Raw genomic sequence first — 101,394 nt, forward strand, 5'->3', positions numbered from 1 at the left:
TTCACAGTGGATGGAGTTACTAAAATAGTAAACAAGTGATCAATAGAATGTACCATCGCTCGTCATGGCAGGTTAGGACAAAAACTCTGATTAACATAGAAAATATACCTTTTATCACATGTCGTTTGCATCAGGTTAGGACATGGTGTGACTCTGTGTTTCTGTTTGATTTCCATAAGGCTGGGCATAGAAATGCATCTATTCTTTGACTACAAACTCTTCAGACATGTTAGGTAAGTTCTGTTCTCTGGTTTTTGTGCAGCTGTGTTGTGTTCTGTTGTCACTATGGTCACTGTGGTGGACCTGTTTTTCGATAAACAAAATGAGTTTTCGTTTGAACACCCCAATGTCGCAAGGGGGCTGTGTGAACTGTTGCTCTTGTGCCCTATCATGAACGCGCACAGGAGATTAACGGTCGGTCAACAGTTCCACTAAATAATACAGTACATCCAATTTCGGTTTGTTTCTCACCAACCCTTATCGTATGCTTTCATAATAATCAGGAGTCTCATGGAATAATTTATTAGACTTCTGAATTATACTTTTGTGTCCTTTTGAAGCTTGAAGAGGTAGTCACCATAAACTGCCATTGTATTTTTTCACAATTTCTCCCTTTGTGTTAAGGAAAATAAAGAAATTCATATGGGGTTATAACAACACAGGGGTGAGTAAACAATGACTGAGTTTTCATTTTTGGGTGAACTATCCCTTTAAGCAATTAAAATGTAATAGCTGGGGGGGGCCTGGGTAGCTCAGTGGTAAAAGACGCTGGCTACCACCTCTGGAGTTCGCTAGTTCGAATCCCAGGGTATGCTGAGTGACTCCAGCCATGTCTCCTAAGCAACCAAATTGGCCCGGTTGCTAGGGAGGGTAGAGTCTCATGGGGCAACCTCCTCGTGGTCGCAGTAATGTGGTTCGTTCTCGGTGGGGCGCATGGTGAGTTGAGCGCAGATGCCTCGGTGGATGGCGTGAAGCCTCCACACGCGCTATGTCTCCGTGGCAACGCGCTCAACAAGCCATGTGATAAGATGCGTGGGTTGGCGGTCTCAGGCGCGGAGGCAGCTGGGATTCATCCTCTGCCACCCGGATTGAGGCAAATCACTACGCCACCACGAGGACTTAAAAAAGCGCATTGGGAATTGGGCATTCCAAATTGGGTGAAAAAGAGGAAAAATCCACACACACACAAAAAAAAAAAAAAATGTAATAGATAGAGATGACTCTTTTTTTTTTAATAGCAGTTGAGTTCACATGTTCTTCACTCTCTCCCTGACTCATGCAATACTAATCCTCTGGTATTTGTGTATATTAAGAGTTTTTGAAAATGTAGCACATTCTAAAACTCACCTCTCCACAAGAATTAAAGTTTGATTTTAATACGCATGATAAAATTACTGATGGAGTGTTAAGTTAAGCAAACTCTGAGTTTGTGGTTGGAAATTTTGCAACTGATGCTGAATTTGTCACATGAGGAGGTGTAGGGTTTCATATTTGAACCACCTTTGCTTCACCTACACATTTTTATCCAGTCATCTGGTACATCACATGCAGTGAAACTTTTCGAAAATAAAACTAGTTTAAGCCACAAACTCTCTATTAACACTTTCCCATCTTAAGACTCGCTGTGCAACATGGCTCCTGTTTTTAATTAATTTTTGAAGAGTAGTTACAAGAGCACTTCACAGTACCGCCCTGACAAGACTAGAAAACATGTCTGTCTTTACTGATCCAATACAGTTGTTACCAGTTATTTTGTATGCCATTTTTAACACTTACAGCTCTGTTATGCGTGGTGGGACTCTGGGAGGAGGGAGTACTGGTGGAGTATCCACAACGGGGCGGTGGGGCCGCGGTGGAAGCGGAATATCTGGAGGCTCCTTATATCATTCAAGTAAACACATTTAAATAGAAAAACAAATGTAAAAGTTTACCAAATATTTAAGAGTGTACTGTAATTTCTTATATGGTTGTTTTAAAGAGCCCATATTATGCTCATTTACATGTTCATAATTTTATTTCAGGGGTCTACTAGAACAGGTTTTCATGCTTTAATGTTCAAAAAACACATTATTTTTCTCACACTGTACATTGCTGCAGCACCTCTTTTCACCCTCTGTGTAATTTCTCTACATCACGGTAACAATGGTTATGTAACTTAGGACCAAGTACACTGTTGATTATTGTGAACCTAACAAAGCTTCAAGTAAAAGACACAAAGTGCATCTAAGTTAGTCATCTTTTGCTGGAATGGGAGTAGCCGAACTTATTGTTGCCTAAGCTATGAACAGAGAACATAGGCTTACTCCCGGTTGGACATTCCCAGGGGTATTAGAGAGTTAGTGAGCAAGTTAGCCGTGGACTACCGTGGATAGTGGCCGTAACATTACAGCTTGTAATTATAAGTAAACCTCCTCACTTTACCACTGATAAAGACTCTAGAGAGCGACAATTTTGTTATTTGTTATTTTGTGGTTGTGGTTTTACTGCTGAGGAATAGAGGTAAAAATGAATTTTAACCACTGATTCTTCAATGAATCTGCCTTTGGAAGTCCAAACAAAGAGATTTTGCTTTCGCAGTGAAGAAAACAGCGTCTTCTCGACATGGCGACAACACTAACCCAACTCATCCAGGCCTCGGCTATAACTACCTTTGTTTGAGGGCAGGCCAGAGTAGCCCTTAGGTGGGCATTATGCAAATGTGTTACATAGTGACATAGCTATGTCACTGAAGTAATGGTTGAACTGCAAACCAGGCATTTCAGGCAGTTCAGGAGCAGTGTTTTTTGTGGGAGAGAGTAACTCCTTTTGGCATGGACTTTGTGCTTTGTAACTTTGCCGACATTTTGAATGCAAAAACAGCTATATTACACACTAAAGGAAAGGTAAAATCCCAAAAAGCATAATAGGGCCTCTTTAAATTTTTCTTTATTGCAAATATCTTGATGCAAATTCATAGAATTCATTCTCTACTATAACATGATCTATACACTTTCACCAGATGAAATACATTTATTTTTGTGTATTATAACAGTATAGTTTAGGACCTTGATTCAGAACAACAAGGTAGTTAATAAAGTTTATTTATATTTATCGTAATCATCCAAATGCTTGAGAAAAACTTTGAAAGAAAATACGTTTACCTCACATTCGCCATCTGCCCCACTGCTGCTGCTGACATTACTCTGAATGCTCAATCTGTGACTGCCACTACCTACTCAGGTCAAATATTTGGAATTACATTATTGAAATGCCCTACAATTGTGAACATCCAGAACAAAGTTCTGTGACTAAGAAAATAGTACACCCAAAAATAAATATTCTGTTTTTTTTTCCCTCACTCTCATGTCTTTCTAAAATCATTCCGTATGACTTTCTTTCTTAAACAAAACACAAAAGGAGTTGTTTTCTTTTCTTTTCAACACTTTTCAAGACTTTCTTTCTTCAGTGGAACACAATAAGTTAGGCAGAATGTTAGTCTCAGTCACCATTCACTTTCATTGCATCTTTTTTCCATACAATGAAAGTTAATGGTGACTGAGACTAACATTCTGTGTAATATCCTGTTTTGTGTTCCATGGAAGAAAGAAAGTCACATAAGTGTGGAAGAATATGAGGGTGAGTAAATGATGAGAGAATTTTCATTTTTTGGTGAACTATACCTTTGAAATTTAAGACAGTTTACAGATTACCTTACCAGATGAAAAAAAAAAAAAAAAACATCAAAGCCATGCTATTTATCTCCAGTCTCCACTAAAACCCATATCTGGACATTCTACCAAAATAAATATTAAGAATGGGCTGTGGAATCTACGCCATTTTTGCAGTAACATTATTGCATGAGATTAAAGAAGTTATTTATTACATACTAGAAGTGCTGGAGGTGCTTCCTGTCTGCCAGGTTCCTCTCTGCAGCGGTCTACTAACAGGAGGGGGTTGGGTAATCAAACGATGTGCTGGTTCATACACCGAACAATTCATGTTCACTTGAGAACCCCACTGAGTGTTTGTTTGCATTGGTGCTGTAATCATAAGCTCTAATGGTACAAACAGATGTAAAACTGATGAAAAACAGAGAGCTTGTTTTCTGGCATATGTACTGTAAAAAAAAATAGTTTTGTTGTCAGATTTGCTATAATAATTGTTGGTAACACTTTACATTAAGGTTCCATTCATTAACATTAGTTAATGCATTAAGTATCATGAACTAACAATGAACAATATATTTTTACAGCATTTATTCATCTTAGTTCATGTTAGTTAATAAAAATACAATTGTTTATTGTTAGTTCATGTTAGTTCAGTGTATTAACTAATGTTTACATATACAACTTTTGATTTTAAAAATGTATTAGTATCTGTTATAACTAACATTAACTAAGATGAATAAATGCTGTAAAATATTGTTCATTGTTAGTTCATGTTAACTAATGTTGTTAACTAGTGAAACAAATGGAACTTTATTGTAAAGTGTAACCAAACTGTGTCAAATTCTGTTACTGAAAAATTATTGTACATCAAAATGCACTCCATGTAAACTGCATATAAGTATATTGTATATGGTCGTGTCCATAGTCCGATTCTGATTTAATACATTTTTATACAAGTATAATTCATATTATCAGCATAACAATTTGAGTGAAAACTTTTTGGTACAGTATGTCCCTCATTTGCTTTAATGAGAGCATGCATTCAAGCTGGCATGGATTCCACAACTTTGAGTAAGACCTGATGATACATGTTATCTCAGCATGATTTCAGGATATTCTAAAGAGCATCTTGTGTGCTGCAATCTGATTTATGAGTTAACATGGTCAATTTCACAAATTTTCGCAGTTGAGTACTGACCTAGAAATAGTGCAGAACTGCAAAAATGTCTTATTCATTTTACATCACAACATCAGTTTAAATGTTTTCAATACCTTAAAATGTATTGTTTATTTCCAGGTTTTTTAAATTAGATTTTGAATGGAGGGAAAAGTGTCCTGTGTTTCCTTACCACTTGTCCCTTTGTCTCTACAGCGCCGAGTGATGCTGTTTCTTAATTTCTGTAAATTTTCCTTGAGGTATAAAAACATACATTGTAAGGTTAAAAGTTGCTGTTGTCACAGAAACTGAAGAAACCACGCAAAAAGAGTAAAAAAACAAACAAACAAAAAAAACAGCTTTTTAACGACTTTCTATTTCAACAATTATTATGGCTTTATTTACCTGTTGAAAACGGAGGGAGTGTGATCTTTTATCTTGATCAATCTGCCAAGCCTTGAATTCCTGCACTGCTTCTTCAACAGTAAGCTCACCCACCTTGACCTTCTCCTGCAGAGAGATGAGCTGCCTCTGTCCAGGGGTCTTCATGCCTGCAAAGGGGTCATGGTGACTGCTCATGTCCCTGTCTTGCACAGGTGCTGGAAGAATGGGGATGGACATTAATGTTCAAGTGTGAAAATTCAGTCTCATATTCTACTATTTACTTTAAATTTAATGAAGCCATATCTTGTTCATGTATATCAAAAACCTCCCATTTATATGGATGTCATTTAGGCTCAAAACACTTTCATACCTAAAGAATCTCTTTCTGGCTGTTTGCTTAGTGTGTATACAGGCTCCTTGGGGCAAAACACTGTAAAACATGTAAAATTACATTCTCTCTTAGCAAAAACACTGCAGTTGTGAATCTTAAAGGGGACTGTTTTATACTGTCAACAACTTGAAATATTAGTGAGGAAAATTAGATCAGCTATGCCTGAACTGTGGTTCACTGTGGTTGACTTTTCGTTTCTACCTTTGGAAATGTAGGTTGTATTCTCTTCAGGCTCTGGCAGATTGGGTGGCCGCGGAATTGGTGCAGGTGGGCGGTTGAGAACTTCAGGAGCAATGCAGAAAGGAGGCTCCACGGTGTCATAAATTTGATCAATGCAGCACGTGTTATATGGGTCCTCCTCTTCCATTTCCCTATAGGTTTCCGGATCAAGGCCCATGTCATGGTATTCATCGCCATCCATTTCAGGATATCCACCATTGTTTGAATTGTGATTCAAGGATTTTATACAAGTTTTTTCAGGTTTTGCTAAAAGAGACTTCAAGACTTAGTAGGGTAAGAGTATATCACTTTGGTTTTAAATTTAGAAGTAATGGTGTCATATTATTTGACAATCTATAAAAGGTCTAAAAAATGGTTCAGAACATACAGTAGTCTTTATGAGTACCATTCACCAGCAAACTGCTGCTTCAAAGTTCCAAAAAACATCAGCAAACTGAGGTTCAAAGTCCCACTAAAGCAGAATAAGATTCAGTATAGCTAGGCCAGTTGTCTAATCTAATCTAGTTTTGATTGATTCCCCATTTCCTTTGTTACAATACAAATAAATGGATAATATTGTGGGCCTTCATAATAAATATTACTTCCTGGGTGATGTTTCTAAATCATTAAAATATAGAAGTAATTCCATGACAATATGAGGCCTGGCAGACATAAACAACTGTGTCAAGACCATTGTTTCGTATTGTTTTACCTTTAAAAAAATTTATCAGCATTGTATCCTCAGGGTTGGAGTCCTCCAAAGTACTTTCTGAGTCATCATCTGTACAAATATGGATTGTATATACATATTTTATTACACTTTGTCTCAACAATTTAAATGTATTTTTAGCTGCCATTTGGCATGAGCATTTTCATTGATACATTTTGTTGGGTTAGCAGTTTAGTTTAGCAGTTCAGTGATAACATTAGGTGGTACTTCAACAATTATACATCCAAATAATAACATGTTTTAATATCCTTCAGCAATGTTTTGGGCAAAAAACTATACACTAGAGATTTGAATGAGAGTGCCATACACAAACCCATCTCAGGATCCAGTTTCATCATACACTCGTAAATATCTTCACTATCCCCATAATCTGTGATGAAATTGTGGGAAGCTGTCAACATATCCTCATAAACATCTTCATTTCCAGGGGTGTTCTGGGACTCCTCCACGTGGGCCTTCACTAAGTCCACTGTCTCCTGGTTGGTTTAATGAAACAAAATATATATAGCATAAATAATTACCATTATCACCATTTCACCATTGTTTCACCTTGAAACATAGGGCATCAAAGAAAATTACTATAAGCAATAAGTAATCCACAAATATTGCCACATAAATTGAATGTAAATTATTAACAGAGCCTATATAACACAGTTGCATTATTGCATTTCTATTACCAATATTCCATGCAATGAACTTAAAACTTCTTTCTAATTCAGACATGTTGTGTCAGGATGTCTTATACATGGCAAGGATATTTAGTTTTGCATGCATTGATGTTATTAGTTGCTTAAGTTATTATGTACTCAAAACATATAGCCAAATCTTCATAAAACATGTAGTCAGTGAACTCACAACATATTCATCCATAAACTGCCTTAAATCAGAGAAGTTACTCTTTTCTGCCAGCTTGTTAGGGTAATCTCCATCTTTGTTCATCACGCTGTAGGCCTGCAAGGCTCCAGGGCACCGCATTAACAAAGATGTCAATTTTTTAAACCCATACTTGGCCGAGAAATGAAGCAGTGTTGGGAGTTCCACGTCACGGTGATCTAAATGGCAAAAAATAGAGATCTCTTCTTGAGGTTAACTGATTTGGTCGCTTACCTCCATTATTTAAAAAAAAAAAATAATTATATTTCCTGCTTTTGAGATAATTAACCGTCCACCATTCTGGTAAGCCACTAGACTCTTAATAGACTCTTACTGTGACTCGTAAATACACAAAATAATTACATCTCCTGATTTTCCTGACATCTTCCATTATTCCAAATTTCAAGCCAAATCCCAAATAATTTTGAAAGGTGAAGTCTTAGATCATTTTGACAGACATTTTTTCACATTCCAAAAAAACGATGTTTTTTCAAAACATGGTTATTGACATGGTTTAAAAGCTTTGAAAAAGGTATTTGATTAAAAACAAATAAGAAATCCAGCTAGAACCTATCAACATAGCCTTAACTTTGTGTTATAATCAATCTACTTTCATAATAAGTAAATACAACGTGCATTAAAATCGCTTACTTGCTGGTGTTGTCTCCTGTGCAATTTGTCTAATTCCAAACACTTGTAATCCATTCAGAGGCATTCGTTCTTTGAGAGAGTCTGTAAGTAAATTATCCAGGGACTCGTGTGCATTTGATGTGATATCAAATGCCTGAAAATTGAATATCATAGATTTAAAATCTTTTATTAAATAAAAAAAACAAAAACAAATAAAGATCCATATAAATTAAAGTTATAAAAAGAAGTTTGAAGGATAAGTCCCATAATGACAGGACTAAAAGGTGCACAGGAAATATTATGGTGTAAATGTGTACACTTTTTTTTTTTGATTAGCTGTTTTTTTGTTTGATTGTTTTTTTTTTTTAACTGCTGTAGCATTGTACCTTTTTCAGATGACTTTTATTGTTATTGACTAATCAATTAATTACTATGTAAAGCATCTTGCAATACTGAGTAGCTGAGCCAACCAGACATCTGTTGTTCAATAGCAGGCCACCTTTAAACCTTAGAGCTCTGTCACAGAAACTTTTTAAATTATTTAAATATGACAGGGACTTTGTAGTTTACAGTATATTACCTATTTTATTGCAAGAAAGACTTTTCTGTATGGTTGTTTTTGTTTTTGTTTTTGTTTTGCAGTTTCATCATTACCTGACACATGAACTGCATTGGATCAGTTGCTTTCTCTAGATATCTGCAAATTTCCTCCATTTCTGTGTAATATTTTACTGTCGTTGAGCAGATCACCGACTCGTTGTTATAAAGAGTTAATGATACATTTCCAGCTGGCATATCTAAATGAAGTCAAGCAAAAAATACCAGACAAACTTTAAAAAACAAACAAACATTGATTAGAAAGCAAAACTATAGACAAACTTTAAAAAAACAAACAAATGTTGTTTAGAAAACAAAACAACACCAGATAAACTTTAGAAAAGAAACAAATGTTGTTTAGAAAACAACATTTTGTCAAAACTTCAAACACAATGCTTCTTTTATGGTCAATGACTACATTAACAGGAAACAATATGTAAATTCAGTTGAATGTGAAAAACTAAATGAAGGAACTGACTTGAAAAGTTCCTCTTTCTGGAAATGTTTTGTCTTACCAGGTGACTGTACAGTAATAATACACTCATTTACAAGAGTTCCAGGCATTCTTTTTGGTGTTGAGTCCTGAGAGTGAAACTCCACCTCCACGCTGCCCTCACCGGCAAATTTCTTTACCAAAATTATATAAATATTCACGCGAGTCTATATAGGGACAGACAAATGATGGGAAAGTCATGAGATAATGTTGTGATAGAGTAACACAAGCTAATCTAAAGTTAGTCATAGACCTATGTTGTTCAGCAAATGTCAGCAAATGCTTTTAAGTGAAATGCTGAATGAGCAATGAGCCAAGAGCTATAGTTTATAGTTTAGAGCTATTAGTCTGTGTAAACTACTTTAATAATTAAAAAATATTTTTTATATTTTTTACCGCATAACATTACAGAAGATGTGAAGTGAGTATTAAATAAAATGTAAAAAAACGCTGACACATTTTTACCAAACCATCATATATCACATTGAACACTGAAATTCAACTGCACTGTTTGACCTATAAAAGCAGCTCATCTTTCATTAAATTAAGCATTTAATTTAAGTATATATTCCCACAAAACCAAAACGATCAAAGAGGACAGCATGGGCAGTTGTCTAGCACATTCTTCTTTCCTCGTGTCATAGAAATATGAGTGGTGTAAATCATCTAAATCAAGCTTCTTCCAGCCAGGGGGCCCATATAAACTATTTGAAATGCACAAAAAAGTGTGATCTTAAACTATGTGAGCTTCATGCTAGCACTAACACTGACAAATTCTTAGAAAAGATAAATTTAGTATCAGCCTGTGCCACATCCGTATGCGTTAATACATTTTATACTCCCATCTTTATTAAAGTAAGAGGCTCTTGAGCTAACTATAAACTTACATGCAAAATATAGCTGTCACTCATCATTAAACAGCTACTAAAGATAATTCTTCAAAAATACCTCTGCACTCACCCCACATAGTATTCTGTCTGGTTGGACAGTAAGGCAGGTCTCGTCATTTTGTGTCTCAGGGGCACAAGTCTGCTCATCAGTGGAACAAACATCATCCTCATTCACCTCATGCTGCTCTTTTTCATCAGGTAAAGTTAGGCTCCCAGGAATGTCAGATAATGTGAACTCATCCTTGTGTTCTTCTAGTTGAATTGCATCTTTTGTCTCCTGGTCATGTTGTTTACTAATATATCCTTGAATGAAAAATTATATATTAAACATTACAGTAAATCTTTATAATAACTACACAGTATAAAGTATTTGTTTATAGTTAATTCATTGTTTTTAAATCATTAATGCATTAATAGGCTTTATACGAATAGTTTACGATTAATTTATATTCTGTGTAGCAAACAATAAATTGTTCAATAAAAAGCTACCAAACTTATACTTTATAAATACTTTATACAGTGTAGTTTCTCTATTATAAAGTGCTATCAGCATTAATTCAGGACAACCACTTAAAAGGATATGGTTTAATTGATAATTATTCTCCATACAAAAATACAATTGATGGTACATTTAATTAAAAAAAAATTTTTTTTAAACGTATTATTACAGTAAATAGTTTTTAAATAAAACAAAATATAGATATACAAATACAAATATTTTATAGGCTGTAAAAAAACTTTGAAAACACTTGTATTCCTTTTAAATAAAATTGATGCACTCTTTAGCAGAGAGTCTGGACTTTAGAGAAGGGGTGTGATGTAAATGCTGAGATGAAGTAATAATAATAATAAACAGGTATTAGATAATTATCTGAGGTGATCGTGGATTATATTGCAAATGTTAATATATTCTTATACTGAAAGAGACTTTCAACTATAGACAGAGAATATTAAGAATACATACCATCATTAATGCACTCAAGGACTATTGACACATATACTGAAGGATCATCTTCTGAACTGAGCTTTTTCCAAAGATCCCAGTGTTCAAAATAGTCTGCTGATATTTCGCTTTCTAATACTCCACACAAAAATGCAATGACTTTGTGAGGGGGTTGAAGAAGTTCCCGGAAAGTATCAAGCACTTCTGGATCGCTCTGCATGTCCAAGAACACAGTAGACAGCAAAGGCATGATGCACATGCTGACACTTGCCAAATCAAACAGTTCCTGATTTTCCAGCAAATTTTTTTCAAAAACATCAATCAAAACAATGGAGCCTTCCATAAAGTTACACGATTCCACCAAAATTTGCTGAAGATACTCAGCCCATTCATTGGCCTCACTGGTATGAACAATTAATACCTCGCACATTGTGGAGTATCCAGGTTTTCCTGCAAAACAATGCAATATGCTTCCATTTAACAGATACTGCTTATCCATTAATCTGAAGCACATCTGGAAAAGAGTCTAAATAATGCATAAGATATAGCACAGTAATTCAGAATAATTTCTTGGTTAGACAATTACCAGATCTAAAAGCTATGTAATCCCTTTCAGATGTCAGAGGAACTAAAATTCATTCTTTTCATTCTTCAAAACTGGGTAGCTCAGTTTGTAACTCTGGTAAATGTAACTCTGTCTAAACCAGTGTTATGTCACCATAAATAATTTCTCATTGTTTCAAAATTTCAATATATACTAGCTTGGAAAAAAATGCACTCCAAACAGATTATTTACAGGTATTTTGTGATAAATTAGTTTTTGAACTTCTGCCTTGCTGAGGGAGTTTTATGTTAAAAAGTGTTTGAATTGAGGGGCAGCTGGGCGACCACCCATAAAGCCAAAAAAAACGTAACCCCCTGGTCCCCTGGTGTTTCATCAAAACTAAAATATTAGAAACATAAAACTGCAATTCTTTTCATATTATAGCACTGACAAAATGCAACATTGACCATTTTCTGTCCCAGTTTTCATATATAATTTTTCCTTCTGAAAAATGTAAAACACCCACAAGTACGCCTCGTGCTGTTTTCTGAAAGAATTTTAAGACAGCGACTTTGTGACACTGATAGCGTGGGTCCTCATTTTCACCTCACAATAATGGTAAGATATATTTCTTCTTTGATTTATGATTGTTGGTCATAGGTTATGGGTGGAATGTGTGGGACATGTTCCTACCACTTATTGGCTTGGCCAAATTTGTCCCTACCACTTTTCTTTTTGAAATAACTTTCATCAGGTAAGTGTCTAATGCAGAAGAAACATTGCTAGTTCTTGAGCAGAAGTTTCCATTTCACCCATGTGTTATAAGTGATGACGATTTGCTAACAGCCCTACCCTACCAAGCCATTGTATTGTTACATGAACTTTATCCAAAATTAATCTCAAAGGATGGATCACGGAATGTGCAAGGATCTTACATGCTTATTATTATTATTATTATTATTATTATTATTATTGTTTCCACAACAACGAACAATAAAACTAAAACTAACAATTAGGAAATCATTTGCTATAATAGGAGCGCGCGCAACACGCATTGAAGATGGGATCATTTGACTTGCACGTACGTGCAATCTCACTTGAAACAGTCGACGGAGACAAGACTGGAAGAGACTCTGAAGAGATGTGGCAAACAAAATAAACAATATTTAAGTATCAACTCATTTCACACAATTTATTTGTAAATGTGTGTAAAATATCATTTATTTTCGGTCAACAGATTGTCTGTTTGAACTGTAACGTCTTTATAACGTCAATAATCATGTTTGTATTTCGTATTTAGGAATTGCACATATACTGTTTAAAGGTTCAACTTTGTTGGATACTTACAACACAAACAGAAAAGGGTTAATTGTCATATTATAAACGTTATTGTGTCGACTGGTGAAATAACCGTCATATCAACATAACTCTGACTAGATGTTTATAGATGAAATTTCTCTGACGTCACACCGCAGGAAACTGCGTTTCTGGGTTCTTTCCAGCAGCAGATTTCAATGGTGGAAATAGGCAGCGCTGTAGTTTTAATAATCTTTTTTTTAAAAAAAAGGGCCTTTACAGCCGTTATTTTCTTGTCCCAAAAAAAGACGGTGGGTTGCTTCCAGTTATGGACTTAAGGCTTCTGAATGCGCACTGTCAAAGCACCCATTCAAAATGTTGACACAAAAGCAGATCATAGCACACATCTGTCAGAATGACTGGTTTGTCTCAACAAATCTGAAAGATTACTATTTTCATATCCCGATCGTTCCTCATCACAGATGCCTCTTGAAGTTCGCATATCAATTCAAAGTCCTGTCGTTCAACCTTTCCCTCGCTCCATGCACATTCACGAAATGTATGGATGCAGCTTTAGCCCCTCTGAAAGCGGAGGGACTGCACACACTCAATTACCTCGACGACTGGCTCATTTTAGCACAGTAAGAGACTGTGGCGCACTTGTACAGGGACAGGTTGCTCGCGCATCTACGGGTCAATGTGGGGAAGAGCTCATTAATTCCCAGTCAGGATATATCCTTCCTGGGGGTTGCATTTGAACTCTGTAACAATGCGCTCTTCGCTCTCGGCCGAGAGAATACACTCGATATGCAGCATGGCAGGAAGAAATGCTTTCAGAAACTCCTCGGGCTTATGGCAGTCGCAGCGGCAGTCAATCCCCTTGGTCTATTACACATGAGACCTCTGAAATGCTGGCTCAACCGCCAAGTTCCTCAATGGGCATGGTGCTACAGGCACCATCGTGTTGTAGTCACCAACCATTGTCTATCTGCGATAGCACCATGGACAGCTCTGGGGTTTAACGGCTTGGGGACACCTTAGGTCAGATTTCCAGACGCAAAGTAGTCACTACAGATGTGTCCAACATGGGCTGGGGCACGTTATGCAACTGCCGCACGGCAATCGGGGAATGGACGAATGTGAAACAGACCTGGCACACCAACCGCTTGGAGATGTTGGTGGTTATTTTAGCCCTAAAATCATTCAAGTCAGAAGTGACAGGGCATCATATTCTGATTCGCACCGACTGATTCATCACCAGGGCGGTGTGCGATCTCCAGCAATGATGACACTCGCTCGCTAGCTCTTCAAATGGAGTGGCGAGCGTCTCCTGTCATTACGGGCAACCCATGTTCCAGGAGCCCTGAATTTTGTAGCAGACATGCTCTCTCGACAGGGAGTGATCCCAGGGGAGTGGAAACGCCACCCCCTGATGGTCACGAAGATCTGCAACAGGTTTGGGAGGGTGACGATAGATCTAATCACCTCCCAGGAGACCTCTCATTGTCCCCCGTGGTATTCCATGACAGGACAAGCCCCGTTTTGGGTGGATGCGCTAGCTCACAAATGGTCAGTGGGTCGAAAGTATGTATTCCCCCCACTGCGCCTCATTCCTCCACTCCTCTCCAAAATCAGGGAGGAAATGGAAACAGGCTGATGTCACTGGCTGAGCGGGTGAGAACACCATTGGCTCAGTTCAGTTGCATCTGAATTGGCGTAATCCAATAGGAGTTCAGAAATTGAAGAAAGGATTTTTTTCCGTAAGTGTCAGCGAGGCGATGTCTCATTCCCTACATCTCATTATTATTACATTCATTACGTATTATTACATACGTAACCGGAGACGTTTTTTTTTTTTTTTTTAAGTAATGAAAGCCAGTTTTACACGGTTCCTCTGTAGCAGCAGATTTTGTATCCTTTGAGAAAGGCGGCGGGCAGCTGAACGGATCAAGACGACCCGCGCTGTTTACGTTCTCTGTCTAGGGGAAAACTGTAATGTGTCAAACAGTGATAGCAATTGCGATAACTGGTGTGATGAAGAGACAGTATTCCGTGTTTTCTTGTCATGTTTCAGAAGATAAAAGACAAACAGATAATGGTTTGCTTGGTGACATTTCCAGGTATTCATCCAACCACTGTTATTGTAAACCAGTGTTTCCCAACCACTGTGCCGCAGCACACTAGTGTGTCAAAGATTGTCAGGTGTGCCGTGGAAAATTAGGTTTACAAACTCCTCACCTTTCGGAAAAACCCACAGGTAACCTCAGGAGAAATACAGGCTGCTCTGGAAAAAGATGGTGTGGTTGTTTCAAGGAGCACAATACGACGATACTTGAACAAAAATGAGCTGCATGGTCGAGTTGCCAGGAAGAAGCCTTTACTGCGCCAATGCCACAATATGCTCAACTACATAGCCGAAAAACAATAGCCAAATTTCAAACATTACAAGTAAACATGCTACTAAGACGGACAGAAAACATGGACAAGTTCTTGAAAAGGAAAAATACTGACGATGGTTAGCCGATGTGGGATAATGGTGTGCTGTAGAATTTTTTAGTCATAAAAAGTGTGCCGTGGCAGAAAATTTTATATATTTTATGTCATTTTATTTCTATATTTAGGTTTTTTAAATTGTAGGTTTAAATATTCTGTAGTTGAAATTAGAGGTCAAACTAAAGAATTTTAGCCCTTGGAATTCATTTATGAAATGGAGGTAGGCTAAATTTGCGCCTCTTTAAATAACATTACATTATTTCATGTTTTGTACTTAGTTAATACATCCGAATGCATATATCACGATAATTTTATGAGCAGCTATGCGTAATGTTACTACCCACATGCTGTTTTAGGCATTCTAGTTTTTATTTGTTCTATTGCTTTTACTTCATTTATATTCAAATTTATGAATTTTACCGGTTATGTAATGAAGACACAAACAAAAAGAGGTATTGATAAAACATGCATCTAAGGGTGAAAAACACCAAACAAAGCAACACAACAGTATTTTACAATCTGACTTATCCATTCAGATTTTGAGGACTTTGACTGTTTTGTGCAAACAAAGGTTATAGTTATTAAGATAATTAATTTTTTGAATGTCTGTTATCCTATTGAAGGGCTGTGCTTAGAGTCTAAGAAACGCGTCTGACTGGTGTCTTGTGGAAATTACTCCAACCTAATTATACAGAGCTTTGACTAATAATCGACATAGTCGATTTTGAAATGTCGCTTTACATATGCCTAGCCGTTGTGTTGTTTAAATGTAATGAATTATTATATTCATTATAAATCCTAATAACTCATGATGCACTGTTGTATGTGACAATTATAGTTTATTAAAACCACAAAGGCGAAACATGAATTAGAACTGTTGTGCCAGATGATGACCCAACAATGCCCTCTTAAAATGTAAAAGAATGCCCATGAAAAACATCTCCAGGGGTCAAATGTTGCCCCTTAATGGAAAGGTTAATATATATCACTCTGGTATGATCGGCCTCTTTTAGAAATTCTTTAGACAATAGATACATACTCAAGAAAATTAAAAACTTCAACCTAGGGAACATGCCCGGACCCCCTTTGACAATAAGGGTACACTTCTTTTCTTGGTCAGGTTGTTGTGCGTACCCTGAGATTAAATCCTGCAGGAATGCGATTATGATTTTTTTTTATTATTATTTCATTTTTATAAAATAGAATGTAATGGTTAAAAAGAACTAATATTACTTTAGATTGCTTTTACGTGTCAACCAAGCCCCCTAGCCATGATACCTATTTCAAATCTAATGAGTTTGCATGGATGATTTAAAGAGAAATACAAAACACAAAATACAAACACAAAATTGTTCATTTTCATTTAGTGAGTCCATTTAGTTAGTTTTATTATCTATAACTTACACTGAACATTAAAAACTACATTTACAGTAATCACCTCATTCAGGGGAAGGCTACATGTTCACCTTCTTTAGAGACAGGCTTCAGCTCACTCTTTATTAAGCTGAGACACATTTTGCACTGCCTCTTATGTCGTGTATGGAAAATATGTGCACAAAAGAAGTGGCAAGAGCACAAGAAAGCGATGTAAAACTGTCTGAAGATGGAAAAATGCAATCGAATGCAACCATTACTGATACAGTTACTGAATAAAACAGGTGTTTTTTACTGTTTCCTGTGATTTATACTGCTTGTTGCAGCAATATGAATTTTGCATAAATGGTGGTGGTGGGTTGGGTTTGGCTGACCCTGGTGCCCCCTCAAAAAATTAGATGCATGAGGCCTATGTCTGACAGTTCGTCTGTGCACAAGTTAATTTGAATACACAAAATTTTGAATGCAGGCATTCTCAATGAAATAAGATTTTCAGGACCTGCTGACCCTGAAATAATAGCAAAATCAGGGAGATTGACACATCTTCATCCACTACTAACCACATCAACACTACAGAGCTGAGCAAAACCTTAAAGCATCTAAAAGCAGAGCTGGTTTATTATGCCTACTCGACTGAAACTAGAACAAACCTAAACACATGTGTGCCTGCACTATAGTCTATGTAATGTTATCTCTGAGAAATCGTTGAGGTACTTGAGGGAACTAAAATGAGTCCTATAAGAATCAATTTCCGTGGTCCACTACAAACTTCATTGGGGTTCACACAGTAGATACAGGATCGCCTGCAGCTGTAAGTACTCCTATCCGCAATTTACTTTGCATTGAGTTAGACTGCATACTTTAAATAGATATCTACCAAAAAAAAACAAAAATAAAACAGTAAAAGGAAAATAGATTTCAAGTACAACCCCAATTCCAAAAAAGTTGGGACAGTGTGAAAAATGTTAATAAAAACAAAAAGGAGTGATTTATAAATTATATTCACCTTTTGCTATATTGAAAGCACTACAACTAAACATTATATGATGTTTTAACTTGTGAATTTCATTGTTTTTTGGGGTTTTTTTTATGTATAGTAATTTTAAATCAGATGATAGCAACACACTCCATCTAAGCTAAAAGTATATGTAGCTGCTATTTCTGCAAAAGTGTTTACCACTGTGAAAGATCACCATTTCTTCTAATAACACTTATTAAGCATTTAGGCACTGAAGACACAAGTTTGTTAAGTTTAAAAAGTGTAATTTTCCCCCATTCATCCATTATGCAGGTCTTCAGCTGCACAATTGTATGGGGTCTTTGTTGCCGTATTGTGTGCTTCATAAGGTGCCACACATTCTCAATTGGAGATGGTCAAGACTGCAGGCAGGCCAATCTAGCACCCGCACTCTCTGCTTATTCGGCCAGTATGTGGTTTGAAGTTGTCCTGCTGAAAATTCCAGAATGTACCTGAAAAAGATGGTGCTTTTTTTTTTTTTACATATCTGTCTGCATTAATGGTGTTCTCACAGATGTGCGAGTTACCCATGCCATGAGCACTGACACACCACAGGCCCATACAGACACTGGCTTTCGGACCTGACGCTGATAACAGCTTGGATGGTCCTTTACCTCTTTGGCCCAGAGAACACAACGGCTGTGTTTTTCAAAAACTATTTGAAATGTGGACTCATCGGACCAAAAAACACAGTTCCACTGTTTTACTTTCCATCTAAGATAAGACCGAGCCCAGAGAAGTCGTCAGTGCTTCTGGACAGTGTTGATGTAGGGCTTCTGCTTTGCATAGTTAAGTCTTAACTTGCATCTGTGGATGCAGCGGGGAGTGGTGTTGACTAACAAAGGTTTACTAAAGTAATCCCAAGCCCATGTTCATGATATTCATTACAGATGAATGATGTTTTTTAAGACAGTGATGTCTGAGGGATCAGAGATCACGTGCATTCAGAAGTGGTTTTCGTCTTGCCCTTTACGCACTGACATTTGACTATATTTCTTGAATATTTTAACTATATTGTGCACTGTAGAGGGTAAAATGCCCAAAATCCTTCCAATTTGTCTTTGAGGAACATTGTTCTCAAAGTGCTGGATTATTTGCTGAAGCATCTGTTGGCAAGTTGACAAGTCTTGAACGATCCTTGCTCTTGAAGGACTAGGCTGTTTTTGGAGGCTCCTTATACAGTATACAGTATGACACAATTGCCTCACCTGTTTAACATCTCCTGTTTCACATTGCCTTTTTATTTCAACTCGTCAAATTTTTATTAGTCTTTAATTTCCCCTGTCTCAACTTTTTGGAGCTTGGTGCAATCATCTGATTTAAAATTACTGTACATAAAATTAAGTTAAATATTTTGAATATAAAAGGTAAAACATAATATAATGTTTAGTTGTAGTGTTTTCAATTTAGCAAAGGGTGAATATAATTTACAAATCACTACTTTTTGTTTTTATTAGCATTTTTCATATTGTCCCAACTTTTTTGGAATTGGGGTTGTAGTTTTGTTTAATATGCAAAATAAGCATTTGGATTATTTCGCACAAAACATTAAAAGTAAAAACATGGCTACAAGAAGATTTCTAATCCAATTTCCTTATTACCTATTTTATAAACAATATTTTATAAACACAAGTGGTGGTGGTGTAGTGGACTAAAGCACAGAACTGGTAAGCAAAAGGTTGTTGGTTCAATCCCCACAACCACTGTGTCCTTGAGCAAGGCACTTAACTCCAGGTTGCTCCAGGGGGATTGTCCCTGTAATAAGGGCACTGTAAGTTGCTTTGGATAAAAGTGTCTGATAAATGTAAATAAACACTGGCTACAAGTCATTCTAATCTTTATAAAATTTAAACCAAAAACAAACTACATATTCAATTTTTTTTTTCAGATTAATTCAAAGCTACAATACTTAAATCTCATTGGATATAATGAAAAGCTGTGGTATCTGCCTAATTTATTCAAATATAACTTTTTAATGGCAATAAATTAGATCTACACATAAAAAATGACTTACCTTGTGTATTGTGATAAGACAAAAGTAATTACTTTTGCCTTGCTTCAGGGGGTGTTCAGTGTTTGCACCTTCTTCCAGTGGCTTTATGTTTATCTCCTTTCTCTGTCTACCTTACGATCAAAATACTTTTCCTATTTGACTGTGGTACATGACCGATCTGCCTTCAGACCATGACATACATTTACTAAAAGAAGCAGTCCATTTCCTGATGGTGGGCAGTAGCGTAACTTCCTGAAACACTTTGCAATGCGCTGCCTAATCTGACACAGCCAAAGCTGCTGTAAACTTTTGTGACTGTGAAAACATAGAGTAATTTCCCAGAGAATTTAAATATAGAAGTTATACACCAGTTTAACAAAATTTTCCTGTAGCCTCTTTAAAACAACCAGTAAACTCATTTACTCAATAAACTCAACAAATTTTATAAGTGCACTGCATAACCAGTCTACAATATACAGTTTCATAAATCATTATTTTGCATTCTGTTGTGGACTGTTTTGTCCAATCATCATTCAATCATGTCTTGAATCATCATGAGGACTCTTGTTTTTCATTCTCCGTTTCGTTTCCAAAGCTAGCTGTCCTCCTCTCGAAACATCAAAAGTAGAATGTGAAATGCCTGTCAATTATTTTTTTCTCTATATTTCTCTATATTTTATTGTTTTCTAATATTTAATGTTAATAAATATTACAGTAACCTATTTGTGTGTAATATTTCCAACAAATATTTAAATTATAACTTATTTGTTTTAGAGTAGAGGCTTCAACTGACCCAGGACCCTAACATTTCTTAAATGTTTTTAAGATTTTTTTAAAGCAATTTGAAGACTGGGACTACTAGAAAAGCATTATACACAGATGTGCATGCACACATTTGCTGTAACAATGAGAGAGCAGCAGCTATTTAGTAGCTTATTTGACTTTGAAGTACAACTATGCTCACTAAGTACATGTTGACAAGGTTACATACAGTATATCACATTACAACATTTCACAGAGCCTGGTTGTAAAAGGATATGATTGACTCATATGATTGTATCATTTGAATCATAGTATGATCTACCATATCTGTGCCTTTTACTGTAAAATATACCAGTAAGACAAAATTTATGGTTCAGATTTTAAATGTAAAATTGATTTATCTTGTGTAACAGTAGACATTGTACAATAGACAACTGTTAATGACATAGGCCATAATTTGTATTAAACCATTATTATTTTACTAATTTACATGGTAACTTAGGACCCTAAAAACATTGTTTGCTTGCCAGTAGTGATAAAAGTATGTATTGCTGGTAAGTGTTTGCACCGCTTATATCTAACGTATCTGCCCTTAAATTCTTTAACTCTGTGGGTAAATAAAGATGAAGCACCATGCTGAAAAGTCCCTGGTTTGACTTATGCAATTATTCAACCTACAATTGATTTGAAGAAGGAACTAAAAAAAGCAGTCTCTGCAGTGTTCCAGGTACATTTGAGTCAGGTTAAAGCAAAATGAGGAAATGAAACATAAATTAATAGTAATAAATAGAGTTGAGATACAGTAGGTCAAGTCAAAAACAGTAGACACACTTTCAACATCACTGTTCTGCTAGCATGTAGCCCTGCCACTATGTGCACAGCAATATGGACAACATATGACAAGATATTCTTGCAATTGGCAGCTGAGTATGTCATTGCACCCATAAGAGACTTTATGAGAGCAGCTCAAGTGAACAGTCTTGAACCTGTGTGTGTGTGTGTGTGTGTGTGTGTGTGTGTGGTTTGTTTTCTTTTAGTGATGTGAAACATCAGTGCTAGTTGTTTTGGGAGAGAGACACCTCAGAGGGACTGACCTTACATGGCTAGGCATATTTGACTCAAAAACACCTCAACATAAGCAACACAAGATATTTGACACACACAAATGCTGACCAGCTACATATTAAAAACGTGCTTGGCACGTCTGCCGCTACAGCTCTGGCAGTAAGAATTGCTGAATTTAATGATCATTTTATAACACTGTGTCTTTGCAAGAAATTTCTTCAAATTAATTCCACTATGTAACACAATTTTTGTTCCTGGGTAGTAAGTGTTATTTCCTAATTGCTTATGCCTCAAAAGTATAGAAAATGGCTATTATTCCCCACAGACTTTGCTTTTGTGACCAGGACAGTGATATTTTGAAATGTACCTATTTCCAATGAGAAAACGGGCGAATTTGTGTCTTTTCGTTCACATAAAGTCCAAACTAACATGTATTTATACTAAAGTAATACAAAAATGACTACAAAAGTTAGTAGTTTTTCGAGATTTACGATTATACTGTAAATCACTTTCACGAATCAGCCCCCAAATGTAGTTTCCCATCACGTTCTTGTTATACTGTCATTAGTAGCGGCGTTCAAAGTCCAGTGTATCCTGATGGAAGCACTCGCCTTGCTCTTCCGAGTAAGCTCCCATGTTCTCCTTGAATTTATCAAGATGAGTATCAAGGATATGGACTTTGAGGGATTTCAGAGGTGGAGCTGAGGAGAGACCACCATTTTGTAATCCCATTACGCATAAGCAATTAGGAAATAACACTTACTACCCAGTATGTTACACAGTGTTCTCAAATACATATATTTCTCTGGCTTTCACGTGTTCCAGAGAGTCGCCATTATACAAAACTTCCTCACTTTCACACTGTAACAGGGCTGGTAATTGTAGGAATGAGGAAGCAGGGTTCAGGTAATGTCACACTCTTTTATTAACTCAAAATAAACACTCTATGAGGCTTGTAAACACTCTAATGCGTGGTATAGCTGTGTAGCTCGGGCTCCTCTTATCGCTCTTCCTGAATTACTGCAACAAGAAACCACTGTTAGACATAATTGTCACCCAGGGATGAATCCTTACCACTTCCCCTTCCCCTGGACGGACACTCAACCACGCCCTCACCACACACACCAATGACCTTACTTTCAGTTAATCATGAAAAAAACATTTAGAAAGTTCATGTCTTACCACTGAACCATACAATTTTACAGGGACATCCAACTGTCCAACAGCACTAGCAGCAATGAATGTAGAGATAAAAATGCTTTAACCACAGCATGGCAGGCTTCTGTGAAAAAATGTAGGCTAAAGCAGTTTAGCTTTACAACTGCAGTTCAGTGCAATATATATTACCATGTCAAGAACAGTACACTGTGCAATAGCGCAGTAACTGCACCCTCATTCTGTGCAGCTGTTACACAAACCTGTTGTTCCACTGGATTGAACAACAGTTCTACATTAACTTGTATTGCACTGAAATTAATTTGTAAAGCTAAACTGCAATCAGTGCCGGTTCTCCCTATATGCAAACTTCACAAGTTGCGTAGGGCCCCCGATCTGCCAGGGGCCCCCCATGCATTCAAAGATGTCTAAAGTAGCCCAAATAATGATACATAACGTAGAAGCAGACATGGCTATGGTTTTGAAGCGTAGCTACCTGTCCGCCAGGAGCAGAAAAAAGGAGAAAAACGCACCAGGAATGTGAAATGAAAGAGCATAACGGTACCTACTATTTATAAGGACATTTTGATCATTTTTAAGGCATGATTTTTAATAGCATTTTTTCAACAAAATCACTCAACGAGTACTTTAAGATATTACAGACATTATAGCATAATTTTCTGCACAGCTGCTTTGAAAAGTGTATTGTGAAAAGAGCTATACAAATAAAAAAAATGATGACTACTATTTATCATATTTAAAATTCGTATTTAATTTTTACTTTGTCATTGCAAAGTTCATACTCCCGGTGTGTAGCTTTGATATTACAATGCCTCATCGAAAATAATTTCTTTATTTATATCAGGAGTAAACATCATGTTTTATTTATTCAAACAATTATGCACATTTTGTTTGTATACAGATACACAAAACTACACAACTTTGCCTGCTGAAAAAAAAAAAAAAATTTGAATGAACAATCTGGATCTCCATAACCTCCATGGTGTCAACTGTTCCTGCTCATCTCCAAACGAGATGTACCCCCTGCACTTTCCCCAATTGCTGATTCAGTTACTAAACCGATTAGCATTAATATTATTATTGTTCTTAAGGATAATATAAAGATTAATTTTAGGCTATGCATCATATTTATTTATTATTTATTTTTTTTTTTTCTGTACAGTGTTACTCTTAATGTGCACTGTTCAACGTTAATTTATATCACAGTGCCTTGTGACATATTCTCCAGGCATTAATCCAAACATAATAAAAAAGAGTAGTTGGCTTCATGAGTCTGTTTGGAAAATACATGTGCAGATATAAATCGGACATATATTTATGCAACAGCGCTCTTTACTCATCTCACTCAAATAAAAACACAGATTATATACTCCTCAGAATGCATCAACACCGTGGAGAGAACATAATGAAACATTTATACCAAATTAAGTAAATAAATGCTTTAACAGCGTTCAATATTTGAATCTCTAGCATCGACAGCTGGGCAGGGCAGGGGACTGGTATAAATGTTTATAGAACAGCAACTGCGCCGCCTTCTGTATAGGGGTGAAATTCTTGTTTGTCTTTCAAAATCGTCACGGTGCGTTATAATTTTTCAGAAGGCTAGGTGGTGCTAGAGCGTTATTTTCGGTGAGCTGCCAATCAAAATGTTATTTAATTATTGTCTTATTGCCATTTTAATAAGTTTCTATCTGACTTTCAACCTATATTCATATACTCTTGTTCACTGTTTTTTTTTTTTAATGTTTGATCTGTTTTATGTTTTAATTATTATAATATTAGATTATAAAAATATAAAAAGTTTATAGTTTATAAAAAGTCGAAATAAAATAGAAAAACTTTGTCATCAACTTAAACTTAGCTGATAATTAGCACTGTGTTAGGCTATTTCAAATGAAGAATCAAATCTGTCCTCGGGGACAATTCTCAAGTTCATCAGTAAGAACAGCAGCACCAGCACAGTCCCCAGTAATATACAGCCAGCAATGCCCTGCCAACTGACCCTGCATATTGGCCTTATGTTCCTTTTCCTTTTATTTACTGAAATTTGGTACCTTATATACAGTTGGCTTATTGTCAGTATAAAAGGTGAATATTAACTCACTGTGTGTGTTTTTTTTTTTTTTTACTTCGGTCCCCTAAAAGGCAAGGATCGGCACTGACTGCAATTGTACTACACTGAACTATATTTGTACTTAAGTGAACTGCAATTATATTATGGGGACAATGCACTGAATTGCAGCTGACTACAAGTATTCTTAACGTAAGAGTACTACTTAAAGGGGCAGTCCCCTCAAAAATGAAAATTCTCATCATTTATGCACCCTCTTGCCATCCCAGATGAGTATGACTTTTCTTCTGAACACAAACAAAGATTTTTAGAAGAATATCTGAGCTCTGTTGGCCCATACAATCCAAGTGAATAGGTACTAAAATTTTGAAGCTCTAAAATTCACATGAAGGCAGCATAAAAGCCACTTAAAAATGGGACAATAGGCCCAATAAGCCAAAGAAGAGACATCTAGGTTCTTGTAATACTTAGACTGGACTACTGCAATGCTCCTCTCTGTGGCTTTCCTGCTTTCCGGAGCATCTTCAATAAGCCCAAGAGACTGCATGTTACACCTCTCTTTATCTTGCTTCACTGGCTGCCAATTGCTGCTCACATTAAATTCAAGATACTGATACTTGCTTATCCACCCTTTTTCAGAATGCAGAAGTGTTTCATGATTCATAATGGAAGCTTGTTTTCATTTTTACACTTGTATCGGTTCCATAGTGCCAGTACTTAGAGAGTCACGATGGCTGTTTTTAGACAGTGACTCACCCGTCAAAGTTTAACAAGTGGATGGATGACAATAAGCTATGAACCAAGATGAGTTACATTGATATCATTTACTACTTTGTGTTATTATGACAGCCAAAAACTGCACAAGCTGAGCCTGAATTAATTTTACTCACACTAACACAAAATCGTTGTTGTTCTCCATCTGGAAAGCTAGTATTGGTAGTTTTTACATTGCTTTTTATGGAGGCCACAACCAATAAACAGTCCAGCAGCAATTAGAATCATCATGCTGGCGCCCAGAGGTTAGTGAGGAAACAGAACCACCACTGGCTCCGCGCCCTCCTTTCTCCACTCTCCCCCCATTAGTTTGCGATCTGTGAACTCGGGTATTATCTAGAATTCCGACTTTTCTGCTTGTAAATACGACTTTGCTTGATCATTCATGTGGTCGGAACTCATAATTACAATATTTCTGACTCTACTTGAAGGGCACATTAGCCAGTAGTATATGGTTGGTCATGTGATCTCAACATGGCAGTCCCCATGAGAAGGCCCTCTCCTTGTACAATAAAACAGGTTTTATCCACCATATTTGTTTTTTTGTTTTTTTTTTAGCAAAACTAAGGTGCTGCCATTATCAACCTTGAAAGTGGACCACTTCCAGTATAAGCCACTTCCAGCTATTTTAACTATACAAAAATACAACATTATGCTGCTTTATTACAGGTTGGCAATGAATGTCGACATATTATTATCATTCATTACGGATTTCATAAACTCATTTGAGGCTGGTTTTGAGCGCATATAGTTTTGTCGTTTACCGCATTTTACCATCGTTTAATCACACTGTTGCACAGGCAGAATGAATGAAATCAGGCGCTGACAGTACAGTCCTCCGTACCTTCTGACATGCCTCCATAAAATTTACACAACCAGCAGAGAGAAGAAAGATGCCGGGGAAATGCTGCTTCAACTTTCTTTGCACCAAAACTGCATTTTGTTTTATCTTGGCAAAATAATAAACGCTTTTTACTCTCCATTCTTGTCAGAGAGCATTCTCTCTTTCTTAGCGGTGTATAGTAAACAGACACGCAGATCTCATTCAGCATGTCTTATGAAACATCGCCTTTGAAAATAACTAAATAAAGGCATTTTCGGAGGTTATGCAGGTACATATAAATGGAGGTTTACATGGAGACAAGAAAGACTGCATCTTCACAATCTTGGTAAAGAAAGAAGCAGATTTTATTACCATCTCTTCAATACAACAACACACAGCAACAAGTGAATGATTTACTCTTTTACTATAAAAGAACTCTTTTACTTATACTGTTTTCTGCATATCGCTGCCCCCTTCAACATATCGCGGCGCCATTTTGTGGCCCATTCTGCATAACACAGCGCTCATTTCAGCTTATCGCGTGACCCATTCGGCCCATTTCGCGTCCGGCCCACCGGCCCGCCCGGTTCTCCCGATGGCCAGTCCGCCCCTGATCAGCCCCAAAATGCATCGGCCCACCGGAAAAATGCCCGGTATGCCAGATTACCAATCCAGCCCTGCTTAGAGCATTTGAGTCTGAGTAAGCATATTAACACTAATTATAGATATATGATTGGAGATATATTTATGTGTATATATGTATATTTTCTAGCTTTTATGGTTTCATATGCAAGTTACTGTTCCCTACTTGAGTTTGTAAATTGAAATTGTTCAGTAAAGTTTATAAAAAATAAAAATAAGGTGGATAATGTTACTGATATGACTGAAGTCTTCACCTCATGTGAATGGTCATGATTTAATACATACGTTTCAAAATAACTATTCTTTTCTTAAGGAGTAAAACTTCCTTAAAAAAAATAATAATAATAATAATAAATAAATAAATAAAATAACAAGTTGTTTTTTTCCCCTAGAAAAAAAAAAACCTGTGTGCACATTTACGTTTATTTCTAACAAGGTCCCAGATCATTTCAGTCTGGTCTTAGCAGTTTGAGCGCCATATTTCAGCGTGGACAGTTTTTTGGACCTGTCACAATGTGGAACATGCTTTGAAAGAGGTTGTTCCTGAAGGGGCAGTAAAAACTATATTTGTCAACAAATTTACAAGCCAAAGTGTAAGCAGAGCTGGAGAAAGCGCTCACCGCATAACCAAAGTTTTTATTTTGGACCCCACTACATGTAAAATAGATATACAGTAGTATATATATATATATAGTACATAAATAAAAATCACCATGGCGCACAGCCTGCAGATGGCGACAGAGTATCTGTACTGAGTAAAGGAGCGAGTAATGAGCTGCTATATTCCTGTTGTTTAAGGTGGAGGATTTTGACATATGCGATAACATTAACATGTTATAAATAAGACTGTAAAACACTTACATATTTACAATCTACAAAACCTGACCGCTGTCTTAAATATATCAGGCATACTATGGTGTCCTGGACAATCTGCTCAGGGATATGTATGGGTCTCATGTTGTAAAGCACTACTCATCACTAACCCCTGCTGGCGAACACTTGTACTGGCTAAAGGAAAATATGGCTGCCTACCAGACTGACGAGTGGAGGGCCCTGTGCGAGAAATTTCGCCATGCCGAAGATCTCTCAGAAGTAGTGTCGAGAAAAGACCCTGAGAATAACCCTTTCCGATCGAAATACAAAGCCAGAGATCTACTGAATGAAATCCACTGTTCTCTAAAAAAAACTGAGACCGAGGAGGAGGGAGGAGAGGCTGACAATGAAGCTGACAGCGAGTCCGCTCTGACGGTGGATGGAGAACCGGAGAATGATGCTGAAAAAGCGTGCGCCGGAGATTCTCCAACCGGGCTGCGAGCGGCGAGGCTCGCGGTGCTCCAGTACTATCTCGGCGTAAACCACATAGAGACCGAGGAGCTCTCCGCCGGCGAGCAGCACCTCATGAGCTGCATGAAACTGATTGACAAGTGCACGATAACAAGGGAGAACGTCTCGTTATTTATACAGGCCCGGGTAAATACCTGTCCACGGTCTATCCGAATATTTCTTCCTAAAAGCTTCGCATGGTTAAATTAATATTAGTATAGCTTGCTGGTTAACTACTGCGCCTTGTGTTTCTTTGCAGAACCAGCTTGGGATTTTGTGGGCTGGAAGAGATGAGATCGAGAAAGCGCAAGGGTTTTTGGAGAAAGCCGAATCAATGTATTTGCGCTACATGAAAGAGGTGTGTATGTTGCATGATCTCCTCGAAATGTATAGCCTTAAATATATAGTACTTTCCCACTCATGTTCTTCTTACGGAACTAGGAAACGGTATACAACCTGAATCCATGTATCATTCGTTCATTTCATGTTCAATTAGGAATTCAAAATCGGAAAAACAAAAAACAACTTATTTCATTAATCGTTTATAAAACCCATATTAAAAAACAAATAATAACTTGTTTTTCTTAATTTCGATTTAATGCTCAAGTAAAAAAAAAAAAAAAAAAAAATTTGATTTCACTAATATATGGCTTGAATATTTCCCTTTCCTCTGATTGGTCAACTTGCACCGTCGTTTTCTCAATGCTGTGAGACAGAATAAAAGTTCTCTGCTGTTTATTTGTTCAGATGAATATTAAATTCTTTACCATTTATTCTCCCAAACTCGCCACGTTTAGTGCAGCTGAGCAATCTCTCTCATCAAATAGTCAGATTTATCAGACAGTCCTAAACATAAACCTGCTGTCTTTGACGTTGCTCCGGTTTGAAAAGGCATGGTTTTAAATGAGATGACGAAAATAACCATACATTCTTAAGACTATTGAAGCATATGCCTACATTGTAAATACACATAGGTTTAACTGCGGGGTAAAATTAGTTTCAGGTTCGATATTTGTTAGATATTCAAAAATGGTGCGTAAGGGACCGTCTGAAAAACCACCCACAACTAAAACGTCACTGGCGTCAGAGCAGTCATTTATTTGACCATTGACTTGCATGTTCTATCTAAAAAAAAAACAAAAAAAAACATAGTTATTTAAAAATGAAAGGGAAAAAAAAATAAACATTTCACAGGTTTAGTAGATCTTCAGAGTGATGGCTGTGCATATTAATGTACAGTATTCACTTGTACTGTGGGGGAAAATATCTCTAAAATTAACGAAAACATTATTTTCACATTCCAAAGATTGTAGTAACTTCCCAGTGGGCAGACTGACTTACTACAGGTGAGATTTTTACAGTTAGTCAGTCTGTCTGTTGGGAAGTTACTACAACCTTTGGAATGTGAAAAAAAAATTTCAGGAATTTTTATGATGTTTATCCTAAAATAACCTAATACTGTACTCATTATTGGACTTACTGTAAACATCTCATCAGTAGTATGTCAGTCTGTACACTGGGAACTTACTACAACTTTTGAAATGTGAAAATATAATTTTGATGAATTATTTATTTATTTATTTTAATATAATACTGTATTCATATTATTGGATTTACTGTAGAAATCTCACTTGTAGTAGCTCAGTCTTTTAACTGGCAACCTACTACAACATTTGGAATGTAAAAGTATACTTTTAATGTTTTATGTTTAACTTGCACGTCAGCTGAATGAGTGATTGGACACCGCTTGTGTTTAATAGTGATTGGAAGTTTCAGACAGTCCCTTAAATACACTAAGCAATGAAAGCACATTGGAGCATTTTCAGTCATAATTCTGCAGCCGCCACACCAACTGACAGTTCTGAGTGCAGTATTTTATGTCTGTATTTTATATACCATTTAAATTTACAGGTGCATCTCAATAAATTAGAATGTCGTGGAAAAGTTCATTTATTTCAGTAATTCAACTCAAATTGTGAAACTCGTGTATTAAATAAATTCAATGCACACAGACTGAAGTAGTTTAAGTCTTTGGTTCTTTTAATTGTGATGATTTTGGCTCACATTTAACAAAAACCCACCAATTCACTATCTCAAAAAATTAGAATATGGTGACATGCTAATCAGCTAATCAACTCAAAACACCTGCAAAGGTTTCCTGAGCCTTCAAAATGGTCTCTCAGTTTGGTTCACTAGGCTACACAATCATGGGGAAGACTGCTGATCTGACAGTTGTCCAGAAGACAATCACTGACACCCTTCACAAGGAGGGTAAGCCACAAACATTCATTGCCAAAGAAGCTGGCTGTTCACAGAGTGCTGTATCCAAGCATGTTAACAGAAAGTTGAGTGGAAGGAAAAAGTGTGGAAGAAAAAGATGCACAACCAACTGAGAGAACCGCAGCCTTATGAGGATTGTCAAGCAAAATCGATTCAAGAATTTGGGTGAACTTCACAAGGAATGGACTGAGGCTGGGGTCAAGGCATCAAGAGCCACCACACACAGACATGTCAAGGAATTTGGCTACAGTTGTCATATTCCTCTTGTTAAGCCACTCCTGAACCACAGATAACGTCAGAGGCGTCTTACCTGGGCTAAGGAGAAGAAGAACTGGACTGTTGCCCAGTGGTCCAAAGTCCTCTTTTCAGATGAGAGCAAGTTTTGTATTTCATTTGGAAACCAAGGTCCTAGAGTCTGGAGGAAGGGTGGAGAAGCTCATAGCCCAAGTTGCTTGAAGTCCAGTGTTAAGTTTCCACAGTCTGTGATGATTTGGGGTGCAATGTCATCTGCTGGTGTTGGTCCATTGTGTTTTTTGAAAACCAAAGTCACTGCACCCGTTTACCAAGAAATTTTGGAGCACTTCATGCTTCCTTCTGCTGACCAGCTTTTTAAAGATGCTGATTTCATTTTCCAGCAGGATTTGGCACCTGCCCACACTGCCAAAAGCACCAAAAGTTGGTTAAATGACCATGGTGTTGGTGTGCTTGACTGGCCAGCAAACTCACCAGACCTGAACCCCATAGAGAATCTATGGGGTATTGTCAAGAGGAAAATGAGAGACAAGAGACCAAAAAATGCAGATGAGCTGAAGGCCACTGTCAAAGAAACCTGGGCTTCCATACCACCTCAGCAGTGCCACAAACTGATCATCTCCATGCCACGCCAAATTGAGGCAGTAATTAAAGCAAAAGGAGCCCCTACCAAGTATTGAGTACATATACAGTAAATGAACATACTTTCCAGAAGGCCAACAATTCACTAAAAATGTTTTTTTTATTGGTCTTATGATGTATTCTAATTTTTTGAGATAGTGAATTGGTGGGTTTTTGTTAAATGTGAGCCAAAATCATCACAATTAAAAGAACCAAAGACTTAAACTACTTCAGTCTGTGTGCATTGAATTTATTTAATACACGAGTTTCACAATTTGAGTTGAATTACTGAAATAAATGAACTTTTCCACGACATTCTAATTTATTGAGATGCACCTGTATATACCATGTGTGTGCAATCTTTGCAAAGTTGCCGCCGTCAGATAGCACGGATACGAGAAACCGAATATCAAAAAATATCGAACCTAAAACTAACTTTACCCCACTCTGGGAGCTTAGGTGTGTGGGACTTGCTCATCATGGAAATCATGCTAAAATAAGGCAGGTTTATTTTATTTAGAAGAAGTTCATGAATGCTCATCTCTCAAAAGCTCGACCAGTGAATTTAATATCAGCATTTACACATAGCCTTCACATTTGTATGTGTGTGTGTGTGTCTGTCTGCATTCAGTGAACATTTTACGGTTATGTGTAGGTACTGTGTCTGGCTACTTGATGAGAGAGATTGCTCAGCTGCAATAAACGTGGCGAGTTTTAGAGAATAAATGGTAAAGAATTTAATATTCATCTGAACAATTAAACAGCAGAGAACTTTTATTCTGTCTCACAGGATTGAGGAAGACGACGGTGCAGGTTGAACAATCAGAGGAAAGGGGCGTTTCAGGTCCACCCAGATGTACGAATCAAATATTCAAGCCATATATTAGTGAAATTAAATAATCAAAATGCACATTGTCCCAGGTCCGTGTACTTTTGCGGCCATTCCTTTTTCTAACCCAAAAATGAAAAATGCGGTTTCTTCTTTATTGTTTTTAACACTGATGAATAGAATAAGCTAATACAAACTCATTTTCTGTTGACTATTTCATTTTCTATTTAAAAAGGAATAAAGAGAAAGGGGGAAATGGCTACATTTTCATTTTCTTCCATTGTTTAAAAAAATGATTTACGACTTGAATATTTGATATGCACATGTGAGCGGCACTGAAACGCTCCTTTTATCTGATTGGTCAACTTGCCCCGTCATCTGTAGCCTACTGCCTTAATCCCATCAGCTAGAATTAGAGTTGGGATCGCTCTGCAAATTTGTCTCAGTTTTCATTAAATATTTTCCCAAACCACCACTAACTGTAAGCTATGCATGTCATATGTATTAGAATCTTGCTGCTGGGCACATCATGGTGTTGTTGCGAGGTGTTGCCTCTAATGGACGATGCGTGAGAGATCGCAAGCCACATCACTTGGCCATCTGCTGACTGGGAGTTGGTCTATTATATATTATTTTTATTTTTAATAACATTGTATGATTTTGTAGTGACCGTAGTGCCACGTCCCATTGATTAAAAAAGTTGCATCACTTTGTATAAAAGCCCCATGAGTTAATATGAGTTAACACAACTTTATTTTTGACATTTAATAATATATTTACTAAATGTTCATCCTGGCTGAGGCAGTACACTCTATCAGCAATCTACGGCATGCAGAAATTAACATTGCACTTATGGAGACAGGGTGACTAGACGTCCCAATAACAGGGACAGTCCTGATTTTACATGCCATGTCCCACATCCCGACAGACCAGTCAGGACGCCTTGTGTCTGAATCTTAGCTATTAGAATTTTATGTCCACTCCAATCCATGTTCATGATGCCTAAACATTAATTTATCATTCACTTTTATCCAAAGCAACAGAACTATTTTTTAATTACATTTATCAATGGGACATGAATACACAGGTACTACAAAATATACAGTGTTATTAAAAAGAAAAATATTTTTGCATAGTTTACAGTTTGTGGTGGTTCGGGACAATATTTAATGAAAATTGAGACAAATTTGCAGAGCGATCCCAACTCTTATTCTAGCTGATAGGATTTAGGCAGTAGGTTACAGACGACGGGGCAAGTTGACCAATCAGATAAAAGGGGCGTTTCAGTGCCGCTCACATGTGCATATCAAATATTCAAGGCGTAAATAAATCTTTTAAACAATGGAAGAAAATGAAAATGAAGAATGGACGCAAAAGTACACGGACCATCCCATGGCTATTTTTCCAATTTCCTATTTTTAACTTGAGTATTAAATTGAAATTACGAAAAACAAGTCATTATTTGTTTTTTAATATTGATTTTGTAAACTAATAATGAAACTTAGTGTGCTGCCGACCAAGACAGCATTTTTGGGCTTCACTAGCACCTCAAGATTCACAATATCATATAACAGTCATCATGATAGTTTGCCTTAATAATAATCAAAACACCGCACAAATTTTAAAGACCTAAAGGTCCTGAGAACTTCATACAAACTACTGCACATTAATTGCACACAAATAGCAGTGGCATAACTCTTTCAGTGGCATCCACTCTTTTAACCTAACTGCATTATATGTAATACAATTGTATATTTATTGAATTAAAACCAGTTAAGACAGGGATGTGACACCAAAAAGCAATTGAATGCAACTGGATGTTTTGGGCCAACATTTGTTCCCTTTTATGCATATTAGGATGGTCAACCACCAATGGATCTTCAAGATTTTTTTGTGGTGGAGGGAGATGAATTATCCCAACAAGAGAAGATAAGAAGGTAACATCCCTCCCCTTAAAGGAATATTCCGGGTTCAATACAAGTTAAGCTCAATCGACAGCATTTGTGGCATAATGTTGATTACCACAAAAATTACTTTCGACTCGTCCCTCCTTTTCTTTAAAAAAAAAAAAAATGTGGTTTACAGTGAGGCACTTACAATGGAAGTGAATGGTGCCAATCCGTAAACATTAAAATACTCACTGTTTCAAAAGTTAAGCCACAATACATAAACAATATGTGTGTTAACATGATTTTAGTGTGATAAAATCACACCTTTTCTGTGTAAATTTATAGCCAATTTTACAACTTCATTGCCATTATAACATAATGCCGTAAGCCCTAAAACCAAAGTAAAAACAATGATTTAAACAACTTTACAGCTCAAATAATATATTAGTTTTAACAGAAGAATTAATGTTCTTTTATAAAATTATAAGTTTCACATTTCTGCCTTTAAACCCTCCAAAAATGGGCCCCATTCACTTCCATTGTGTGTGCCCCACTGTAACTTTGATTTTTGCTTCTTTTTTTTTTAAGAAAAGGATGGGCGAGTTGACATTTTTTTTTGTGGCAATCAACATTGTGCCACAAATGCTGTCAATTGAACTTGACTTTTATTGAACCCAGAATATTTTTTTAATCCACTATAAAATATCATTGTGTTACCGGGAACTTTCTCAAGCCCCTTTTTTCCCCTTATCTGCCAACAGGTTTGAAATGGCATATACTCACACGCTTTATTACCTGGCTCAAGTGTACAAGAATCTGGAGCAGTTTGAGAGAGCTGGACAGTACTGTCACAGTACACTACAAAGACAGCTGGAGTACAAGCAGTTTGTACCACTCGAGTGGGCCATTAATGCAGCCACACTGTCACAGTACTACATCACCAAGGTATGAGTAATACACAGACCAATTAAAGTAAATATTGTGTCTATTTACTATTGCAACAATGTGCATAGATCATACATTTGGTCCATGTCTTGTGTGTTGGGGTGGGTAAAAATATTGATTTTCCGATGCGTCGCAATCTTTATTTGAACAATCTCGATATTGAGTCTTAAATCCCATGATTGATCTTTTACTCTGCACGCAACCTTCCACTACAATGAGAGGAAATCACTCGCATTTGCAATCAAATTTTGCACTATGCGACTAAAACGTATTTACAGGTGCATTTCAATAAATTAGAATGTCGTGGAAAAGTTCATTTATTTCAGTAATTCAACTCAAATTGTGAAACTCGTGTATTAAATAAATTCAATGCACACAGACTGAAGTAGTTTTAAGTCTTTGGTTCTTTTAATTGTGATGATTTTGGCTCACGTTTAACAAAAACCCACCAATTCACTATCTCAAAAAATTAGAATATGGTGACATGCCAATCAGCTAATCAACTCAAAACACCTGCAAAGGTTTCCTGAGCCTTCAAAATGGTCTTTCAGTTTGGTTCACTAGGCTACACAATCATGGGGAAGACTGCTGATCTGACAGTTGTCCAGAAGACAATCACTGACACCCTTCACAAGGAGGGTAAGCCACAAACATTCATTGCCAAAGAAGCTGGCTGTTCACAGAGTGCTGTATCCAAGCATGTTAACAGAAAGTTGAGTGGAAGGAAAAAGTGTGGAAGAAAAAGATGCACAACCAACTGAGAGAACCGCAGCCTTATGAGGATTGTCAAGCAAAATCGATTCAAGAATTTGGGTGAACTTCACAAGGAATGGACTGAGGCTGGGGTCAAGGCATCAAGAGCCACCACACACAGACGTGTCAAGGAATTTGGCTACAGTTGTCGTATTCCTCTTGTTAAGCCACTCCTGAACCACAGACAACGTCAGAGGCGTCTTACCTGGGCTAAGGAGAAGAAGAACTGGACTGTTGCCCAGTGGTCCAAAGTCCTCTTTTCAGATGAGAGCAAGTTTTGTATTTCATTTGGAAACCAAGGTCCTAGAGTCTGGAGGAAGGGTGGAGAAGCTCATAGCCCAAGTTGCTTGAAGTCCAGTGTTAAGTTTCCACAGTCTGTGATGATTTGGGGTGCAATGTCATCTGCTGGTGTTGGTCCATTGTGTTTTTTGAAAACCAAAGTCACTGCACCCATTAGGTCTCACCAGACCTGAACCCCATAGAGAATCTATGGGGTATTGTCAAGAGGAAAATGAGAAACAAGAGACCAAAAAATGCAGATGAGCTGAAGGCCACTGTCAAAGAAACCTGTCCATACCACCTCAGCAGTGCCACAAACTGATCACCTCCATGCCACACCGAATTGAGGCAATAATTAAAGCAAAAGGAGCCCCTACCAAGTATTGAGTACATATACAGTAAATGAACATACTTTCCAGAAGGCCAACAATTCACTAAAAATGAGACTTATGATGTATTCTAATTTTTTGAGATAGTGAATTGGTGGGTTTTTGTTAAATGTGAGCCAAAATCATCACAATTAAAAGAACCAAAGACTTAAACTACTTCAGTCTGTGTGCATTGAATTTATTTAATACACGAGTTTCACAATTTGAGTTGAATTACTGAAATAAATGAACTTTTCCACGACATTCTAATTTATTGAGATGCACCTGTATTTGACTCACCAGTGATTGTGTAGTATAGTGGTGAAGTATACAGCAGAAAGATACTTTTACTGCATGTAGAGAGTAGAAGTTGTTCCGTGTAATGTGTGTCCAAAGATGAAATCCACGCAACCTGTTTTTCATTTAATGTCTCTTTTAATATTCTATCTGTTCTCAACAGTCAGTTGTTGATAAAAAATAAAATAAAATAAACATTCCATTTTAATCATGCATAGCAGGGATGAAATAAAGCCATTCAAGTCTCTGTTGTTAACATGCGCTCATTTACAGATGCTTTTTACAGAAATGCCGGTTTTGTTAGAGGCAGTACTGTTTTTTAGCACGTGTTCAACAAATCAATGTTAATAGTACAAATTATTCAATGAAAAAAACATGTAACAAAAAATTATATATGCAATATAATATCATATTTATTGATTGAATTCATGGATTTGTAAATTTTTAAAAAGCTCAAATGTGACCAAAATGATGAAAAAACGAATAAAATAAAATTAGTGAAATTAATATTTTCAGATTTACCTAGATAAAATATTAGGGACATTATAACTGAAATATAGCCATATGAATCGATTTTGAATGAATCAAGAGCTTGTAAATCGGAATAGAATTGTGAAATCTGTATCAGTACCCAGCCCTACTTGTGTGTTAATCTTTAAGCATCATTTTATTTATTTTTTTCACCCAATTTGGAATGCCCAGTTCCCAATGCGCTTTTAAGTCCTCGTGGTCGCGTAGTGATTCGCCTCAATCCGGGTGGCGGAGGACGAATCCCAGTTGCCTCTGCGTCTGAGACTGCAAACCCACACATCTTATCACGTGGCTTGTTAATCGCATTGCCACGGAGACATAGTGTGTGTGGAGGCTTCACGCCATCCACCGCGGCATCCACGCTCAACTCACCACGTGCCCCACTGAGAACGAACCACATTATAGCGACCACGAGGAGGTTACCCCATGAGACTCTACCCTCCCTAGCAACCGGGCCAATTTGGTTGCTTAGGAGACCTGGCTGGAGTCACTCAGCACGCCCTGGGATTCCAACTAGCGAACTCCAGGGGTGGTAGCCAGCGTCTTTTACCACTGAGCTACCCAGGCCCCCAATCTTTAAGCACCAATAATGTTTAGTTGTCTCATTTTGTGTGTGTGTGTGTGGGGGTGTGTGTGTGTGTGTGTGTGTGTATATATATGTTTGTGTGTGTGTTAATTGAACTCCCCATGACTCTGCAATCAAGATCAAAGTAATTTATTGTATGTCTTTGTTGTCATTGTATCACAGACACGATACATGGAGGCTCGTCACTGTTTGGCAGCGGCAAGTGTCATTGCTACTTTTGCTGGAGAAATCCCCTCAGAAGCAGCTGCCAACGAAAGTTGGTTTTTGTGTAGTGTTTGACTTTTTAACCTTGTATATTATTGAATGTGGTTAAAAATGGTTCTGTATTTTCCTCCCTTACTTTACTAAATGCTTTGTGGGTGGCTAATAAAGGAAAACAAAACGTATTGGCAGTTCACAGGTGGCCTTAGTTTCACTCATATTGAAACTTTCCCTGTAATGATACTGTCCTTCACTTTAATAATACTAAAATAGTGGTGATTAATATCTGCTGTCTGTTGTTGTGACATTCTGATGTGATTCCGTAATCATCCTTGTCAGTTGTCTTCCATTGCATCAGATCCTGAATTTGTAAGAGTTCTAACTGTGTCTCTGTTAGAATACAAGAATGCTAAATATTTAGTAAGAGACTGTTTTTGGCCTACTACACAGAACTTTTTTAATATTTTGTGAATATTTAGAGATAAGAGCATAGGTTAATGAAGGGGCTGAGACTTTATGAAGGATCAAATATATTATACCTTTTAAATATCTTTAAAATTTGAATATATGGAGAAGGGTTAAATACTTAAAAGCATGAAGCTATATATTTTTACAAAAAAAGAATAAATGCATTACAGTTGCATATGATGCAAGAACATATCTGAAGTGCTTATTTTGACTTTTGTCTTTTCCCAATTTCTTTCTGAAATCTTTTTCTGCTTGCCTTTTACCTTAAGTGCTTTAAAATGTCTATAATTTAAATCATTATTAAATCCACTAATCTTATTATTTATCTTCCCAAAGGTGAGGCTGAATGTGAAAAGCGTGAAGAACTGCTGCAGAAGCGAGCTGAAATTGCCAGATGCTGGATCAAATATTGCCTTAATCTGCTGCAAGATGCTAAAAAGCTTCTTGAGGTAGCCCTTGTTATTTGTTATTGATTTGCTCTCTTTGTGCATTTATTCTGACACTTTGCAAGTATTTATGGACTCAGATTGACACGTATTGTTTTGACGTACTATCCATTGCACAGGATAATATTGGAGAACTAGACTTGGATCGGCAGGAGGAACTTAAGAGAGCACATCGGAATGAAGAGGAAGAAAAAGAGAAGGGAAGAAAGAGCGCCATCCTTTTTGGTTCAAGTGAAACATTTGACTCCATTTGCAGCCTGGAGGAGAAAGTAATCAGTGTGCTTCCATTGGATTTTGAAGAAGCCCGTGCCATCTTCCTGGTGGGTCAAGGCTACGTGGCCCAGGCCAAGGAGTATTTTGCTATGGATGGTCACGTGACAGATCATATTGAGATCTTGCAGGACCATAGTGCTCTCTTCAAGGTCCTAGCCTTCTTTGAACAGGATCAAGAACGGCGCTGTAAGATGCACAAGCGTCGTGTTGACATACTGGAACCAATCTGCAAGGATTTGAATGCTCAGTACTATTTGTTAATCTGCCGGCAACTGCAGTTTGAACTTGCAGAAACCTATTATGAGATGATGGACTTGAAGTTGTCTGTGGCCGACAAGCAGGATCAGCAAGATGTGCACACCATTAAAATGTTCAACCACTTGTGTTCCTCCTCTATGAAGTTTTATCAGATGTTCCTTGATTCCATCCGCTCACCAGAGGGCAGATTTCCAGAGAAGCTTGAGGATGACCTGCTGCGGCCAGCGCTAGTGGCCAAATTTCATATCGCCAGATTACAGTCCAAGCTTATCTCCAGTAACCTGGCCGCTCAGTTGGAGAATCTTACCCTCTCACTAGAGTCTTACAACTTTGTAGTGCAATACTGCGAGGAACACCCAGAAGCCAAGAAGGCAGTTGAAACAGAGCTAGAGCTGAGTGAGGAGATGGTCTCCCTGCTACCTCTGAAGATCAATAGAATTAGATCCAGAATGGCCTCCACCAACTAAATGATAGGCGGTTGATCATTCTGATGTATATTGAGTGTAATGCCCCTCACATAAATATAAACCACTGACAAATTTACACTACCCCATTGTTCCATGCCTGTCATTATCCCAGGATTAGATGTATCTAATTAGCATTCACAGGACCACATTGTAAGAAACTCCTCCAGTTCTTCAGGCTTTGCCTTTGTAATCCTGGGACCATTTACCTGAAGTCTTTATGCACTCTTGTAATTACAGTCACTAATTTATTTGAAATGTGCAATGTAAAATTTTTGTAAAAAAAAAAAAAAAAAATGTTCTTTAAAATATGATGTATCTTTACTGAAACTAAGATGAATTAAAATAAAAATACAAAATGTACTTTCTTCAGTTTGTTTTATTCAGTCAAAACAAAATGTAGATTATTTGCATTATTTTAACATTCATTTTACATCTTACATTAGTGTGTGTGTGTATATGTGTGTATATATATATATATATATATATATATGTCCTGTAGTCAACATGTTGAATGCAGCAGTAATGGGCAGGAGTAAAGATCTGAACGACTTTGACAAGGGCCAAATTGTTATGGCCAGACGACTAGGTTTAGAGCATCTCTGAAACAGCAAGGCTTGTGAGGTGCTCCCGGTCAGCAGTGGCAAGTACCTACTGACAGGGACTGGGAAGGGACAAACCACAAACCGGCGAAAGGGTGTTGGGCGCCCAAGGCCCCCATCTGGTCCGAACCTACAGAATGTCTACTGTAGTACAAGTCAATGAAAATTTTAATAATGGTTATGGGAGGAATGTGTCACAACACATAGTACATTGCACCCTGCTGTGTACGGGGCTGCGTAGCTGCAGACCCCTATCCACCGTCGAAAGCGCCAACAATGGGCACGCGAGCGTTGGAACTGGACCTTGGACCAGTGGAAAATGGTCGCCTGGTCCAATGAGTCCGGTTTTCTTTTACATCACGTGGATGGCCGTGTACTTGTGCGCCGTTTACCTGGGGAAGTGATAGCACCATGATGCACTGTGGGAAGACGACAAGCCAGTGGAGGGAGTGTGATGCTCTGGGCAATGTTCTGCTGGGAAACCCTGGGTCCGGCCATTCATGTGAATGTCAATTTGACATGTGCCACCTACCTAAACAGTGTTGCAGTCAGGTACACCCCTTCATTGCAATAGTATTCCATGATGGCAGTGGCCTCTTTTAGCAGGATAACTGCACATATTGTTCGGGAATGGTTTGAGGAACATGATGAAGAGTTCAAGGTGTTGCCCTGGCCTCCAAATTCCCCAGATATCAATCCGAGTGAGCATCTGTGGAATGTGCTGGACCAACATGTCTGATCCATGGCGGCTCCACCTTGCAACTTACAGGACTTGAAGGATCTGCAGCTAATGTCTGGGTGCCAGATATCACTGGACACCTTTAAGGGTCTTGTAGAGTCCATGGCTTGGCGGGTCAACTGTTTTGGTGGCATGCAGAGGACCAACAGCATATTAGGCAGGTGGTCACAATGTTTTGGCTCATCGGTATATATACACACCCACACAAAAACTGGCATAGTAGCAGCAAACATTGTGCAGCCACAATCATTATAACTAGTTTGGCTGCATGCATAGAGGAAAGTACCTACATTGCCTGTTGTATTGATAACATTTAATTGAGTTCATGCAGCTAAAACTGGGAGAGCGAGAACATTTAAGCAGTTAAGGTTGATGGACATCTAGGTTCCTTATGTAATAAGGAGGTGATAATTATGCTGTGGAACATGGGTCCCAGATTAGAGGAAAATTTACATTATGTGCTTGGATTTCAAAGAGGAAACTGCAACTAACGGTTATTTTCAACAGACGATTGAACTAGAATATGTAATGAGGGGTTGACCAACAGAGTATAAACCAAACATATTGCAATTCCTTCTCTACATATTTAAGTAATCTCATGCTGCTGTTTCCCTCTTTCCTATATCTCCCTGTTCTCTCTTTCACAAAGACACGCATTTAGAGAATTTAGAATATGATGCAAAATAACCACTGATACAAAAATAAATGCACAGATAATTAAATGACTAACAGTTTTACACTGATGTAAAACTTGGTCTCAACAAGAGTCTGGAATTTTTGCCTTCCCTGAATGGTTAGCTGCAGTTTAAACTAGTGTATTGAATTAATTTGTCCTTCACTTTCCCAAACTGAAATTCAGAAGACCTGTGTTTGCTGTAATTCTGTCAAATAAGAATACTTTTTGTTTGTATTATCAATTAAAGGAAGGATTAGGATAAGGTTAAACCAAAGAAACTTTTAGCCTGCTTGGGTATGACAAGAAATGACATCATAGTTTCATCTCTGAGAAATAGAATACCGAAAGTGCAGCTTTCTGAAGGCAATAGGACCTAGTAAATGTTTTAGGTCTTTTTAAAGAAGAACATTTATATGAGCGAACTAGCTCAGTGGAAGCTCTACCAAGCCAAAATTACAAACTCCTTTGTCTTGTGAAATTGCATCTCATCATTATATTTGAAATATGAGTGAAAAAAATCCTGTGGCTGTGTGCTTGCGATATTCTCTTAGTCATCTTCAGTCTGAGAGACAAACAAAGATCCTGTACTTCACCAAGAGTTAAGTATATAGTTTGACTGACAACAAACTCCTACATTATTCCATGTCAATGCCGTTGAAAATGTGAAGGTTGTTTTGAAACATACCTTCTGCATTCATAAATGTATATTTGAGTTTTTTGAACTGGGGATCTCCTTTATAATATGAATCTGATTTCAGGTCATTGTCATACATTAGATTTCCATTAACTTATTGAAATTAGATGTGATAGATCAATGTGCCATGAAGCCCTAAATAGATATAATAATTTGTGTTCTTAATTAAAAAAAAATTATTGATCTGTCTGATTGCTATATGGACAAAATAGATATTTAAACAGAAATTTTTGAAACTCCACAGAAGACACCACTGTATTAAAACAATCTTTTTATAAAAGAATTTCCCAGGCGTTCCTTTTGCTTATGCATACAATGGAACATTCCTCTCTGTCTTGCCATACTGTGTACTAACAAAAAGAGAAAACCTTGTCATTTCCTCTGTGAGTAAAACCACTTCCGGTAAAACATGACAGCTTTGTATCAGCTTAAACTGTGTTGACCTTTTCATATTAAAGAGTATAGGCCATGCACAACACTGCTCCTCTACATTCCCCTTCACAAATACAAAGTACAAGTAAATATTTCCCATCCATGTCACAAAAGACAAAAATAATATTTTTTAGATATGTAATTTCTTACAAATGGCTCATATACTTTCAAACACCTTTTGAGTTTATAATATAAAATAAGTCCAGTCTTTTGAGGCAATGCACAGCTCTCCAAATGACTGTTTTCTGTAGACTACTGACTAAGCCAAGATCTTGTGTGAGGTCTCACAACAAAAACAAAGAATAAAATGGGTAACTTGTTCATTTAGAAATATCTTAAATGTTGAACTACTGAAACAAAATAGCCATAACTTTAAATTCCCTGTAAATCTGTTATATAACAGATTACCATTCACTCAATATGTCACTCAAAAGCTCATACTTCTGCAATCACTCTTGATATTTGTGGAAAATGCGCAGTCATTGTGATGCTTGATACAGTCTTCTTATTTTGTGTATACTGTATATTGTATATTATTAGGTGTATATTGTATATTGTGTTATGTAACAAGATGTGTAAACTGTGTTATGTGTAAATCAGATGTTTATTGTAATTGTCATACTGCTATGTTGCTTGGAACTGCACCCAAGACTTTCACCCACTGTTGCACTTGTGTATATGGTTGTGTGACAATAAAGGTATTTGATTACCACAGAAGGGTTTAAAGTGGTAAAAGCAGCCGCTTAAGGCCCCTCAGCCACAAGGGGGCAAGGTCATTTTTTATTTATTTATTTTATTTATTTATTGTTATTTATAGTCATTTTTTGTTAATTTATAAAGTTCTTTTTTGGTCATTTATTGTTAGAGTTGCACTCAGTAACTTTTGTCTTTGTGTCATCTTGTACTTACACTGAAACCTAGTAGCTTGGATGTAGCATCATTTAAAATCTATAGTTTACAGTTTCAGATGCCATTGTAGAAATTCAGTATTCACAGTCGTCCATGATTACTTTAATCAATGAGTGAAAGTGTCAAATAACAGGACGGTTACTAAGATTAAGCGAGTAGTATTCGGCTGGTCATGTGATTTTAACATGGCAGCCCCCATGTGCGGACCCTCTCCATGTAGAATTAAACAGCTTTGATAAGGTCACTGATGTGACTGAAGTCTTTATTTTAATGTGAATGGTAATGATTTCCTACATATATTGCAAAATTACAATTCATGTCTTTAGGAGTTAAACTTTTTTAATGAGGAAAGTTACTGAGTGCACCTTTAACTTATTGTTCATTTATTATTAATTTGTTCTTCATTTATTGTTAATTTTTGTGTTTTGTGTAATTAATATATACCAATTTTAAGCTAATATTTTCAAATTTGTTGAAGACTGTATTGTGGTGTCATTATTGGGTGGGATCCGGGAAGGGCCTCTAAGTAGGAGTCCACTTAGGGATCCCATATGCTTGGAAACGGCCTTGCCTTTTACAGTCATTTCATGAGAAATACATGAGAATTTAACTCTAACCCCTTTAATCATATTTCTTAACATCCCAGGACGTTACAACAGAGTCTGCAAAAATAATAATGTGTGATTTGATATGAAACTGTCAAATGTCAGTGTCCACATTATGGGGCAGTGGCCTCCAGGATGTTACAGCAGATGATTTGCAGCATGTGTTGCTAAAGTCTGGGCCTGACATTTTTGTGGTAGAATAACCAAACTAAGGCCACCAAGTATTTGGCAAGGAGGCTAACTGTCAAAGGGACATGAACAATAAAGTGGTCCCAGAAAGTATTTGGACACTTTCAGGTTGTCAAACTTTGTAGAATTAACTTGATGTGATGAACTTCACCTGTGTGAACTTCAGGACAAGTAATGCACATCTACTAAAAGTAACTTTGGCACTTGTTGTTTAAAACTTACAGCAAAAATGACTAAGAGAAATATATCTAAATAAAGGTCTGGTATCATTTGTTTGCAGATGCCACTTGGCTTGATATTTTGTCTATTGCAATGGAATTAATTTTTTTAAGTGTGAATTAAGCATCCTAATAGGGTACAATGTGGCTAAAGGCACCCCTTAAGGGAAATTTGCTTTTTTCTGGTCACAAAATACATCATCAAGAATATTGATAGAGCAGCATAATTTGTGTAAAAAGAAATAATAACAGAAGGTTGTTTTGATCCTTAATTATTAAAAAAAATAAACATGGCGAGGGGGCCTTTTACCCCACGCGAGGGGGCCTTTTACCCCACACTTGGGGTAAAACGCCCCCAGGGGGGTAGATATAAGTGCAATAGTTATAGGGCAAAATTTGTCAACTTATGCAAATACTTTTGAGACAGCAAGATGCTTTTTTGAGTAACAAATTAAGATAATGCTTCTTCAAAATAACCACTTTTGCAAAGGTTGCATCATTTCCTGTTAATTGCAATCTCATCTGGCATTTCATAACATATATGTAACATTCTATAAACAAATTAATCTCCATTATGATTAGATCAGTCAGTGTAAGCCCACTTTGAACATTCTTCAGAACAAATCTATTCCCCACTCTACGGGGAAAAAAAACTGTGTTTTATGCAGGCCTCCTTGCAACAAGGGTGCATTTTACCCCAAATACTATCCTAATAGCATTTGGGGTTAAAATAAATAAATAAATAAATAAAATAAAATAAAATAAAATAAATTAAAACTTTTGATGTAATCAAAATAAATGTGATCATTTCAGAGATGTCCATTAGCTAAATACATGTTAGATTTTTAAATATTAGATTAACCTCAAAATCAAACTTTACATGCATTCAGACATTGCATGCATTGATCTCATGGATCATGGAAAGTGCTGTGGTAGTTTTTGTTGCTATTCAGTGTTTTGGGAGAAAATCAAATCAAATGTGCCTTTTACACCAGGGGCCTTTGACCTTACCCTTTGGGGCCACTGTATAAGGTGATGCCATGACATCATTCAATTATAAAACTTTAAAAAAAAAAATGTCAGTAAATGCCTTATAGTGACAAGTAGAGCAAAACACTAGCCCATTTTGACACTCATTTTGAGTTAATCAAACACAGTATTCCAGTACTTGTATGATTAAATTAATACGTTATTAAAAGTTCTAAAATCAGGTTTGTTTTGTTTTAATCTGATTGGTTTTGTCATTCTAGTTGTATATTTTGAAAACTACTGTTAAATTTGACTGGGTTTTGTTGTTGTTGTGCTGTATTACCAGTCCAGAAAGGTTTGTTCAAATCGTCTTTATGTGTAGCCCCATCTTATTGTGTGTTTCGAAAATATTGCTAAACCGAGACGATGTAGGTTGATTTCAGGAAACAATGACGCACACAGGGGCAGGGTCTTTAACGTATTGTACTGTGGAAAAGTTCTTGTCTGAAGTTCGCTGAGACATTTTCTTTCGCATCTTCTACTTGACAGGGAAAATAGAATGAGATTTTACCACATAATAACTTTGACACTGGCGATAATATGCCTTTTTGGGGACAGTGGGCTTGGTAAGTTCATTTTTATGATCATTTTTGCCTTTAAAATGTGTTGTTTTATTAATTACATAATGCAATATTGAGACGTTTTATAGTGTCGTATATTATAAAACGTTACTTGACTGAATGAAGTAGATTATTGTAAATATAAACATCGCAATGATCTGTAGAGAAACTGAAAGTGTTGCTGAGCTTTAGAAAGTGTGTATCTTAATGACGTGAAGCTCGACAGTTATATTTTATAAACGAAATTAAAATAAAATAAGAAAAGTAATTTGACATTCGTGGTAGTTAACTATGAAATTGTGTCACTGTTATGTTTTGAGAATATCAGTACACCCGGTTCTGTAACAATAAACAATGAATCTGCTAGAGGAATTTACAGTGACACAATTAGGGGCCGTTCACACCGAACACCAAACTGTTTTTCAGTTGATTTACTGTCTTGTTTTTGACTGGAGCGCGGCGTTTTTTAAGACTCCGCTGTTAAAACGCGTCTCGAGACACCTGCGTTCTGCTCTGTTCGTGGCGCTGCGTCTAGCTTTCTTTAGAGCAAGAACGCGTTCGGTGTGAACGGCCCCTAATTTCTGCGTAGAAAGGATGAAGAGGTCCACTTATAGACCATCAAATGTGTTAATGACGATTCATTATTAAAAAAATTAATTAAAAAAAGTATGAGTATTATACTCATAGCCTACTGATTTGCTCATACTGTCAATAGTAATAATAACTTAAAAGATGCTTTTAGTCAGATGTTTTGGGAATTTGTCAGTGCATAATGTCTGACAATCCCCTCATCTGTCACACTGTATTTTCCCTGAGCACAGGAGCCCCCTCCAAAGGCAGGTATAAGTGGGTGAAATGCAGGCCTGGCAGTAAGAACGCAAACTGTGAAACACAGATGGGCCCCTTGGTGCCACTGGCAGGGCTCAAAACTCGACTTCCACCTTCTGCAATAAAATACATGTAAGTTGCTTGTTTATTCATTGTCATTTTTTATATATCAGTCTGATCAGCTTCTTCTTCTTTCTTTTTATTTTTTTTTTATAATGAATCGTTTTATATATCAGTCTGATCAGTTACTTCTTTTATTGCTTGTTTGTTCATGTCCAGGTTTAGTAAAACTAAAGGGTCATGTAATTGTTAAGTGTACTGTGTTGTAACAGGATGCATGTCACAAGGGTAACTGCTGAGTTTAGCTGTGAATCATTTCATTTGATTAGATTTTGATATGGTTCAAGTTCATTTACAAAATAATAGTTATAAAATAATTATGGCAGGATATTTATTTGAAAAAAATTAAATTAAATTCACAACCAGTACAAATGTAATTTGATTTCACAATCAATAATCATGATTCAGAATGGGATGACTGGAGTTACATTACAGCTTAATATAGATACCTCTTAATGATTTCCAATCATGTCAGAGGAAGCTGGAATTTTTTTACTTTAGGGATTTTACAGAAACCCCATAGAGATTCGGTAAGGGTGTCAAACAACCAGCAAGGTTTTAATATAAAGTTTTTAACAAGGTTACTGGGAATTGTTGTTAAATACATTTTACCTACAGAAAGTCAGGTGTGGTCTTACAGACTGCTTTCTCTGACATGACATATCAATGGTGATCAGATATTAAAATATGTTTAGTTAATCTGTTCTATATCAGAGGCATTTCCTGCATCATTGATATTCTGTGACTTTATTGGAATTTGAAGCTTTACCACATGATTCATATCTCTGTTATCTTTTTCCTGACAGTGCATTTCCTATGAAAGTGGTTCAAGACTGTGTCTTTTATCAAAATTAATCATTTCAAAAGCTTTAGACATTTGATGTAAGGTTTTCCTCAGATCGGTAACATCCCTGACTTGACAAATAGTTATTTTAGTGCTTATAGCTAGGACAAACTTTTTATGTATTAGATAACTGTAAGCTAGTTTATTTTTATACTTCAAGGCACTTTAATGTCTCAGAGATGTGATCCCCATTTGATTGTTTTCGCCCATTAGACATTATGAGAAAATGCTGCCATGGACATTTACATCATATCAAAGATTAATTTTCTTATGTTTTTGTGTTATCGTTTTTATCTTCCTGTTGTATGGCAATGTTTTTGCTCAGCATAAAATCTTCCTTTTTATCATTTCACATGCTGGGTCACTTCCTTCCAGTTGTACTGACATCATAGCACAAGTAACTGTAGTACAGGTATCTCCTAAAAAATGTTTTCTCACAGATCAACAAGATCTCATACATCAACAAATTAACTAGGATGTGGAAAGCTTTTTTTTAATTATATAAATATATAATTTTTCATTAAATTAATGTAAGAACTTTTTGCACACTCTCAGCAAAAAAGTATACCATTTAAGGTACAAGGGCTGTCACTAGGGTGGTAGCCTTAAGGGGACTTTTTTTGTACCGCTAGTACTTTATAACTTATTTCAGGTAAATAATTGTACCCTATGGACCTATTGTGTGCCTTTAAAGGTACATTTATATGTTTTGTTCCTCTGAGAAAAGAAAACATACCTTTTTGTCTCCTTAAGGGCACAAATGAGTACCTAAAATAAGGGTACCACCCCAGCAGTGTTGGGAAAGTTACTCAAAATAAGTAATCCACTACAAAGTACTTATTGGAAAATGTAATCAGATTACTTTGCTATAAGTAAAAACATTACTAATTACTTTACTTTTAAGTTACTTTCTAAATCACTTTTCCTAGAAAAGTTTTTCGTTTTCTGCTCAGATACAAAATGTAGATATTTCCTCATTCATTGTTGCACACCCTTCAGCTGTAACAGAAATGCTAACAGACGTACATATGAATTCATATTTTATATGTATTATACAGTACATATTACTTTAGTGCAAGTAATGTACTCAAAAGTAATTACTGTAATTAAAAGACAGTAACTGTAATCTAATTACAAGAATTTAATATGTAATGTGTTACATTACCTTTTTTTTTTTTTTTTTTTTTTTACTAAAAAAGTAACTTGATTACAGTAACTAAAAACGTTTTAATAGGATACACCCAACACTGTACCCCAGTGACGGCTTTGTACTCTTAACGATACATTTTTTCTGAGAGTGCTTATTGGTGCAGTTCTGAATACCTGCTCTACACTTACTTACTAGGAAATGTAGACCAAAAGTAGACACTTTCAGAGACTATACTGGGATTATATTAAGAACTACTGTTAGTTCTCGTTATTATTATTTAAGGAATATAAAAAATGTTATATTGCCTTTATACAGTAGTTAGATAGCTTAGATTCATGGACAATTTGTTTTGCTTGTAACAAAGTATTTAGTGGAGAGGTCAGTGGAATGATTAAGAAACTGGCCCTTTTTGTTCTCAAAAAAATACAGGAAGGGCTGAGAGGATGTCAGACCACTTTTGAATGACTCTGTGCTTTTGTTTTCCAACAGAGACCCAGTTTACACAGAGGAAGCCACTCCTGAGATAGAGGAGCAGTCAGGAGAGGGTTCGGGTAACTCAGACACCTTTGGAAGTTTTCTCAATGATGATCAGCAATTGATGAGAGATGGTCCAGAACAGGAGGTTAACAAGAATGAAGAGGAGGGCTCGACTGTTGGGGAAGAGGCCAGTGGAGACATTGATTACTCTAACTATGTCTTCCCTGAGAAAACAGGTTTGCTTTCTCCAAAGGATCTGAAAGATGAAAGTATGATTCCATAAAGAGCTGCTTTCCATCCCATGTTATTTTCATTTTTGTTTGACAGCACAATGTGAAACATGCAGGATACTGCTTTTTTGGTTACAAATATAATTTGAAAATGTATATTCGTAATTGTTGTATTTTCTGCAAAAGTTGATTGTATTCCACTGTGTATTGAAGGATCTATGGGATTTTCCTGAAATGATTAATGTATACATAATATATATAATTTGAACTCCAAACTTTTATATTATTATTTTATTTACTCTGAATGTCTGGAGTGGGACCCATGATGGCATCTGGCTTAACTATTAAAACAATCATTTGAGTTTTTGGTAATGGAAATATTGCTATTAGAAGCAATACAAATGCGTTTTGATATTAAGAAGAGAATTTTGTAAAACTCAAATATATTTCAAATTTTTGCCAACATTGTATTGTTTTTATAATGTTTTGGCCATTGTAAAAAATAACTTTTTAACTGTATGCAGCATTTATCTCTCATTGTCAAGCAAAAGGAGGAATTAACTGTACAGTATAAAGCAAACGCCTTATGTTCTGCAGATAAGATGAGGTCAGCCATTCAAGCTTCCTGTGTTACCAGAAGAGGGTTCTCACACTCAGGATGATTATATTTTGTGCGTTTCCTGACTCCTACATCATGACCTGTTTTTCAGCATGTGTGGCATAAAACTCTGTAATTTTGAATTTCTTTCCTAGGCTAGTCCGAAGGCATACAGCTTACTGAATTGGCAAAATAGGTTAGCAATTCACACAGCTGCAAATGTCTGCATGTTTACACATGCAGTGTAATTTGTCATGTTATCATTAAACTTCATTATTTGTGACTTTGTGTCATCAATGACATCTTTCTTCATGGAAAAGCATCTACTGTCTTAGAGAACAGTATTATTATTGGTAATATTTTTACACTAATAGAGATAACCTTGGCACCCAATGCAGTTTGCTTTTAATGCAAGATTGCAACATTTGAAAAAATATGTCAATAGTTTAAAAATAAAGGTGCAAAGGTGTATTAAGTGTGTCACACGGTTATAAGGTGACACACACAGTGCCTTCAGAAAGTATTTACACCCACATTTTGTTCCAGTTACACATCCAAATTTCAAAACAGTTAAATACTTTTCTCCAGTAGCATAGATTTAATACTTGTAACTTACAATTACTTTTTCAAGAACAGGGTTATGGTTAGCCTAACCAAAATGAATGACTGAATCAATTGTCATTTACAGAAGTATTTCCACTCACAAAGAGTCTATATAATTTTTAGCAACAGCTATGAGTCTTTTTGAGTGTGTGCGAGATTGTGAGATTTTCAATTGGATTTAAATCTGGACTTTACTGCAGTACAATGTTTATGCTATAGTGACTCCAGATGCAACTTAATGTGAAACTTTCTTAGAAGTGGCTACTATCTATCCACTTTCCCAATGAGTGTAAATCTGCAAAGAACCAAAGAGATCAATGTCTGGATATTTCTCACAATTTTTAGCCAAGTTCTGCAACTCTGTTAGTGTTGTAGCCTTTAATCACCTCTGACAATCACTCTTTTTGTCCAGTTGCTCAATTTGAACAGATGACCTGATATCAAAAGTATCTGTTGTGCGATGTTTCTAATTTATATGAAACTTCTAGACATTTCCCTCCTAACAACTCTATTGTGTGTTTTCCATATGTTCTAATACTGTATAAATATTCTAATTAATTCATTATTATTCTAAATAATATTCAAATTATTTGTTAGGTTACATGAGTTTGGTCTCAACATGACAGTTTTGTAGATGAATGGCAAGTGCACCTGCCAATTCTTGTTTATTCTTCCTCCATGGTTTAGAAGTTCTTCTAAACATCAGTCTAGCAGTATACAGCAATACTCAGGTGCAATAATAATAGCAACTAGCTCTGAAAAATTATAGTGAAGGTAGAAATTGGATCAACAGTCTTGACCCTGGCCATAGGTGTTAAGGTGCAATTTTTAATAGAAGAATATCATAATAAGAGTTCTCTTTTAATCGAATAATCTTCTTTATCTTCTTTAAACCACGTGTTAAATATACTGAGTGCTACTGTCAAAAACTTGTATGTGATTCTCTTTGTTCAAAAATTAATGCATTTTACATGTTGCACTTAATACATACATCATGTTTAACGTTTGTTAATTATAAACAGTGCAGACTGTCTTGTTTTCATGTGAACATTTTTACATGGGTGGTGCAAAAAGTCACAAAACCAGAGCCATTTACTTCCATTGACCGTGTCACAACTCCATAAATGGAAGCAAGTAAAACATGTCATAATACAATTACAATTACCATATTTTGTACATATAATGTTGAAAGAGTCTATTATTGATTTATTAATAAGATTTCTCTTATATAACTTATGCTCACAGAACAACTAAACATGATGGCAAAATACAGACCCATTTTTCACCACAGCAGCGCCATCTTTGGTTTTTGACGGGAATGACAACTGTGAGGGATAGGGGTACAGTCTATTCAATGGGTTGAACAGTTGTTTACAATGTTTTTGGGTCGTTCTGCTGACGAAACATTGAAAAAATATATTTTCAAGAAATTCCAGTAGACAAAAAAGTTCAGGCAACATGAGTTGTGAAAAATTAGATATGATCTAGGAGCTGTTTGTTAGCTTTATACAGTGCATCTCATTAAAGAGATGAGGTAAGTCTATCCCTCACAGCCTCGTTTTCATTCCCTTCAAAGATTTAAAATGGCGCTATTGTTAATAAGATTGACACCCATTATAAAATTGCAGATTTCGAAGTATTAATGAAATGAAGTAAAATTAAAAAGAAATATGCAGTTATTCTTGTCTTATCATTCCTCTTTTCCCGAAAATTGCATGTTAGTAAAAATATTCAATTATATTTTCATATATTTATTTATTTTTTGCAATTTTCTATTAGGTCCTATTAAACAACTGGGCAAAATTTGACTGTAGTTTCTCACCGGTTACAATTGTGACCAAGAATAATCTCATACTTTCACTAAAAATAGAAAATGCATACAGTTTGTTTCATTGGGCTACTCAAGGTGCCCACTTAGCTGGGAAACATTTTAGATTACATGGGTTAAAAGAATATTCCGGGTTCAATATAAATTAAGCTCAGTCGACAGCATTTGTGGCATAATGTTGTTAATACCAAAAAATAATTTCGACTCATCCATCCTTAAAAGCATAAAACGATGTGACGACAGTGAGGCACTTACAATGTAAGTGAATGGGGCCAATGTTTAGAGGATTTAAAGGTAGAAATGTGAAGATTATTATTTAATAAAAGCACCTAAATTATTTTTTCTGTTAAAAATTAGGTAGTATTTGAGCTATAAAGAAGTTTAAACCATCATTTTTACAGTTATTTTAGGATTTGTTGACATTACATCGTTATAGCAAAGGAGTTGTAAAATTGGCTATAACTTTACAAAGAAAAGGTTAGTAAGCGATTTTATCGCACTAAAATCATGTTACCACGCATATTGTTTATGTCTTGTGGCTGTACTTTTAGTGATACTATACTAATAGTGAGTACTGATTGGCCCCCATTCACTTCCATTGTAAGTGCCTTACTAGAACTCACATTTTTTGTTATTTTTATTTTTTTATTAAAAAAAAAAAGAAAATGCTGTCGATTGAGCTTAACTTGTATTGAACTATATGTATTGTGCTATATGTAAGATTGAAAACAAGCGTTTTAAATGGGTACTGCAGTCCAAATTCAAAATATTGGAGAGTTGTCTGCCCGCCCCAGACTCGAAGCTCATGCAGGTTGCCAGAATGTTGACACGCAAATTAACCAACTCAGCATCCGTTTTAAAGGATTTCTGGACTTTAAGCTGTCTCCATCTTCCAAAGGCATCTCCGATATTTATCCTTGTTTTACTACGCCTCTGGTCATGGTGGTTTTTGGACAGATGATGAGGCTTTTTGGTTGGGTGGAGTCTGTTATCTCCGATCCAGGATCAGAGATACTGAATTATGAGCGTTTACTCCAAGGAGAATAAGGCAATTGGTGTATAGCGAACACAAATGTCACTCGTTAAATGCAGTCTGATTTAATGCTCACCATTTCAGCTGGCTGCAGCACGCAGAGTTGTTTGCCTGCAAACTTGTTGAAATACTGTTGGTGAGTGGGCAGTGGGCGGGATCACACAGGCCATAACATAAACAGAAATTCCGGCCCGGAATAGAAACGTTAAAGTAGAATATACTGGCTGTAGCATTGTTATCGGAGAAGCCAGTATTTCAATTTTGCATGTTTCCTAATTCTCTAATGACATATTATGGTCATTTGATGATTTAGTACAGTAAAAATATTACATATAGCACCTTTAATTAATTGTGGATATGATACAACATATTTAGAATGAATTATTTAATTTCATTCCGTGATTAGTTATAAATATAAATGAATATAGCCACACAACCAAGAAACTATAAACGAAAACACACCATCATATCAACATTTACAATAATAATAATAATAATAATAATAATAATAATAATAAACTAACAATGACTTTTATTTTGAAATTCTTCGTAATGTTTCAGCGCTCACTCACTGTGTTTTCCTGTCTATCCCTGTTCAGCAGGAACAGGAATTCCAGCGAGAAACATATTCAGGAAAGCTGTGCTTAAGCTAAAGCCACAGCGCTGAAATGGTGAGCGTTAAATCAGGATTTACCGAGTGACATTTGTGTTCGCTATACACCAATTGCCTTATTCCCCATGGAGTAAACGCTCCAACGCAAAATTTGTGGCGAAACATGTTTTTACCCAGGCAAAAGTAGGCCATAGAAGTCCTGAAGTTAAGGGTGTGGAGAGGCTGGGTTATTATCAGTCAGCGATAGCACACTGTTAGGAAACTGTTTTGCCCTTACAAAGGGGTCTGCGTTGAGAATTTATGCAATTTGTGCTTTCATAAAGAACTTGAATCCATGTAATACCAGAGACTGTTAGCGACAGCTGTAAAGATGAAGGTTCATCCAAACAAGCTGTTGATGAAAGTCCTTTAAACGAGTTAATGTTGTTTCTCGCATACGCTGCTATGTGCAGTGCTTCTTCGCGCCGTTTGGACTTTGAGCAATAATATGCAGTATTTGCTCAAATATTTTGCACAGCGTCAGCATTTTCTCGCTTTTCTATATGGTCTGTATGTAATTATCTATGTATTGAGACAAGTTTGAACAAGGTTTGACAGACAAGCAAAATTACTCTGGAAAAACAGATTGATGTGCAATGGAACACTTTAGCAAGTGTGTTGCGTTTTAAGGTTGAAGTATGATGTATTTACTAATTGTGAAGTAGGACCAACAATTTGCAGAGCTGAAAAAAAAAACTGTTTAATGGTTAATCTTGGACTTAGAGGATGATACTTTATAGGACACAATTAACTTGGACTGCTTCTTATGATTTTATTGGTGATTTCAGAAGATTTCTTCCCAACACATCAGCAGACTTATAAATAAATTCTTCCTCAGTAGATGTTACCACGAGTATTTGACTGTTTCAGAGTTTCCTCGGTGGTCTGTTTGGTCCTGTGTGTGAAATCAATGTTATTCTGAATGATGCCGAAAGCAGGAAAACAGCCGAGCTGAAGACCGAGGATGGGAAACTGGAAAAACATTATCTGTTTTACGATGGAGAATCGGTTTCAGGACAGGTGAGTAGACATAAACTGACTACTTTTCCAAAGTCTCTTATTTTAAGAAACAATTTACACGTGTTGCCTTTTTTTATGTCTCTCCCCCCAAGGTAAATATCAATGTGAAGCAAACAGGCAAGAAACTTGAACATCAGGGAATTCGCATTGAGTTTGTAGGACAGATTGGTAAGTTGACTAAAATATTTTATTATTCTCTTGCTCAAGGCGTTCACGCAGTAATCAGGGCCCAGTGTCTCCGTTCTAATATGCCAAAGGCTTAGGAGAGCATGTGGTTGTCACATGGAAAGGGAGCTAGTCTGCTTTGCATTTTCTGTGAGGATGGCAATCTCTTATGGTGCTTTACAACACAGTCAGTACAGTATCTCATCACATTCAATTCAGTCTGCAACTTGGGTATCATCCTTTTGCAGTGGCGCTGGAGATTCAGTAGCGGCTGAATTCAGTATTCTTCTTTATTTGTAATTAGAATTGGGGCAAGTCTAAAAAATATTTTCTTTCCTAATTGCTGGTTATATCATTAGTGATTCTGATGGGATATATTTATATTCAACTTAATGTAGTCTCTTATGACTGGTGTCAAATTGCTTAGTTTTAGCATTCAACAGGATTGCTGCATGTAGTTTATAAAAAGCACAAAACTTTATCTGTCCAGCCACTACATAAGAGGTTGTCTTTATTTCGCATGCAGAGCTCTTCAGCGATAAAAACAATACTCACGAGTTTGTAAACCTTGTGAAGGAGCTTGCTCTGCCTGGGGAACTGACACAGAATCGCAGCTATGACTTTGAGTTCATGCAGGTGGAAAAGCCATACGAGTGTTATGTTGGAGCGAATGTGCGACTGAGGTTAGTGAACACTTCTTTTTGTGGAAGAAACATATTGTAGTATGCATAGTAGTTCTGCTGTATCATGACTATGTTGAACAATCACTATTGAGATGTTTAAAATGAAAACATTGTCATTTGTCTGTTTTAAGAAACGCTAGTTCTCATTTTTATCTTCCAGCATTAGTCCAGGTATTCATTTACACTGTTTATATTTTTCAAAAAGGTCATGTGCTTCTGAAATCTCTGCAGGTATTTCCTTAAAGTTACAATTGTGAGGAGGCTGTCTGATTTGGTAAAGGAGTATGACCTCATTGTCCATCAGCTGGCCACTTACCCTGATGTCAACAATTCTATCAAAATGGAAGTGGGCATTGAAGACTGCCTACATATAGAATTTGAATACAATAAGTCCAAGTAAGTGCACTTTGTCTCCCATCATGGAGAGATAAATAGACATGTTTAAATCCTAGTCTATTTACTCATAAACTAATATGCTGGGTAGAGGTCAACCGATAGTGGATTTTGCCGATACCACGAAGGTGCTAGAAAAGGCCAATAACCGATTAATCGGCAGATCGTTTTTAAAATCGATTTATATAATTTAAAAGACTTTCTTAGCATTTCCTGACTAGCACAGATATAAAGGCCACAAGAGTCCAAAATAAATAAAATCCCAGATGCAGTTTATTGCGCAACAAAAATCTCAATAATAACCAAAAAGGAAAAAAATGAAGATTTGGAGCATAACACGGGACTATGAACAAGGCCAAAATACACTTATTTCGGATCTCTTTTTTTGAAATACCAGAGACTTGGCTCTGTTACAGTGGCTTATAATTAAGTATTTACCAAATTAAGCTTATTATAGCCTGTATATTCATCAGATTGAGGATTTTGTGTATATACACTGATCAGCCACAACATTAAAACCACCTGCCTAATATTGTGTAGGTCCCCCTCGTGCCGCCAAAACAGCGCCAACCCGCATCTCAAAATAGCATTCTGAGATGATATTCTTCTCACCACAATTGTACAGAGCGGTTATCTGAGTTACCGTAGACTTTGTCAGTTTGAAGCAGTCTGGCCATTCTCTGTTGACCTCTCTCATCAACAAGGTGTTTCCATTCGCAGAACTGACACTCACTTTACCATTCTGAGTAAATTCTAGAGACTGTTGTGCATGAAAATCCCAGGAGATCAGCAGTTACAGAAATACTCAAACCAGCCCATTTGGCACCAACAATCATGCCACGCTCCAAATAATTGAGATCAAATTTTTTCCCCATTCTGATGGTTGATACATTGACTGAAGCTCCTGACCCGTATCTGCATGATTTTATGCACTGCAGCCACACGATTGGCTGATTAGATAATCGCATGGATGATTGCTGGTGCCAGATGGGCTGGTTTGAGTATTTCTGTAACTGCTGATCTCCTGGGATTTTCACACACAATAGTCTCTAGAATTTACTCCAAATGGTGCCAAAAACAAACAACATCCAGTGAGCGGCAGTTCTGTGGTAGGAAGTGCCTTGTTGATGAGAGAGGTCAACAGAGAATGGCCAGACTGTTTCGAACTGACAAAGTCTACAGTAACTCAGATAACCGCTCTGTACAATTGTGGTGAGAAGAATATCATCTCGGAATGCTATTCTGAGATGCGGGTTGGCGCTGTTTGGGCGGCAGGAGGGGGACCTACACAATAGGCAGGTGGTTTTAATGTTGTGGCTGATCTGTGAATATCATGTATAATTTCACCATATGAGGTTTTTTATTATTATTCACAAGATATGAAGTTGGTGACAATGTATGTGCTGTTGGGGTACATTTACATATAGTTGAATCTTCTTGTCATGCCCTCACTTCAATTTAGAACACTTGATTTATCTAATCAAAATAATAAAATTTGCATTGAGGTAAGAATAAAAATATGGATGAATATTGTCAGTCATTGATTGTTTTATTTCACCTCTAGAGGGTGCTGTTATATTGTAGAACCAAGTAGTTGTTAACTGCATAATCCTCCAGCGCCGGCCACAGATGAACAAGGAGGAATTAAAAAAAGCAACTATGGCATAGATTTTTGTAGATAACTGATAGTTCCAAAAAGCAACTATCAGCATCGATTAATCGATAAAACCGATATATTGGTCTACCTCTAATAATGAGTACTAATGGCTTTTTAACAATATTCTTATTACCTTTCAGGTACCACCTCAAAGATGTAATTGTGGGTAAAATCTACTTCTTGCTTGTACGGATTAAAATTCAACACATGGAGCTTCAGTTGATCAAGAAAGAAATGACGGGAATTGGTATGAGTGCTTTTATCTATCTGTAATTCATGAATGACTGTTTGGAATGCATATAATTTATTACATTTTTTTTTTTACTGATAAGAAAACTGGAAAAATACAACAAAATTTTTTACCCTCAAGCACTTAAAACTCACTAGTTTCTTGTTTTTTGCTGAGTATATGTGAGATATATTAAATGCATCATGTGACATGCCCCTTTAGGGCCGAGCACAACTACTGAGACAGAGACTGTGGCCAAATATGAAATTATGGATGGAGCACCAGTCAAGGGTGAGCAAGCCTTTGATGTGCTTTAGCTATAAAATTGTTCAGTGCTGTAAAAATTGTAACAGTTGTAAATAACATAATATGCTGTTAGTATTTTCAAACAAATTTTTCTTAAACTGAAATTTGTTTCCTTAATGGGCTAACAATTTATTACCAGGTGAATCCATTCCCATTCGTCTTTTCCTGGCTGGTTATGACCTTACACCCACAATGAGAGATGTAAACAAGAAGTTCTCTGTGAGGTACTTTTTAAACTTGGTGCTTGTGGATGAAGAAGACAGGAGGTACTTCAAACAACAGGTACAGTGTGTATAAGATCATTTGCCATTTAAGCAAACATACAAGAATCGTCCTTAAAGTGTTATAAATATTAAAGTTCCTAATTGACAGGCTGCTTGGATTGTTATATGAGTACTTTCAAAATGTCTTCTGTTTTTCAAACAAGAAATGTTTACTTATTTTCAGAAAGAAAGAAGCTGTAAGCTAATGTTTCATATTCCTTTGTAGGAAATTGTTTTGTGGAGGAAGGCACCAGAGAAAATGCGAAAACGGAACTTCCATCAGCGCTATGAATCACCTGAGCCTCGGCCGAGTCTCTCTGCTGAGCAGCCGGAAATGTGAGTGGGGTTTGGAGAGCAACCACCCAGGGACACGTGTGCTTCTCGGTGACCAGATACAGGAGAGGAGAACTATTTCAAATTAATATACATACAGATCGCTGTTTACATGGTCACTCCTCACAGCTTATGATGATAAACTGTGCCTAAATTGACTCCATCCACCCTGCCGTCCACAGCAAGCAATCTGTTTGGACACTTTTTAGAAAACACTGGAAACAGTAATGTAAATCTCATTGCACATCTTCAAGGTTGCACACCTCCGTAGATGAATTTTTTTTTATTTAATTTTTTTTTTATGCATGCTGGCTGGTTAAAGTGCATCAGAGTTCATAATAACAGTTAATAAAGGCTATGGGGCCAGTTTAAAAAAGGTCAAGAAATGTAATGACATGCATTCTGTATGTCACACCACCCATACTGTATTTCCAATCCACTTAAAGTTGTAAAACATTTCTGTTTAACTTATTTAGTGTCGTTTCTGTTCTTTTTCTTCTTCTTAAATTGTATTTATATTCTGTCCTTGAAATAAAAAAATTAAAAAAAGGAAATGTCTATATATAAAATATTTAAAGAGGCTTTTGAAGGATGCTTTGGACTAGAAGCTTTATAAAACAATGACATTTTGTGTATATGCAACTTGTCAGCCCAGTTTTGGACAACACACTGGCTTAGAAGTAAAAGAGGGTTACTTAAAATGAATACGTTGTTTTATACATTTATTAATCAATCTCTATTTTGACACTAAGAATCAGCTGCACTGAATTCACATTTCATATCATCTACATTTTTTAGACACCCTGTAGAGAAAAGATGGAATTGTTGTGTAGCCCTTGCATGTCATTCAGCTTTAAGGTTTCTTAACAAATGGGCATGTTAAAAAAATTGCACTGCAAATGTGCTCTTTTGCATATTCTATGTGGGCTGTGTGGATTAAATTATGATTTTTTTGTTTTTTATTTATTTGTTCATTTCAAGACAATGTTCTCTGCCTAAACAGCTTAACATGTAATTCTAGATTTTTCTGTCTTTCTTTTGCTACGATTTTAAAATACACATTGCATTACTAATGGTAATGTTAGAGTGCCTCTATGGAAAAGATATAGTGGTGAGTGTTTGGGAAAACTGATCAAAGGCAACGGAGTCATTTGTATGTCTTGAAAATGTTTCATCTTTTTTGAGAGGTTTATCTGCAAACCTCTCAAATAAAAAAACTTTATACTTACACATATTTTCTCTCTTTGCATCTTGAACATGTCAACGAAACTTACTGTACTTTAGTCACTTTCCATTATGAGAAAAATATCAAAATTTATAATTATCAACTATAAACCATTTAGACAATTCCCTTCCATTAGAACACTTGAATTAGAAACCTCTGTCCGCTGGACACCAAATTCATCAAGCCAGAAAGTATATTACGCCAATATACGACTGTGTTTTCATTATAGGAGTCTGCTCAGAAATTGTATTTCCACTGCGGAAGTCAACAGCTGTTACAACTGTATCACGTCACCACTGTCATACTCCTCCAAGCAGTTTCAGTTTATGCCACAAAAAATAAAATACAAATTAATCTCTAAGATTCCACATATTACAACGAACTTTTTCTCGTTTTAAAGCAGTTTATAGTACACGTAATAAATTACTGTTCGATCTGTCTAATGTTCTTGATGCTTGTTCCTTCAATAAATATTGTATTAAAAAACAGGCATTACTTTGGACAGCAAAAACTCATGGGTCCTTCCCCACGTTGTCACCGAGGGGAGAGTGACCTCCTTGTCATCAGGGTACTGTTGTCAACTGTACATACTCTGAGTGTCTACGACTTTCAGTATGTAGTTTGTAATATGAATTGCGCGATATTGTGTTAAGCCAGCTGCAGTCGATTAACGTAAGCTTAAAATGTCAGTAAATCGCTGTATTTACTTGTTGTCTCGCTCCCACATCCGATACCTGGTATGTGCTCGCACTGCCTCCTCAACTGCTGCAGTAGTAAATGACGCTTCCCTGCATCCACCAAGAAAGACACGCGAAAGCTTCGCTCCGCCGAGGAGACATTCATCTTCAAACAGCTCATCGAGACCATTGGACACCTCACTGTTTGTACCGCTCACCATCAAAAGTGATGAAGGCGGGGACGGGACAGTCGGCGCGGAGTTAACGCAACCGCTGGACAAAAGTAAAGTGAATGTTAAGAAATACAAAGAGAAAGACAGGACCATTTCGGCCAGTTTATTCCATAAATGTTAAAGGAATAGTTCACCCAAAAATGAAAATTCTGTCATCATTTACTCGCACTCATGCCATACCAGATGTGTATGACTTACTTTCTTCTGCTGAACACAAAGGTTTTTAGAAGAATATTTCAGCTCTATAGGTCCATACAATGCAAGTGAATGGTGGCCAGAGCTTTGAAGGTCCAAAAAGCCTATAATGGCAGCATTAAAAGTAATCCATAAAACTCCAGTGGTTAAATCCATATCTTTAGAAGAAATATAACAAGTGTGGCTGAGAAACAGTTAAATATTTAAGTCCCTTTTTATTATAAATCTCTTGTTTTTTGGCGATTTGCTTGCTTTGTGCATATCGCCATTCACCACCTACTGAGCAGGAAGGAGAATTTATAGTAGAAAAGGACTTAAATTTTGATCTGTTTCTCACCCACACCTGAAGATATGGATTTAACCACTGGAGTCATATGGATAACTTTTATGCTGCCTTTATATGCTTTTTGGACCTTCAAAGCTCTGGCCACCATTCACTTGCATTGCATGGACCTACAGAACTATTCTTCTAAAAATCTTCGTTTGTGTTCGGCAGAGGAGAGAAAGTCATACACATCTGGGTTGGCATGAGGGTGAGTAAATGATTTTCATTTTTGGGTGAACAATTCCTTTAAAAATGTAATTTCCACCACAGAATTGTATTAAACACAATACAAAATTTGACATGTGGTGGGAATTTTTAGTACTTTCAGAAACAATTACAAAAATCAGCTAAATCTCCCGAGATGCATGTACATAAACTGTTGAGCATTGTTGTAGACAAATACGTTTAAAAAAACAAACAAACAAAAAACTAGAGAGTATGAAAATTGTTTTGACAAGACTTCATCTAGATAATTGTTTATTTATCTTGTGAGCAGAAGCTTTTGTAGAAGACTGGACCTTGAATGTCTGGACCTTTTTTAATTCACAGGCGAACTCCTTAAAGTACTGAATAAATTCTACAAAAGGAAGGAAATGCAAAAACTTGCTGCTGACCAAGGGCTTGACGGTTAGTTTTGTTTTTAAGTAACACTGGAATGCAGTGTACCCATGATTATCTTATTCTTACATAATTGTCCCTGTATTTGTCAACTGTCACTGCTCATAACTTTTATTTTTTTGTCATTGTACAGTACAGACTATGTGCTGTCTCCAAATACACATAGAAGTATGTTACAGATAGTATTGTAGTATTATCATGATGTTTGTTTGATCTTCAACAGCTCGCCTCTTTCATCAAGCCTTTGTCAGTTTTCGGAAGTACGTGCTAGAAATGAACTCACTAAGTGCTGACTTACACATCATTTTTAGTGACATCTGCTGTGGGGCTGGTGAGTATTTACATCAAAAGTATTTAAATGGCCAAAGTCCATAGGCGGCCTAATCTGAAATTTGTATATTTGTTTCCATTTTTCTAGGGCACATAGATGATATTTTCCCATACTTTATGAGACATACCAAACAGATTTTTCCCATGTTGGACTGTATGGACGATTTGCGCAAGATCAGTGATTTAAGGGTCCCAGCTAACTGGTATTGAGAGTTTCATCCACTGATTTTACTCATTGTGTAGTATTGTATTCTCTCTCAGCCTACTAAAGTTTTCTTACTCATTAACATACAGGTGCATCTCAATAAATTAGAATGTCGTGGAAAAGTTCATTTATTTCAGTAATTCAACTCAAATTGTGAAACTCGTGTATTAAATAAATTCAATGAACACAGACTGAAGTATTTTAAGTCTTTGGTTCTTTTAATTGTGATGATTTTGGCTCACATTTAACAAAAACCCACCAATTCACTATCTCAAAAAATTAGAATACATCATAAGACCAATAAAAAAAACATTTTTAGTGAATTGTTGGCCTTCTGGAAAGTATGTTCATTTACTGTATATGTACTCAATACTTGGTAGGGGCTCCTTTTGCTTTAATTACTGCCTCAGTTTGGCATGGCATGGAGGTGATTAGTTTGTGGCACTGCTGAGGTGGTATGGAAGCCCAGGTTTCTTTGACAGTGGCCATCAGCTCATCTGCATTATTTGGTCTCTTGTTTCTCATTTTCCTCTTGACAATACCCCATAGATTCTCTATGGGGTTCAGGTCTGGTGAGTTTGCTGGCCAGTCAAGCACACCAACACCATGGTCATTTAACCAACTTTTGGTGCTTTTGGCAGTGTGGGCAGGTGCCAAATCCTGCTGGAAAATGAAATCAGCATCTTTAAAAAGCTGGTCAGCAGAAGGAAGCATGAAGTGCTCCAAAATTTCTTGGTAAACGGGTGCAGTGACTTTGGTTTTCAAAAAACACAATGGACCAACACCAGCAGATGACATTGCACCCCAAATCATCACAGACTGTGGAAACTTAACACTGGACTTCAAGCAACTTGGGCTATGAGCTTCTCCACCCTTCCTCCAGACTCTAGGACCTTGGTTTCCAAATGAAATACAAAACTTGCTCTCATCTGAAAAGAGGACTTTGGACCACTGGGCAACAGTCCAGTTCTTCTTCTCCTTAGCCCAGGTAAGACGCCTCTGACGTTGTCTGTGGTTCAGGAGTGGCTTAACAAGAGGAATATGACAACTGTAGCCAAATTCCTTGACACGTCTGTGTGTGGTGGCTCTTGATGCCTTGACCCCAGCCTCAGTCCATTCCCTGTGAAGTTCACCCAAATTCTTGAATCGATTTTGCTTGACAATCCTCATAAGGCTGCGGTTCTCTCAGTTGTGCATCTTTTTCTTCCACACTTTTTCCTTCCACTCAACTTTCTGTTAACATGCTTGGATACAGCACTCTGTGAACAGCCAGCTTGAATGTTTGTGGCTTACCCTCCTTGTGAAGGGTGTCAGTGATTGTCTTCTGGACAACTGTCAGATCAGCAGTCTTCCCCATGATTGTGTAGCCTAGTGAACCAAACTGAGAGACCATTTTGAAGACTCAGGAAACCTTTGCAGGTGTTTTGAGTTGATTATCTGATTGGCATGTCACCATATTCTAATTTTTTGAGAGAGTGAATTGGTGGGTTTTTGTTAAATGTGAGCCAAAATCATCACAATTAAAAGAACCAAAGACTTAAACTACTTCAGTCTGTGTGCATTGAATTTATTTAATACACGAGTTTCACAATTTGAGTTGAATTACTGAAATAAATGAACTTTTCCACGACATTCTAATTTATTGAGATGCACCTGTAGATCTTCCAGTCTGTATTTGCCATTATTAGTATTTTACCAATATAATCTTGTGAACATGTGATAAATGTGTGTTACAGGTATCCCGAGGCAAGAGCTATTCAAAGAAAGATAATTTTTCACGCAGGACCCACCAACAGTGGCAAGACCTATCATGCCATCCAGAGATACCTAACAGCCAAATCTGGAGTTTACTGTGGACCACTAAAGTTGCTGGCCAATGAAATCCATGAGAAGAGTAATGATGCAGTGAGTTTCATTCAGATCAGTTTCCTTTGTTTTTTTTTAAAGTGACACATTAGCTGGGAATGTTAGTGCACACTGACACAGTGTATGATTTCTCATAAGGGAGTGCCATGTGATCTGGTGACAGGAGAAGAAAGAATATTTGTTGATACAGAAGGAAGACAATCTAGCCACATTGCCTGTACAATAGAGATGTGCAGTGTTACGACTCCGTGTGAGTATGGTAGCATGTTAGCGGACAACTGGGATCACTGGGCCTCATTTATGAAACTCAAGCAGAAGAAATACAGTATCTATGTAATATGTTCTTAAAACTATTCTCATGTAAATTTTTACATTGAATTGAATGTGACAATTTATGAGAGAATGGTTCTATAAATGATTTAAACAAATTCGCTGTTTCATGAATAGGCCTTCTGAGTTTATTAGTGTTGATTATACAGTTTTTGGTTCCTGGGTAGTAAGTGTTATTTCCTAATTGCTTATGCCTCAAAAGTATAGAAAATGGCTATTATTCCCCAAAAACTATGCTTTTGTGACCAGGACAGTGATATTTTGAAATGTACCTATTTCCAATGAGAAAACGGGCGAATTTGTGTCTTTTCGTTTACATAGAGTCAGATAAAAACAACATATGAATCCAAATTAACATGTATTTATACTAAAGTAATACAAAAATGACTACAAAAGATTTAGAAGTGAGTAGTTTTTCGAGATTTACAATTATACTGTAAATCACTTTCACGAATCAGCCCCTAAATGTACTCATCATACTTCAAGGCGTCTAGCAAGGTCTTGATGCTGTTGTAATCCTCTTTGAGGTGCACCGAGTGAGCCAGGGGAAGAGACGGGTACTTGTTACCATTATGGAGCAGCACGGCTTTGAGGCACCTGGATGAGCTGTCAATGAAGAGGCACCACTCATTCTGGTTACAGGCGATTCCGATTGCCTCGAATAGACTGGTCACATTGTGGCAGAAGCAGAGCCCATCTTGACGGGTGAAGTAGCTGCAAAAAGGTTGATGACGCTTCCTCTGATCTGCGACTTGCACACTTTCATCCAACAAGTTCCACTGCTTGATCCTAGATTTCAAAAGCTTGGCATTGGACTTGGTGGGACCAAGATCTCTAATCAAGTCGTTGAGGTCTTTTTGGCTGGGGTAGTATGGGTTTCTCTCCTCAGCTCCAGCTCTGAAATTGTCATCTGGATCTACAACGTCTTCCTTGCTCTCTGACTTGCTGCTCTCTTCTAAAGACGGCTGCTCTCTCTCCGGAGAAGTGGGTACGGGGAGCTCATGGCAGTGTGGCACCGGGGCAATGGATGAAGGAAGGTCCGGATACATGATAGCAGGTGCATTCTTGCCAGTCTGACATTTGGAAGGGTCCACCACGCAGAAGTAGCAGTTGCTTGAGTGGTCAGTGGGTTCCCGCAAAATTCTTGGGATAGCGAACTTCATGGCTCTCTTTTCCCCTCTGTACCATCCTACAAAAATACATTTATTTCACCCATGACTAATGTGTAAGAGATTCTCGCAACATTTTTCATATTATATATTTTTTCAATAACATTGAAAATTGTAAAACATTTAAAAAAAAACTTTTATAATTTTACAAATTTTTTTTTATAACAGAACATTCCGAGCAACAATTGTCCATCTTGCCTTCCAGAGTTTTTTTGCAGTGCTCGCAGGTGAAATGAGGTGCCCAGGGTTAGTCTTGATCCCCGACAGGCATGCCGAAATATGCCTTGTAGGCCTCACACATCTTAGCAGATGTTTCCATGGAGTACTTTTTCACTCTTGTCTTGATAATTTGGCCACAGACATAGCAAAATGCATCTGCCGGATGCTTGCAGGCTCTTGATGCCATCTCAGAAAAATGCAGATATGTATACACTTAGGCAGCTGGAACTAAACTGAACTGGTAGGCTTTAGGCCCCTGTATTTATACTATTATTATATTACTGGAAATTCTAGAAGTTACTCCAAGTTTACTCGGCACTGAATCTATTTGGAATGTTCTGGAAAATAGGTACATTTCAAAATATCACTCCTGGTCACAAAAGCAAAGTTTGTGGGGAATAATGGCCATTTTCTATACTTTTGAGGCATAAGCAATTAGGAAATGACACTAACTACCCAGGAACCAAAAACAAAAAAAGTTGTTACACTGTGTTATGGTATTAGTGCTAAGCAATCTAATGCATCTGTTTTGTATTTTAATATTCTGTGTAGATGAAGTGGCAGTCATAGATGAGATACAGATGATCAGAGATCCCTCCAGAGGGTGGGCTTGGACAAGAGCTCTTCTTGGTGAGTTGTGTTGGGAAATCATCAAAAATGTGATTCATTGGGGCCTGCGTAGCTCAGCGAGTATTGACGCTGACTCCCACCCCTGGAGTTGCTAGTTTGAATCCAGGGCGTGCTGAGTGACTCCAGCCAGGTCTCCTAAGCAACCAAATTAGCCTGGTTGCTAAGGAGGGTAGAGTCACATGGGGTAACCTCCTCGTGGTCGCTATAATGTGTGGTTCTCGCTCTCGGTGGGGCACGTGGTGAGTTGTGCGTGGATGCCAGGAAGAATAGCGTGGGCCTCCACACGTGCTACGTCTCCGTGGTAACGTGCTCAACAAGCCACGTGATGAGATGCGTGGATTGGTGGTCTCGGACGCGGAGGCAACTGAGGTTCTTCCTCCGCCACCCGGATTGAGGCAAGTCGCTACACCACCACGAGCACTTAGAGCGCATTGGGAATTGGGCATTCCAAATTGGGGAGAGAGAATTTTTTTTGATTTATTTACCACTTTACTATTCAGTCTCAGCTGAATTGTACACAGACTATGGTAATTTTGATTTGTATGACCCATATGTTTTTTTGTTTGGAATTGGCATGTTAAAGATGATTATTTCTTAGAATATTTCTATTTCTTTTCAAGGTTTGTGTGCTGAGGAGATTCATGTGTGTGGAGAGACTGCAGCAGTTGACTTTGTCACTGAACTCATGTACACTACTGGTGAGGAGGTTGAGGTAAGTTTGTCAAATGCAATTTTTTATAAGAATAATTTAAAACTATAACGTTACAAAGACCAGTACTATACTTTGACATAAATGCTCTTTCCTTAATCTTTAAGGTTCACAATTATAAGAGGCTGACCCCATTTTCAATCTCAAATCAAGCTGTGGAATCTTTAGATAACCTAAAGGCTGGTGACTGCATCGTGTGCTTCAGCAAAAATGACATCTACTCAATCAGCAGGCAGATAGAGATCCGTGGCTTGGAGTGTGCCGTAATTTATGGCAGCCTGCCCCCTGGTACAACTCTTTGAATGCAACTGTTCATTTGTGTTTAGTGTGTGAGAGTTATATTTATCTGGAAGATTATTAAAATGGTGGTACTAACATCACATTTACACTTTAACTGCTTTTCCGCCATTGGGCCGAACGGTTCTGAGCACGGTGAGGAACGGTGCTAATAGCATTTCCACTTTAGCACGATTCAGCACAGCACGGTTACAATCGTTCTTGGGCCAGACTTCTCGACACTGTAAGCTAACCGTGCTGGTTGAATGATTTAGTATGTGGTGAGTCACGATTGTCAATTTCCAAGCCAAAGTAACTCATTTGTTTTTAGGTAGCAGGGAAAGTTCGCTATGGTGAGATTAATAAAATGCAATTTAAAAATAGTGTATGTTTTGTGTATCTTCATGATTTTATGATGATGAACTAGTATAGTACATTATTGTTCTACATGCCTGTTTTGTCAGGGAGGTAGATTACGCTAGGTAGCTCATTAAAACACATACAACATAGATTATATTACTCGTATTATATTTTGTCAATAAATTTCCTTTTTTGCTAGTCTGTGAATTTTTACCTTTCTGTGTGTTCATGTCCGGTGGCATGCACAAACTCAGCAAATGATGGTAAACCTCTCGCCTTTTTCTCTTTGCTTTTCTTTTTGCGACATGGGACATTTCTTTCCTGTGTTTTAGCAAAGTAAAAACGAGAAGAAAAAGCAGTTTTAAAAACTGGAATTTGCGATCATAGTGCACTCGCTCCAATGTTTACTTCTCACGCTGTCGACAACTAACGTATTTGTTACGTACGATGGTAGAAAAGCATCTCCCTATTAGATCACAATGATTTCTCCTTGGCCTTGAATTTTTATTTCAAAACTAAGCTATAATTTGTTTGGTCAACAGGCACCAAGTTGGCTCAAGCTAAAAAGTTTAATGATCCAGACGACCCCTGCAAAATCCTTGTCGCCACGGATGCAATTGGAATGGGTTTAAACCTGTGAGTCATTTCTTAAATCATATCAGTTGCATCTTACATTTTTATTGATTATTTATACCTCAGTATGTTCAGACATTAGTTCCACATCATAGCTTACGTTATCACAAAACACAGCTCTGATAAGGATTGATCAGTTCAGTGTCTCAAGGTCAGCTGGTTCTGTACATTCTTCAGGAGCATTAGGAGAATCATCTTTAACTCTCTAGTAAAACCAAATGTGAATGAGAAGGGGGAGAAGGAGCTGGACACCATCTCCACCTCACAGGCGCTGCAGATAGCTGGGCGAGCTGGGCGTTTCAGCTCTGTTTTTAAAGAGGGTGAGGTCACTACTATGCAAAGGGACGACTTGCCTGTTTTGAAGGAGATCTTGGGGAAGCCCGTTGACCCCACTGAGGTAAGTCTAGTCTATTAGCTATCTAACAGCAGTCATTTTAACTATCATTAAAGTGAGAAATATATGATCTTTTGTCCGTGTTTGATAGGCTGCAGGATTGCACCCCACAGCAGAGCAGATAGAGATGTTTGCCTACCATCTGCCCCAAGCAACTCTCTCAAATCTCATTGTAAGTGCTCCTATTTTACATGCAGGATTCCCATAGTTGAGGAAAACCTGGAAATATCAGGGATTTTTAAAACTGTTTTCCAGGCATGAAAAAGTCATAGCAATTAATAAAATCTTACAAGTCATGGAGAAGTCATGGAAATTTCTATAGAGAATTTATTTCTTTCTTTAGTCAGGCTGATCTAAAATATTTAATCGGCTACATATTCCATGAATGTAAAGTAAAACTTGCTTGCAAACCATGGTGATGCAAAATTAATGAATAAATCTTTCTCACTAATATTGGATATTTTTAATGAATCAGTCAAACTGGTTCAGTAATTTGTCTGCAGTGTAGGGAGTAACTGAATACATGTAATGGGATTGCATATTTGAAAGACAAAAAGTAAGTAACTGTATTCCAGTTACAATTTAAATGGTTGGTAATCAGAATATAGTTACATTCAAAAAGTATTTTGATTACTGAAGAGTTTACTTTAAATTTTACTGTTTTTTTTTTTGTGTGTTTTTTTTTTCATTTAATATTTAGCATATTCAGTTGGAAGACATTTATCCGTATAAATGATGCAATTCGAAGACCGTTTGAACAACAGTGAAACACTTATGATGTGTAACATTCATGTAAGCAGACAGAGGGTGCTTTCACACTCTTATGAGTGAAAAGGGTATGATGTTGAGGAACTTTCCTTTTGGAAGCTTAATAGAGAGAATCCACATATGATCAGAAAAAGGTGTCGTTGTGTACTCTGAGGTTTTGAAGTAAGTTTGGAGCAGCTGAAATAGTTAATGTTAACTATATTTTAAATTGTCATGTGAACATTTAGCTTTATGCTAAGCTAAAATGCTATTTCTAGCCCTTTTACATGCAACTGTTCGCAGGCATAATTATATTTTTTTCTATCAAAAAAATCCATGTTAGATCATAATTAGGGCAAAGATGTACTGTAGAAATCTTATTCCTTTTCTCCCCAATTTGGAATGCGCTATTTCCCAATGCAATCTAAGTCCTCGTGGTGGCATAGGGACTCGCCTCAATCCAGGTGGCGGAGGACGGATCTCAGTTGCCTCCGCGTCTGATACCGTCAGTCTGCGCATCTTATCACGTGACTATTTGAGCGCGTTACCGCGGAGACCTAACACATGTGGAGTCTTCACGCTATTCTCCGCGGCATCCACGCACAACTCGCCACGTGCCCCACCGAGAGCGAGAACCACATTATGGAGGTTAACCCAACATGACTCGTCCCTCTCTAGCAACCGGCCAATTGGTTGCTTAGGAAGCCTGACTGGAGTCACTCAGCACGCCCTGGATTCAAACTTGTGACTCCAGGTGTGGTAGTCAGCGTCTTTACTTGCTGAGCTATCCAGGCCCCACAGAAATCCTTAAAACAAGATACATTTACTTGATCTTGTTTTAGAAGCAACACTGCATAAGATATTAAGGCTTTTTTCAGAAAAAGTATTTGTATTAAGTGTATTTTGTCTAACTGTACTGGTAGATTTTTTTCACTTGTTTATATTCAAAACAAGTGGGAAAAAGCTGTGCTGAAAAAGTAATCCAAAGTAAGTATTAGAATAGTGGCTTTGAGTAATCTAACAGAATATGTTACAAATGACATAGTCCAGCATGTATTCTATAAGTAATCTTCCCAACCCTGTTCGTTTGTGATTCACATGCAAATTGTTCTGAATTTTAATTATTATTTTTGAATCCTTATCCAGTAATCACAAATGACTGGAAGGGTCATGAAACCCTTTAAAATAATTGTGATTATGTAACAACTATTAATAATGCTCATTTAAAAGGCTCTATTTCCATTCTGCTCTTCTACACAGGATATATTTGTGAGTCTTTCACAAGTTGATGGACTTTACTTTGTCTGCAACATTGATGATTTCAAATTCTTGGCGGATATGATTCAGCATATTCCTCTGAATCTGCGCTCCCGCTACGTTTTCTGCACTGCCCCCATCAACAAGAAACAGCCCTTTGTGTGCACATCTTTTCTCAAGGTGAGAAGAATGAACTGAGCAAACCACAGCTCAAAACTTGCTTAATTACAGTGGAAAACAGATTTCAGAGGATAAATGGAAAATTTAGCCATTTGACCTGAATATTTAGCCGTTTGAATTTGTGCATTCACAAATTATTTGTAATGCAGTCGAAATGAATGTTATGAGAATTGTGTATTCATAACACCATATTCCATAGTACTAACAGCAGTTCCTTTTAATTGGAAATATGTTACGTTTGTTCTCTGTTTTGGCACATTTGGTTTTATGTGCTTTACTGATAATGTATTATTTAAATGATCTAATAAGGTTAAGTTTGTCATGATCTGTCCTGTTCATGATCTCTGGCAGTTTGCCAGACAGTTCAGCAGAGATGAGCCTCTGACATTTGACTGGGTCTGTCGACATGTGAATTGGCCCCTGGCCCCTCCCAAAAACATCAAGGACCTTGTTCACCTGGAAGCTGTTCATGATGTGTTAGATCTTTACCTTTGGCTCAGGTATATCTTTCCCAGAGAAGAACCCAATCATATTTAACCATTAATTTCATATTGTAGCATTAATTTGGAGTGCAATGAACCGTGAATTCATCGGTAATGATAATCATATTCCCTCTCACAGCTATCGCTTCATGGACATGTTCCCAGATGCTAACCTCATCCGTGGGATTCAAAAGGAACTGGACGCTATTATCCAGATTGGTGTGCGGAACATCACACGGCTTATCCGTGCCACAGAGAACCAAACTGGTTCCACAGAAACCAGTGCCTCCACAAGACTTCCTAGTTCAGACTTGCCACCACTCAGGAGGGGAAGAGGATCAAAGGTCCAGAATCAAAGAGAAGAGCACAGGGCATCGGACTCATCACTGGGCTCAAGACTGGTGCGGGATGGACTACTGACTGAAGAGCTCTTACAACAACTGCAGAGAGAATGGGTCAGACAGCAAAGCTACAGTGAAGACGACTCCATTTCTGAAAATAAAGTCAAAGGGAAAAGAAAGAAAAAGAAGTGAGCTATCCTGTTTAAGACTGAATTTCTGTACTTGTAGAAGATCCTGTTTACAAGAGAACACACCATTGTATCTGAACTGGATTGTCTCTCCATTCATGGAGCACTTGACATCTATCTTGCTATAGTACATTCAAATTATGTTAAATAGGAGTGTTAAAAGAAACGTGTACCATCCACATATATGTATCAAAATAAAATGATATAGATATTTTTAATGGCTCTCTGTTGCCTAATGCCCTACAAAAAATGGTTTATTCCTCTACAAGATCATTGCCTAAATTTTATTGTAAAGTGTGCTCATCTTTGAAAGGGATTATTTAGGATACCCTCAGGTTCCTATGAACATAAAAACGTAATACTCCATTTGACCTAGTTGTCTTGTCACTCCATTGACACCTGCCATTGAAAATCAATAATTTTTATTTACTCTCTTCTATTTTTAACATGCTTATGCAATCTGATGTTATATTAGTAACTCTGCTTGACCAATGAAATACTACAGCTAATGCATGGAACGATTTTATCTTGGTGCACATTGCGCAAACAGCCTTTTATATTCAAGGTTGATGTTAGGGTCAGTTTAAAAATAAATCTGTGTAAATCAGAACCATACAGTATATTGGAGTTTTACTATAAAGGAACCCCAAAATGAAACTTCTGTCATAATTTACTCTCCTTCATGTCATTCCAATTCTGTATACTTACAGAATATTCGTATCCAACTCTGGCTTGCTTTCTTATGCGGAACACAAAAGAATATCACATTATAGGAATATTCCAGGTTCAATACAAGTTAAGCTCAGTCGACAGCATTTGTAGCACAATGTTGATAACCACAAAAAATTATTTCAAATCATCCCTCCTTTTCTTTAAAAATGCAAAAATCGAAGTTGCAGTGAGGCACTTACAATGGAAGTGAATGGGGCCAATTTTTGGAGTGTTTAAAGGCAGAGATGTGAAGCTTATCACTTTACAAAAGCACTTACATTAATTATTCTGTTAAACTCATGTATTTGAGCTGTAAAGCTGTTTTAATTTTTTTTTTTTTTTTTAAACAGTCATTTTTAGGGTTTGTTGACATTACATCGTCATGGTACGAAGTTGTAAAATTGGCTCTAACTTAACACAGAAAACGTTAGTAAGTGGCTTTATGACACTAAAATCATGTTACCACATATATAGTTTGTGTTGTGGCTATACTTTTGAAACAGTATTTTAACGTTTACAGATTTGCCCCCATTCACTTCCATTGTAAGTGTCTCACTGTAAACCAGATTTTATTTTTTTTTTTATAAAGAAGGGGTAAGTCGAAATTATTTTTTGTGATAATATTATGCCACAAATGCTGTCAATTGAGCTTAACTTCTGTTGAACCCCAAATATTCTTTTAAAACATTTCCTAGCGATTAATTTTTAAGCTTAAAAAAGGAACTAAAAGTATTATAAAGGTAGTACAAGCAACTTCTGCATATTTCAAGTCTCATGAAGGCATACAACAGGTTTTGATGAGAAACAACCAGAAATTCAAGTCATTTTTCAAGGACAATTTTGGCGTCTGTTGTGCATTCATGAGTGCTCTTGAGGGAAGCTAATTCACAGGGCCTAGCATTGTTTTTAGCACTAAAATGATGATGGGTCCATTTTTTCCTGATGAATATGATAGCAAAGAAGTGAAACACTGAAGTGAAACACTGAAGTGAGAAAAAGAATTGGTCGGTCAACCTTGCCCATAGTGTTTGCTAAAAGCCCCTTTTTAATCCCTTTCTGTTACTACAGTAACCATATTAGCTCCACGCCTGAGCCACATCTTAATCTTTGGACTCTTAATGTTTTTGGAAATATTTTCCGTGGTTTAGAGGAACTTGTTGCTATAACATTGGCATATGTATATTCTTTATACTGCCATGCATTTACAGAAAAGCAAATCAGAGTTTTATCAGAAGAGACATCAGCAAACCTAGAATAGCAAAGGCCTAATATTGACAGGGCAGCAATACCCATCCATTGATCTTCTCAGTTGTCTCCTGGAGAATGTCATTGTCTGCATTTCACATGTTTCACTCACTGGATCTTTTGCCTTCTTACTAAGGATGTTTACATATTAAACTTGAACAGAGCAAAAAGGAGTCTGTTTGATCTATTGTTTCACTCTTGATTGTTTTTAGGTGCTAGCCACTGGAGCTGTTTGGATTGAAGCCAGGCATTTTGCTAGGAGAGATATAAGAGCAGAGGGGTTGGAGCAAAGCTTAGCCATTAATTATTTAGCCAGGAAAGGGGAGGGGAAAACAAGTGCTGAACTCTTGCATTGGGAATAACAGCTTCAGTAGAATAAAACTTTCCTCTCACGCATAAGAGAGCACTCTTCAAGAGGTGAGACTTGGGCACAAGGGTCCTTTGTTTAAATCTGATGATTAAATTTGTCTTTGAATCAGCCAAGATCAGTTTATCTGAGGAGACCCCCTTCTTCAGGAAGTCAAGATGTTTGCTGTGCATCTACTGTCTTTTTATTTCTCAAAGCTGCAGGAGGATCAGATAAAGAAGGTAACTTCATTTTGATTTTCAGTCAGACAATTATTATCATCATAATTAGAATGACAGTTTCTAGAAGAATTACAGTTTTCTGTATCATCTATGCTTGATGTTTCTGCATATTAACTTTTGTAATCCCCCAGTCACTTAAAATGTTCTGTATATAATATCTTGTTGAAATCTCTGTGTTTGTTTTCACCTATACACTTTTATTTTGTGAAAGTGTCTGTATGATTTTCTTTGCTTCATTTTTGATGTACTTTGCTGACAGTAAGAGTTTGTTTAATCCTATCAATGTATTGTCAGACCTTGCCTTGTCCTCTTGATGAATGTGATTTCACTGTGGCTTGAGGAATCATTAACTCTCTTCTTCCACATACATTTGTGTGGACAGATAATTGACAATATGAGGATAGAGGACCTTGCCCTTGTCATACATTTATGGAACTGAATTGTATTTGTCCACACCTTTATTTTTTTGTGACCAGAAAATAGGCACTGTAACTATTTTTGTAGCCTAATTTGTCTCTTCTTTTATTTCTTGTCTTGTATTCAGTCACTAACTTCTTTTAATAGTTTACTTTAAAGATGTCTGATATATGTCACATTAAAGCAGTATACATTTTATCTTCTCATATAATTGCACAGGGTGACTAAAATTATTAGTATTATGCTTTTTGCTTGGTCATTGTTATTTTCTATTTTCCTTGAAATGTGCATACATTACTATATATATATATATATATATATATATATATATATATATATTATTATTATTATTATTATTATTATAATATACATCAATATGAGAAGCAAAATCCCTCAGTATTTTTGCCTGTTTATTGAGCCATTTTTGTTCTTTTGCAAACAGATACAACAGAGAATACAAAACTTAGTTTTATGTAGAAAAGGATTTCAATTTGTTTCAAATAGTTGTGTTTCTCAACAGGTCGACAGATATCTTTATGCAATGCGCCTATCTGATGAGCAGTTGGCAGACATATCTGCTCGCTTTTGCCTGGAGATGGAGAAAGGACTGTCAAGTGAGAGCAACGCAACAGCTGCAGTGAAGATGCTCCCAACCCACGTTTATTCAACGCCTGATGGCTCAGGTGCATTTGAGCAATGCGAAATAACCATATCCAGGATGTTATTTAGCTTTTGTTGAGTTATTAACAATGTTTATGATGGCTTGCCACATGTTCTGTACTAAAGATTTTGTTTCTTGTCATTCTTGCTGCTGTAGAGAAGGGTGAGTTTCTGGCACTGGATCTGGGTGGTTCAAAATTCAAGGTACTACAGGTGAAGGTCTCAGAAAATGGGAAGAGAACAGTACAGATGGAGAGTGAAACCTTTCCCATCCCTGAAGATATTGTTAACGGGAGAGGAACAGAGGTAAGGCTGTTAAAATCACTGCCTATTACAGGTTGCAGCATATTCTGCTTTTGTGAACAAGGGCGTAGATTTGGCTTGAACATTGGGGTGGGGGTGGTTGGGTTGCAGCATGAAGCATTTACCCATGTTTCCATTGATCATAGTATAAATAATGGGGGGTGGGGGTGTGTGTTGTACTTGCTTGTTTTGATTATGGGGGGGGGGGGGGTACTTCCCCCATCCCCTCTGGAATCTATGCCACTGTATGTGAATAAAAAAGGTTGAAAAAAAGCAGTGTTTTAACCAAAGTTATTCTCAAAAGTAATGATTCATGGAATTTATACAAAGGCCAGTTAGCAGTTGAGTATTTATTCACTGTTGAGAAATGTGCTATGAACAATCTTACCTGACCTTAATCATTGTTTACAATATAGATAAGAAAAAGGACAAAAGACAGATTATTGTCTGAATACCAAGCATAATCTAATTTCATAGTTTAAAGATGATGTTTGTAATTATTTATGTTAAAATTAGGGCTTTCAATCAGTTAATAATTTTAATCGAATTAATTATATAATATGCCATTTAATTTATCGCATTTATAAATATTTCTTGAGAAAGGCTGTCAAATAAAAATAATTGAATATATAATGATTAAATCATTTTAAATATTTATATTTAAATAATTATAAATAATATATACAGTTAATATACACTCACCAGCCACTTTATTAGGTACATCTGTACATCTACTTATTCATGCGATTATCTAATCAGCCAATCGTGTGGCAGCAGTGTAATGTATTAAATCATGCAGATATGGGTCAGGAGCATCAGTTTATGTTCAGATCAACCATCAGAATGGGAAAAAAAATTTACCACAGTGATTTCGACCGTGGCATAATTATTGGTAACAGACGGGCTGGTTGGAGCATTTCTGTAACTGCTGATCTCCTGGGATTTTCATGCACAACAGTCTCTAGAGTGTATAGAGAATGGTGTGAAAAACAAAAAACATCCAGTGAGCGGCAGTTCTGTGGACAGAAATGCCTTGTTGATGAGAAAGGTCAACAGAGAATGGCCAGACTGGTTCGAGCTGTCAGGAAGGCTATGGTAATTCAGATAACCACTCTGTACAATTGTTGTGAGCAGAATAGCATCTCAGAATGCACAACACGTCGAGCCTTGATTTGGATGGGCTACAACAGCAGAAGACCACGTTGGGTTCCACTTCCGTCAGCCAAGAACAGAAAACTGAGGCTGCAGTGGGCCTCCCATTTGTGTACCTCAGCAGAAATCCAGATTTTCAGACCAGGCGATGTTTTTCCAATCGTCTACTGTCCAGTTTTTGTGAGCCTGTGCCCACTGCAGCCTCAGTTTCCTGTTCTAAGCTGACAGTTGTGGTACCCTGAGGGGTCTTCTGCTGCTGTTGGCCATATGCCTCAATGTTCGATGTGCTGTGTGTTCAGAAATGCTTTTCTGCATTGCACTGTTGTAATGCGTGTTTATTTGGGTTATTCTCACCTTCTTGTCAGCTTGGACCAGTCTGGCCATTCTCCTCTGACCTCTGTCATTAACAAGGCATTTTCGTCCACAGAACTGCCGCTCGCCGGAAGTTTTTTTGTTTTTCGCACCATTATCTTTACATTAGAGACTGTTGTGCGTGAAAATCCCAGGAGATCAGCAGTTACAGAAATACTTAAACCAACCCGTCTGGCACCAACAATCATGCCAAGGTCCAAATCACCGAGATCACATCTTTTCCCCATTCTGATGGTTGATGTGAACATTAACTAAAGCTACTGACCCATATCTGGATGATTTTATGCACTGCACTGCTGTCACACGATTGGCTGATTAGATAATCGCATGAATAATTAGATGTACAAGTGTACTTAATAAAGTAGCCGGTGAGTTTAGTCAATAAGATAATTACAATACATTACATTATTGTGGCAGACAAGTACAGCATTGATTAAGCAATTGAAAAGGTGCTTTTAGAAGGCAGTATAGTGCTTATTTCCATATCATTGAAAATATAATTATCATTGGCCTATCAAGGGATTTTCTTAGTACATCTCTTATGTACACAAGTGTCCGATGGGCGCTTTTTAACCCGGATGGACTCGCGGTTTAAGATTGACCCGTTTAAACTTTTAACACTGATTTACATCAACTTAATTTAGTTTTCGGCCGATGCTTCATGACATCCTCCACAGAGGTGATCTGGCAATGTATCTCGAGATCCATGCATTCAGAGTTGCGCTCCAACCAGCTTTGTTTGATTATGTTTTGACTAATTCATCACACTAAATTAATCTGTTAAATCGACAGCCCTAGTTAAAATACTTTCTTCTTTCCAGACACGGCAACATTGGCGTGGGTTTTGGGTGTAACTATCTGTTTGTTTGACCAATGAAAGACGAGGGAGTATTCGGGGAAAGCTGTTTGACAACAATCATTATTTTTGCAATTCTGTTTGGTTGGTAGAAAGTACACACTTCAGCTTTAAAACCTTTTTTATTAAATCATTTGAATTGCCTTCTCCTTTTTGCCTCTTGCAGCTTTTTGAGCATGTGGCAGAATCTTTGAAAACTTTTCTACAGAAGCACCACATTAACCAGAAAAGGAAACCTCTCGGCTTCACCTTCTCTTTCCCCTGTGCACAGTCCAAAGTAGATGAGGTACAGTACCACTCTGACATGTTGCCATATAATTCCACACATCCTTAACCTGCTTTAATTGGATCAAGGTGCTCATTGCATTGTTGAGGTATTAGTCAAATTTAATTTTTATCAATGCAACAGTGAAAGGAATACAGTAAGTGAACATTCCAATCAGTTAATCTCCTCACTGTCCTGTTTGGTTTGTTTTGACACAGGGCATCTTATTGTCATGGTCAAAGAATTTCAAGGCCAGAGGTGTTCAAGGGACTAACGTGGTGGAGTCATTAAGGAAAGCCATTAAGAAAGTTGGCGTATGAATATAATTTTTTCTCTCATCATTTACACTCAACAAAATTAGCTATTTTGATATTCCAGATAGCAGTCAAGAAAATTTTAGCAGGCATTGCTATAATATTGGTAATTAAGTCCTTTCTTCTACTTCTCGTGTATGTGTGTGTGTGTGTGTGTGTGTGTGTGTGTGTGTGTGTGTGTGTGTGTGTGTGTGTGTGTGTGTGTGTGTGTGTGTGTGTGTGAAGGGAGTTGATGTGAATGTCCTGGCTATGGTCAATGACACAGTGGGGACCATGATGACCTGTGGATATGATGACCAGAACTGTGAGGTGGGAGTTATTATAGGTAAGACCTCACTGCCCACCCAAACTCACTCTTAAAGAAATTGTTCACCCAAAAATTAAAATTCTCTCATCATTTACTCACCCTTATTCTGCAGAACACAAATGAAGATTTTTAGAAAAATATCTCAGGTCTGTAGGTCCACAATGCAAGTGAATGGTGGCCAGAACTTTGAAGGTCCAAAAAGCATATAAAGACAACATAAAATAATCCATATGACTCCAGTGGTTAAATCCATATTTTCAGAAGTGATATGATAAGTGTGGGTGAGAAACAGATCAAAATTTAAGTCCTTTTTTACTATATATTTCTACTTTCACTTCCACATTCTTCCACATTCTTTGTGCATATCGCCACCTACTGGGCAAAGAGGAGAATTTATAGTTTATATCTCTTCATTTTAAGGGTTATGCTAAATAGTCAGTGCAGGCTAGCTATCTTCTATAAGGACAATTTGAGATTTAATTTTTGCCACAATCTGCTTCCTCAGGTACCGGCACTAATGCTTGTTACATGGAGGAGTTGAGACACATTGACCTGGTGGAAGGAGATGAAGGCAGAATGTGTATTAATACTGAATGGGGGGCTTTTGGAGACGATGGTGTGCTTGATGATTTCATCACAGATTTTGACCGTGAAATTGACGCCGCCTCAATTAATCCAGGAAAACAGCTGTAAATCCTTTTTGATGGGCAACAGAATATCATCAGATTCCTCTTGCATATACATATACGTACATATTCATACAATATGTTGGGTAATTCACATACAATATGTGCATTTAGCTCAGATTGCCAATGAAAATGTTCTGTGATTTGGTTATAGTCTTGGTATTACCGTTGTGTAAGGTAGTTTTAGAATGGGATATTCATGCACAACTCTTGTTGTATCTCCAGCTTTGAAAAGATGATCAGTGGGCTGTACATGGGTGAGCTTGTGAGACTTATCCTGCTGAAGATGGCCAAACAGGGTCTACTATTTCATGGCCAAGTCACTGATGCTCTCCGAACCAAGGGGAAATTTCAGACAAACCACATCTGCTTGATTGAACAGTGAGAAGAAACACAGATAAATATAATCCGATGTTGACTGGTGCAATACACTTTTCTAGCTCTGAGGAATCCTATGCTAAGCCATTATTGCCACTATTAAGCATTGAGTTTTTCTTGTTTTAGGCGTTATCTGTGCATATTAGCACATTTTTATGTTTTTTATTATTTTATTTTTTAAAGTACCTGGTAGTCTAACTGTTAGATGTTTTCAGGTATAAAAGTGGATTGGAGAACACCAGGGAGATCCTGAAAGAACTGGGACTGAATCCCTCTGATGATGACTGCATCGCTGTCCAGCATGTGTGCACTATTGTCTCCTTCAGGTCAGCTAATCTGGTTGCTGCCGCCTTGGCTGCCATCCTCACACGGATCAGAAAGAACAAGAAATTGAAGACCCTTCGCACCACCGTAGGAATGGATGGAACAGTCTACAGAACACATCCACAGTATGTCAGTTTGGATGATTACTTTTTTTGAGCAATTGCACAAGTAAACGTAAAAGAATATGTTTATTTACTCATATGCTGCTATTTTTTCTGTGTAACACAAAAAGAGAAATTTTGAAGAATGTTCACGCTGCTCTTAGCATATACGACAACAGTTCATATTGACCACAACTACAAAAGATCACCATAAATACACCATAAAAGTCGGCAGAAGCCATTTTTGCCTTTCTTGTGTGAAGACAAAAATTCTTACCTATATAATGACAGAATTTTAATGGGTATATTATAATAATTTAGTGTGAAATTATGGATTAGATGTAATTTAAACCCCACAATGTTCAATACTTGTATTTGTATTTTGTAGGTACCCCAAAAGGCTCCATAAAGTGGTCCGTCATCTGGTATCAGATTGTCATGTCCGTTTTGTGCTGTCTGAAAGTGGCAGTGCAAAAGGTGCGGCCATGGTGACTGCAGTTGCTCAGCGATTAGCTTCTCAACGTAAGGAGATTGATGATACCCTGGCAGCCTTTGCTTTAAACTCCACACAGCTCCAGGAAGTGAAGGAGAAGATGCGTGTTGAGTTGGAGAGAGGCTTGAGAAAAGATTCCCATCCTACTGCTTCGGTAAAAATGCTGCCAACCTATGTTTACAGGACTCCAGATGGGACAGGTAAGGAAAACTAGCCTACTTACAGCAATCATGGTGGCAAACAGCAGATCTTTGATGAATTCAAAGTTCTTGTGTGCTTTTTATTTATTTATTTACTTATTAAGGACATTACCATTTTATATTATGTTGATTATGAATTTAATCAGAAATAGATCTGAATTATTACCATGATTAGGACTGGGGAATATAGGCAAAAATGTATTTTGCTGTATTTAATTTTAACGTTATATGTAACTATATACACATTTTACAGACAGTGATTCAAATACGTATGGAAATTAATTAGTTATTTAAAAGTAAATAGCGAAAGGTATAATGAAAACGCTCTTATCCAAGACTGAAATTTTTTTTTATTATTTGTAGCACAAGCTCTGATGGAATGCACATTCCCTACCATGTGGTGGCATTTTACATAAGCACCACTGAAACATTACTAAAATGTTTCTACTGGTTGAAACATTTTTTACCAGTAAACAGATTTTACTGGTAAATCATCCACCCTTGACAATGATGATAAATAATACACTTTGTTCATGGCATGAACGTTGTTACTTGCACAGAGAAAGGAAAGTTCCTTGCCTTGGATCTCGGAGGAACCAATTTCCGTGTGTTGGTGGTTAAGATTCGTACTGGTTTGCGGAAATCAGTCCGGATGTACAACAAGATTTATGCCATCCCACTGGAGATCATGCAGGGCACGGGAGAGGAGGTGAATGCTAATATACTAATAGACTACTTATAATCATCATTTGTTATGTTCTGCTGTCGATATCATAGCCTTCGGTGTTGTCAATCAGGGTAATACAGAAATTTTAATTGTATTTTCTTTTCATTTAAACACAAATAAATGCATTAATGTCACATATTTAAGATTATTGTACCATTTGGGCTCATGATAGAAATGTATCAGTGTAACACTCACAAGATATTTAAAGGGATAGTTCACCCAAAAATGAAAATTATCTTATATTTTACTCACCCTCATGCCATCCCAGATGTATATGACTTTCTTTCTTCTGTTAAACACAAAGATTTTTAGAAGATTATTTCAGCTCTCTAGGTCCTCACAATGCAAGTAAATGGGTAGCAAAATTTTGAAGCTCCAGAAGCACATAAAGGCAGTATAAAAGTAATCCATACTCCAGTGGTTAAATCCATATCTTCAGAAGCCACATAAGTGTAGGTGAGAAACAGATCAATATTTAAGTATTTTTTACCATCAATCTCCACATTCACTTTCACATTCTTCTTCTTTTGTTTTTGCCGATTTGCATTCTTCGTACATATCGCCACCTTCTGGGTAGGGTGGAGAATTTATGGTAAAAAAAAACAGACTTATATTGATCTGTTTCTCACACACATGTATCATATCTGTTCTGAAGACATGGATTTAATCACTGGAGTCTTATGGATCATTTTTTTTTTTGCTGCCTTTATGCATTTTGGAGCTTCATTATTTTGTTACCCATTTGTTTGCATTGTATGGAACTATAGAGCTGAGATATTCTAAAAATCTTTGAGTTCAGCAGAAGAAAGAAAGTCATACATATCTGGGATGGCATGAGGGTAACTAAATGATGAGAGAAATTTCTTTTTTGGGTGAACTATCGCTTTAAATCTTATTAAAGTTTTTTTTAATGGGACTTTTTGCCTTTCAGCTGTTTGACCACATAGTTCAGTGTATCTCTGATTTCTTGGACTATATGGGGATGAAGAACACTCGTTTGCCACTTGGCTTCACCTTCTCTTTCCCATGCAGTCAGACGGGTATTGATAAGGTAAAAAGGCATTTACTGCAGCTTATCAGTTGTCACACGTTATATTGTTGCGAAAAGTTTTCTAAACACGGCAATTTCAATCCTCATTAAATATACACTACCGGTCAAAAGTTTTGAAACACTTGACAGAAATGTTTCTCATGATCTTAAAAATCTTTTGATTTGAACGCGTATGCTAAAATGTTTGAAATTAGCTTTGTAGATAAAAATATAATTGTGCCACCATATTAATTTATTTCATTATAAAACTAAAACGTAATAAATGTTTTTTTTTTTTTTTTTTTTTTTTTTTTAAATTGATGACTTAGACCAAATAATAAAGAAAAGCAGCCAATAAATGCCCAACATAGATGGGAACTCCTTCAGTACTGTTTAAAAAGCATCCCAGAGTGATACCTCAAGAAGTTGGTTGAGGAAAATGTCAAGAGTACATGTCTGCAAATTCTAGGCAAAGGGTGACTACTTTGAAGATGCTAAAATATAACACAGTTTTGATTTATTTTGGATTTTGTTTAGTCACAACATAATTCCCATAGTTCCATTTATGTTATTCCATAGTTTTGATGACTTTACTATTATTCTAAAATGTGAAAATAATAATAATAATAATAATAATATTAAAGAATGAGTGTTTTAAAACTTTTGACCGGTAGTGTAATAATCACAATAAGGTTTAAACTATTTAAGGTAATGCTGATGTGTGGTCATACACACAAAATGCTTGAAACGTTTAAAATGCACCTTAAAATAAATTGCACTGGCACATAGAAATGACAAATGGTATTCACAGTTGTTTTCCTTGCTACTGCCTCTTGTATCATCCACTACTTTAGGGAGATTTGGTCTGCTGGACAAAAGGCTTCAAAGCAACAGATTGTGAGGGGTATGACGTTGTGGATATGCTGAGAGAGGCCATCAAAAGGCGAAATGTGAGGGGAAAGCAAACATCATGTAGTTTTACAGTGATGAGCACACTGAACAGCTAATAGAGAACCACCATAACCAACAGTGTGATTGTGATATTTCTTAATTTTCTCTTTCAGGAATTTGACCTGGATATCGTTGCTATAGTGAATGACACAGTTGGCACAATGATGACATGTGCATACGAGGACCCTAAATGTCAGATTGGTCTTATTGCTGGTATGTTTTAACCAAAATTTCCAGTTGTTTAACCTTGTTTCTGTGGTATTTTATTGAGGCTTTATGATAACACCACTGAAACAAACATTCTAGTTTGTGTGATTCCTAATGTAACTCAACAGGAACGGGCAGCAATGTGTGTTACATGGAGGAGATGAAGAACATTGAGTTTGTGGAAGGTGATGAAGGGCAGATGTGCGTGAACACAGAGTGGGGAGGTTTTGGGGAGAACGATAATATTGAGGACATCCGGACCAAATATGACAAAGAGGTGGACAGAGGATCATTGAATGTGGGAAAACAAAGGTAAAGATGACCTTTTGTAGATGATTTGCTGGCAATTGTACTATTACTCTTCTGTTCATTAAACATAGAGTAATGCTCATAGAAGGTACCATATAAAAGCAGCTTGGACTAAGGCCATGGACTATTGCAGTAGGTTTTTCCTTTAGTAACTGTATTCTGGTATTTTGTTGTGTTCTGATCTTGACAGTTGTATAAGACAAGTACACAGCATGCTTTGATTTTTAACTGGAAGTGTTTTTTTTTTTTACACATTTGTCCACATGTGGGCAGTATAATATAAAGATTTCAAAGCATGTGAACAGTGTTTGAAACCTCCTTTAATGCAAAGAGCCTTATGTGGGCATAGGGCAAAAATATTTAGTTTCACTTTGGAATCTACCATTTTTTATGCCATACTTTTTTTTTAATTTACATTGGCTATTTTATTGATTGATTGATTGATTATTTATTTAATGCAATATTAGCAAATACTTTTGGAAAGGGTCGAAGTCAAATTCTTTTATGTTATTTTATATCATAAAATATTTAAAAACTATAACTGGTAACACTTTACAATAAAATTTCATTCATAAATATAGTTGATGCATTAGGTATCATGAACAAACCATTAACAACATATCTTTTTACATCATTTATTCATATTTGTTAATGTTAGTTAATAAAAAATACTCTTGTTCATTGTTAGTTCATGTTAGTTCTTAGTGCATTAACTAATGTTATCGAATACAACTTTTGATTTTAAAAATGTATTATTGCTATGTGTTGAAATAAACATTAACCAAGATTAATAAATGCTTAATAAGTATTGTTTATTGTTAGTTCATGTTAACTAGTGTTAACAAATGGAACCTTATTGTCAAGTGTTTGCATATAATTTGTATTTTAAAAATGTTAAGTAAGCTGTTGACAGTGTCTCAGATTTTGCAAATAGAGCCCAATGTTATCCTCTCTTGTTGCCAGGTTTGAAAAGATGACCAGCGGAATGTATTTGGGAGAAATTGTAAGGCAGATTCTGACTGACCTAACAAAACGTGGTCTTCTATTTTGTGGTCACATCACAGAGCCACTGAAGACCAAAGGCATCTTTGAGACCAAGTTCCTCTCACAGATTGAGAGGTAACCATTCTTGGCATGGAGTAAATTGGTCACATGACTCCTTCACTTGAATGTTGAACTCAACTTCACAAATATTTTGGCATCTACTTTATATATTACGCTGGCATGGTTCATCTTACTTTATAGCTTTGACCTTTAGCTAATTTTTGTATATAAAAAAAATTTTATATAACTCTTCAATTCATTTACTATTCTTACTTTATCACTGCTTCTTGTACATAGATGGAAATTATTTACTTGAGTAGTTGTAGAAGTTTAATGATATATTTATTATGTCTCTTTTGCCTGTTCTATTTACCAAGTGACCGTTTAGCACTGCTGCAAGTGAGGTCCATTCTGCAGCATCTGGGCTTGGACAGCACATGTGATGACAGTATTATTGTGAAGGAAGTGTGTGGAGCCGTTTCTCGCCGGGCGGCCCAGCTCTGTGGAGCTGGAATGGCTGCTGTTGTGGACAAAATTAGAGAGAACCGTGGGCTGGATCATCTGGAGATTACTGTTGGAGTTGATGGCACCCTGTACAAGTTACATCCCCAGTAAGAAAGATCAGTGCCTCATTCACAAATATCTGCTAATATTTTTGAAGAGTTTAATTCAAATTCTAAACTTGACATTTCCCTTCTCATGACAGCTTCTCCACAATCTTAATAGACACTGTCAGACAGCTTTCCCCCAAATGCAAGGTGGCTTTTATCCTGTCAGAGGATGGAAGTGGGAAAGGTGCAGCCCTGATTACAGCTGTAGCACGGCAGCATAAAGAGAAACAAGAACTTCACTAGACCCTCGGACTGCTTTTCTCAGAGTGCTGTTGCTGTTGTTTAAAGAGTGAAGGATTTCTAGTAATCAAAGATTATAAAATGCTGAAACTCAAGAAATCTTGCTTGTATTTAGCTTTATTCTTATTTTTTATTTTTTCTTCATATTTCTGCATTAGTATTATTTGATTTTGAATGTCTTGATCAGAGCAATAAAGATTGCATCAGTATGAGCCTGAGTACACCAGAGTACGCTCACTGTAATCTGCATTGCCTGTTTGTGGGCCTTTTTCTCATTCGCTCTCCTTTTGTTCAGAATCAGTGAGCGGTTTTGCATGGGCAGTCAGAGTGAATGGCTAACGGAGGCCAAACTAAAGGGGTTGGTGGCTGTGTGCAGTGGAATGTCATGACACTATTTGGCATGCTCTTTGGTAGTGATTGAGAAGCTTGGTAACCAAGCACCCAAATAAAACAAGAACTGCTAAACCCTTTCAAGCATTGAATTTGATTTTCCTCGAATAATAAAAAACTATATTTTTTTCAGGATACTAAAAATAAAACAAAAAAAAAAAACTGGATTGTAGGATTGTAAATACTATCCTAAAAGATTTGATCTTAGACCTACTTAAAGGTGATGTTATTTTTTCAATGTTAAAAACATGAAAGAGAACTTTTAAAAGCCATTCATCTGTTGATTTCCCCAAAAAGTGTGAACTATGTGCTATTAAATCATTGCTCTGTTCGTTTGAGCATCTTAACTAGCCAGACACAGCAACATTGGCTCAACCAATTCCGTGCGCTTTAGAGTAGGGCTAGCTGTTCCAACCAATGGAAGACGGAGAATATTTGGGAAACCTATTTGAAAACTGTCATTATTTTTACAATTCTGGCTCCACAGTTACTGGCAAAGGAATTACACACATCCGTTTTAAAAGATTTTCAGTAAATTATTTTTTAGGACACTTAAAACTAAATTTCACCATGTGAATTGTTTTTCACCTTGCTGTTCAGGGCTTCCGTACTACAGGAAAGTAACATCACAAAAGGTGTGATTTACAATGCTAAGAAATAGAGGTCCTTTCTTTGGAAACATGGTTTATCATTATTTCGGCTTAAAATATATGTGACCGCTTTTCAAAGGGTGATTTAATAGATCCATTAGCACATTTCTTTTTGTGTTTGCTAATTTAAACTCCTATTGGATTAGACAAAGCAGTTAAACCAGGCCAGCTCTATCGCAAACTCTCTCGGAGCAGGAAGGGAATAGTTTACTCACTGTAATCCCTCCAACTAATGCTAGCGTCCCTGCAGAGGAATAGTGTGCTGAAGCAACAGAGGACAGAAGCCATGCAAACCAGCACGTCACCATACCTGCACAGTGCACGGCCAACATACGTGCTGACATTCACATGCAAGATTAGAGGTGCATGCAATCACTGTAGGAGAACTCTTCTCAGGTTGGCCAAGTTGCTATACTCTGCTAAAATGAGAGTAATAACAAACAAAGTAAAAAAAAACATTTATTTTTTATCTTGATCTAATAATTGCACTCTGTGTCTGCCAAGCGATATACATAGTTGACCTCATTAAATTACTTTTGCCTGGATAATAATAGAAAAATATTGAAAGGATAATCACAGATCTGTAAGAGGCCTTACAATAGGACTCTTTTCAGTGTGGAGGCACTGTTGGATTATGTAAGAGCACATATTTAATCCTGCTTGATCTCAACAAATCTGACTTTGAGATTCCCTAACCTACTTTTTACAGTACCTGCCTTCAGTAATGGAAAGTGATGAGGTGACTTAAACTACAATATATACCAAAACTAAATCTGTTGGTCTGTTGTAATCCTAGTTATGACAGTCTCTGCAACTGATTGCTCAGAAAACGCATGACAAAATAGCAGGAAATGTACAATTAGCCAATTAGATTAGATCTTAAACTAGACTGAGAAAGTCTTTTCCAGTTTTGTGGACAATATGCATCAGTTATTAAACGGATTGTGTCCGGCCCATGGACGCGCCTCTGAGGCTGAAACTAATGAAATCCTTAATTATATAAATTCTTATATAAAGTTTATTTGTCATTCCAGGCGTACATAAGTCTAAATTTGAGACATCAAATCGAGACATCATTTATATTTCTTTGAATACTTTAATGTAATATTTTTGGACAAATACATTATTCTAAAGAAAAGTTAAATTTTTTTGTGAAAGGTTAAAAATGACCAACAGTAACTGGAAAGATCATTAGACACACACATATATATATATATATATATATATATATACAGGTGCATCTCAATAAATTAGAATGTCGTGGAAAAGTTCATTTATTTCAGTAATTCAACTCAAATTGTGAAACTCGTGTATTAAATAAATTCAATGCACACAGACTGAAGTAGTTTAAGTCTTTGGTTCTTTTAATTGTGATGATTTTGGCTCACATTTAACAAAAACCCACCAATTCACTATCTCAAAAAATTAGAATACATCATAAGACCAATAAAAAAAACATTTTTAGTGAATTGTTGGCCTTCTGGAAAGTATGTTCATTTACTGTATATGTACTCAATACATGGTAGGGGCTCCTTTTGCTTTAATTACTGCCTCAATTCAGCGTGGCATGGAGGTGATCAGTTTGTGGCACTGCTGAGGTGGTATGGAAGCCCAGGTTTCTTTGACAGTGGCCTTCAGCTCATCTGCATTTTTTGGTCTCTTGTTTCTCATTTTCCTCTTGACAATACCCCATAGATTCTCTATGGGGTTCAGGTCTGGTGAGTTTGCTGGCCAGTCAAGCACACCAACACCATTGGTGTCATTTAACCAACTTTTGGTGCTTTTGGCAGTGTGGGCAGGTGCCAAATCCTGCTGGAAAATGAAATCAGCATCTTTAAAAAGCTGGTCAGCAGAAGAAAGCATGAAGTGCTCCAAAATTTCTTGGTAAACGGGTGCAGTGACTTTGGTTTTCAAAAAACACAATGGACCAACACCAGCAGATGACATTGCACCTCAAATCATCACAGACTGTGGAAACTTAACACTGGACTTCAAGCAACTTGGGCTATGAGCTTCTCCACCCTTCCTCCAGACTCTAGGACCTTGGTTTCCAAATGAAATACAAAACTTGCTCTCATCTGAAAAGAGGACTTTGGACCACTGGGCAACAGTCCAGTTCTTCTTCTCCTTAGCCCAGGTAAGACGCCTCTGACGTTGTCTGTGGTTCAGGAGTGGCTTAACAAGAGGAATACGACAACTGTAGCCAAATTCCTTGACACGTCTGTGTGTGGTGGCTCTTGATGCCTTGACCCCAGCCTCAGTCCATTCCTTGTGAAGTTCACCCAAATTCTTGAATCGATTTTGCTTGACAATCCTCATAAGGCTGCGGTTCTTTCGGTTGGTTGTGCATCTTTTTCTTCCACACTTTTTCCTTCCACTCAACGTTCTGTTAACATGCTTGGATACAGCACTCTGTAAACAGCCAGCTTCTTTGGCAATGAATGTTTGTGGCTTACCCTCCTTGTGAAGGGTGTCAATGATTGTCTTCTGGACAACTGTCAGATCAGCAGTCTTCCCCATGATTGTGTAGCCTAGTGAACCAAACTGAGAGACCATTTTGAAGGCTCAGGAGACCTTTGCAGGTGTTTTGAGTTGATTAGCTGATTGGCATGTCACCATATTCTGATTTTTTGAGATAGTGAATTGGTGGGTTTTTGTTAAATGTGAGCCAAAATCATCACAATTAAAAGAACCAAAGACTTAAACTACTTTAGTCTGTGTGCATTGAATTTATTTAATACACGAGTTTCACAATTTGAGTTGAATTACTGAAATAAATGAACTTTTCCACGACATTCTAATTTATTGAGATGCACCTGTATATACACACACACACACACATACATATACATACATATATATACATATATATATATATATATATATATGTATGTATGTGTGTGTGTATATATATATATATATATATATACACACATACATACATATACACAGTATACATTAAAGCAATATCACACGAGCAAGAGTGCGATATGGCCCTACATCAGCACTGCTGTGATTCGGCTGCAGGCACGAGTGTCGTAAGAAATCACAGCAGTGCTGATTTAGGGCCATATAGCACAATTGCGAGTGTGATATTGCTTATGTACAACAGTTCAAAGTAAATTAAAAAAAAATGAGGAAAAACTGAGTATGGTCATAAAACACCCATTTGTGCATGGAACTACTTTCTTACATGACGGATCAGAATCTGCCGTTGCTGGTTCAAAATAAATGATGCCTCCAAGACTTTGTTAGTAATTCAAAATGTCACTTCAGAAATAGTATCATGGGTGTGCTATTTCTAACGAGTTATTGGAGAAACAAGTGTGTGTGTGTGTGTGTGTGTGAGAGAGAGAGAGAGAGAGAGAGAGAGAGATGGAGCGTGTGCCATCACCTGTTGCCACTCCCAAGCAGAGATGCTGTCTGCTTTCTGAAGATCAGCTTTCTCAGTGGAAAAATAGCCGTCCAAGCAGGGGTATTCCTCCCTTTTTCCGCAATCTCCTCCGACATCTTGAACAGTACGTCCTCTACAATAAACTCCGGTAAGAGGTAAGCGCCTTGAATTTGTGTAATTAATCAGTCAGTTGTGTCTCTCAGCTTTAATGAGCCTTAATGCTGAAGTTGTTAATTTAAAGCCGTTTAAAGCTATTTCCTATCTTTAGTAGTGTAGTAGTAATACGAGCGATCATAAAGTGTTGTTGAATATAAACACTGAGTGACGCTGACTCACTTCACATCACCTAACTGGCTCATATTACACACAAAAATGGTCTTTTGCCACCATCTGCTGGCTAATGTAGTGTCAAAAATATAAATGTAAAGAGACATACACTAGCTCTTAACACATCTGCACTGCTCTTACATTTTAGTTTAGAACAGCACGAACACATGCGGAGTAACACACACACAGTGAAGCATCGGATTGCTGATGGTGTGAGACTATCAGTACTCATGGAACGTCTCCCGTCCAATCAGATTCGAGGACCGGAATTAACTGTGTCTGGGCAGAGCGAGGCTGGGAAGATAAGTGGTGAATGAGGTCCACCTGTGTGCCACACCGGTCTCGCGTTCCAGTGAGGGGCGGCAGGAGTATTTAATGAAAGAAGACAGCGGCAGATGAGAGAGAGACATGTGCGTGCATGTGGTGGATGCTGTAAAGTAAACCTTTTGTGTACTGCTGAAAAGCGGTGGCTTATTGTGTCTGACTGAAAAGTAAATGTTTCACTTTTGGTGTTCCCGGTCAAAAATGACTGGCCTATACATTTTTTTTTATTAATCTCTCATTATGCTATCTTATCACCAAATATGGATTAGATCTTTTTGCCAATTTGTTTTCTTTTAATTTGCACTGGTTTTGTATTTCTTTTTGGAACTTATTGATCTTAGGCCTCATTGGCCTGAGCGTATGCACCTCCGTTTTTTGAGTGAAAAAAAGCATTATTTGTGGATAATTTTGGCAATATTAAATAAAAAATAAAAACATTCTCTACTATTTATCACACTAGTGTGCTTTAATGTTTAATCTGGAAGTTTGTTTTGAAATGCTTTTATTTTGTACAAAATTGCACAAAGTCAAACTTGTGGTGTTCCTGGTCAAAAATGATCGGCCATTGAAAATGAATGGGGGAGATAAAAAAATAAGAGAAAAATTGAGTGTTTTCATCATGTTCATGTTCACATATGTGCATGTATGCTTGGCCTCGGACTCGGACCTGTGCATGCGCACATACACACACACACACACACGTGTGCACGCACACACAAACACACACATGCTCACATACACACACAAACACTTTTGAGTATTACATGCTTTATTTTTCACAGAGATGACATTTTTTCTACCCTGAACTGCATCCAACATCCATTCATCCATCCAACATTACCACACAAACACACACACGCAGAAACTCTTTGAGTATAACACGCGTTCTTACATGTTGGTGTTCACATATGTGCATGTGTGCTTGCAAACATAAAGGCTTTGGATCTGTGCAGATGCACATACACACACACACACATGAACACACACGCTCACATCCACGCAGAAACTCTTTGAGTATAACACGCGTTCTTACATGTTGGTGTTCACATATGTGCATGTGTGCTTGCAAACATAAAGGCTTTGAATCTGTGCACACGCACATGCACACTAGTACACACACACACACGAACACACACATACTCACGTACACGCACAAACTCTGGGTATTACATGTTTTCTTACATGTTCAATCAATCAAATCAAATCAAATACCTTTATTGTCACACAACCATATACACAAGTATATACAATATACAGTATACAATATACACAAAATAAGATAAGACTGTATACAAATATAAATACACAGTTTTTACACAGGGAGGAGGATACTGTGTATTTATATTTCTATACAGTCTTATCTTATTTTGTGTATATTGTATACTGTATATTGTACATTATTAGGTGTATATTGTGTTGTGTAAACAAGATGTTTAAATTGTGTTTTATGTAAATTAGATGTTTATTGTAATTGTCATGACTGCTATGTTGCTTTGAACTGCACCCAAGACTCTCACCCACTGTTGCATCAAAGGGATTTGATTTGATTTGATTGATTGAACATGTAAGAAAACAAAACATGTAATACTCAGAGTTTGTGCGTGTACGTGAGTATGTGTGTGTTCATGTGTGCACGCATGTGTGTGTGTGTGTGTGTGTGTGTGTGTGTGTGTGAGGCCTTTATGTTTGCAAGCACACATGTACATATTTGAACACCAACATGTAAGAAAGCATGTAATACTCAAAAGAGTTTTTGTGTGTATGTGAACATGTGTGTTCATGTGTGTGCACATGTGTGTGTATGTGCGTGTGCACAGATCCAAAGCCTTTATATTTGCAAGCACACATGTGCATATGTGAACATGAACATGTAAGAAAGCATGTTATACTCAAAGAGTTTTTGCGTGTGTTTGTGTGTGTGTGTGGTAATGTTGGATGGATGAATGGATGTTGGATGCAGTTCAGGGTAGAATAAAGTTCATCTCTGTGAAAAATAAAGCATGTAATACTCAAAAGAGTTTGTGTGTGCATGTGAGTTTCACATCAAGTTTGGAGGGCACTATGGTGTTGAATGCTGAGCTGTAGTCTACAAACATCATTCTCACAAATGTGTTCCTTTTTTCCAGGTGGGAGAGAGCAGTGTGTAGTGTAGATGCAATGGCATCATCAGTGGAGTGGTTGCTGCGGTAAGCAAACTGCAGTGAGTCCAGTGAGGCAGGCAGCACAGAGCAGATGTAATTTCTGATTAGCCTCTCAAAGCATTTGCTGATGATGGGGGTCAGCGCAAGTCATTTAAGCAAGTGATTTTGGATTGCTTCAGTACAGGCACAATGGTGAACATTTTAAAGCATGTGGGGACCACAGACAAGGAGAGAGAAAGGTTGAAAATGTCCATAAAAACACCAGCCACTTTTTATGTATATTCGCCCGTCAGAAGGATCGGATTACGTCCGCTACAGAGACGGAGAGTGAACCTTTGTTGCTTTGGCCGGGAGAGCTCTTTCCACAAGGGCGGTGTTATTTCCCTCAAAACCAGAATAAAATGTATTAAGCTCATCCGGGAGAGAGGCAGCTGTGTTCACAGTGGAGTTTTTATTCCCTTTGAAGTCTGTGATGATATTAATTCCCTGCCACATACTGCTCGATTCGGTTCATGTTCACATTTGTGCATGCGTGCTTGCAAACATAAAGACATCGGATCTGTGCACGTGCACATACACACACACATGCTCACGTACACGCACAAGCTCTTTGAGTATTACATGCTTTTTTACATGTTTGTGTTCACATATGTGCATGTGTGCTTGCAAACATAAAGGGATCTGTGCACACGCACATACACACACAAACACACACATGCTCACGTACACGCACAAGCTCTTTGAGTATTACATGCTTTCTCACATGTTGTTGTTCACATATATGCATGTGTGCTTGCAAACATAAAGGCCTTGGATCTGTGCACATGCACACACACACACACACACACACACACACAAACTCACGTACACGCACAAACTCTTTTGAGTATTACATGCTTTCTTTTTCACAGAGATTAACTTTATCCTCCCCTGAACTGCATCCAACATCCATTCATCCAAACACACACACATTCAACAGAACTGTCTTTGCCCCACAGTTACCCCTCTCCAATAGAATTAATAGAATTGTGTGTTCCCGGTCAAAGATGACCAGCTTTGAAAATGAATGGGGAAGATCACAAAAAACAGGACTTTTATTTTATTTAAATGCTTTTATTTTCTGAAAAGGGGCACAAAGTAACACTTGTGGGGTTCCCTGTCAAATCTGACAATTGTGACAAAGAAAACTGGCCTAAGCCTATTTAAACATTAACACTGTCATACAAAGAACATTTCATGGAACAAAAATACCAACTCTGTTCATATTTCTGTTAAATTTTCTAATCAACAACAAACCAAATCAACAAACACCTGGTGGTTTTGTGTCCTCATGCACATGACTGACAATAGCTTTTTGCATATGCCTTGCAAATGTGTGCTCTGCATTTGAAACACACAATGCTTGATGAAAGAAAGATCATCAAAGATAGATTCTATTGGAGAGGGGTCACTCTGGGACAAAGACAATTCTGGTGTGTGTGTGTGGGCAGGTTTGGATGGTTTATGAGGTCATTTTTTTAGGTTACAAACTGGTAATTGCAAGGGTATTATGCTATAAATGTGGTTTATGAGGACATTTCTAGTCTCCCCATAATTCAAATCGCTTAAAAAACATACTAAATAATGTTTTTTTGAAAATGTAAAAATGCAGAAAGTTTTTTGTGAGGGTTAGGTTTAGGGGTAGGGTTAGGGGTTAGAATCTATAGTTAGTCCACCAACATGTGTGTGTGTGTGTGTGTGTGTGTGTGTGTGTGTGTGTGTGTGTGTGTGTGTGGTAATGTTGGATGGATGAATGGATGTTGGATGCAGTTCAGGTGAGGATAAAGTTCATCTCTGTGAAAAATAAAGCATGTAATACTCAAAAGAGTTTGTGCGTGTACCTGAGAATGTGTGTGCGTGCACATGCGTGTGTGTGTCACAGTCCCGGTTCTACAGGGGTGCTTGAGGGTGCTGAGCATCCTCATACGAGCCTTAGAGCACCCTCAATTACAGACCAGGGCAAACTGCTGCCCGCGGTTCGATTTATCATGAATGTTTTTTATTAGATCTTTCATTTATCTGGCTTTGGGACCTATTGCGTATCCACAAGCTTTTAATATGCACAGGATTGCCAAATCAGAGATTTACATTTGCACAAATAGGAAATATTTCGTCTTATGTCATACTTAATTTATACAATCTGGCAACCATACATGCGAGCATGCACTTTCTCTTCTTCGAAAAAAAAAACCCCTTAGCGCTCAATAGTGCAATATTCTGCTCAAAGAAAAGTTGATGCGGCCACTCCATGTGCTGTTTAGTGCCAAGTCTGCGAGGAAACCTTTTCAGTGATGAACTTCAGTAAAATCCCAATAGACCTTCGCATAATTCGCAGAAGGATGGGACACACGAGCAAAACCAAGTGAGAGAGGAAAATGTTTGTTCTTAGTGTTATTTGTGAAATTCTGAAGTCCCTCACACCTGTATGTGAATGTTACTCTGGCAGTAATCAATTATCATGTCCTGCAGCCTGTTTTATTCAGTTGTGTGCTGAAGGGGTGGCAAAGAAACCACTGACGAGACCCACGGGTGTAAACGGGTTGATAATTTTTTGAGAATAAAACAACTTTTTGCGGCCAACATTAAAATAAGCTTTTAGAATCTGTAATTTCAGAATATTTTATTTTACTATTAAACCAGACTCCTGATGTAGAGTGTTAAATTGAATACTAAATTACCACTGCATTGAAGTTTGGTAAAATAAACTATTCATAAATTTACTCAGTTTTAATTCAGTTTTACTAACACGTGATAGAAATGTAGCAGCAGAACTTCAAGCAATCACAGAATGGTCCCATCAGTCTGTATACACTTCAGTAAATTGTGCATCATTCACTGAGTGCATAAAAAGATAAAATTGCGTGGGATTAAAAGATACAACTATGCAGAACATTTATCTTCTCTCTTCCATGTTCTACTTAATGGCTGTCGGCTGATGTGGCCCCTGTACCAAAATAATCACACACACCTGCTCAATTGAATATGTAAGACTAATATTGTAAATACAGCAGATTTCGTTGAATCCCAGCAAACACACAAAATCCCTGGATTTTGTGAACACACAATTGCTGCATCAAACATGTGTGATTGTGCAAATCAGTATGTCCTAATCTGCAGGTGCAGCATTTTGCTGTCATTTTCAGCGACAGATCATGTGAAAAAAACAAAGCAATACATTTTTTGTACATGAAAAACGGTTCTTTACATTGTTTTAGTAGCATTTAAACCTTATTTAATCTATTTTTTTAAAAAAATAATTACGAGACATCTCCACTTTATACAGAGCACCCCCACTATTTTCAGAAGCACCCTCAGTGATTTTGATCTGGAACTGGGCCTGTTGTGTTAGTGTGCATGCACAGGTCCGAGGCCTTTATGTTTGGAAGCACACATGCACATAGTATGTGAGCATGAACATAATGAACATTATCCTGAACACTCAATTTTTCCTTTATTTTTGATCTCCTCCTTTTTAATGGCCGGTCATTTTTGTTCAACTTTATGCCATTTTGTACAAAATAAAAGCATTTCAAAACAAACTTCCTGGTTAAACATTAAAGCACACTATTGTGATAAAAAGTACAGAATGTTTTCATATTTTATTTAATATTGCCAAAATTATCCACAAATAATGCTTTTTTTCACTCAAAAACAGAGATGCATAAGCTCAGGTCAATGAGGCCTACGATCAGTAATCTCCAAAAAGAAATACAAATCCTGTGCTAATTGAAAGAAAAGATCTAATCCAATATTTGGTGGTAATATAGCATAACGAGAGATTTATAAGCAATTTTTAATAGGCCGGACATTTTTGACAGGGAACACCAAATTTGGGGAAAAAAATTCAACACAGCACAAGGATTAAGTCCTTTTTAACTATTAATCTCCATTTTCACTTTCACATTCTTCTTCTTTTGTTTTTGGCAATTTGCATTCTTAGTGCAAATTGCCACCTACTGAGCAGGGAGGATTTATAGTAAAAAGGACTTAAATATTGATCTGTTTCTCACCAACACCTATCATATTGCTTCTGAAGATCTAGATTTAACCTCTGGAGTTTGATTACTTTTATGCTGCCTTTATGTGCTTTTTGGAGCTTCAAAGTTCTGGCCACCATTCACTTGCATTGTGAGGACCTACAGAGCTGAAATATTCTTCTAAAAATCTTTGTGTGAGTTCAGCAGAAGACACACATCTGGAATGGCATGAGGGTGAATTTACTTCTATGAACATTAAAGAAAACATCTAAAAAGGTTGTCTTAAATTCTAATATAGTGTTTTAAATCTAATGTCTGTCCTAAAAACAAAATGTACCTCTTAATTGTTACCCGCTCTTGTTACTGCTTATTCATGCGTGAAACTTTAGGACTCAAGGACTGTTGTCCCTACTGGGTAGGTCATTTATGAATAGTGCTTTGCCACAGCAAGATATTAATTAACATGTTCGCTGTAACAGAAGCTAAGTAAACACAAACCCTCTCAGCATGATGACTAAATCTGCCAGGAAGTGATGTCATTACTTCACTATGTAAAGTACTTTGTTTCCTTGTTAATGAGTAGTTAATTGCCTGATCTTCTCTGTTATCTTTTAATAAATTTAGGAATGAATGTACTGATATCAAAATGAACAATAAAAATTACATTTTACATACAAAACAAGTTTTCTTCATGAAACTGTATTGCTCTATGATGTAAAATAACAATGTTTCAGTAAACTAAAGAAAAAAATGTGATCCCTATTCAAATATATGAATGAAGTGAAAATCTCATCTATGTTGGTGCTGTGACATTGAAGCTCTGGTGAAACTCTGCTTTGATTGGCTGGACTGAAGATTTTAAGTGCTCAGACTCACGTGATACTGTGAGAAGGGGGGAGAATGGGCACTTGCCTTGGAGCACGACTCACCGAAATCTTGTCATCTGCCCTGTGATCCCATCACCTCACCCGCTTCCATGGATTTTCCAGTGTCCTCGAATGTTTCCTTACCGTAAAATTCCCATGTGATAATGTGAAATAAGCCCTGGCACACATTTAATGTTACTTTCTTCGCTCGGAAAATAGAATGGTACAAATGATTCTTGAATCATTTTTGGCATTGTATAACCTTATGTTTAATAGAAAAATTGTTAGCCTCAGTCACCATTCACTGTCTGCATTTTGTCCATACAATGAAAGTGAATGGTGACTGAGGCTAAAATTCTGGCTAAAATCTTATGTGTCTCCTTGGAAGAAAAAAAGTTGTACAGGTTCAAAACAATATGAAGATGAATAAATGATGACAGAATTTAATTGAAAGTGTTGTTTCAAGAAGAAAATCAACGCATGCAAGTAACAGCAAGAATTGAGAGTGAACAATATTTAGTCGCAAAACGAGTTTATTTTGAGAGTTTATAGCCACAGAATCTTTAGAACATCAGATGTTGAAACAACCATTGTAAAGAGCATTTTAATGCTTTCAGTGGTAACTGCATCACATGGATTACAGTAAGAGGAGGAATTCATTTCCTTGTGTGATTATGCGTAATTGAAATCAGCACATTCATCTTACCTTGTATTCTGTTGTAAATACTTAATCATTCCCAGATGTTTACAAATTTCTGTCCTGTTTGACCCCCTAATGCCATTTTTTTTTTTTTTTTTTTTTTTTTTTGCTTTTGTCTTTACCCCCTGTTGACTACCCCTGAGATCACATCACAACCCTCAATGTCTCCATAACAGTGCTGATGCTGAACTGTTAAAAATGCAAGCAGGAAACTGTGAAATACACGGCTCTTTGCTAATATGACTCAGCTGGACCATTACTCCAGCATTTTTTACAGTACATAACCAGCACCTATGCTGAAGAGCTCAGGCTATGCGTCCCTTTGAGTATATGACGCATTGGGGACGTGCTATGGCAAAACCCCTTTTTGTCCTTAAGTCTTCTCGTCTTCAGA

The 101,394-nt window shown here is 37.0% G+C and overlaps 6 protein-coding genes across 10 annotated transcripts in view; 5 read left to right on the forward strand and 1 right to left on the reverse strand.

Annotated features, from left to right (window-relative positions):
* Positions 1 to 19,893, reverse strand: part of LOC127411804 (phosphoinositide 3-kinase adapter protein 1-like) — a 22,824-nt gene extending 2,931 nt beyond the window's left edge. The window contains exons 1-16 of one of the 4 annotated variants that reach the window (XM_051647595.1): positions 19,693 to 19,893; positions 10,975 to 11,403; positions 10,081 to 10,313; positions 9,143 to 9,287; positions 8,685 to 8,827; positions 8,052 to 8,184; positions 7,383 to 7,579; positions 6,841 to 7,003; positions 6,510 to 6,578; positions 5,780 to 6,064; positions 5,558 to 5,617; positions 5,209 to 5,402; positions 4,997 to 5,057; positions 3,867 to 4,034; positions 3,141 to 3,211; positions 1,777 to 1,877 (exon numbers count right to left, since the gene is read on the reverse strand). In XM_051647595.1, the coding sequence (XP_051503555.1) occupies positions 1,777 to 1,877; positions 3,141 to 3,211; positions 3,867 to 4,034; positions 4,997 to 5,057; positions 5,209 to 5,402; positions 5,558 to 5,617; positions 5,780 to 6,064; positions 6,510 to 6,578; positions 6,841 to 7,003; positions 7,383 to 7,579; positions 8,052 to 8,184; positions 8,685 to 8,827; positions 9,143 to 9,287; positions 10,081 to 10,313; positions 10,975 to 11,383 (2,432 nt within the window). In that variant the 5' untranslated portion in view covers positions 11,384 to 11,403; positions 19,693 to 19,893. Of the gene's footprint in view, positions 1 to 1,776; positions 1,878 to 3,140; positions 3,212 to 3,866; positions 4,035 to 4,996; positions 5,058 to 5,208; positions 5,403 to 5,557; positions 5,618 to 5,779; positions 6,065 to 6,509; positions 6,579 to 6,834; positions 7,004 to 7,382; positions 7,604 to 8,051; positions 8,185 to 8,684; positions 8,828 to 9,142; positions 9,288 to 10,080; positions 10,314 to 10,974; positions 11,404 to 19,692 lie in introns of all 4 variants that reach the window. The other 3 variants (XM_051647594.1, XM_051647593.1, XM_051647591.1) reach the window with 3 other exon arrangements.
* Positions 19,894 to 27,974: 8,081 nt separating this feature from the next.
* LOC127411808 (KIF-binding protein-like) lies at positions 27,975 to 40,415 on the forward strand. The gene is made up of 7 exons (XM_051647600.1): positions 27,975 to 28,454; positions 28,567 to 28,665; positions 34,147 to 34,226; positions 34,940 to 35,123; positions 38,100 to 38,193; positions 38,943 to 39,055; positions 39,172 to 40,415. The coding sequence occupies exons 1-7, from the start codon at positions 28,005 to 28,007 to the stop codon at positions 40,048 to 40,050; spliced, it is 1,899 nt and encodes a 632-aa protein (XP_051503560.1). The 5' UTR covers positions 27,975 to 28,004; the 3' UTR covers positions 40,051 to 40,415.
* Positions 40,416 to 46,539: 6,124 nt separating this feature from the next.
* On the forward strand, positions 46,540 to 51,230 carry srgn (serglycin). The gene is made up of 3 exons (XM_051647649.1): positions 46,540 to 46,706; positions 47,522 to 47,660; positions 50,132 to 51,230. Exons 1-3 carry the CDS (start codon positions 46,640 to 46,642, stop codon positions 50,400 to 50,402), a joined length of 477 nt encoding a protein of 158 aa, XP_051503609.1. The 5' UTR covers positions 46,540 to 46,639; the 3' UTR covers positions 50,403 to 51,230.
* Positions 51,231 to 54,991: 3,761 nt separating this feature from the next.
* Positions 54,992 to 61,340, forward strand: LOC127411822 (vacuolar protein sorting-associated protein 26A-like). The gene is made up of 9 exons (XM_051647633.1): positions 54,992 to 55,082; positions 55,934 to 56,083; positions 56,176 to 56,251; positions 56,775 to 56,931; positions 57,163 to 57,327; positions 59,122 to 59,228; positions 59,433 to 59,501; positions 59,656 to 59,798; positions 60,006 to 61,340. The coding sequence occupies exons 1-9, from the start codon at positions 55,080 to 55,082 to the stop codon at positions 60,117 to 60,119; spliced, it is 984 nt and encodes a 327-aa protein (XP_051503593.1). The 5' UTR covers positions 54,992 to 55,079; the 3' UTR covers positions 60,120 to 61,340.
* Positions 61,341 to 61,874: 534 nt separating this feature from the next.
* Positions 61,875 to 73,915, forward strand: supv3l1 (SUV3-like helicase). The gene is made up of 15 exons (XM_051647596.1): positions 61,875 to 62,297; positions 63,317 to 63,394; positions 63,609 to 63,716; positions 63,804 to 63,918; positions 65,657 to 65,825; positions 65,925 to 66,036; positions 68,057 to 68,134; positions 68,755 to 68,846; positions 68,951 to 69,131; positions 70,022 to 70,115; positions 70,290 to 70,509; positions 70,598 to 70,678; positions 72,514 to 72,690; positions 73,042 to 73,190; positions 73,312 to 73,915. The coding sequence occupies exons 1-15, from the start codon at positions 62,021 to 62,023 to the stop codon at positions 73,703 to 73,705; spliced, it is 2,325 nt and encodes a 774-aa protein (XP_051503556.1). The 5' UTR covers positions 61,875 to 62,020; the 3' UTR covers positions 73,706 to 73,915.
* Positions 73,916 to 75,999: 2,084 nt separating this feature from the next.
* hkdc1 (hexokinase domain containing 1) lies at positions 76,000 to 88,666 on the forward strand. Of its 2 annotated transcripts, XM_051647588.1 has the most exons (18): positions 76,000 to 76,245; positions 77,183 to 77,345; positions 77,480 to 77,628; positions 80,172 to 80,291; positions 80,489 to 80,584; positions 80,810 to 80,909; positions 81,397 to 81,580; positions 81,803 to 81,958; positions 82,171 to 82,404; positions 82,769 to 83,073; positions 83,634 to 83,782; positions 84,732 to 84,851; positions 85,685 to 85,780; positions 85,895 to 85,994; positions 86,117 to 86,300; positions 87,261 to 87,416; positions 87,719 to 87,952; positions 88,048 to 88,666. In XM_051647588.1, exons 1-18 carry the CDS (start codon positions 76,183 to 76,185, stop codon positions 88,193 to 88,195), a joined length of 2,757 nt encoding a protein of 918 aa, XP_051503548.1. In that variant the 5' UTR covers positions 76,000 to 76,182; the 3' UTR covers positions 88,196 to 88,666. The 2 variants fall into 2 exon arrangements, with proteins under 2 accessions (XP_051503548.1, XP_051503549.1); XM_051647589.1 differs by lacking the exons at positions 76,000 to 76,245; positions 77,183 to 77,345; positions 77,480 to 77,628; ... (1 more) ...; positions 80,489 to 80,584; positions 80,810 to 80,909 and having other exon boundaries at positions 81,514 to 81,639.
* Positions 88,667 to 101,394: the final 12,728 nt, after the last annotated feature.

This window comes from Myxocyprinus asiaticus, chromosome 21 (assembly GCF_019703515.2).
Source record: "Myxocyprinus asiaticus isolate MX2 ecotype Aquarium Trade chromosome 21, UBuf_Myxa_2, whole genome shotgun sequence".
Taxonomy (NCBI): Eukaryota; Metazoa; Chordata; class Actinopteri; order Cypriniformes; family Catostomidae; genus Myxocyprinus; species Myxocyprinus asiaticus.

Bases quoted from the DNA above. Each gene is read 5' to 3' on its own strand.
- LOC127411808 (XM_051647600.1), top strand. From the start codon at position 28,005: ATGGCTGCCTACCAGACTGACGAGTGGAGGGCCCTGTGCGAGAAATTT. The intron at 28,455-28,566 runs GTAAATACCTGT...GTTTCTTTGCAG, and splicing joins CGTTATTTATACAGGCCCGG to AACCAGCTTGGGATTTTGTG. The intron at 34,227-34,939 runs GTAACATCCCTC...ATCTGCCAACAG, and splicing joins CAACAAGAGAAGATAAGAAG to GTTTGAAATGGCATATACTC.
- srgn (XM_051647649.1), top strand. From the start codon at position 46,640: ATGAGATTTTACCACATAATAACTTTGACACTGGCGATAATATGCCTT. The intron at 46,707-47,521 runs GTAAGTTCATTT...CCCTGAGCACAG, and splicing joins TTTTGGGGACAGTGGGCTTG to GAGCCCCCTCCAAAGGCAGG. The intron at 47,661-50,131 runs GTAAGTTGCTTG...GTTTTCCAACAG, and splicing joins CCTTCTGCAATAAAATACAT to AGACCCAGTTTACACAGAGG.
- LOC127411822 (XM_051647633.1), top strand. The intron at 56,084-56,175 runs GTGAGTAGACAT...TCTCCCCCCAAG, and splicing joins GAGAATCGGTTTCAGGACAG to GTAAATATCAATGTGAAGCA. The intron at 56,932-57,162 runs GTTAGTGAACAC...AAATCTCTGCAG, and splicing joins GGAGCGAATGTGCGACTGAG to GTATTTCCTTAAAGTTACAA.
- supv3l1 (XM_051647596.1), top strand. From the start codon at position 62,021: ATGTCAGTAAATCGCTGTATTTACTTGTTGTCTCGCTCCCACATCCGA. The intron at 70,679-72,513 runs GTAAGTGCTCCT...TCTTCTACACAG, and splicing joins CAACTCTCTCAAATCTCATT to GATATATTTGTGAGTCTTTC. The intron at 73,191-73,311 runs GTATATCTTTCC...TCCCTCTCACAG, and splicing joins GATCTTTACCTTTGGCTCAG to CTATCGCTTCATGGACATGT.
- hkdc1 (XM_051647588.1), top strand. From the start codon at position 76,183: ATGTTTGCTGTGCATCTACTGTCTTTTTATTTCTCAAAGCTGCAGGAG. The intron at 80,910-81,396 runs GTAAGACCTCAC...CTGCTTCCTCAG, and splicing joins TGAGGTGGGAGTTATTATAG to GTACCGGCACTAATGCTTGT. The intron at 81,581-81,802 runs GTAAATCCTTTT...TTGTATCTCCAG, and splicing joins ATTAATCCAGGAAAACAGCT to CTTTGAAAAGATGATCAGTG.